The sequence below is a fragment of the Cyrtonyx montezumae genome, unplaced genomic scaffold, assembly GCF_038088225.1.
Source record: "Cyrtonyx montezumae isolate F1298 unplaced genomic scaffold, pur_monq_1.0 scaffold_29, whole genome shotgun sequence".
Lineage (NCBI taxonomy): Eukaryota > Metazoa > Chordata > Aves > Galliformes > Odontophoridae > Cyrtonyx > Cyrtonyx montezumae.
In genome coordinates, this window is record NW_027072033.1 from 6,550,220 (window position 1) to 6,672,115 (window position 121,896).

General features: G+C 40.5%; 1 protein-coding gene across 1 annotated transcript; it reads right to left on the minus strand.

Moving 5' to 3' along the window:
- Positions 1 to 13,388: 13,388 nt before the first annotated feature.
- On the minus strand, positions 13,389 to 119,635 carry ZCCHC7 (zinc finger CCHC-type containing 7). The gene is made up of 10 exons (XM_065740637.1): positions 119,593 to 119,635; positions 115,017 to 115,139; positions 112,043 to 112,735; positions 48,347 to 48,390; positions 47,106 to 47,231; positions 45,602 to 45,772; positions 35,191 to 35,226; positions 18,676 to 18,771; positions 15,148 to 15,265; positions 13,389 to 14,395 (listed from the first exon to the last, which is right to left on the minus strand). The coding sequence occupies exons 3-10, from the start codon at positions 112,716 to 112,718 to the stop codon at positions 13,953 to 13,955; spliced, it is 1,710 nt and encodes a 569-aa protein (XP_065596709.1). The 5' UTR covers positions 112,719 to 112,735; positions 115,017 to 115,139; positions 119,593 to 119,635; the 3' UTR covers positions 13,389 to 13,952.
- Positions 119,636 to 121,896: the final 2,261 nt, after the last annotated feature.

Here is a 121,896-nt window from a genome sequence, read left to right on the forward strand (position 1 = left end):
GCTCAGCTCTGCATTTGGCTGCTGCCTGCACAGAGCCTCCTACCACTCCACAGGGCTTTTCTTTGTAACATACACATTTGCTCACCTGCAGTTCACTAACCTGACATAATAATAAATAATGATAAATGCATATTTAAATAGGCATTATACCCTTTAATGCCTATTAGTTATTTGGCAGTAGGAAAAGACACCTTCTGAGAAATCTTTTTGGGGAACAGATGTCCATCCATACAGCACAGCGCTGCCTCCCAGGGGAGGGATGGACACTTGGTACTTCCAGACTTTGTAGGCTGTGACAGGCACAGCCACGTCCGTGATGTGCTACATCAGGAACAGCACTGTGCAGTGCTGATCAGTGCTCAACAAAAGCTTAAATCTGTTCATGGCATGGGAAACAGTACCACCAGCATTTGGGATAGAGCAGGTCATTCTTGCCAAGGCTTTGATGTTCCAGCAGCCCATGCCTCTCCCAGTCTCCAGCCACCAAGGTGGCCATGAGCCATCTTCTCCTACAGTGTGGACAGGACAGACAGCATGTACACAGCATCCTCCACAGGTGCTTTGTCTTCACTATCTGGGAAACCAAATGAGTTCCTGAATGCAAGTGGCAGGGCTCTGCAGCACCTGGGGGTGTGCAGGAGGTGCAGGAGGGCTAGGCGTTGCCAGGCATTCTCTGGAGCACCACACATTCAGAGTTGGGTGGGTGATACACTTGCTCTTGTTCCTCTTGGAAAGACTTCCAACCTGCCTTGATGGCCTTCTTCCTGACAGTGCAGTCAGAGGTCCAGGTGATTGCAAGCCACCACACAAGCTCAGCTGCCTCAGTCTGGAAGCAACGTAGTCATGGAATGGTTTGGTTTGAAGGAATCCTCAAAGATTATCTAGTTTCTATCTCCTGCCATGGGCCGGGATGCCTTCCTCTGAACCAGGCTGCTTAACGCCCCATGCAGCCTGGGCTCAAGCCCTTCCAATAGGGAGAAATCTACAAAGTCGGTGGGCATCCTGTGCCAGGGCCTCACACCCAAGCTGAATTTATTTTCCCTATGTCCAGTTTGAAAGTACCCTCTTCAATTTAAAACCGTTACTCTCTGTCATGTCACTACAGACCGTGGTTAACAGCTGTTCTTCAACCTTCTTGTAAGCCTCCTTTCTGCACTGAAAGGACACAGTGAGGTCCCCCCAGGGCTCTCCCTTCTCCAGGCTGAACAAGCCCAGCTCTCTTAGGCTGTCTTCAAAGGGGAGGTGCTCAGTCCTCTGATCATCTTTGTGGCCCTCCTTTGGACCCTCTACAACAGCTCCACATCTTTCCTGTGCTGGGGGCCCCAGGCCTGAATGTAGAGCTCCAGCTGGGGCCTCATGAGGGCAGAGCAGAGGGGGACATTCCCCCCCACCCTGCTGCCATCTCCCTGTTGAGGCACGCCAGGATCCAGCCGGCTGTCTGGGCTGCAAGCACACACTGCTACCTCATGCCCAGCTTCCTGCCCACCAGGAGCCCAAGTCCTTCTCTTCAGGGCTGCTCACAAGGAGTTCTCCTAGTCTGCAGACAGGCCTGGGAGTGCTCCAACCCAGTTGCAGCTCATTGTACTTGCCCTTGTTGAACTTCATGGGCCCATTTTCAAGCCTGTCAAGGTTCTTCTAAATGATATTCCTTCCCACTTGTGTATAGACTTCAGTGGTCAGCTTGGCATTATTTGCACACTTGCTGAGGATGTACTCCACAGACCCTTGAGTGACAACACTTGTTACTGGTTTCCATTTGGACAATGAACATTGGACCTTTTGGATGCAGCCAGGCAGTCAATTTCTTATCCACCTTATAGTCTTCCAGTCAAAATAATTTATCTCCCATTTAAAGACATGTGTGAGACCATATAAAAAATCTTGCAGAAGTTGAGGTAGACAACCAGCTCTTTGCTTCTCCACTGAGGCAATCTGTCCATTGTAGAAGGTCAGTAGATTAGTCAGGCATGGTTTGCCTTTTGTGAAGCCATGCTGGCCCTCTCCAACCAGCTCTCTGTCTTCCATATGCCTTAGAATGAGTTCCAGAAGGATCTGCCGTGTGATCTTACCAGGCACTGGGTTTAGTATGTCTAGTCAGTAGCTCCCAGGACCCTCCCTAGGAGCCTTTTTCCAAGTATCTGTGATAATACCTTTTTTCATTCACTGGAGACTTCACCTGACAGCTGAGAGTTTTCAGATGTGATAGAGAGAGATTTAACAACTACATCAGCCAGCTCCTTCAGGACCCTGGAATGTATCTTGCTGTAACCCACGGGACATTGCAAGTTCAGTTTCCTGAGGTGCTTTTCAAGTCTCATTTTCTATTGTGTTGCACTTCTTGGGTTGGTTCTCATCCCTCATGGGATGGGATGGGGTGGGAACCCATACCTGCTGCATTTTGGTTTTGAGACAAAAGGGCTTTAAGGCAGGAGGTCCGCACCCAATGCCTGCTGTGATCTTCGGTAGCTTTCCTGGACCCAGAAGGAAAGGGGCATCAGCCCCACACGTGAGGGATTCCTGTGTGATGTCCCAGCAGCAGGATCCAGAGGTGGGATGGCAGCGGACCTGCTCCGCTTGGATGCAGTGGTGCCTTCAGCAGTTGGTCTGGCTGCAGGCTTGTCAGAAACAATGCACTTACTGTACAGGACCAGATTGTACATCTCTGGGTTAATTGTAAAACTATAATACAAAAGACATTAGGGGTTTGCTGGAGTTAAATTTTAATAGCAAGCCAGCACCCCTTTAATGACATTTTATACATTTAAATTGGGCATGATCCCTTTGGGAACAGTAATTTTATTCATAGAGATTATGTCTAATTTGAATATAAAAACACCACTAAAAAGATATTGGATTTGCTATTTTTCACTTGCAGGAGCTTTGGATTCCAATCTTCCCAACTGACTGGAATGCAGTGGATTAAAAAAAAAAAAGTTAAGGAGAAATAAAAGCCAACAACTCTCATCAAGCACCACGCACTGCACCTTGGCACTCCAAGCACAGACAGAGGTGTTCACCTGTTTCCTTAAGCAAAGCAGGTGTATGGCATCAGGTTTTTCAGCTGACCATCTTCTGGCTTAGCTGCTGACTCCATTTGCCTGGCACCTGTGACATTCATCAGTAGAGCCAACAAACAGCCATAGACTCGACACTTCTGAAGCAGATTCCTGACAGTTCTGTCAAACTGGCAAGGTAGTTTGGAGAGGGTTAGGACTGGGTTAAGGTTGAATTTGAGTAAGGGCTACTGTTAGGGGAAGGGCTCACCCCACCTAGGAAAAGGCAGGGAACCCTGCTGACCCCTTGCTGCATGGAAAGCAGCATCAGACTGCTGCATGGGGACACTGAGCCACATCTGTGCATGCCTGTGTTCTGGGTGGCCCTTGCTGTGCCAAGTACATGGTTGCCCTGCTCAGAGCTGCCAGAGGAGGAGGGCAGTGGGCTCGCAGGGGACATTTGCCAATGAAACGCAGTCCTGTTCCCAAACACTGGTATGAAGGAACCAGCAGGGTTTCACACCCCTTGGACGAGGGGTGGACGAGGAAGGCCCAGAGCACAGCAGTTACTGGAGCACAGCACTGTGAGATAGCTAAGTTAGCACATGGGATTCTGTTCCACCCTCTCTGAGTGGGGCTGTACCCTTCAACACAGCAGAGGTGATAACAGCACTGACGCTGACATGTGCCACTGCAAGGCTGCAGCCTCATCTCCGATATGGGATAAACTGTTTGGCCTTTGGACAAGATTATTTCTGTTCTGAACAGGATTGTTATCACTTAATTGAAAATAATTATCCAATGCAAATTGGCTTCAAGTTGGCAGGCTGAGTTGAAGAGATTGCGTGCTTCCAAGCTGTCCTGAGCTGAGCCATGCCAGGCAGCGTGGAGCAAGGTAAGAGATGGGACTGCCAATGGAGCTCTGTCTGCACTGCACAAGGATTTGCCCATGTGTCCACCCTGTGCAGCCACCTGTGACATGTGCAGACCTGCAGTGGCCTCTGGGCCCCCTCGCTGCATGTCCTGAGTTCTACCTGCACCACAGAAGGCTCTGGTGCAACCAGCATCCCTGACAGACTGATCCCAAGGGTAATGGAGAGTGTTAATGAGCCAGCACACAGTCCTGGAGTCTGCAGCTGAATTGCTGCACGCAGAGGGTGCTTGTGGGTGTCATGGTTGCACTCTTGTCTGGAGATGGGGATAGCTGGTGCCACAGACAGCCCAGACCTCAGCCAGGGATATGGAAACCCTCATGGAACCAGACAGAATTGTAAGATTGTAGAATCTTCTGGGCTGGAAGGGACTTATAAAGGTCATCCAATCCAACTCCCCTGCAATTAACAGGGACATCTACAGCTCCATCAGGTGGTCAGAGCCTGGTCCAGCCTGACCTCCAGTACCTCCAGGGATGGATCTTCCACATCTCTTGGCTTTGAGGTTCCAGTGCCTCACCTTCCTTGCTGTAAAAAAGACTTCCTCTTTATACCCCATCTAAATCTCCCCTCCTTAATTTAAAACCATTTCTGGCTGTTCTGTCATAGCAGACTGTGCTGAAGAGTCTGTCTCCTTCCTTCCTGAAGCTCCTCTTTAGATACTGAAGGCCACTCTCAGGTCACCTCACAGCCTGCTCTTCAAGCTGCACAGCCCCAGCAATCTCAGCCTGTCCTCATAGAAGAGGTGTTCCATCCCTGGGATCATTTTTGCAGCCTTCCTCTGGATGCACTCCTACAGCTCCAGATCTCTCCTGTGCTGAGGACTCCACATCTGGACACAGTACTGTTGGTGGCTTTGCACATTGTGCTGAACCTCTTCCTTCCCTTGTGTAAGCAGCCAGTTATCCACAATGCTGCATGTCAGAGTGTGCTTGCCTGGATATTTCCTGGTGTGACCGGAGCTCTCCACCTGTGCCCAGGAGGTGTCCCCTGCTCTAACCCCACTGCTGCAGTGGAACTCCTCGCTGCTGGGACCCTTGTGCCACCCTGCAGGCAGCATGAGCCATGCTCAGCCCAATGCACTGACCCTGCCTCACAGCAATGGACAGAGCCAGTCAGGCCAGGGATGCCCTGTGGCCATTCCACGCTTAGGAAGCTGCCCTCCCTTTTCTTTTTTTTATTTCTGCCTGAATGGGTTCAGATGAGATGAGACCTCCCCAAATTTACGCAGTGCCTCTGCAGAGGCACAGATCCACTGGAGAATACTGAGCTTCCACCACACCCTTGTGTGGTTTGACCAGACTGCTCAGTGCAAGATTAATTAAAAAAAAAACATTTAAATGCAGGAGTGCAAAATACTTCTGTGAAAATCTCCATCAGGAGCTGGCAGAAATGAGAGTGTGCTTTACCTGGTGAAGCACAATTAGACAATTAGACAGTCAAATATTGTCCTGGTTAAAGACTATTAATTTTCCTTACATTTGTCATGAATTAATTTTTCCTGGCTATATAAACAGTGTTTCATTTATAAATACAACCGCTTCCCTTACATTGAAAAATTAAATTTGCTTTGATAATGAACTGAGGCGCTAATAATCATTTTGCAATGCAAAAAAGTGCAATTACCGCCTGCCGTGCCTCGCACCAGCACTGAGACAAAGCCTGCTGCCACCAGCCTGGGCTGTGAGACCCCCAGCACCACGCCGTGCTCAACACCATGCCTTGCTTAGCACCGTGCCTTGCTCAGCACCAGGCCACGACTCTTCCCATCCTCCTCAAAGCCGTGGCTATCACAACTGAACCGCAACACCCATACAGAGGGCCGCAGGCTTCATGCAACACGCACAGGGAGCGCCTCCTATCTCCACGTTGCCAGTATATTTTAAAGTCCTAAAAGGTGCAGAGTGGCTGGGTGCATTCTAAAAAGCACATGATTGTTATTTTACAGATAGCTGTCAACTCTGTTCTTTTGTTAGAAGTGAATTGTTCAAGGCGAAGCTAGGTGACCAAATGAAGAACAGTGCACAGAAAACCCAGCAGAGTCCATTGGACACCTCTGCGCAGGCACAGTGGGAGGAGGAGGAGACACAGCCATCTTTGGCCATGGGCCAGCATGGAGGTATCTCCCGTACAGTGGGTTCTTTAGAGCTAAGCCCTTCGGAACGGAATTACAATGAATTCTTAGGGGGCCTCGTGCTTGGGAAGCAGCAGTGCTGGAGGCCAGCTCTCACGGAGAAAAATGGAGAACAGCTGCAATGAGAGGAGAAAACCCATGTGTCCAAGGCAGGGCTAGGAGGCGATTCTGCCACACACACGTATGAACTATTGTGTATGCAAACATACTTAACATATATGTGAATAAAATAGATGTACACATACATTTGAGGCAGACTTCAGTGAAAAGGATTCAAAGAGAAGCCACTCTGTTAAAAAGACACCTTTAATTCTTTCCTAATGCATAGAGGTATCCCATAGAGACATACCTCAAACCACAGTACCCCTTCCTCAGCCTTGCTGCAACAAATGATAGACCAAATACTCCCTTCTTCCCTGCTACCCCAGGGACAACTGCCCCCATTACCAAACAAGACTGTAACCTTTTGATCCATCCATCCTGTCTCTTCCACCCAGTCCAGGCTGAGCTACAGTCACTTATTTATTCACGCAATGTAGGTTCCTTCATGCTGCTTCACCAGTGCACATCAACTGCGACCTTGAGACACTGCCCTCTCCAGGGATAAGCATGTTTTTTTAGTCCCAGGCATCTCTGGAGTAAAGAGTGACAGTTCTTTAAAGCAGGGAGTAAATAGCAGGTGGGAGGAATGACAGGCTGAAGCACATCTTAGTTTAATGGGATAAAACGGAGCTTGATGAAAGTAGCCCAGTCTGCAAGTCATCAGGTCCAGATCAGAATTTTAATGCTGTGCTTTCATTTAAACAGACATTAATGTAGCAGTGTTTTTTGCCCGTAGAAAACACATCAGTCCTTGTTACTGTTTTCAGTATCCTGTCCTCTTAATCTAATGCAAATTCAACTTTTTGCAAGAATATCTGTAAAATGTATTAGTTGCTCAATTGAAAGTTTGCGGATAGTTACAGGAAGCACAGACAGCAGTCTGCCATGATTAAATGCCACCAATTTTGGTTCAAGTACCACAAGTAAGAGATCCACAAGCAGAGTCCTGCAACATGGTCAGGGAGGGCTGAGCACCTGGACCAGACACCTGGCGTGGGTTCTCCAGCAGTTAAGCTCAAACAACTTCATTCCTTGTCCATGCAGTTTACTGATTGGCAAGTCACAGATTTGCTCCTGTCTGGGTGTATACAGTGTCCAGCACTGTGGGATTCCATCTCCTGCGAAATATGGTTCCTGCTACAGCCCTGCTGGTTGACTTGCTGGGTATTAGGAAAATCAGATGGATTTTATGAAGAATTTCTTCTCCAAAAGAGTGGTCAGGCACCGGCATAGGCTGCCCAGGGATGTGGTGGAATCACTGTGACCATGGAGGTGTTCAAGAACCCTGGGGATGTGGCACTGAGAGACATGGTTAGTGGGCATGGTGAGGGTGGGTTGGGGTTTTCTTAGAAGTCTTCTCCAACCTGAATGACTCCATGATTCCATTAGACAAGTCCTTTCTGTCTTACTGCATCTTACTTCTCCCACATGTATGAAGGCTGCAGCACTCAGTGTGAGGTTTACAATGGTTGTATTAATGTAGGGCAACAAATTTCAGACACATAAATGCAAACCTAGGTTGGACAGCAGTTAGTGCAGATGGGACAGGACAGTCCAGTGCACCCAGTGGGATGTAACAGTCTTGGTTCTTCTAATGCTCTTAACTCCAGCAGTGCCTGGACACAGTCATGTTTGACACTGCTCCACCCAGCAGAGAAGCAGGACACTGATGTTTATGTGGTAGAGAGGGCAGGACCAATCTACTCACAGAGACTATTGGAGAAAGGGCCCTCAGCAGCCCACCTACTAATCTGCTTCCTCAGTGATTTCTTTTTGCTCGCAGCTCATGTTTGTTCAACTCCTCCTCAAACCCTGCCAGCGAGACTCTATTCCAGCTCAGACAATCTGCTGTGATCCACTGCTATTCTAACCACTCCATGGTCTGTTTTCTTAGTGCCTTTTCTCTGCCTCTCCTGATTTATGTTAACTCTGTGCTTCAATGCCCTACTTACTTCATTGTAAGAAAACCAGTCCTCCTTTGAACATTATTTTCACACTTGTTTTTCTCTAGGAGGAAGAAGAAAAAGTGCCTCATCTATTTCCATTTTTTCTTGCTACCTGCATTATTTGGAACCCCTCTGATTCTGCACATTGCACAGCAGGTTTGCTCAGCCTTGTGCTGTGCCTGACAAACAGTGCACAAGCTTGTACCTTAACGTGCCACCACCTAAGAGGACTTGCATTTAACACTCTGGATTATATACACTGCTGCAGTCTCTTATTCCATTTACAAGCATGGGAGCTTTACTGCAGCCTTGCTTCCCAGTTGAACATCATCCCATTGGCCTCAGCCCAATGACCCACCTTGTCCAGATCCCTCTACAGAGGGACCTCCCTGCCCCCAGGCAGATTGACACTTCCTGCCAACTGGGCATCATCTGCAAACTTATTGAGGGTGCACCCAGTGTCCTCATCCAGGTCATCAATAAAGATACTGAACAGGACAGGCCCCAGTACCGACCCCTGGGGCACACCACTCATGACTGGATACTGGGTGTAACACCACCATTATCTGGGCCTGGCCCTCCAGACAGTTCCTTATTCAGCAAAGAAAATACCTGTCCAAGGCGTGGGCTGCCAGCTTCTCCAGGAGAATACTGTGGGAGACAGCCAAAGGATTTATTAAAGTCCAGGTAGCCTCCCTCCACAGCCTTTCCATTATCCAGCAGGTGGGCAATATCCATAGAAGGAGATGAGGATGGCTAAGCAAGATCTGCCTTTCACAAACCCATGTTGACTAGTCTTGACCCCCTGATTGTCCCACGCATGCAGCATGATTACTGTCAATGACCTTCCTCATACTGAGGTCAGGCTAATAGGCTTGCAGTTCCCTGGATCCCCGTTACAGGAGATGTGAGTCACATTAGCAAGTGTCCAGCCATCTGGGACCTCCCAGTTGACCAGGAAAGCTGATGAATGATGGAAAGCAGCTTGGTGAACACTTCTGCCAGCTCCCTCAGCACACTCAGGTGGATCCCATCTGGCCTCATGGACTTGTCATATTCCAGGTGGAGTAACTGCTTCCTCAATAATATATATAATTGCTTCCTCAAGAATTGTGAGGGGTTTATTCTGCTCCCCATCCCTGCCTTCCATCTCAGGCAGCTGAGTACACAGAGAATAACTGGTCTGAATATTAAAGACAGAAGAAAAGAAGTCACTGAGAACTGCAGCCTTATCCTCAGTGATAAAGTTCCCTGCCATGTCCAATAAGTGTGGAAGATTCTTCTTGGCTGTCCTCTTGATTACATACTTATAAAATCATTTTTTATTATCTTTAACCACGTTGGCCGGATTAAATTCTTGCTGGGCTTTTGCTTTTCTTATTTTCCCTCTGCATACTCTAGCAACATCCTTGTACTCTTTTTGAGTTGCCTGATCCTTCTTCCGATGTTCATAAATTCTCTTTTTCTGCTGGGGTCTCAGCAAGAGCTGCCTGCTCAGCCAGACTGCTCTTCTTCCCCACCAGCTCATCTTATGGCACAGTGAGCCCTAGGGATTTTCTTCTCAAGCAAGGTGCAGCCTTCCTGAACCTCTTTGCCTTTCAGGACTGACTCCCAAGGGATTCTCCCATCCAATATTCTAAACAGTTCAAAGCCTGTCCCCTGGAAGTCCATGGTTTTGCTGACCCCACTCCTGACTTCACTAAGAATAGTGAAGTCATAATTCCATAATTTCATGGTCGCTATGCCAAAGACAGCTTCTGACAACCTCATCTCCCACCATTCCTTCTCTGTTTGTCAACAGCAGGTCTACAGGGCTAATCTCCTAGTAGGATCTCTTACCAGTTTTGTCAGGATTATCTTCCACACACTCCAGGAACTTCCTTTGGACAGCTTTCTCTGGGCTGTTCTGCCTTTCCAGCGAGTATCGGCTAAGTTGAAGTTCGCAGTGAGAACAAGGGCTAGTGTGATTTTTGCCAGTTCCTTGTAGAATGCTGCATCCATCTCTTCATCCTGGTTAGGCGGTCCCTAACAGAGCCCCACCAGGATCTCTGCCTTGTTGGCCATGCCCCTGGTCTTTACCCATAGCGACTTGATCTTATCTTTTACCTTATTTAAGATAAAAAAAAAATAATAAAAAACATTCCTTCTCACATCTGGTCTCTCCTCTTTTAGTTTAAAGCTGTTACCCCTTGTCCTGTGTCTAAACTCCCTGAAGAGAAGTGCCTTCCCACCTTTCCTGTAGCTCCCTTGAAGAACTGGAAGATTCCTATAAGGTCTCCCTTGAGCCTTCTTTTCTCTAGGCTGAACAAACCCAGGTGCTCCTGTGCTGAATGCAGTACTTCAGGTGGGGTTCCATAAGACTTCAGTAAAGAAGGAGAATCACCTCTTTCTCCTTGCTGGTCACCTCTCTGTAGATGCACCGCAGGATGCATTTAGCCTTCTGGCCGTGTTTTGGCTCATGTTGAGTTTCTCATCAACCAGTATCTCCAAGTCCTTCTCAAGGTTGTTCTCAATCCACTCACTGACCTGTGTGTGCTTGATACTGCCCCCGCCCACGTGCAGGACGCTGTACATGGCCTTGCTGAAATTCACGAGGTTCATGTGGACTCATGTGGGCTTGTCACAGTCCCTCCTGATGGCATCCCTTCCCTCCAGTGTGCTCCAGTGCGTTGAGCACATCACTCAGCTTGGTATTGTCAGCAAATCTACTGTGTGTGCATCTGATCCCACTGTCCATGTCACTGACAGATGCTGAAAAGTGTTGGTCCCAGTATTATGCCTTAACTTGCAACTGTGTTGACCTTAGCTTCTGAGTGTCATCATCCAGTCAACTCCTTATCCACCAAGTGGTCCACACATCAAATCCATGTCTCTCCAGTTGAGAGACAAGAATGTTGTGCGGAACATTGTCAAATGCTTTGCACAACTCCAGGTACCTGACATCAGTTGCTCTTTCCTTACTTTTCACAACATAAACATAAATTCAGTGTTCATTTAACAGCTCCAAAAGCTCCATTATAGGTATGTTTACTCTTCTGTATTTCCTTGTGTTGGGTATTTTCCGTGCATATCATTTTTGCATTACTGCTGTTGCCTCTCACACTTGCTGGTCTGCTAAATAACATTAAGCCATTGCATAATGCCTGAGTGAGCAACAAGTACACCGGCTTTTTTATTTCCTTGTGGACTCCTTTGCAGATGAGGAACAAAATATTTAAGTGAGGGTACACAGGGATAGAGACTTAGAGAAGATCTCCATGGGGAACCTCTCAAGAACATCACTAGCCAGGTGGTACCAGAAAAATGTTCCTCTAGTTTGGTCAAGAAGTGACTGTCAAGTCTTCCTTTAAAGCATACAACACAGCACCTGTAAAACACCTCCTATATAGATCAAGGGCTCCTCTCCCTTTCTGATGTTAACTGCAGTTTGCAGTTTTGTCCTTGTTCTCTTGCACACTGTTTCATCTGTTTCAGTTTTGGACGAGTGAAACAGAAACCTCCCTCCTCATGATGTTCTTCAGTAAAGAGCATAGTGAACCTGAAAACACTCCAGAGCACAGACACACTACTGTACAACACAGAGAATGACAAAATTCCAGTGATGCATTTTTATCTTAAAAAAAGAAAAAGAAACCAAACTATAACAAAAACATTACCGACCATTTGCCTCAAAAACAGTGAAGAAAATTATTCTGGGACACTCCCTAAAATCTGTCCAACTACAGCTTAAGGGAATTCTCCCCTGCCTGATATCATACTTACGTGCTTTCCAGTACTCTCTGGGGGCAGAAGAACCAATAGCATGCAGTCTTTTGAGACTTATCTTCTGGTCACACTTTCTCAGGGTAGATGTTTTGCAGCCCTGCAGGCTGCTGATGTGTAGGAGATACAGCCTGTTACACACACACACACACTGGTTCCTACTGATTTCTGAGCCACCCATCACCTGTAGATGGAGAATCTGGTAATGCAGGAACATCCCGCATCACAATGCTTCTGTCCAAAGAAGTGCTGCAGGACAGAAGCAGCAAAGACACAGTCTCCTGGTGGCTACTGAGTGAATGGTGCAGCTTCTGGACGAGAGATTTGCAGCTCATTACTTTGCTGGTGACATCACTAAAGCAACGCATCAGAAAAGTTGGAGCTGACCTTAATCAAAATCCTCCTTCTGTGTTTGCCAGTCTGCACGCTGTGCCAGGTGAAGGCTGCTGGAGATTTGTTCAAATAGGAAAATGTATTGGTAAGTAAAAAGGGATGCAAAGCACAACCTATGGGACAAGATGAGCTCAGTGTTGGGGTCTTTTGAAGATACATATTTTATTAATTAGGGCTAAAAGTGATTTACTCTTTTCAACCAAAAGGAAGTTTTTAATCAAGTAATCAATGCAGTCAAGAAAAAAGAAATTTCAGCCACCAACATGGAGGCACTTAACCAAAACTGGGCACTGTGTTAGGAATAAGATGTCCCTGACAAGTCCTGACAGTTCTCGAGTATTACATAGGTTTAGGTCTGCTCCAAACAGCTCTGGACAGGGACAATATGGGCACTGGAATACTGGTGTTTTCATTTGGGATCCTGACAAACAAAAAGCTGGGGAATTAACAGAGAGTGGAACAGTACTGCCTGAAAGATAGCTTTTTTTTTTACTGCAATACCCTTCTGATTTCTCCTCCTCATATACTTGTGCACTGCACAAGTCATAGATTCTTTCCAATTCTGAAGCACAACACAAGGCAAAGGCCAATTTCTTAGTCAGCAGAAAGAGAGGACATTTAACTTTACAGAAATGTGCTGTTAGTTGCCACCTCCTGCTTGAGTGAATCAATAAAACCAGAAAATCTCCTGTCAGTGCTGATATAGTTTCAGCTCAAAATAAGGGAAGTAGGTACTGTTTTCTTAAGTAGTTCTGCTTGCCAATGCACCACAACATAGAACAAACCAATGACTCTGGATATCTCTCGTGTAAATTTTTATTTGGATTATTCATTTGGTCAAGCATTTGTTGTTACAAAACTTTAAACAACATAACTTCAATTCCAGAGTACAAAAATAACTGTCTTACAAATAAATTTAATTACTAAATTTTAGCGCATTATGTCTGGAATCAAATACACTTTTCATGCTCTGTCATTTCTGCAGACACAACTCCCACACCAAGGGGGACAGTGACATATTTAATGAGATGTAAACTCTGTTATATTATTCTCAGCTGCTTTCTCCTGCTGCTCTAACCAGTCAGCAAAGACATGGAATATGGTCAGTAAGAGCTCGCCTGTGCTGTAGCACTGACAGTGATGGACTTACACTGCAGAGCAAGGTGGGAGACTGTCACTTCCCAAAGTGTAAAGCAACACCTAAACAGAACCTTCCAGAAGGGACAGAACTGCACCCTGGAAAGTGGCTGGTGGGAACGTGCACATCTCCACACATCATCCCCAGCTCCTGCTAATGTGAAATCCCCCTTTCACTGTCAGCATGAAGCACTGTACCAAGACCCTGCTATCAGAGCTACATCTCACCAGCAAAGAAAGAAATCCTACCCAAAGCAGCACAGGCCCTCCCCAGCCCAGCCCCTCACATTATAAGCAAATACAGCAAACTTACACTAGGACTGCTGAAAAAGTGAAGTCATTCCAGACACAAATATTAAAAGCTCCCTGCCAAAAGAATAGACCACAACAGACAAAACATCTCCTTTGGAAGTAGATGCTTCTTGTATGACTGGGGCCTGGGCATGCCCACCCAAAGTCAGGGACCTACTCTTATTCAGTGTGTAAGGAGTGACAAAAACAAAAAACAGGCAGAGCCAGGGCCAGCAACTGCCAGTGATCCCCATCTACCTCCTCACCAGCAGAAGGATTTCTGTTTAGACTTCTTCCTCCTCTGTTTAATAAGGAATAAATTATCACTCATATCAGGACTAGCATCTCTCTGTTTTTTCCTTTTCTTCTTCCTTTTAGCAGCTTCCAGAAGTTGTTGGCCATACTCCTTCTTGCTGCCATGTGCCTGGAGAATGGACTTGTGACGTTTTTTGCTGCCCCGGGATGTATGCTTATGATACCCTCTAGGGAAGTCATCCTCCATCTTGTGGTCCCTTTCAGCATCACTTCTGTGTTTTTTTGCTCTCTGTCTGTCTGCCTGGGATGATGACTTCTTCTTGCGATACTGATCTTTGTTACGTTTTCTGTGCTCCTCCCAAGGCTTTCTCTTGCAGCCGTGTCCTCCATGTTTTTCTTCCTGTCGTGCTGTCTCTGGCTGTACTGGCAGAAGGCCAGCTTCCTGCAGCTCTGTAAAACAGATCAGTTCACTTCAATACCTGCAATGAAAACCTAAAGCCATGAGTTGGAGCCATCACAGTTTTCAATGTATATGGCATCTCTACAACAACCTTTTTTGACAGGACGAGAGGGAATGGCCACAAGTTGCGCCGGGGAAGATTTAGATTAGACCTGAGGAAGCATTTCTTTTCTGAAAGAGTGGTCAGGCAGTGGAATGGCCTGCCTAGGGAGGTGGTTGAGGCACCATCCCTAGCGCTGTTCAAGAAGCGTTTAGATGAGGTGCTAAAGGACTTAATTTAGTAGTTGGGTAGGGATAGTGATAGGAGGATGGTTGGACTAGATGATCTTATAGGTCCTTTCCAACCTTATGAACTTATGAACTTATGAACTTATGAACCTTATGAACTTATGAACTTATGAACTAGATTTTTTTTGTGTTTTTTTACTGTCCGTAGACAAGAATCTTTCTTACCAACTTGCAGTTTAAGCCTTCTCTTGCTAGTTTATTACACCTTCAATGTCAGTAGAATTAAAACATCTAACAACACTCATCCAGGAGCTTTGACATAATCTATTTCCATGGAACACAGCAGAATAAGGTCACAAATCTCTTACAGTTCCTGGAGTACCTTTTCAAATTCCTAAAGCTTTTCCCAAGACACAAAAATAATGTGACATTATTTCAGAAAGCAGCAACCCTAGGACATGAAAATATTTCACAGACCTGAAAATACAAAGGGATCTCCCAAAATGTGATGTACCTGCAATCTTTTTTTTTAATCTGTTCGCTCTCCTCTTGAGATCACATTCATCATCATAGTAGTGGATGAATGGAGAAGTAGGGAGCATACTTCCACGCATCCGCTTTTCTGAGCACTCCTGTAAAACAGATTTTAAATCACTACATGCGGCTGGGTTATGATTTTATGGGGAAAAAAACAAGCTGGACTCTGAAGGTGTTGGTCTGTACCTGGCAGAGATGTGTGTCACTTTCTTACAGATGCAAAACAAAAGCAGATCCCACAGAAGGCTGCTGGCATGCAAAGGCACTGGGTCAGCCCGGAAGAGAGCCCTGAACCATGCACTGCTTCCTGGATCACATGCATGTGAGCCTATATTCAACACTTAATTGAGGAACGTAGTTTTTTTCTCTGATGCACACACAACTTTTTGGCGATGTCTGTGGGCCTGAATAGGCTTCCTACAGATTTACTCTCTACTTCTTGGATGCTGCCCAGTTTTTAGGAGCTCTGGGTCTCCATTCCCAATAAGCTATGAGGAGCTTTTGCTCACCGTATCTCCACACTACCTAAGCAGCTTCCCTTCCTGTGTTTGTGACTTCTGCCATATGAGGCCTCTAGGACTCTCCAGAATTCTGCACTCTCTTCTGCACTCTCTTCTCTCCCTTTTAGAGGAGCAATGCATAAAGAATTCATTTCATATGTATTTCATATCCTCGCCTCAGCTTTTATGTGGCCTTTGTTTGTGTGAAGTTAAACGAAGAACCATGTTATTCTCTGTAGTGTCCACCAAGAGAGTACTACTAGGTTAGTCTGCACTTCACTCTGCGCACCTCAACCACTCAGTGTTCACAGGCACCCAGCACACCCCACAACATGTCCTCCTCCACTTTTCCTAGTTTCCCACCCTCAGGTAACCTCAAGTGTAAGGGTGAGAGGAATGTGAAATGACACTTGAAATACTTCCGCTTCATGTAAACGGCACCTAACTAAGGGCAGGCTTTGTTCAGGGCACAAAGCTGTCTCCCTACCTTGAACAGAAGAAAGAAAATGTAAGCACTGCCACAGAGGTTACTGAATGCAACATGGATTGGCTTTATGCAGAGGTACACCAAGACACATTTCTCTTTCTGTGATAACTGAAACACAGCACTTGAGATGCTACACAGCATCTTGGGCTTGCCCTGTAGAAATACAGCCCTCCATCACTTTTCATTTTGCTCATTTGTTGACACGGAAACATTAGCAAACCAAATACAGGTGTCACCCAAATTAGCACTCCTCTTTTCTGCTAAAACAAAACTTTACTGAAAAATCAATTCAGCCATGTCCAACAAGCACTGTGCTATGCCCTTCCCTCCCAGGTAAGCTGCCTTTGCTGCCACACACTTTGTACCGTTCAGTTCTCTTGGGACAGTATTTGCCTTTGGAGGGGACATAAAGAGGATGGGAAGTGGAGCCTGCTACCAGCTTGCAGGAGGAATTCGATGTGCGACTGGCATATCATGATGTGAATGCAAAGTACATCTGCAGAGCTCCTTATTCCTGCTACCTTAAAAACTTGCTGCAGCCTGAATAACGCAGCTTAATTTATTTCCTTCTTCACTTTCCTACACAGGTGTCCCAGAAAACGAGTACATCTTTGCCACGGACTCCAAGACGCAGTTTGGAGGTGTGGGTTGTTCGAAATGGACTATGACATGAACTCTACTAAAGAAAACAAGAATTTTTTCCCTTATTGGTAGCTCAGGCTAAGCTTAAAAATACAACTGCGTTAATAAGTAACACAGTAAATATAGTGAACATATCTGTCAGGTGCTATAATTGCTTCAATTCCTGCAACACATCCCCCCACCCCCCACCCCTGACATGTTCCACAGTGACCTTTTCTCACAAACTGATCCAGATAACTCTAGATTTTAGCAAGTTTTTTGCTCTTGCCTGAGTTGTCTGGAGAGGTCTCTCCAGCCAGGTCTCTAACAACAGAACTTCAAGTGCTCCTGAGCTAGATTAAATGGCAACATGAAAAGAAGCAGACTGCACTGGGAAGCGCTAATTATGTCATGTTCACACAAAGCTAACACCAGCCTTCTCTTCTTGGTAGTCTGTTATTTACTCCAGAAATGTACTAATTACTTTTAAAGCTTATTTGTAACCATGTATTGCTGCCTTCCTTGAATGCCATTTTTTTGACAGTTTAGTAAACTGTTCCTCATCCATCACCAGCAATCACTTTCATTTTTTGTTCAAGCATGTCAATCCAGGTCTCATTGCATGTCTTCATTTTAGAGCACAAATTACTGGCAGTGGCTTTATTCTGTTTTTGTTTAACAGGACCGGTTTCAGTACTGCCCTTATGGAAACTTCTATCTTCTGAAATCTTACATACCAGACAGAACAAGATGGTTCACATCATTAAATTACCAAGGTCTTGCACTGTCACCACACGTGGAGCTATTCCACGTCCTGCAGACATCCTGCATGCAAAGTCAAGGACTTGGACTCACATACCACAGACAAGCTCATGCCTGAAGTGCTTGCATTTCCCACAGGTAGCATCAGGCTGCTGATGCCTCCTACCTAGCTTGGACTGCAAGAGCCACTCATTTCCCAGCTCTTCCAAGGCATCTGTGGAGGCAGCAGCATGACCATCGTACGCATAATGGCCTCAACATACTTCTCAAAGAGAATGCCTTCATTTGTCTCCAAAGATGGCTTTGCATTAAAATTTTTCCTTCTTCCACTTTCAGATCTTCCAGGAGAACAAGCTAGCAAACTTACCCTATCTGTCCCCATTATTATCCATAGAGATTAAATATTTAGATGAAAATAGTTGCACACTTTTCAGGAGTGAACACAGAGAGCAGGCAGGAAAGAGGAAGAAATTACTCTAAGCAGAAGAAAGCAACAAACTTAACCAATACACACGTAACGCTCATTTCCTAGAATATTTGTGGCTACTGGATTTACAAAAAAAATAACTAGAAAAGCTGATAAACGTCTGGAACTAATCCTAGAAGATGCAGCACAGCTTTAGTTTCTACCACTCATGATCACTACCTCTGCACTTTACAGTATGCCGTTATGCTTAATTCAGTTAATTCCTCAGAAGCATGTAGAAAAGGGGAATTCCTAAAACAGAAATTCCAATTGCTGGGCTGATTGTGGTGAATGACCTTATGTTATGCTGAATGTGACAGCAAGGCACTACTGCTTCATTCCATAAACCATGTGAAAAACGGGAAAAAATGTACCTGTTTAGTAACTGTCCATTATATATTCTTTTCCCCAACAGTTCCATTTAAAAACCAAACCAGATAGGAACTTTTCTTTCTACACCTTTAAAATTAGATGGGCGAAATTACTCTACAATGGCCTCCATTGATTTCAACAATGCTGCAGACTCACAAATGTCTCATTAGTACACTTCTGTGTGCAGCATTAGTTTGACTCTTCCAGCTCTTTTCTCCAGCCATGACCTGTGGGAGAGGGATTAATTTCTATTCCAGAGATACACTCAGCACTGAGGCAGAGGCTGCTGAGACTTACATATCCAAAATGTCCTTTCCGGGAGCAGTTGTAGCAGTACACTGCAGCAGAGTGCTCAGAGTGGGAACTGGCTGCTTTGATTGGTCCAGGATTTGTCTGAAAGACAGAAATTGGTGAGAATTAGGTCAGGCAGTATTCCACATGCTGAACTAAAAATAAATTAAATGATTACATAAATATGTTACGCCTAAATCAATCCATTCCTACTTGCTGTTGGAATACTGAGTTCAAAAAGAACAAAGCTATTGATACTACTGCAACTACACAGAGCAGTTTAACCCTGAGTATCACAAATGAGATGGGAAGAGACATGCTCAGTATCTGTTCCACTTTGGCCATGTTGTTTTGGCTCTGAACACAAGCACGTGGGCTGATTTATTTGCCTCGCTTCCTCCCTTCCTCACAGCCTTTGCTAGCTCTTACGCATGCCCTGCTGTCCCCTTGGGAGGGACAGGGCCACCAGCTGCATGGCCACAGCTGTGCACTGCCGGACCCATTTCTCCTAGCTGGACACACAGCAATATGGCACAGATGAGACAGAGATACAGCACCTTCACTTGTTGCACTCCCAAGCCTACACCTGCTTCTGAAAATCATACCAAGAAGCACCGTCACTAAGGAAGAAACTGCCAAACTTTTCAAGTCAACTGAGGACCTGAGTCTGCTGCTCTGGGCTGGACGCTATACTGTGCAGTGCTGCTGCTCTGTGGAATTCCATAGGGCACAGGAAGATTTAGAATGCTCTACCAAATCCTGGTGAACACGTATGAGTTTCCTCCTATTCCCATTTTGCACTAATAAACAGAATATGTGAACATAGGCTTATTCCTCATTTTTCACACTCGCAAGCACATTCATTCACTGGAGAAGAAACTGCAGCAGAGCAGTGTCACAGAATCACACAGAAACACAGAATTGTAGATGTCGTATGAACAGTGGCTAAAAAGCACAAGGGCAAAAGAGAAACCTTAATACAGCCAGTGTAACATCCTCTTTCAGTGCTGCTAGAGGAGAACAGAAGAGTGGCTAACACTTCAAAGAAATTACTAATGATCAGTAAAACATGCTAGAGGGGCTGCTTTTTTCTTTAAACCTTATCACTACACTCATCTATTGTGAAAGACACTGCATCCTCCTGCATAGCTTCCAAAGAATGACAGCAGTGCTCCAAAAGCAGGCAGAAACAACAGAAATCTCTAGCTACGTTTTGTGACTCTGACCCTGCTGGTAGGGTCACCTGATTTCATGCCCACGCAGCCTCGGTTTAAGGATGTGATGCAGGTTCATGCTCCTCAGCTCATATTTACTCAGCAAAAGGAGACTAAGTAGAGTGATGCATCCAACAGGGATTTGTGACAAATGGTGGGAAAGTGGGAAAGGAAAAAAATCACTGGTGAAGCAACATCTCGTATACTTCTCATAAATGACTTACAGTGAGAGCTCTCCAGCAAACAGCAGTATGTAAGTGACTCACTAAGCTGGCCTAGTTTTTCAGGTTATTCCTTTAAACACAGCACAGAAAGTAAAAGGCAAACCTTTGCATAATCCCTGATGGAAAATTTATGGCTTTAGTGTTTTGGAAGAATCACCCATATTCTAAATAGTTTTCAACATAGATAGTAGCCCAAGAAACTACCTCCATTTTGGACAGGGCTCCTAAAGAGCAGAGAGAAATCTTGCGGTTGATACCCTCCTCTGCCTTCCTACTGCACAGGATTTCACCTCTAGAAAATCTGTTTTCAAAGCTGCTGTCAGCTGAAGCCCACACAGGGAGGCTGCCACAAAACAGCGCGCTTCTTCAGCCAGTGCCCCTCTGCCAGAGATCCCCAGGACCAGAATCCTAGTACCATAGTGGTGAAAAATAAAACTGAGACCCATTATTTTACATTCTGTCAGCTAGTCCGTAACAAATGTCACAACTTCACTCCTAAAAAGATTGCATTGCTTGGTCTTTGTGAAGTGCAGTTTAACGAGAACACGTAGTTACAAAAAGCACGCATTATTCTAGAGCAGCAATTCCAAGATGTTGTCTGGCAAAAATGCCTTCATCTGTGCAATAGTGCCCCTCCAATACAATTAAGATTTTGGTCGCTTTTCGTGCTCTTGCATCAAAACTTCATTAAAATTTCTTCTGGGTTCAAAACACTATTACTTACCACGCAAAAAGAGAAGAAAATCTCCCACTATTTTGGACTGCACAAAATAAATGCCCGATGTCTGGATGTCAGCAGGCATGGAGCATGCTCACTGGAGCACTGTAGTGATTTATATGGTTATGTTAGTAAACAAGCTGCGTGTACGCACTCCTCCAATCTCATCTTAATCCAGAAGTTAAATACACAGCAGCAGATAAGAACTCACCTGACTCATAAATTACGCTGGACATCCATGCACCCTGGCGCACACTTCTGTGCACTTCAAGTTCCAGTTGCTAACTGAGACTCATACATCAAGCCCAGAAGGCAACAGCTGTACCAAGTGCAACCGGTGCTGTGAGCTAGCCCCCTGTGTCACCAGCACGTGACAGAGCTGCTCTCCCCTATTTCCAAACAGCCACACAGAAGAAACACCCTGACATTTTCCTCTTGTGTAGTACAAGAGTGCTTAAGCCGCCCTTATTTATTAGGGATATACACCCTGGTGACCCCAACCTCCCCCCTCTGGCCCAAACTAGCTCCTTCCTACTCCATGCTCCCTTTTGTTCAGCTAATGGGAAGGTCACATTTAAGGAAAGAAATTAAACCTGAATACTCACTGCTCAGATTACAACTCTACGTAACTTTACTTCTTTACACAGCCAAACAAAAAGGAAACCTACATTATAAACCCTCTATTTTCTTACTACTTGTGGCTTAAAAAAGCATCTGAAGACTCGAGCCATATGGGTACAAAATAAACTATTCATGAACGTAGTTTCTCTATGTTATATTTTTTTTTTGTTACAAACATTTAAATAATCTATATTTGTAGGGTGATATCTTGGAGATTACTTCACTATCAATATATAGAAGTAATAACCTGGTAGATAGCATTACCTATGAAAGGTCCATCCCATCTGCTATTCTTGCTGAAAGCTTTTCATGCACCAGTAAACTCAGTAAATATCAGAAGATAAAGCATAAGCCTACCACGCCATGGATTTACTCCTAATGTCTCCTCAAAGTGCAGCCTGATGCAACGATTACAAATGATTTTTCTTCTAATGTCATTTTACATAACCCTTTTTTCTGCATGAGTAGTTAGTGTGGAATGAATGAATGAATGCCATTAAAACAGTTAATCATTATCTGGGACATTGGCCTTCCTCCCTTCTCAACTAGGAATCTCCATGACAAAGGCCAAGAGATCAAAATGCCAGGGCTGCCTCACTGGCCTATTTCTGACAGTAATTTTTTATGCAAATAGACCTGCTGGGCAGCTACCTCTGTGACCTTGAGCTCCCCTTATCTGCTCCGACTCGGATCCAACGAGGGCTCGTGGTTACGAAGCTCATTACTACTTAGGATCTGCAATCTGGCTCATTCAGGAAAATCTTCCCACCTCCATTTTTGTAAATGATGAGTGATGGACTGCGGAAGGAAAGGGGCAAGGGGTGTGTGGGGCAGTGCCAAGCCCAGTGTCTGAGCCAGGACACCTCTAGCTCTAAGAAGGTGCTCAACAAAACGAGTGGTACGAGTGCCACGTACAGTGCAGCTGCTCACGTGCAGCTCTGAGAGGTGAACAAGATGTAGGACTTGGACTAAAACTCATTAATGCTGATACTTTACCAATTTCTTGAGCCACTAGGAGACAATCATCAACTGAATCATTACACACTGCAGTTCGCACACTAGAACTGGGCAGGGGAATGATCCAAATGACTAACACAGAAAAATATATATTTATTTTATCTTTACAAATTATCATAATCTGTTTTGTATGCTGAGTGAAACAACGGCAGGTTAGGATCATTTCCTTATATTACAAACTGACAATATAAGATACCATGTTATATCGTAATTATACAAAAGGTTTTTGTTGTTGTTATTTTCTTTAACCATGTCTTGCACCCAGCAGACTTGCATTCCATTGGGTAATTCCTTAATTAGGCAGACTTTTGAAACAAGTATTATGTACACAACAGACCGGAACGTCTCCTTTGGAGTCTTCCTAGTCTATCAGGTGATTGCATCATTAAGCCACATGTGCTACGTAGTAAAAATCCTTATGAAAATTCATGACAGAAACATACTCAGCTTGATGCATACTAATACACGAGAAACACACAAATTTCATGTTTTGACTTCTAAACCCCGTTAAGTCCAAACAGTTATAAATAAATCATTTATGTGCCAAATTTAATTTCTTCATCTTGTCAGCCACCTTAAAAAACTTGCTTCTCCAGCAAGAGTAGTGGAAATTTTCCAGGCAGTGAGCTGTGCTGTTTCAACTGCACCCAAGAATCTTACTGCAAATTACTTCCTGTAAACGAGCTTACCAAATGTGGTGGTAACATCCAACAAAGCTCAGTGAAATAACCAAGAAAACGGCGATGGAAATAAACTTTTTTTTTCCTCCTTACATTAAATAATCTGTATTAAACGGGCAAGATTTTATTTCTGCTTGCACAGTCTGAAAATCCAAAGCCCCTTCCAGAGGAAGGAACTTAACATGTTCAGTCCAATGCACAAGCACTGTGAAGTGGTCATTTTCTACAGAAAAATGACGTTTATTTAATGCATTTTAAATAGATGCAAATAGCACCTACGATCGACTGTCTGAAAATGTTACAGGAAAAGACAAAAAACACATTATGTGCTCAGAAGAAATTAATGTAATCTTTTGATACTCTTATGAGCACAGAGAAAAATATACTAAAATATTAATTCGCAAAGTCTTTTATGAAAAATGGATAAAGAAATCTCAAGTTTGTGCAGAACATGAATATATGCAAGATGGAAAGGATAACAACAACACAATCCCTGATGCCTCAAAATCTTGGTGGTTTAAAAGGCATCCCAATTTTCTCCAAAGGTGGTGGCATCTATCCATTCGTCCATGGCTAATTTTACACAGAATGCAAAACGGTATTTAAATAGGATGGTGCATTAAACTTCTACTATTTCTGATGTAGCTCTCAAACTACCAACCTATCTTTCTTCTATTTTAATTTTAAAGTAAGTTAGCGAACACTTCCTCCTTAATCCCCAGAGACCATCTCTACAGTGACACAAACACGCAAATTTATGACGGCGACACAAATGCTCCTCCGAAGTAACGTGCAACATTAAGTGAAATCGTTTCCTGTAAAGATATTATAGGTATCTATATTTTATTTGCCATCTTAAACATATCTCGGTCTTTATGACCTTATTTTTAAAATGTATTTCCTTTTTACATTTCCTGGTGCAAATGGACTGCATAAATAAGCAATGTGCTATGAGGCTTCAGACTAGCCGATAAACCCTTTCAATTTTCATGCCAGCTTCTTCTTTTGTAATTCAAATCTGGCTGAAAACTGGCAGCTCTGAAAACTGAAACAAGCACTGCCACAAATACCTTGTAATGCTATCGACCTTGTCTGCCCATGCAGTGAGAAAGGGGGATGCATATGTGTCTGCAGTCATCCAGATAACACAACTCATTTTTTTGGGGGGATAACAGAAGCCAGCCCCGGACCGCGCACCAAAAGCAGTCATTACCAGGCAGGCTGGAGAATAAGTCTCTTCAAAATACACGGCGCATTTAAAAAACATATACAGGGCTCAGCCACCGCTTTCATTACCAATTTTAATTTAGCTCCTTCAGTTTGCCAGCCAGATAAACTCTTTAGTGCTGTTTTTTAATCTATTTGCCACATTTTATGTTTAAGATTATAGTAATACGGGACGGGAGAAGGAATCACTTTTGGAGGAAATAAAGAAATAGATCCGCTTATCGGCGCCCATCAGAAAGTTCATTAATCAGCCGGGCTTTGTGCCCCCTAAATTGAAAGGTTAAATAATCCTCTCAGGAATATTTCTCGGCACCGCCGCCAATTGTCCGGAGAGAAGCTGCCATTCACGGCGCTGGGGATCGGTGACAGGGTATTTTACTGGCGCTTGGACGCCAGACAATGACGGACAAATGGCCCGGCGTACAAAGAAACCTTTTAGTACACGGCTGGAAGGAGGACCGCAAGCTTTGAAGTGGGTGGGGAAGGCGCGGAGGGCCCCGCGGCCGCGGCCAGGCGCGGGCACAGCAGCAGCAGCAGCAGCAGCAGCACGCCCTGCGCGGGGCCGGCCGCGCACTCTCGCACGCGCGTGTCTGCGCTAAGCTGAACACAAACATTTGCAAAGCCTGTGAAATCGGGAGATTAGGAGAACTAAGGCACGGCTGCAGTTATTACTTAATGCGCCAGGGAGCCCAACGACGCACACGGTTTTAATTTTTACTGTCATTCCGAATGATGTACAGCTTCCTCTCTCTCTCTCTCTCTCTCTCTCCCCCCCCGCAAGCTTTGCGCGTGCACTCATCACCTCTCCCCAGCAGCAGGAGGAGGAGGAAACACCGCGCTCTGAATAACTTTCTTAGGCGACTGTTTTTAATAAATACGTACTCGGAAGGGATTCCCGACCGCAGCTAACTGGAAGCAGCAACAAGGCGGTGCTGCTGGAGGGTGGGATGCTGAAGGATGAGATGCTGAAGGAGTGCTGCACCGCCTGGCTGGGTGGAGGTTTTGGGCCCCGGTACTTAACGACCATTTGAGCTTTTTTCTTTACAATTCCCAGCGCCCAGGTTTCAAACAGCATTTTTACAAACATCTTCCTCACATTCCCAACGCGTTACCCGTGCATTTTAATGTTTATCAGCCTCCTAGCAGGCTTCTTATGTACCCTCTTAACAACATCATATATTTTCAGGCATACCGACTTTTTTCTCCTGCTTTCTAACAACCGACATCGACCAGAACACACCCTCGAAGAAATGTCAGATACCTTATACTGTAACTGTTGACCAACCCTTTTCCACGTCCTTCTCACACCACCTTTTTCTTTTCTTTTTTTTTTTTTTTTTTTAATTATTCTGTTCCACAAGCTTTTCACTTTGGTACAGCCTGGGGCATTCTGGAGAGCTGGCAGGTTGCAAAAATGGATCGCAAAACTTGGGTCGCCACCTCTCACACATCATCACATCAATAATATCACGATCAATGCTGTTTACTCCACACCAACTTTGGAAAATCTCAGTGCTATTGCTTCCTCTGTCTTTTCCTCCTCATCAGAAAAGCAGAATTGTCTTAACTGGGCTCTCATCTGCCATCAAAAGAAATCAGACCAGACAGATATCATGAGCAAATCAAGAGCAATTACTTTCAAAGAAAAAAAATATTTCAGGATTATCAAAGAAACCCTTCAGTGCATGTGTATGTTCAAGCACAGCACCTACCACTCATTTTTTAAACACTGAATAAAGTAACAAATGCACCTCAGAAACAGAATTAAGCTGCACAGACAAGAAAAAAAATGAAGCGCCTGATGTGCAGGCATAGGTCCCCTCCAGAGCTGGATGATGAGGAGCCACTAACAGGCAAAGGTACCACAAGTTTTGGAGGAAAAAAAAAGGCAAGTATCTTTTGGACTGGATGCTGACTCAGAGAAACTCCAAACATTTTATTTATTATTATTATTTTTAAATATATGACATGATGTACTATGTAAATACTACCTCTTCTTGTAAATCCTTCCTTTATCATACCTCTGGAGAATCAAAACTTCAGCCATGTGTCTGTGCACAACACTACTGCACCACACACAGCAGCACTGCTTTCCTACTGCGTGTATAGCAGACCCACAGCACACAGCAGCGAAAGGTGCCTTGCTGAGCCAGAACTACATTAGTCCATAAGGCAAAATCAATCACAGTTTTGCAAGTAACAGATCATAAAAGTGGTGGAGCTAAAAAGAACAGCAATGTTGTTGCTTGCTTCCACAGAGTGCTGCAAGACCAGTGTACAGGTAATGATTTGTGCCCATTTGAGAGTTATGTTCACGGCTTTTGATTCTGTTTGTTAAAGCTATGCATACCATATTATCCAGGAAAACCACTATTCTGAGACTACTACATTAAGGAGTAAAATAGTACTTAGCTATGGCATATGGATCCACACATCATATCATTAACACAGGCCTTTAGTTTTTTTATATTCCTCTTGTGATTGAGTTTCTAAAATATGAAAACAAAACCAGGGTAATTCTGTCACTAAGACTAATTTTTTTATTCACATGACAGAGCTTAAGATGATGTTTTAATGTTATTAATGTGATAGACCCTCTCAGAATTAAATCGCTTTTAGGGAATCCTAATCCGTAGATTATTAACATGATTATAACTTCAGGAAGTTATAGCCTAACATGAGCCCTTAGCTGTTCCTAATATACAGATGGTTGACAAGATGAGCTAGCAGTTCTGGCATGTACACAGGCAATTGCATACGCTTCTGCCACAGCAGAGCTAAACAGGCAGCTAGACACCTGTAAGATCTTAAAACGGAAGGTATTTGTATGATAACATGGAACAGCTTCAGTGCTACTAAAGCACGTAATTTACAAACAGCTATCGAGTGGAGATGTGACAAGCCAAGTACTGGTCATGCCTGCGATGTGTGTGCAAACAGTGGGTATTTAAGCTCCAGTGGTATATTTCTTCTGTTTTGCAATGCAAAAATGTAGCAAAATATCTTTTATATTAACTACATAAAAGTATGGTTCTAATACATTTTTAAAATACGTGATAGATCACAGATAGCTATTTGTTTCCTATGGATTGTAAAGCTGACTCTAAGCTCTAACAAAACTGAGAAAAAACACCTTCACACAGAGGTCAAAGGAATACTTCACAGGAATAAAGGAACTTTAAAACAAATATTTACACACAAAATCCACTGCAGAAAAGGGGCACAGAAAGATTGATTTTTTTTTTCTCAAATAGAAATCAATTTCTGAAATGCACTGCAAATCTGATTCCATCACAAAAGCTGTTTTTTCCTTATTTAAATGGCTAATACTGGCAATACTTGAAATAATAGAAATTGCTTAAATGATTGTTTAAGTAAAGTTCACCTCCTCAAACTGAAAAAAAACGTGGAATGAAAATGCTCACCAAATCTGTTAGCTTTGAAGAAAAGATCAAGTCAATCCTTTCACTGAACGAAAGTGCACTTAGGCATATGAGGGAAGCGTTTCAGCCCTGGTTCTTACCAAGTTTCCTGTTTAAGTAATTATGCAAGAATTCTGGTGTATCACATAAGTAATGGACGCTGGGCAAAGAAAGAGCAGGGCAGTTTATACATGAAGAAACTGGAGCAATTCCTGCCAACAAGTCTGCTGGGGTGGGAAGCAGCTCTCCCAGCCTTTTTCCATACGAAGGCTCCTCTTAGCACCAGGGCTGCTATCATGGCATTCGAAGAACACTGTGCGCCGCACAAAGAATTTCCTAAGTAATCTCAAATGTATAAATGTACAAAGCTCTTAATTTTTTTATTTAATTAAACCTTTTAATTTCCAAACCTTTATCTTCTCCTTTTCCCGCTTAAAGGCAAAGTCAAGACAAACTGGCTGTGCTAAAGGTGTGGAGTCCTTATATTACTACATAATGCATATTGAAGTTAGGGACTCTGAAGGATGCCACTTACCAAACAGTTTGATGATGCTTTTTGGAACCCCAAAACCAGAGAAGTGGAAATTTCTTGGTTCTGTCAGGCAGGCTTTCTATTATTTTCCCCAGATCCTAAACTGTTTCCAGAAATGCATTATAATATAGTTTCTGGTCATGATGTAATCAGCCTTTAACCCTCAATTTAAAAGCACCTTTCATTTTATTTTCCAGGGAGGCAGATGAGGAAGAGCATGAGAGAGATAAAGTGTTAGTGAAAGCATGCCTTCTTAAATGATTAAGGTAAGTGATGGCTGATTACTGTGCTGCAGAGGATTATACAGCCCATCCAAAACAGCCTCTCAGGTCTGTGTAGGAGTATGGAATTCTTAAGAGTCATTTCAGCTTTCAGGGCTGCTGTAGCAGAGCCAGATGCTGAGCTGGGTAACTCCCACGCCCTCTGTGGTATAAAAGCATTCAGTTAAGGATCCGAACTCTGCAAAATGAAAGCACCGAAACTCTTCACCTCCTTCCTACTAAAGAAAGTGGAAGTGCAGAGGCATGGTTGTATTCTACAGGTAACTATCTGAACCTTCTAATTCACATCAGTCAACACCCTTGTCCCCATTACTCAGCACTCCTGGGTGCCTAGATGTCAAAACTAAAAACCCAACATTCTCCTGAAAAGAGAAACTCCAAGCAGTACTCTACTTTGTAGACACTACATGTTTGTATGAAGTTGACTCTCCTTTATTATTTCAAATACCATTTTAAAGTAGAAAATGGGAAAGAACCCTGAATTCCCAACTGTTAGGTCCTGAACAGCATTTGTGCAAAATCAGTTATTTCAGAATGTGGAATTCTTTTTTCATGTGTGCCATTAAAGCTCTCAGAAAGATTACTGTCTCCTGTACAATTGGTTTGTTTGTTTGTTTGTTTTCCCCTAATTAAAACAAATTTTCAGACAACCGTCAGAACATCTGAAACTTGAAGAACAATAATGTTGGACAAGGTGTAAGTAGCAGGGACAAACAAAAGCAATATAAAATGAAATTCAAGAGACCTTTCAGACAGCATACCCAATCATCCCTTGCACAATCACAGTCACCAAAACAATTGTGAAGTGCGGGGACACATTTCAGAAGCATCTTCATCACAGAACACCAGTTGCCAAAACAACAGGGCTCAGCCTTGAGCAATGAGCACATATAACTTAAAAATAAATATGTGCCAGTTGCTGTTAACGATCTTCCCTACTTTTCTCCTGGCAAAAAAGGCCACCACAAATTCTCAAAAAATACAAAGTCTTTCTAAAAACACCACAATACGAAGTCTTTTCCAGATGCCATACATTCATCTTTCTCTCTTGAGGCAAGTGTGGAGAAACCTCTGTGTCACAGTTATTCTCGTTCTTCTCCCAGGAATTTGGAGCTGACTGCACTGCACATTATCCCACTGAATGGCTGTCAAGTGTTGACACACAAGAACCTGCAATGTGCTTTCAAACTAATAATAATAATAATAATAAACAGCATCCAGGGAGTAAACTAAGTTGTGTTTTTACAACAATTTGCAATAATAATTTTTAAATGTCCCAAGTAAAGCTTGTCAAATTCTAAAATCCAGTGTATTTAACACAGACATGACAACCTCATGGTCTGGCAAGCCCATGTCACACCAAAACCAGAGCAGCTGGCACTGAGGCCACGCTCAGTACCACACAGCAGCCCCAGCCCTGCACAACAACCAACTCAGGCACAATCTCTTCCTGAAAACGCTTCTAACCTGTTTTTCACAGGTGCAAAGCCCACAGAGCTCCCTTGGAAAATAAATGCACTGTCTCAGTCCAGAATAACATCTAAAATTTGCTGAAAGCCATACTTTAAGGGATATAGACTGGCTGTAAGCAACATCGCTTACATTTTTATTTCAGAAGAAATGCGGCAGGCCATGGGGGATTTTAATAATGGCACACAAAGAAATCCAAGCGCAAAATTTAAACACAAAAGATGCATTGTCCTTTCATGTCTTTTACGCACAGAGGCCAAAACAGCCAATTCCTGGTTCACCTTCTTTTACGTAAGTGGATTAAACTTAAGATTAACAAACTGTCAAAAAGCAAGTTAAATGATAGCTTCTGCAAGCTGAAAATTCCTGTGTTTCTAGAACTCTGTTGGTGGCCATCTTGGCCTAGCAGCTTTCGTCTGAGTGAGAGCAGCACAGACAGGGGCTGGGAAGGAGTCCTTCTGCTGAGCAGTACAGGGTAGAAAGAGGCTGGTGGAAACAAACAGTCCTTGCTGAAAGAAACTCCCATCTAAGCAAGGGTATGTTTTTTAACATAGGTGAGCATATTGAGAAACATGTCGAAAAGAAAGATCATGCACTGCTCATTTCAGGGATGGAATTTCATTACTTCACAACATTTATTGAAAGCGATGCTAACCCTTGTGGTGTTAACTCCTGTTTGGTGCTCGTGTTCCTGCTGTGCCCTCCAGCCGGCCTTGCTGTGCTCCTTCCTGCATACCACCCGCCCTTCTGAACAATGAAGCAGAGCAATGTGCACAGGCACAGCCATGCACTGCGGTGTTTATGTTCTGCTTCATCTCCATGTACGGAGGAGGCCATCCGCGCACTCCCCTGGTGCTGCTATCAGCTGCCACCACACAGGAAGGGTTTTAGAGTTGTGTCTCAGCCAGGTGCACATCATGCAGCCTCACGCTTCTATTTTCCAGTGAGGCCAGCTCTTGGGCTGAACTGCAGGTGCCTTCCATGGATGACACCAGCTGGCCTGGCTGGTGCAAGCCCAAGGCCTCCAACACATGGACAGGCACTGGCTGAAAACAAACTTCGTGAAGTGAGGTTCCCACCAAGTGCAAGCTCTAGATCTGCTCCTTCCCAAATGACATCCATCCATCCATCTGTGGTTAATATTTCTTCGGATTCTCCAGTAAGTACATGGTCATCTCTCAACAGACGCAGCCTGCAGCAGGCCTGCTCTGTCCATCCTGCATACTCAGAGCTACGTAACGTGGAAGTTGCCATGAGAAGCAGTTAGGCAAACAAATACCACATTAAATGCAGAGAGACACTTGTGTATCCTCTTCTCTTAAAGAATATGCTGAATCAGGCAAATGATAATTGTATGGTGCCTTAACCTCAAGTATTTCTACTTGATTTCTCTCTCTGAAAATACGTGGCTGTAAACTGGACTCTGTTTGAGTACAGAATACTGAATAAATGCAACTGCCTTCACAGGTGAAACATGAAAGAACAAGAGAACAAAAAATTAAAAAAAGCCAAACATTCTGAGGGTAAAAAACCACTCTCAATATCCTTAAGATGTGGGAAAATGGGATGTGATGTACACCCTTTGGAGCTAGGGCCTTATTTCTCTGGGTTTGTGGAACAGCTATCGTTTAGAAAGACAAACTTGTAATTTAAGTTTGCTAATAATCTATAACCAACAGTTTGGTAAGAATTTCCAAAACCCTGTATGTGAAAAAATTACACTTGTTAACAAGTCAAGTCTTTACCCTGGAGTAAGTAATGATCAAAACTGTTTATTCTGGACCTGCAAATGAAGACCTTGTTGTTATTATTTGAATTGATAATAAACGCTTTGATAGACATAAGTTGGTATCAAAACTGACCTATTTGATTAATGAAAATTTAAAATGTGTTTTGACAAATGCAATTTCCTTTTTCTGATATAGGAGAAATACAAAGAGAGCAGACACGATGAGAACGATTTGTAAAACTTCTCCTTCACTATCCTAAGGAAGTTATTAGATATTATTTTAAACTACAACAGGAATTGGCTTGTCTTGCTGACTTTGTTTCCTATAGAATAATTTTACTTAACAGAGTTGAAAGAACAAGTTTAAAGAAAACAACTTCATCTAGTTACAAAGTTTTGATTATCACTTTAAATTTAAGCTTCACTGAACGCAATATGATAATCTTCCCTTCCATCAGAAATGCAAATTAAAATATTCCACTTATAAATTTTTTTTTCTATTTTGAACACTTGTAAGATTTCTTGCATTGCCAATCTGTTTTGGTTAAAACAAGACATTTCTGCCCATACAACATATTGATCATAATGTGCCAAAATTTGTCACATGTAAATAAAAACCTACCACCTTCCATACCAGCAGAATGGATTTACAGGATTTGTTAGTTAGTCATTGTTCTAGTCAATCCACATTCCTGTGCAGGGGCTACAAGAAGTCAATAGATGGCAGTCCATCGCTTAGGAAAGAGCCAGATAATGAATAAAATCATCAAAAGCTCCACAAAAGAGAAAGGTGTAACGCTGCCTGTTTTTAACAAGCATTCACAGTAATTAATTAAGAATACTTTATATAATGCAGAACACTGTGACTAATTTTGTAATGGCTTTTTTTAAGTAGCGTTATAAAAGTCATCTTTTACTGAAAATTGGAATAACTTGTTTTATTTGTGCATATATTTACCTGTGTATATGATACTCATGATCCATTTACCAAAATTAGTTAAAATCTCTTAAAATCAGTTGCACCAACAGCTAAAGCATAGAAAAAGCCCACTGTAGCTTGTCTGATTGTTAATAACCAGGCAGCCTCTATAGCACAGTAGCAAAAACACCACCAATTTTTTCAACTTGTGTTATTTTTCTTTAAACAGTCACCTTGTTTGTATCAAAGCATTTATTCTGAACTAGGGAAACTGTAAATTATACACTGAAATATTAATAAAATGATCAGAGAGTAAATCTAAGTAAAGAATTACTAAGGAAGAGTAAATAAGAGGGTGTCTACTTTTTACAATTCTATTAAACCATACAGAACACACATTATTATATTACAGAAGTTTAAAGTCTTCCAAGAACACTATTTACATCTGTCCTTCTTTGGATACAAAATAATATTTAAATGTAAAAAAAAAAAAAAACTCTGTGAATTATACATTTAAACAACTCATAGAACACAACTTCTTAAGGTATAACCTAATTTAAAAATATTAAATGTGTCTTCTACTACATCGAGTTTGAAATTCCAGCCTTAATCTGACCACACATCTAACTTTAAATAAGTGATAAAGCATCTTTCCCATGCAAAAAATGGAGAAGTGCAAATTATTTCCCATATACCATAAATCTGGATTATATGCAGATCATTAACAGTCCACTGGAAAAGAAAAATATATTTATCAATAGCTATTGTCTGACTCGAAGTCTGTTTATCTTTGTGTCTCCATATTTGAGTACATTTCAAAATGTCTCCAAATAGTGCACAGATGCTCATTATAGTATTTAATAATACACTCAAACTCACTTGAACTACTCTATTTTCCTACAAGAGCTTTTTGACAAACGTTAATTTTATACAAGGTGAAGAGCTCTGATCACTTTCTATAGATTTTGCAGCTAAAATTTTCTACCTCAACTGCCTCAAAAACTCCCACAGCAACAACTTGGTCAAGTTTTAGCTCCTCCACATTTAAAAGAAAATATTTTTGAAGTATTCAACACCAATGGCTTTCTGAGGTATTGTTAATGGAAAGCAAAAATAAAATAAATCCTGTATCTCGCTAAAAAGAGAACACACCACACTGCTATATCTAATATAAATACGTGATTTAAGATGCTAGATACCACAGATGTTTCAGAAATCATTTTTATATGCATCCTTAGGAATAATTATGAAATAAAATGTTTGCCTTCTGCCTTCATACAATTTAAAGAATGTAAGCAAATTATTCAGTAAATGCACCTTTTGCTCAACTCTGAAAACACAGTATATCAACTTTGTTTAAAATATAATTAAGTGCTCAGAGAGAGTGGAGAATTTCCAATGTTTTAAAACTGTTACACAGGAAAAGACAAGCAAGACAGCACAGCTTTTCTGTAATTGTTCAATTTACCAAATTTAGCAAAGCCATAAAAAAATAGCATTCCACTTTCTGAAGTGGTGGAGGCAACAAATTATAAAACACACACCCCATTTATTGCTCCTAAGAAAATATGCACATCAAATACACACAAGGAAAGGTGCAGGACAAACTTTTCTACTTGATCTTGAATGGACTATGGTGACTAGCATGCATTACTGTTAAACAGATACAAGTTAGATCTGGATAGCAGTGACAGCAAAGATTCAGATGAACAGGAGAAATTCTAATCTTTAAAGTCTTTTTTTTTTTTTTGTTTATATATATATAGACAAATATATGACATTTTTTAAATTAATGTCTTAAAGATTTGTGATACCAAACCATTAAATATTGCCTTAGCCAGTTAAGGATTTTTCCCGGTTTAAATATGAGCCAAATTAGTATGTATTTTATTTTTTATCTCTATGTGATGTATGAGGAAAAAACCTTAAGTAAAATACTGCTATAGCTCAGAAAGTTTTATTTTCTCGCTTAAATTATTAAAGATCAACTAATGCATGCCAAAGAAGTTACAGCAATATTCTTGGCAATAGCAAATGATTTACAAAAGTTTATAAAGTGTATTTTCTCATATACACTCTAGCTGAGATTTATTTTATTCTTTTAAAAAGAGATCTCTGTCCTGTTGTGAATAATTGCTACAAACTGGGATATCTGAGATGGGGTAACTGCTTTTGCTACTCACCTCAGCTTAAAATTTAACACTCTTTACATGTTTAAATGTAGTCGTTGAGAGGAGAGAGTGCTGCAAGACTCTCATTTAGTGATTACAGTATTAGAACAAAATCATCAGCTCCAGAGGTATTTAAAAAATACTGACAGTGTCTCATTGCATTCTTCAGTTCAGAAACTCTTCAGATGTTTATTATCTTCTTGCAGAAGATGCTTGTCTATATTTTCTGGTCAGCAGTTCACAGAAGAGTAAATAGGTTGGGTGTAGAAGAAAATAAAAAAGGTGTTTCTACTTACTGTTAGGTGATACTGCCTCCATATTTCTGGGCAAGCCTGGAAAATAAAAATATTGATCAGCTAGGAGCATGAAACAAGGTGCTTTACAGCCTGTTGGTTTTGGCATAACACAGTATCCACCGGTGTCGGTCACAGGAAAATAAGAAGCTTAACTGAAAGGGTCTGCATTTCAGCTTCAAAAACCTGGCTAGACAGTTTAATTGAATTTTACACTGGTTTAACACACTCCCTGCCATTGTCAGAAAGCCAGTAACAGTTTTCGCTCTCCCCTTCTTCTCTGAAGGCTGGAAGTTTGGGAGAGTAGCATGCTTTTAACTATTATAAGTAATAATACTGCAAAGCAAACAGAAATGAATTAAAATTCTAGATTTACTGCCCTTTTAAATTTATAGTGTGTTGTGGAAATAAAATCACAAGCTACCTTCATTTCGTGGAGAAATAGAAATATTTTACTATTTTCGTACAAATCTCTATCCTAATCAAAATATAATTGTTACATGTAATAATCTTCAGTAGCCTGGTGTCAGATGGGTTGTAAACAACAAGCATAGCAGATTGCTTTAATGTTTCAATTTTTGCAATGGCTTGCTTGCTCCTTCTCCTTCTTTTTTTCACAACTTGCCAGTCTTGCAAACAAACTTGCAGGGGCAGTCCATCATAAAAAATTTTACAGAGCAGTTCTGCAACCACAACAATTACACAATAGATCTCAGGAATACATAAAAGAAAGAAAAAAGAAAAATGTGTTTTTTTTTCTTGGAGCAAAATAAGAACACGTTAATGATCAGTGAGACCAGGGGTAGTTTCTCAGTGGTTCTTAATGCTTTTACAGAATTGTCAATATTTCTGTCTTTTTCTGTCCTTTGCCAAAACACTGGTACTTTGTTCTGAAGCATTTCGGTTGTTTAAGACAGCGCATGCACAGCTACTTCAATGGAGGTCTTCCGCTTTTGTTTAAGACATTCACACTTCTATTAAAACAACTTCTTAATCATTTGAGCAATTACCGATCTGGTTTGCCACTCACAATTTTCAGAATTTTAAGAAGAAATACTAGTTATTCCATGGCTTCTACATAAATGCTGAAGCTCTGATTTCAAACGCTGAAGTCACTTGACTACTTGCAAATTGGTAGTAACAACATTTATTTAGATTTTGAATATTTTTTTCTCATCTCTAAACTCCTGCCTTCTTTTATCGTGACAGAGAATATAAATTAATAATAATAATAATAATCCAACACACAACAATCAATATTAGCCACTAAATCTCTCGAAAAATAACCCAAGTTTTTCACAGACACCCTATGACATACTCAGTCAATTTTTACCAGATGTGATGGAAATTATATTACTTATTATTCATTCTGTGAGTAACACAATTTTCTGGAGAAAAACCTACAATCTGTTCTGTGTAATGGTTCAATATTTTGCATCTTACTCAAATAGCACATGTAAATATTTGAGTCTTATGTTAATATTTCTATAAAGAAAATGTGTGAAGTACATCACTTTTCTAAGAGAGGAAAGCACTGCAACGTGTGACAAGTCGAACAAACTCAGACTGTTTTCAAATGCAAACAAAAGGACTTTCCCTCCTGCACGGGGTTTTGAGATGCAATATATAAACATTCTCTACTTCATAAAAAAAAAAAAGTATCAAAGATATTGCCTTCTTCCTCAAAACTAGCAAAGGCTCCAGTCACACATAAGGCTTTTGCTCATTTAGCACAGGGGTAGCAGGCAGTTATTTATACATTAGTTCTGGGTAGTTTTCGATTACCACAGTGTCCCCAGACTAATATGGTTGAAAAATCGCAATCAAGGAGTTGTCATATACTGGCAAAATGCCACTCTGTGATATGACCTTTACTTACACAGCAGCTATTTAATAATAAAAAAATATTAGTTAGTTTTTTGAATATATATATTTTTTTGATACAAAGACATTATTTATACTGAAAAGCTGAAATTCAAAGTGGGAAACTACAATTGGCAGAGCTCTTAACAAAACACCCATAGAGGGACAATCTCAGCCGTTTTTTAGTGATACCAATAAGTGAGTTTTATTATCGCCAAACATGTGTTGGTGTTGTGGGAAAACTTAAGGGAGAAGAGAAGAAGAAGGTAAGGGAAAGTTGGCCAAGCCTATTTCTTCATTCAGATGGTGATTTAATATAATACTTTTCATCATCACAATGATCACTTACAAAACATCAGAAGCAGAATACAATAGCTTAAACCAGATGCTAAACAACAGCCTTTTAAAAATGATGCTTTTAACTGGGAGTCTTGTTACCTTGTGTCAGCTTAAAGTTATTGTCTGCATCTTTCCTCACAGAATGACAAAAAATATAATTAGGAATTACTGCTGAATACTGAAATGGAGCAATGCCGTTTGCTACGGAAGAGAGCATAAACACAACCACCAAAGCTGTGATTTTACTTATTTATTTAAAAGTACTTAACCATGAATGGCCCTTGTTTAACGAAAAGCCCTCGCAGTACACAAGTACGCTGGCAGTGTGATGTACTATATTAAAATAAAATTGCATTTATTTCCCGCCCCAGCGATCTGACCGTACCAGCATTCAGATGTAAGAACACAAGAGGTGAGTGCTCTTAAAAGCAGTACCAGCACTGTGCAGCTGCAGAAAACACGCCCCAGGTACATCCTGCAGCATATACAGACACATCTGGGCGCCTTCCTCCGCAAAAGTTCGGCACAAATAATGTCTCAAAAATAATGCTCTTTCTGCCGCACCCACGCTCGCTTTATTTGGAACGGCTGTTTTTTGTGCCCAAACACGAACCAGCTCGGTGTGCCACACCAGACGAATCAGGACAAGGTACACCGTACGTTTTGACCCATATTGAATTTTATCAGGTGCTAATTATTGTTTTACCAGAACAACGGCTTAATGCATCTGTTGTTTAATTCCCACTTCCCTATTCTCAAATGTGAACATCAAAGAAAATAAAACACTCAATCTGAAACAGCCCCTGACAGCAGACCAGGACTCAAGTGCTCAATAGACAAGGCCCTTGCCACCAGTTCTCATATTTCCACAACAGTGAGCAAACACAAAACCGGTGCTCAGCGGCCTTTCCTCCTTTCCGCTCCCTCGGCCCGCCGCCGGCCGGCCGCGGGACGCAGCTCTGCTGGGAGCGCCGCGCGGGAAGGATTAGCCTCACTAACACGCCAGCGCTTGCAAATGCTGAGGAGAAACCCCACCACTGTATTTGGCGTATGAATAACCAAAATGCACGCGCTGACAGGAGACCGGGACGGGCCTATGGCTCCCCGGGAGAAAATGTAGCTGTGATGAGTGACAGGGCTTTCAGGAAATATGTTCACAATCACAGACAGTGAAGGCCATGACCTAGATCGTTTAAGAGCTTGTCTTGTCAAATTATCAAAAGCTTCTTCCTCTCTGAATAAAGAGTGACATAAGTGAGTGTCAGAAAGCTGCAGGCTGACAAGCCAAGCATACAATAACAGCATGCACGTCACATACTTGCCGAACACCGCCACGGCTAGCGGCAAATCTTAATGAGAGCGCGCCTGGCCCAGGAGACTTGGGTCCCTGCTGGCACAGCTACTCATCTCACAAAAATCCTTCAGCTCCAAGTCAGTTATGGTCTGACACAACGACTACAATTACTAAACACAACTTTTTAACAGAATCCTCTGGTGCTTTGTCAAAGCAGCGGCTGCGAGGAGCTGCCCCACTGCAAGCGACCACAATAAGACAAAAGATTTGCCAAAACACACACTTTTCATCACCTCCGCATGGGAGACGCCACGAGAAACACACAATGCGTCGCCCCAGAAATGCTCTTGCGCAAACAGATGTCAAAGCCCCTTCCCCACCACTCCCACAGCCGCTCTGGGATTGAGGTCTCTGACTGCAGGGATTACCGACTCACAGCAGTGTTTACTTACTCTTACAATTAGACAGAAATTGACTTGGGGCAGGCGTGGAAATAAGGGAACGCTGCTGGCGGAGTGAGATCACGAGGAAAAAAAGCCAGAACCGCTTTCTCCCAAGGTGCCCAGTGGAAGTGCAGAGAGGAAAGACAGCGACTGCGCAGCAACAGCGCTGCCACTCACGCCAATGCAAGACCACCCTTCCCGGCACCCAACACCTCCAGCCTGTGCAGAGTCATGTCCAACACTGCCAGTGCTGCCACAGCTCTGCTGGCAGGAACCAGCACACATTCTGTTAGCGACAAGGGCACCAGGGAACTGAAAAACTCTGACCATGTTTAAACAGGCAGAAAAGGCCATTTCAAGCAGGATAAAAGAGTAGGCTGCCAATGGTGGTACACACCTGCTCTTTGGGAAGAGGTGATGCTCCCAGGGTGCGTTTGTAGTGTGCATAAAGAGATGGAGCAAGAATCACAGAATGGCTTGGGGTGTAAGGGACATTAAAGATTATCTGGTTCCAACCCTCCTTCACAGTCCTTTTGCCACCAGATTGGGCTGCCCTGGGCCCCACCCAATCTGGGCCTTGAACACCTCCAGGGATGAAGCACCCATAGTTTCTCTGGGCAGACTGTGCCAGGGCCTCACCACCCTCTGAGTAAAGAATTCCCCACTAACATCTAATCTAAATTTACTCTCTTTTAGTTTAAAGATATTCCTCCTTGTCCTATCGCTATTAGACAGCATAAAACATTGCTCCTTTTCCTGCTTATAAGCTCACTTCAAGTACTGGAAGGCCACAATGAGGTCTCACCAGAAATACAGCACAAATGAGGAAGACAGGAGGCCTGGGCACTAATGCTGGCCAGATTCAAGGGTGAGGAGTTCGGGCAACTCACTACTTATCTGTGCACTTGTTCTTCCTAAGAGTAAATGGAAACGTTGTCGGTGATTTTTGCCTCCTTTCTGCTACGTCAACCCTTTAAGAAGTCCTTTTCTCTCACCCATACAGTAGGTGGATGAGACTGTAAAGCACAGGCCCCATGACATCCACTAGAAATACCAGCAAACTTGCAGAACAGAAGATGCTCACAGCATTGCACATGTTAAGTGTAACCGTGTACAGACATACAGGTACATACACACTATGTGAATATACACACATAGCTACGAAAGACAAGGTAGCAGTACTTAATAAGGGAGATATGCATCCTCCTAGAGGAGCAGCATGAGCAGCATAATGTCAAACAGAGCAGCACTTGAAACTTTTAAACAGCTCAGCTACCCACTTTTCGTGTAGCTACATGGTGTCTCTGATGAAAGCACATCAGGTTCAGCTGCTTCCAGTACAACTCTGATCTGAATCCGAGTCCACACATTCTCAGAGTTGTTTCAGGGAAAGTAAGTGTCCTAGTGGATAATAAATGTATTAGCCTGAAACTTTCAAAAATAACTTTGAACATTCTCAAGTCTGAGTAGGTGAACTAGCTTAAGTTCTCTCAAGTTCACTGCCTGAGAAAAGCATGACGGTGAAAAGTCACTCTGAAACAGTGTGTGTGACAGCTTGTTCTGCATCCTTCATATCACAGTAAAACTGAATGGTCTTTCTCAGAAAGACAAAACATTTTTTGTGTTGTCTGCAGTATTGCATAACAACTCAAAACCTGTCCTGTGAAGGCTGCATTGGAGTTCTTGGAGCAATCTGACCTGTTTCTATGGGCACCAAAAATATCAAAACTGGAAGGCTGATACAGAACAGCTGCAATAATTGGGCTTTGTAAAACACTTTCAGATCATTGATGAAGCTCCACGACAGGTCTCACAACTCCTGAAAGAATACAATTAGCAGAGGCACGGACACATTCATCTCTTATCACAATTGGTTTGTAGTGTGAAGAGAGCAGAGACTACCAGCCCATCATCTCTTAACTGTAAGTGATGTCTCGTGACATTTAAAAATGAGGCAAGTATGACTCCTTTCCCTGGTACACATCTACATCCTGATGATTTCAGCACAGTGACTTTCCAAGCTGGATAAAGTTTCTGTGTGTTCAGTCAACAGCCTTCCAGGAGGTATCTCTTCCACCAACTGGCTCAGTCTCCTTTGGTGCCTCAGCAGACTTTCTGCATCTATTGCGTCTCTTGGTAAGGATTCTCACCTGACAGGTCTCTTACCTCATTCTGCCTCTGCTGCATCTAGCTCCCCCTGCCTTCATTAGATACTCCCTAATGATTGTTCTGAGATAAGCAAAGAACAACAGATTCTTAATCAGCCTCCAGTCACAGAAGCTTTTGAAGATCTTTACAGATCCTTCTTTCTGACGTCTGTCTCTCAGGATTAAGGATAGCTGAGCTGAAGGATGCAGAAGGACCAAACTAATATCTACTTCTCCAGTGCTTTCCAGGTGATTCCTAGTATTTCACCAGCTGTTTTCCACAGCTTCTAAGCAATTAACTCTTTTTTTCTTTTTCTTTTTTTTAAATCATATCTTGTAACTCTAAAATTAAGTCCTGAATGGTAAATATGTGCTGAGAGCTAATTCCTTCCTATGTAAAGCTACAGTTACTTTTTTTTTTCCTCAGGCATTTTATATTGAGTATAGTGCCACTAAAATTCATCCAACATTTTACTGTGCTCTTTCTGCACTTACTACAGTTCTCGTTCAGTTCTTCACACTTAGTTTGTATCACTGACACACTAAATTCAGTCATCTTTGCAAACACTGTCACTCTTTTGTTGACCTTTTTCTACATCATGTTGCATCTCATACTTTTATCCTCTTGTTCCATGCTTGTTTTGTTTCCTTACAAGCTTTTGGACAGAAACTTTGTCAAATGGCTTCTTGAACTTGTATACTACGTTAACTGAATCATGCTGACACAAATGCTTCTTGACCTTGTCCTCTGAAGAATCCAGAGATTTATAAGAAGCAGGATTATTTGTTTTGCTTTTTTTTTTTTTTTTTTTTTTTTTTTACAAAAGCCATTATGAATCCTTGCATGTAAATCATACTTCTTACTACAGCTTCTGTTAATTTGCCTGCTGTACACATTAGGTTGTCAGGACTGGTTGTCCAGCTCTTTCTGGGACCCATTATATTATGACAGTATCACTATGTAGAGGTACAGTTAGAAGAGGAAGACCAAATTTATAACGCTCGAATACAAAAAAGAAATAGTATTGAGTAAATGGTTTGGGATTTACCAAATATGTTTAACATCAACTGCATATCCCAAATACTGTTGTATGTGAGCCTGTAACAAACACTCAGTTTTCCTCCTTTGACTTCTTACAACAGCTGCAGCAACCCAGTCTAGAGGGAGGTGTCCCTGCCTATAGCACAGGGGTTGGAACGAGATGATCATAGAGGTCCCTTGCAACCCAAACCATTCAGTGATTCTAGGTAGGAATTTATCATAGTTTGCCATTTATTCTCATATTTTTGTTTGCAAACCGCTTTTAATTTTAGGAACAATATAAAGCACAAAAAAATAATTAATATGTATCAGGACTGAACCTGTACAGCATAACCACCACTGCTACTGAGAACACACAGTCAAGTTAAAGAATAGACATGTTTTTTATGTGTATGTCGGAGGTAAAACCAGTAGTGTGACAGTTAGCTATGACTGTAATGTGAAACCATCTTCACATTACAGTCATAGCTAAAGCTTCTACTAAACTGAATTGTGACCAACTAAAAAGTACCATAGAATCACAGAATGGTTTGGGTTGGAATGGACCTTTAAAATCACCCTGCTCCAACCCCCTGCTATAGGCAGAGAAACCTCTCACTAGCCCAGGTTGCTCACAGCCACATTCAGCCTGGCTTTGAGTGCCTCCACGGAGGGGCATTCACAGCCCACTGGGCAACTTGTTCCAGTGCCTCACGACTCTCACAGTAGAGTTTAAATTTAAGAAACCTTCAACTAGTTTGTATTTTTAAAATCTATTTCAGCACTATTTATGTATATATACGAGAAGTACAAACATTTAAAAACTGTGAAGAATTTTGTACATAAACAAAAAGCATAAATACAAGACCTTTCCAAAAGTTGTGTTCTAGTATCAGTTTCATGAAGAGATAATATCACGATAATATAATTCCGCCTTGTTCTTAATTCTCCAAATCTTTCATGTTACATATAGAAGTGAGCCACAGAAGCCTTCCTTGTTTTACCAGTCCTCCAGTTGCTATTACTTTCTTGCCAATATCACAGTATAATTTCAAGTAAGAGTTTCCTTCAGATTTCCAAGATTCTTGCCAAAATAGCTTATCCAGCACTGAAAATTCACATTGTTCACCCAGAAAGGAAAAATTCAAAATGCCATTAATCCCCAGCTTTGAAGTACACTGTTCTTAATAAAACAAAAATTGCTGGTTTGTAAGTACACCATGCTGTTGTTTATATATATGTCTGTCTTTATATACACACACACAATCTGAAATACGGAGACAAGCTTTTACTTGGGCTACATGACAGCCAAATTGCAACATTAAATGATGATGTTCAAAGGTTTTAGATTTCTTTCAGGACAAGCAGCAGTGGATGCACTATGTTCCTTACAACCAGAACTGATCACCACACTTACTGTATGGTATCAAATAACTCTCATGGGCAGTAGTAGCAGCTTTAGGCAGGCAGCCAATACAGTCAATAACAAAAGTTTCTTTCAAAATGCAGAAGAATGTTTTTAAGACAAGAGATCACACAGTGAAAAAATTGGTTCTGTAATGACAGATTTAAATGTTTTGAGGAAAAGGTGTCTCCCAAGTGAAAGCAGATGTCCACAACCTTACACCTCACACCAGTCTACTGCAAAAAAGATACATTTTTTTTTAATAACCTTTAATATACCTCAGGATACTTTTAATATTTGAACAATTTTAACACTTCCACACCTAAGTTTGTGCTTAAGTTATTCACCCATTTATACAAGACAAGTCTGAATGCTTAGTTAAAAATGACAACAGTAGCATGCACACGTTTCGTGGGGTTCCACCTCCCCACAAAATACATGGGAACCCTTCTCCCATTCTGCTGCACAACTTGAAACAAATAGCCAGCTACCTGATGGGAAATAAAGCTGAACATGCTATGTTATAATAAGCATCACACAGATACACAAAAGGAGCATTTCCATATTCCCAGTTGACAAAACTGTTATTATTGAGAGTATAAATGCAAGCTTGCTAATATCTCTGATTTTTTTTTTAACATGACATGATCATCATCATTTGCACTATGTACAATTTTTCTTTGTTTTGACATAGCAGTAGTGTAATATGATATGAACAAGGAAGTACCACAATTGGTTACAGGACCAGAGTGTTAGCTCAGTCTGCAGAAGCTATCCTGGTCTAGAAGAAACAACTGGGTTTTGAATGACAGTGGTGAAGCAGGAAAACATCACTGTGGTTCTTATGGGATTAAAACAAGTATCAGCAGATTCCAGACATTAAGCATTTCTATCATTATTATTCCTTTAAAAGCATACAATTTTTCATCTGTTCCGTTACTTCATGAATTCTCTTACAGAATACATATGATGGACCTATTCATAGGGATATGGAATTAGAGAAAGAATTGATTTAATCATTATATTTCATCTTGCATGTTAAAAACTAAGGCAGGACTCTGTGGACAAACAGGAAGGAACTATGCTGAGGCACATTAATGTGGCTGTAGACATGCTTCTCTGCAAGTTACTGTCAGATAAAATTTTTATCACCTCTGCTTACATAAGAGAAAAATATGCCATTTCAATTTCATTTGCAAAGCACATTTGCAATGTAAAATGCAACAGTTATAAATGCCAAACCTACTTAGACATTAGTTTAAGCTTCTAATATTTTTTTCTTTGATGAATATATAATCATGGTAAAAAGTCATCTGAAACTCCTACAGCAAAAGGGTTACTCTATACCTCTTTCTAAAGTGCATACAGCATACCACATCTTCTGATTTCAACCTCCCTACACTTTTTCTTCAATAAAAATGAGAAACATTCTCTTCTTTACTACCTGCTATTATTTTCAATGGTTTTTCAACCACACGCAAACATAGAAAACTGAAGTGTAATATTTAAAGAGTTAATTTATTACATACATTTTTCAGCATATTTCCCCAGATTTTTTTTAATCAAGACATTGAAACTGTTTGAACAGCATCAGCTAAGTTTTCAAGTTCTTTTAATAAGAGCGATGAGTACTACAAAACTGTATCAACTGACATTTTTCATCACCCTAAATAACCTGGATAAAATTGAACTAAATTAAACTAAATATCAAGTGCTTTTTGTTTCGACCACTTTTCATGCAAGTAGCTACAATATATCCACGTTTATACAGATATGCACTTTATAAAATGAAAGATAATCTGAAATGACTGTGGTTCTTGTAACTTCAATTTCTGACAGAGATGAAAACAATTGTGTACCTTTTTTTTTATTTTTTATTTTTTTGCCATGGACAATACTCACATCAGCATAATGCCCCTTCATATCACAGCGACTGCAGTGCTTATTCCAGTAAGATCTTTCAAGACATTCCCTATAATAGTGGCCAGGCAAACAGCAGTTCAAACAAAACCGTGCTGGACAACTGTTTTGTAGATGACCTCTTTCTGCACACAGGCAACAGGGGGGAGTTTTCTACAGAGATATACAAAAAGAAGTATGTTGAGAGTACATTTCAAAAGATCACAGAAAACAAAACATCACAAGAGGAAATAAAGAATACTCTAAATGTATATCTACCATTTACTAGGAATTGCACACATCCTGTGTTTCATTTAGGAACTGCAGCAAATGAAGACTAGAAATAGAGTACAAGTTCAACTTCTGACTCCATAAATTCTCTGAATTTCCTTGATTTTGGCTTTGCATCATAAGTACTTGTTAAATGCTCCTGTAAGAAGTGTTCAGTACTCTGTACAAGCACTTATTTTTTAGTAAATCTCTCAAAAGCTGAAAATCAGAAGTAAATAACAGGAACATGATATACAGCATCTCACACCAAGATACTGAAATCGTCTATAAATGTGGTTTGTCATACAGACTGCTACATTGGGTCTGGATGGAGATAATCTTCTTCATAGCAGTCCGTATGCAATTGTGTTTTAGCTTGCTGAAAAAGCAACATAGATAGCATACTCATGTTTACCAACTGCAGAACAACGCTTGCACAGCCTTAAAGATTTCTCAATTTCCCACTCTGACCTGCAGAAATAGACTGGGTGCAGACAGGCAAGAGGTTGGTAGGAGACACAGTGAGGAAAGCTGACCCAAGATGAGTAGCCCATACCACATGACATTATGCTCAGTGATAAAATTACAGCAAGAGAAGTTTTCCAAAGTAGACACCGCTTTTGCATCACTTTTTTTATTTATATATTTTAATCTACCCCTATTAAACTACATTCATTTTCAAGCCATCAGTTTCTCATCCTTTTGCCTTTTTAGTGCACTCTTACAACACCACCACCAATATGGGTGAGTGAGTTGCTGCGTGGGACTTCGCAGCTGTCCAGCCTACCTCTGTGCTTTGTAACTCCAGCAACCACATAGATGCCTTCACAGACTGGCAAACACAAAAAAGGTACTCTGGGACCAAACCTGTATTTGTTTAAAACCAATTTTCCCAGTGATTGAGTGCATCTTCACTCTTATATTTCATTGTGTGGGATGTAGACATGGGACATATGCTTTAAAGGAATTTGCTGTGTACTAATATGTGAAGTTTCAGTGAATGTTCACCTCGGGGGCTGAGGTGCGGATTTTTTCAGGCTCTGTTGCAGCTGCCACCATTTCTTCACAACACAGTGACCAATTTTTAAATCTCTATCTCCTCTAACTCATGGAGAAACGGACCTTTCTAACTATTTGGCATCTATCTAAGTTCCTTAAAGTAATTTTATCTTCCTCATATCTCTATGACATTATTTGCATTGTGGTTCATTATACAGGAATCTGCTTTTGCATTTACCTTTGGAACAGGACAGTTTTTGGACAAGTGCCCTGGTCTGCCACAATTTCTGCAGGTAACATTTTTGTCTGCTGTGTAGTAGCGTACACTTGTACGCTTCACACTTGCGTAGTTACAGATCTGTGCCTGAGGAGAAAAAAAGAGGAAAGTATATTTATCATTTAAACCACTCAAACTGTAAAAGCCATTGCTGATAGAGTCCAGCTAGCAATCTAACTTCTTACAGGTACAATTTACATACACAGGTTTGAACCGGACAATTCTGTCCTAGAGAAATTGGCACTGTCTGATTCAAACTTCCAGATCAGGACATGATTTTTTTGCTGTTTAAAACCACAGCCATGAATTTTGCTTTCTCTTGGTTAGCTGAAACACTTCTACTCACTGTACAATTTCTTGATGAACTGGATTTTTACTCAGAATTCAAATATAACTAATATTAATGGCAAATTCAAGTAACAAGTTCACTGGAACATGTTTAAGGGAAGCTTGTCAGACAAATTAAAATAAGAACTATATAAGTTCAGAAAACCTACAATTGTAAATGATTTTTTTTTTTTTTAAGAAAAAAAGATTTTAGAAAAACAACCCTGAAATAACATTGTGGACAAGCAAATCAGGCAAGTACAAAAACATCAGTTCTCTCATGGGAAAGAAATTGTTATCATCACTCTTGGGTAACTCATCTGGGCAGGGGGTTTGAACAGGTGGCCTCCTAAGGTCCTTTCTGACCTATATCATTATGTGAACATGTGACATAAACTTTAATAGATCTCAGAAAAAGACAACAGAAGGAGATGGGCCTTTTAGCTGAAGCTTACTCATCCTGGGTGCCAGGGTATACCTTTCAGGAATACATCAAGTTAAAGCCTAATAGATAATAGACTGAGCTGAGTTCTTCCTCAAGAACTGTAGTATGACTAACCAAACTTGAGGTGCCTCTATAGGAATAAGGATCTAGCTGCCATAAAACAGTTACTTCAAAGAGACTGGGAAGGAAGAACTGAGTTCCTCACTGCTGAGGAGCTGCTGTCTCCTCTTTCATCGCCATTTATCTACCCTCCCTAACAAGTGAATATCTTTCCAATGAACAAGTGCTCAGGTTCCACCTGCCAATAGAAGGGCTTTCTTAAGGCTTCCATACAAAAATTACACATGGATTTTCCGTCCTGCTTATCTTGGTCTGTTTGTTAATAAACATAAATGTAACAATTATGGAACAAATTGGTTGTCTGTGTTACCTCTAGGTCTTTATTACTGATGGACCAGTTCACATCAGTGTCTCCTGGAAAACAGAAATGCAATGAATTATACTTAACTTATGTGGATATTTTTTGATAACGTTATACAGATTATGGTTACTGATATTACTGAAATTGGCAATAGACTTTGAATGTACCAAACAGATAAAGTAGTTCTATTTTCAGGAAAAGAATGCTGACAAACAGGCTGATAGCAAATCTGATCCACCTTAAAATCAGGACACGTTCAAATACCAGCTGGACTATATCTGATGATACCTTCTTTTGTCCTTTCATCCAAAGGGTATAGATTCAGGCAAGTTTCAATTTGTTCAGATGCAAGGAATCCAGAGCTGACTTCTGGGCACATCAGCTTAAGTACTTGGGTTGCCAAGCATACAGAACAAGAAGTTAACACACAGCACAGAATATACCTTTCCTCCGTATGAGTTCAAAAATTCTACATCTTCAGCTTCGGTAGGCTATGTGCTAAAATGACTTTATGCGTAATCAAAGCAAGTAAGACTAATCTCAATAACTCTATTTCATAGCAGGGTTTGCTAAGGTGTAATAAATCAACAACACACTGAATTAATGTCTATCGCACCATATCCTTCTCACACACAGACCCGGGACCAGCAGAAGTAGAAAGGAAAAATCAAAAGGAAATAACAGGCAAAAAAACCTGAAAGAACAGGGATGCAGTTAGAGCTGTTTAAAAATTCTGCATGTCAATACTGTTTACTTCTCTCACTGTGCAAAGACAGCTGTAACACGGCAGTATCTTTCTCATCATCACAGAGAATTCATGTCAACAGAATAGCTTGCTTCGCCTGTACTTTTACAGTAACCATTACAACCCCTGTGTGAGTAAACCCCATGCGTTTGCAGGCTTTTAATGCCAAGTGTTCTGTCCTCCACCAACAACTGACATCTGAAACATCTGTGTGTGCTATTAAAACTAACTGTAACATCAAGGATTACAATTATTAAATTAAAAAAAAAAAACAACAACACTAAAAACGTACCTAATTTTGTTTATATTATTCTTTTCCAATAAAAGATGGGTGACTGGCAACTAAAACCATACCATCTGCAATATCAGTAGTAACTCTCTGTAACGTGATGGAAAGTGCAAGAATGACAGCAGAGCAACAAGGTTCCAGGCTGCAGCAAGCAAGGATTAGCCCAAATGCAACAGCTGTGGGCACAGAAATAAGGGAAAGAAGCTGCCTGCCTTCAGAAGGCCTCAGGTAGGCAGGGATCTCCAGAGAGATCCCCTCACGTCCACTGCCAAACATTAAATGAGACCTGGGAAGGGGAAGGTCCTGGCTCCGCTTCTTCTGGTCAGTCAGGTACACTGCATGCACCTGAGCTCCCCTGGGCTGGCCCTGCCTTCCCACCAGGTGCTCAATCACTGTTTCAAGCTGTGATTTATTATTTCTACTATACGCTGCATACTGAAAAAAGTCAATAAATTCAGCTGAAACACAGAACACAGTATCCTGATACAAGGTGTGTCCATAGAGCATACCGCATGTGCTTTAGAATTAATACCTGTTAGCTACTCTGCTTCATCCAAAGTCAGGAATGCCCTAGCATATATATTTTTTGCAACATTCAAGCAATCCTAGCAAGCATCACACAGACATTAACAGTAACTTCACTGGCCTAACTACAAAGCAATTGGAGTGATGCAACACATTTAAATCTTAGCATGGATAGCAACTAGCAAAGCAAAAACCGCAATGCAAGAACCAAATGCTTCACCCAAGCATCATTCAGGATTGAAGGGATCACCATAACAAAAGGTGGAATCACCCATCGAGGCCTGGAGACTACTTATAGGCTGCCTGGGTTCCAGTAGGGGATGGAAGGAATAGTGTTGTGTTGGCTCTCTCTAATGGAAGCTATTCGTGGGTATACCCAAAGGAAAATTAGGCCTTTTGGTGTCTAGTCATTAAAAGTAAAGAAGCACACTTACTGATATATTTCAGTGCATTATTTATTACTTGGAAGCCTATTAAGAAAATTCATTCATAAAGAAAAAGATATTTGTAATTCAAATCAGTACTGTGAATGCCACATTTCACAGAAAGGCATATGCAGGCTGGTTGACAGGCTACAGATCAAAATTACCAGCAAATTAACTCCTTTTAATCATCAAACATGTCCTTTCTAAGAACAAACAACCAAGTTTCATTTCTTTGTTGTCAAAAGCCCCATCTTCCCAGAGAAAACTGTGATATAATGATTAGAAAATTACTCATGTTTTCATCAACTAAAACGGCTCAAATTAGAAAAGGCATACAAAAGCGTTAATGTATAACACAGCACTACAGCCCCAGTGGCTCCACCTCCTACCAGCCATCCTTCTGCCCTGCTCCTGCCTTCCAGGGACGCCAGTCAGCACGTTGGAGAGCGCTCTGCCCCGTGCGCTTTCCAACAGGTAGCACTCCAGCGCCAGTACTTGGATAGAAGACCAAGGACATGGTCCAACCCACCACCTCTGAGTAGTGCCATGGGAAGATGCTCTGGGGCCTCCACAACTCCACCCAGAAGCCTCAAATCGTAATTTTGACCAGAGCTCAGACACAGAACAAATATATATGCTGATTACTGTGAGTTATGTTGTTCAGTAAACGATATCAGTATAACGAAACTTGCTACCTGATATTTCTCAAGCCAAGTGCAATGTGAAAGCATGTCACTGTTCTCAGACATTCACACACAGAGGATGGTTGTCTGCCTCGGGAGCTGAGGGGAGAAGTACTTTCTTCCCCTCTTCACAGCACCTCAGTGCAGCACCAGTTTAAAAACTATCCAGATAATCTCTGTTGAGATCTCCATAGCTCTGAGAGGAGATTGTACTGTGTTCTTGCAGAAACAAAGCTGACATGGAGTACAGGGTCTTGTGAGTGTATTAATAAAAGCCCTCTAGAACATCTTCAAAAATCTGTTATACTCTCCCTTCTCATCTTCATTTGTTAATAGCTATCTCTTAAAAAATAATTCTATTAAGTTCTATGCTTTCTGCATAAATTTCTTTTCCTTATAGTTTGAATAAATGACATTGTTAAGTTGCAGAACACAGTACAAAATGAGGGAAAAACAGAGGCCAGAAAAAAATGACATACAGGAGGCATGCATGCAGTTTAGATTAAAATAAAAGCACTGTGCAAGGGTCTTCTTTTATACAGGACTACCCTTCTGCTGTCCCGTAGTCCTCCACAAGAGCATGAATATTAAGCAACAACTTTGCTTTTATTTAAAAGAAAATTTTTCAAAGATCATTGAGATTCACATGTATCACTCCACCGGCATGAAAATGTAAATTTCAGAGCAGAGCTCACCATGAAGCCAGATTTACAACTACTGTTCAATATGCATTCAAGCTTTCTTTCTTTCATTCCAAGAAGGGGAAAGGCAGGGAGGAGGGAAAACGATGAGTAGTCAGAACCTGGAATTACCCAGAGGAACAATCCATTTCCTCAGAACAAAAAAATGACTTGGAATGAACAATAAACTATTCAGAATATATTCATATCTGTTGTACCACTGATGATCCTAGCAACCAAACACTGCACCCAAATGTGCAGATGGGACAGTCTTGTTTAGATCTTTACCTCTTCCCAAAGTTACACTTTTATTTCCATTCACTGGAGCAGAAGAAAACACTGCCAAGTTCTCTGCACAAGTTCAGCATCCCCTGCAAAAATTTGTTTTGTTACTGCATATAAAAACACTGCAAAACTGTAGAGGCTGGATGCTCAGCTTAGCGAATAAAACACTACCTTTCTGTACAATGGAAAAACATGTCCCCCTTCTGTTATAACAGGAATACACGTGTAGCCATTTTATTTACAGTGTTTTATCATCAGTTCACGGAAATGGGGTGCTTCATGTTGTGACTGTTTGGTATAAAAACTGAAGGGAAAATACATTTCAGAAAAGATTGATCTTTGACTGCTAATTAATACAAGCATGTTACAGAATACAGAGCCATAATTACATTCTGCTGTAACACCTCTGAGGTAAGAACTGTTTCAGACTTCCCTGTGAACAATATTTAGCACTTCACAGCTTCTGGCTGCTACTGGAGTAGTGAACAATATTTTGGGGTGATAACATCAGACCCCTAAAAATGATTCACAGTTTTTTCACAGTGACATTTTTAGACATACCTGAAAATTCCTGTTCCTGTTTGTACCAAAGTATCCGACTGTAACATAATCTACTACAATAAGTTTCAAATTTTTGTTCCAAAAAGCTAGGGAAGAAAGCATTTAGTGATAACCAGGAGAGAAACTGCAATTCCCTCTGTGCCAGGTTCCTAGGGACAAGAACTCAAATTTCAATACAGTAGCACTTTCCAGTCTCTCCCAGGAAGATGTTTTCCTAGTGCCCAGACATCTATTTTCAAGTGCAGAGGCACCACTGCTGGTTTGCAGGGAGGTGCCTGGAGGGCAGTGACCCCAGGAACACAGCTCAGAGCACTGCCCTGAGGGACCATAAATCCACAGCCTCCAGGCAGGGAATCAGCGGCTCTGTTTTTTTTTGAAGACACACCAAGGAACTTCTCAGCTTTGCTTTTAAGAGTAAAAGGTGATTTACTTAACAATTAGACACCTGCTGTTCTCATAGGTTACAGGTCAATACCTTTTTAACACCAAGTACGTTAAGAGAGTTATGAACTCCCGCACAGATGTTTGTCAGTCAATATCATAGACAGAAGTTCAGCTGGAGACATTTCCTCATGATGGGGAGAGACTCTGCTGCCTCTCATTCTGATGTTCCTAACATGTACGTGTACATCTGTAAATATATACAAACAGTAACACACACATTTTGTGTTGGTGAGAAAACACATTCCATGCTTCTCTTTTAGCAATGTTCCACTGCTTCAGTTGATAAGCATCTCAAAATTGGAAATTTGGCAGTGAACAAGCAAAAAAACTAATTCCATTTTTAAGTGCATCAACATGTAAGATGTCAATTTGAAAAAAATCAGTGTTGGCCAAAAGATTACAATTTTACCAAAAAAACCAAGAAACAAAAAAACAAAGCCTCACATCAGAGCAGTCTGAAATATGTAAACAGTACAGCAAAGGCCTATTAAAGTAATGCTAAACAAAATTTAGCAACCCCTGTCCTTGGAGAAGACTGAACTCAGAGCCAAGGAAGAGAAGTCTGAGGGCTGGGGGCTATGGCATGGCACTCACAGCCCTGGGCAGCATGCCTGGTGGGAGCCCACCTCAGGGCTAAAGGCTGAGATTTTTCAAGAAGGCTCCCAGGTCATGAAGCTCGCAAGCACCAATTGAGTTCGTGGCCAAGCAATACGCACACTTTTGATATTTAAAGAAGATATATAAAAACACACAAATCACTCATGTGTTAGTATTTTTACTGAACATTAGGCATGCAGCCCAGTCACGCACTTTAATTACATATTTCTCCTCAGCTGAACTCTCAGACAACTTCTCTAACAATAAATCCTGCAGCTTTTTCCAAGCTTATGCCCTTCCACACCTGTGTCAGCTCCATGGATTCCTATGACCACACACACGACATTTCACATGCTAAGCAAAACAAAAGCATGCAGACAATAAAGCAAAACATAATTTAAATTCATAAATCATATTCCTTGAGACTATTATGAAACGACTGAAATGCAAACACATTAGAATACAAACTTACAGTTTGCTTTTTCTAATATGTACGCTCACATAACTTTCTTTCTGTCTCGCACGATAAATACTGCTTCTGTTAGACTTGACCACTGCTAGAAATGTTAATTCACAAAACTCTGTGGCTCATGATTTTCAAAGCTTAGTGCAACATTTGCGGAACAAAGTAGTTTTTTCTCTCTTTTTGGTGGGTACAAGTATGGAGACCACAGGAACAGTTAAATTCATGGCATGGTTGGTCTACCACACAGTCGGGGGAATTCTTTAAATAGAGCCTGTCACTCTCTTTGCCCATCAATGGGATTTCCTTCTCAAACTGCTGATTCGTTCAGGTACACAACAGAGGAAATTTCAGTTAACCTTTGTTTCACCCCAGGGAGAAATCTGTCTGTAAAAGTATAAAATGAATAGATTAAAAAAAGAAAAAAAGAAAAAAAAGAAAAAAAAAAAAGAAAAGCTGCAGGGTTATTCTTCCTAGTGTTCACAGCAGTCAACGTTAAACAGAGAAAAGGAGGCAAACATGAACATTTCATTCCCACCAGAGAACAAGGTATAATATATGAGTAAGAAATTCCAATGTCAATAGTGCGATTTCTAATTCAGAAAAGGAAAACTGAACGAAAATCTATTGTTGCCACAAGATACATCAAGATTTATTATTATTTTTTTTACCATTTCCTATATGCTTGAAAAGGACTAGCAAGTTACTTTGGAGACAAACTCTTTTTAGCTATTTGATTAAGTTGTCTTAAATACCATTTAGATTCCATCAATCCTAAGTCAAGAGAAATATACTGAACACTACCTCAGGATTACATATGGAAAAAAAAATGCAAAAACACTTAAAATCAGAAGTACAGCCATTAAAAAAAAAAAAAAAAAAAAGGAACTTTGGGCTAGATTACTGACAAAAATGGTGTCGCACTGGTTCTAAATTATTCGTAAAAAGACCTGTTTGAGATACAATTATAATTTCAAAATTAGTATGATCACTTTCATTTTCAGTGTCATTCACCTGACAACAAGCTTGCAGTACTCACTCCTGAATCAAACCAAATGCCATTGTAAACCTCCTCCTAGTTACTTTTCATGCAGCCATTTTCAGGAAGAATTCGGGCATTATGATCAGGGAGCTCGGGAAACTGGAAAGCACACACTGCTTTACCTTCAGCGGAGGCAATACTCTGAAATTTCTTACGTGATCAAGAGGATGCCAGGAACAGGTTCTACAGTACATCGCTAGGACAATCTTAGCATTTTGACTGTTATCATGCAGCAGGCTAAGAGGCGATATAGACCTTAACCAGCGAAGCAGCTGTAAGGAAAGCTGGAGGTTGTGCGAGCATGCCAAATCTTAATCATTTAATCAGCACTCAAAGAGTGGTACCTACTGCAGTAATCTGTATTAACAACTAAGTGTCCCAAAGTGTAACCATTGCCTACCCATTGTTTTGAAGAATTTACAGACAGTTTAATGGTACTCAGTGTGTGTCTGGATACTGAAGAGAACTTCAGTTCACTTTTCCAGTATCATTTTAACAAAAAATCTACCTCTGAGATTTGTGAACCTGGCATCATATCACACCTTCACTTCATCAACATAGAATAAAGGAGATATAAATGTAAAAGGTAAATCAAAATCCATATAGTGTCATGGAATGAGGTCTCTGTTTTGGAAAAGTTACTTTGCCTGGAAAAAAAAAAAAAAAACCTGTAAGAAACGTGTTAACAACATTACACTCCTCGCCAAAATGGAGGGGCATCCCGAATTAAAGCTCCTTGGAAATGACTCTTTTCTACTTCAGCTGAAGCACCATCCTACGGCCAATTGTAAACATCAACTGTATTTCAGCAACTAAGCATGGCTCTTTTGATGCTGCTGTTCAAAGGAAATATGGACCTAAAGTCCTGAGTCGGAAGAATAATTGTGTGGAGGATCATCTGAAATATGTATAGCTTAATCTGAGCTCTTGTATCTATTTTTGTTCTGATATTTAAAACATATTTAACAGAGGAAAAAAGCAAACTTATTTCAGTGCAGGGTTACTGTTAGTTTCTGAGTATGGGCTAGAGTATAGGTTCAACTTTCATTAATAAAGATGAGCAAAATCATTTTGGTTCTCAGAATTCCTTCCCATAATGAAGGTCAGGCAAGTTTCCTGCATAGTGAGATGGAAGATGGAACACAAAAAGAAGAGCCAAAATATGCCCAGCGTGACGTAGAGCTGGTGTGGGCAGGCTAGAATGGCTCTTAAGGTGAGAGTGCTTTCATATTCTTTTCCCAGGAGTGTTAAAACGAACTGCAGCATCCTCTAGAATCATACTTTGTGCTTTGATTCTGATTTGGCCTTTCCACTTTTCACATTAATGCAGACTGTTAATAAAACAGAACTTAGATTGTGGCCACAGCTTCTCATCTTTTTAAAGTCTTGCACATCTAATTGTATTGTCAGAAATACAATGGATTTCAGCACTTCCTAAGATACAACCGGAAGTGTGAATCCCCTTGGTACTAAAGTAGAACACCTCCAAAAAAAGCTTACAAGTCTTTAAAGGGCAGTTTGGGCCTGAGCAATAATCACAGTCTAAAGTTCAAGTAAAACAGAACACAGAGATGTTTGGACTACCTTCACCTCCAGATGAAATGAATCCTAAACAACCTGATCAAAACCATGATGAACACTACATTTATTCTGAGAGTATAAATGTAAGTTCTAGCTAAAGCTAATATGGAGTCCTGGAACAGATGAAATCTACTCAGATATATCCCTAGTTCTTGATAAGTCTTCTAAGGACTGTAACAAAGAAGGAATAAAAATTATGCGCAGAAGGTCCTGAAGAGTATTAACACTGAAACCAATACTTCTGCATTTCAGTAGAAGAAATTAATTTCAGTTCATGGATTTTCCATAAACCAAAAGATCCATTGGAGAAAAATGCCCCATTTACCAAGTAGGAAGCATGCACAGTGTACTTGGCATCACATCTTCCTTGAACTCACACTTGACAGGAAAATGAAGACATGGCAAGTGATCTAATAACAATCCAGACTGCACATTACATAATAACAAATCACAGATGCTGCTGATGAGGTGTAAAGCATGTAGTTATTTAATGGGAAGAAAACTCAAGGGTTAACACTGTGTTCAGATGTTGGTCTTTGTAAGCTTTCATGAGCTTAATATGATATTTTAGCCTAGTCCATATCCAAAAGCATCCACCACAAACACTTTTACACCAGGGAGGGTAAAAGGTCATCTCAGCACCTTTTCATGATCTGTAAACACACACCAAGATTACATACTGGCTCTTCTGAGAGCCACCACCATAGAGCTTCTCTCTAAATGCTTAAAATGTAACAGTTCCAAACAGCATTAGCACCCTGAGGATGCAGACTTGGGATTCATACTTCCTAAGAATTATATTATGCTTTGAAATGCAAAAAAGAACCCCTTATTTTGGTATGCTTTGTTCTGCATGAAGTAAAACTATCCTTTCCTTGGGAATAGAAAATAACTGTGATAAACTTCATCCTTCTGTTTGTAATAGAAAGTGTGGAGCTCCCCAGAAAACAGGCAAACTTCCTAGTAGGAAGTACAACTATAAAGCAATGGAAAATGAGGTGGTCTTGCTAAATAATTCTCATTGGCTAGCAAGATGGTTTTGTCCTTGCTGTGAGGACCAAAGCAGAAAACATGCCACTCTCTCCTCCTCTTCCCTTTCCCCTCCCCACCACCAATAAAAGAGGAAAAGTGGGGAAAAGAACATGTAGCCTCAGCTTACAAATAGCAAACAGAAATTCTCAACGAGATTATATCATTTTTGCTTACCTAAACATTTTCCACGAGAAAAAAAAAATTGACGCCCAAGATTTCACCTTTTTTTCCCTTGTACACTGAACAGTGGCCTCCAAAGTGGGGTGCACACACCCCACCCAGAGGGTGTACCAGACATTACATGCAGGAACAGGAACATACTCAGAACTGATATATTTTTTGTACCTCTAATAAATTAGAAGGAAATATATTTTTACACATTTATCTCAACTCTCTCATCCTTTCTCACTTCAGTTTTTGTTTATGACTCATTATGTAAATAATACATCACTACAGTGGTATTTGTGTATAAAATATAAATAAACAAAGAAATATACATAAACTGGGGTTGTGGGATTAATTTATTATTTTTTTTTACTGATAGAAGGTGCGTGATCAAAGCAGTTCACAAATCCCTCACTACAGTCTGGCTTTCACTGCCAGGTCTTTGCCTAAAAGTATAACAGAAAGAAGGCAATTTCCTATTGTGAAACCTGTAATGGATCTAGAAATAGAGCTCCTAACATAAAATTGTTTCCTGATCCTTACACTGTATGTTTAAAAGAACAGGTGTATCTTCCTTTAGTTTCAAGAAGAAAATCTTAAGCCCTTTGCCTGTGGAGCAGAACGCGGTGTAACTGCAGTTACACCTGGCACTTGAACAGTTGTGTCAGCCATGTCTTCTGCAATATCTTGAACGGTATTTATTGACACTTTGAGACAGCTTTTGTGGTCTTGGTTTCTTTTTCCTATTTTCCCTCCTCCACACCACAGCAACAGGAAAAACCTTTAAATTCTATTAAAACCAATATGGACGTTAATTACATTAGTGAAAAGTTCAACTTTCTTCCAGAGGATTTACATGTAAAGTACTCTATCAAGGAGACCTTTTCAAACAATGTCCTTGACAACTGCACCTTGTCCCAGAGAAGGCAAGGAAAGTCAGTTCCAACACTCCCAAACGCCACTGAAGAACTTCCTTTCTGACCATGTATCCTTTCTGCACAGTTTCACTAGGGCTTCAGGGCATTGCTGGAATTGTCCAGTGTGGCTCCCGTTGCCAGACTTTTATCTGTGCAATTTATTTTATTCCCAAGCTCTCAGCTGTAAAGGACAGTTGCCATGAAGGTAAAGTCTTGTGCTATGCTAGCCTGGGATTACTGGAATGGTGGAGACAGATTTTTTTTATTATTTTTTTAATACCAACAGCTGATTAAAGCATTTTAATGGGAACCACACCAAAATGCTGACACCAAAAATGATATAATCTGATTCTGAACTCATGCATCACTGGTAACACTAAGGATGTGTAACAGAAGTCAGAGGAAAAGTAAGCCCTGTTTCAGTGAACTGCAATTAGACAATACTAATGCATATGCTCTGAATGCACTACTTACCAAGTTTCAATAACCAATGACCATTAAACTAGAACCACAGTGATTTTTGTTATACTCTGCTTTTTGCTGTGCTCTGCTTTGTACTTAGAAAGAAATGATGTATAAATATAATTTGTGTTGGATGTAATTACTGCCCTTATGACTGTACTGCACACAATTTATATTAAAATTTAAAAGTCCTATTATCTAAAAAAAGTAATTTTTTTTTCCAACTTTTAGATAAATAATCAATGGCAAAGTAAACATTAGATCTGAAACTGCCTGAACCACATTATCTCTGGTGGATACTGCTCAAGTACTGTCATGATCCATGGTTGTGCTCAGGAGTTAACAGCTGCATTGCAACAAGTAGAACTTACACATTTCTATTTGATGGTAACTTCATTTTACATTTTAATTCTGAGAGTTAAGTAAGCCTTCGATGAGAATGAATCAAACAACATAAGTACTGAACAGTTAAGGTGAGTAAAATTATTTCCAAATTAGCTTTTTAGGAGACTGTTAATAAATTTTCCTGACATTACTGGAACTGGGAGGAGGGCTGCCTACAAACAGTTCTCACCTGAATTCCGAGTACTTCAAACTCCCAACTTGCTACAGTGCTTTCTGAAAAAAAATATACAGTTCATGCTTACAGACTTCAAAAAACTATATCTTCTTTGATTAAAGCAATTTTCTTATGTTTCAGTGTTCATTTTTTAAGAGTAACATTCTTTAAGACAAGCATTTACTTAACTCAGCTCGATCATTTCATGTATGGGACTGAAACATCTGCATTCGTTCCTGAATGCTGATTTTTTTATTTTTATTTTTTTAAGTTTCGATTTAAGTCAATCATTTCTGATAAAAACTAATCAGTTTAGCCTATATACATCAAGTGCAAGTCCCTTACACTGGTCACTACAGTAGAGTTATGATTCTACTGTGCAAAATTATTGCATATTCTTTCCATATCGGCAAGCAAGGCAATAATTTCTGAAATCTTTGATTCAGGTTTTCACCTCTTCTGTGCAGGAAAACAAACACACACACACAAAAAAGGCTATCTGAATCGGTGACGAAAGGGCTGGTTGTGAAACAGATTCTGCTTCTAGCTAGCAACACACAAAAAACTAACCTTATCACTGGAGAAAATTATCAATGCCTCATTTAAAATGTGCAACCAACCACATTTCCTGAGCAGCATAGTAACTCGTTGCTCCTTTAAAAACAAATAATACACCCTCTAACTCCCAGTGTCTTCCATTAGATTCTAAGTATAGAGGAAGGACACAAGAAAAGAAACAAAACGCCATGTCTGAGACTGAACCCCTCAGCAGTATAGACTCTGAACAGGAAATGGAGTCACCACAGATCTCTTGAACATGAATTCAATTTCTAATGCAGCTTTGAAAAGCTGAGAGACAGAAACACAAGACAAACCTCGTAAGAGATCCTCATAATTGGAGATGGCACCATTTAACAGACGATTTCAAAAAAGACCAAGAAGACTATAGAAGGCAAAAGAGAAGACAGTTCATACCTACCTTCTTGTCCTCAACAAGTCATCAAATGTGCTGAGCCAACACTGCAGGCCAGCACTGCATGAGCAGCAGTATTAATGTTTGTAAATTTCCAAAGAGAAGAGCTGTAATCCTGTCTTATTTGTCATGTCTTCATAATGAAACAATAGCCACATCTGAAAGATTTTATTTGGTGTGGTTTTATGAGACTGCTATATACTCATGGTATATGAGTGGTTTCTTTTGTTTTTTGTTTTGTTTTGTTTTCTTTTGTTTTCTGTTTGTTCGTTTTTGTTTTTTAACAGCACTGATGGTTTTGGTAGTGAACCAAGGTTAAAATGTCTTCACCTGAACCTAAAAAACTACAGATGTAGGAGAAATTTCGGCCGGAATAAAAGCCCACTATAGGGACAGTTGTCAGCAGAGACAATATTGGTCAGGAAAGGCATTCCATTACATTACTAACAGAGCTGCACTGGCAAAAGTACACAACAAAGTCCAAATGGGCTAATCTATTCTATGAACATGTGACCTCACACTCACATTGTTTTACAGACATGCCTAGTTCTGGTAGCCATGAATTCTCAGAAGGTTTGGCTTTGATCCTGAGTACAGAGCTTATAAAAATACACCAGTTAAAAACCAGGCTCACAATAATTCCTCCCATATACTCATCTTCTAAAATGAAGGCAAGGTAAAAGACACCAAAATACTAACATGTATGGCAGTTAAGATGTGCACTAAGAATAACCTCAAGTCATTTCATTTCAAATCCTTGACACATTCACAATAAAGAAATTCCTGGGTGCTAGCAATGTCCCTCCCCTCTTTTAAAACACAGAAGAAGTGGTATGACTGAATTCAGAAATGTGTTTTGCACTAAAAAAAATCTACTGTACGAGGTTGAAAATCATATACTAATTGTCAAGAAAATGACAAGATAGTAAATATGAAATTCATTACTTGTACATTTGCCTTGGTTTAGTCCCATGTTCAGATCAGATCACCAGCTCAATGATGAAGGAGGTAAAAATTATAATGGTTCTTTTTATTCTTTTCAACAGAAGTGCAGAGGGAAGTGCAAGAAAACAACAAGCTGGAATTTGTTATCCTCTAAGACTCCTGAAATGATTTTAGAAAATGAAAACAGAGAACAAAGGTAGAAATGCACATCCTGAACACAAATGCATCTAAGCAAACCAATTATTTAAACAAAACTTTACATCATTCATCAGCATTATTACAATGAGTGAAATGAGAGGGGCCATCTACTTACTATTAATCTCAGAAGGGAAAGCACAACTCATCTCTCTTGCAAATATAAAGAATGATAAATTAACTGCTTACTTGAAAAGAACATATCTTAGGAGTTGTAGAAACACTCGTTTCCTTTTTTGCTATTGTCTCTGATGACATGCTCTCTGAATTACGTACCTACCTCCAGCCTTCATTATTTTTGTTTCATTATAATGAAGATTACACTTTGACTTCCAAGGTTTGTCACTGTTATAAAATCCTACATAACCTTCTCTTCCATTGCAATCTAAGTATTGTAATAAAAATTCTCCAACATTCTTTTTTTTTGCCCATATCTCCTCCCCCCTTCGCTGCTGCTACACAGCGAAGGAAAACAAAAACAAAAACAAAACTCACTCGCCCAGAAAAAAAATAGATACACACTAAAATAAAATAAATAAAATAAAATAAAATAAAATAAAATAAAATAAAATAAAATAAAATAAAATAAAATAAAATAAAATAAAATAAAATAAAATAAAATAAAATAAAATAAAATAAAGTAAAGTAAAATAAAATAGTATTTTTCTACTGAAATATTATAGACAACTGGAAAGCAGATAAAATTCAAAAGAGATTTCACTACTGTTATCGATTTCTAGAGGAACACTCAGTTTGGAATCTCTTCGTGATCTGCAGCAGGAGAGAAACAAAAACAAGAGCAAAAAGAAAATATAAATTGCTTAATCGTATACAACACTCCCTCTGTTAAAAACCTACCAGAGTGCTAAAAGATCCATAATGGCCAATTTTTTAGCCAAGTCTCCGTTTGTTTTATGAAGTGCACATGAAATCCCACAAAAACGTTTGCCGATTCTGAGCGGCAGCACAGTAACTTGCGTAAATACAGCCTGTACAACTGACAACGCATAAGCGGAAGTTTTATGATCCTTCCATGCCAAATTGCAGAGGACTGTGTTATAATAATGACTGTGAGAAAATATAAATAATAAAACAAAGGCGGGCTGTGATCTCCTACTTCCGCCCCTTTCATTTCTCGGGCAGAACAAATAAGCCGCAGGGCCGCCTCATCACCAAGCTGAAGATCCCCTTGATGGGAAGGCACTGGTGGGTGGCCCAGCTGCTTCCCAGCAAAACTCTTTCCAGAGCCTTCCCAAGGCACCGTGTTCTGCATCTGCACTGACAGAAGACAAGCTGGATCTCAAAGGGCTCTGGATGACCAAGTGGCAGACCTGGCTTGGGAGGACCAACAACCTTCCAGACACACCAAGCTGAGGACTGGGCCTGAAAGCTCAGATTTGGGCATTCCAGGATCTTACTTTTGTAGCCACAGCGTTCCTCTAGCACGTGCAGCTCGATCCTTGGCTCTCACTTCATTTTGTGTGACGACCTCACAGGGCACCACACACTTTTGCTGAAGGTTTACATACGTCCTTACACTTTCAAATGGGGTTTCACGCAAGACTTATGGTACAGTTATCATTTTGAACATCTATGGCTTCAACAAAAAAAGCCAGCAGGGTTCCAGTTTAACAAAAAAGCATTCAACTATTTTGTCAGGAACACATTTTACCTGCTGCAATGTACTATTTGTTTTGACAAAAGAAGGTACTAAAGTAATCCCCTGGGTTATTTTGGGCACAGTTTCCAAAGCTTTTGCACATGACTGCAGGCTTTATCCGTGTCAAATAATAGAACCTCCTTTTCAGTCTTCTCTTCTTGAATTCAGTTATTCTTGCACTCAGACAAATTTTTAAAAATTAAGTTTCTGTAAACACAGTGTTATCTTAATAAGTTCAAATATTATTAGACTGTTCCCTGTGGGAAGAAAAGCAATATGTTCTAAATCAAGTAGTTGTACGTTTTGCGGAAGGTGGCTATTCTGAAATTAAGAAATGCAAATGATTCTACAGTTTATGTGCCTCAAAGTAAAAATAATGATATTAATTTTCTAAATGGAAGCAGAAGATATTACTGCTTACGCACGAGTGTCGGGATGCTAAGGAACCCAAAGCAATCCTCGGTCTAAGGTTTTCAATGGCACAGACTAGTGATCACAGGATGCTGGTGATACTCTCCAGTTACCCTTGGCAACCCTTCTCAACTGTAACGATGCTGCCCTACAATAGCTTTCACTGGGCAGCTTTCTCTTCACTTAGCTGAATGCTTTGGGACCATCTGCGTCGGAAAGCATAAAAGGCCAGCCTGCCTGTGGGCCCGTCACTCTGAACACCACCTCTCTGACCCCGATTAAATACAACTTTCAATCCCTTTTGTCCTCCCTGTTGACTTCTCCTATTAAGGGAGCCCTTCGACAAAGAAAGCGGAAGAGTGGACTAAGTGCCCCCAAGAAAGGTGATGTCTGATACTGCTCAACACAAGGATTAGCAAGCCAATACATAACAAAAGCAAGTCTGGGGGAGGGGTAAAGTGGAAAAGAAAAAAAATAGTTTTAGCCAGGTCTTTGACTAATTCAGTAGGTACACAGTTCAACAAATAGCTATACAACAGGCCTGCTCTGAAAGAAACAACTACTGAGGAACAATAATTTGAGGAGATACCTTTCGGCATCGTGACACAAGGCCGTGACATTGACAAGAATGGTAGATATATCATTTGCTATTTAAGGTTTATTGAACTGAATTTTGTGGACAGAGGAGGGTGGGGGTGGGGGAACACAGTAATAATACTTGACACGTTTTTTAAAGAAGGACAGCTTTCTGCAGAAGTTTTTTTGTGAAGTATCTTTCCTTCAGTCGTTGAAGCTAACTTTAAAGTCAGTGGTGCTAAACTACAAATGACAAACACTTTTTGCTAGTGGAAACCTTAATTGCTTACCATGGAAGAGGTGACTGCTTTCACAGCTACAGTAAAAAAGCTATCTGTCTTTTGAATGTATATAGCATCTTTGTTAAGAAGAATAAATAGCTGTACTTGGATATGTTGGTAAAACTTTTGGCTCAAAAAGACTTGCAGTAGCAAGAGGGGATCCTAACGTAACATGGACACTAAGCATAATCCCTGCTGTCAGCACCTGGGTGTCCTCCAAGTGACTGACCAAGCTGCTTGGCAGTAACTTTTACCTGACTCTCATGAAAGAAAAGCCAGAAAATGCCAAAGAACTTTCCGTATTACCACTGAAGAGCCTAAAGCCAAATAGAAGGGACTTCTGTAAAATGAAGCAGCAGAATACAGCAAGGGATGACTGCAGATTTTATTCCCTCATAGAACAGCAGTGAGAAAGCAGCAGTGATTAGAAGAGAGAAAAATCAACAACAACAAAAACATACTTCACAGCACATCAGAAATGCATAACCTAGATGAGTTTATATGAAGCATTATGCTGTAAGCCCCATTCTTCTCAGTTCCCTCAGTGGCACAAATCATTACAAGGAAAAAATCTTAACAGGGATAAAGATAAAAAAAAAAAAAGAGAGAGAGAGAGAGAGAGATCATCAAAGCTGCATTCACTTCTCCGGCATCAAGAAAGCCATATTTGCTATTTTCATCAATATGAACTACTGAGAAATTTAATTTCCCCATATAAAGTGCACTAAATAGTCTTAACTGAAGTTTGCCCCACACAGGTACCAGCGCTACTGGTGCTAACTGATCCCTCTCGAGTATCTGTTCCTCCCAGTTTCAGCTACAGTCATACCCTATTTAACAAGTGACTATTCTCCAGGTTTCACTATGGCCAAAGCATTCTTATGCTCTGTCTTAAACCCAGTCTATCTGTATCACATTTTGGTACACACACTATCTTTAAAGCAAAAAGACAAATTTACAAAGAGAGACTTGCAGCTTGGGTTGGTCCAGACATACAGAACAATGTAGCTGTCACCAAAGGAGGTCTCTTCCAGCTCGGGCAAATGTCAGCATTCAAGTCTATTGCAACTGAAATTGCATCAGGAAGAAACTACGCAGCAAAGAATGTACATCATCTAACTCCTCCTGGGGTGGTAAGGGCAGAAGTGGCGTCACACCAGCCCTAACAGCTACCGAGATCTACAGTCAAAAATGGCACATTTCTACCACAGTCACAAATGGTAGCAAGCAGGGCTGAACTATCCCACGGACTTTTCCATGCGGTCACTCTCAAAGTATTGCTACAGAAAGCTCTGCTGCAGTGTGAAGCTGGCTTGAGATGACATAAACAAAGCATACTGTAAGAGCTGTAGGCAGAAACTGAAAATGATTCATTCAGAATATGCTGACTGTACTACTACTCACTTTTAAATAAAATAGTTAATAATCTGTTCAGTGGGGACAGAATTTTACCAACTGTCACTGCACACCAGCAGGATCAGCCCTGCTCCGTTCTCCAGTAAAACTTCTTGACTCCAAAACAGGCACCCAGACAAACCAATCCTCCTAAAAGTAAATTACGCTCTACCAAATTTTGACCCCTGAATTACACAGTGCAACACAGAATACAGATGCCATGTCTTAAATCTTAACTAGATGAGGTATAAAGGAGCAAATAACTGTGCTAATAACCAGTAGGCAAAGTTCATGACTCCAGGGACTGTTTCCAGACACCACTTTATCAAGTGTTTTCCTATGGGCTGTAGCAATAGCTCAGGCAGAGTTTTCATAGAAACTGAGTTTTCACTGACAGCTTTATTATCATTAACTATATTCCTTTTACACGTTCTTTTGAAATTTGTTTTATTTGGCATAGCCAATTTAAACTACAGATACATTTCCTTCTTCCTCTTTTTGTCTTTTTTGAAAGGTTAAAAAAAAAAAAAAATCAGTAAAGTCCCCAAATGGGCACCACTGAAAATCAGCATTTCTCCATGCACTCAGGAAAGTAATAGATGGGAACCTGTTTCTAATAGTTTTACTTTCTGTGTTATCTGGAGAAAAACAGATTCATACATACAAAGTGGACTGTTTCAGAAGATAGTGCTGCAAAAAAATGAAAGACTGTTCCCAAAGTAAAAAGTGATTATTTCAGACGAAATGAGAAGCTCCAATGTCAACCCTACTGCCTGAGTCAGCAAAAAATCAAAGCTTTGTATAGAATAGGAAATTGGGAGATTTTCTGTAAATTTACATTTCTTTTTGCTGAGCACATTTTTGCTTGAACGTGAAAGAACTTCATAGAGACATTACTAGTTTCAGACATTGCTTTTTGCAATAGGGCTGTAAAACGCTGCTGTCTGGCACTAGAATTCTATTAGTACAATTGGAAGAATTTATAGATTAATGCTAGACATGAGCCAAAACAGCCATGGAAGTCAGGTATTTTTAAGACTTGTGTCTATGGATAACATCATGTAAATGAGTTTATTTATTTATTTATTTTTAAGATCCACGTTAGTCAAGTCCAGTAAAAATCTCTAAGCCACACAGCCTAAAAATACAAACTGTAGGTTCTGGAGCTGCAAGGCATACGGAAATGCAGGCGAAATGCAGACGTACGCATCTCTTATTCTGTGTGCTGCTACCAGAAATGTAAGAAAAAGTCCCACAACTTCATCAAAAAACATTGCACTATTTATGAAAACAAATAATATAACATCATTCTTTTTTCATATAAATAACATCGTAATTACATAATTAAATAATACAATTTTGATATTATAATCTATCTACAAGAAGTTCCTTCTCTAGACTACTCTCATTATTATAAACCTCAGAAACCTTAGACTGAAAAATGTGAGAACAAGCGATTACAATGGTCCTGGTCAGGACCAGTCAGTCTTGCTTTATCTGTGAAGTGCAAAGTCCTCTTCACAAATCTTACCGTAGAAACTCCAAGCATACTCCCTCTTACCAGTGCAACATCATGGTCACTTCTCAAACAGAGTGCAAGCTTACTGACAGAAAGTTTATTTCAGTGAAAATGAGAAACTGAGGGCAGCATAAGAAGCCACAATGCTCCACATAGTAAAATGATAAAGCAACATGAACATGGATAATTCCCCAAGACAAACCAGACTCTGGACATAGGGCATCTAGATTTCAAAATACTGCAGAACAAGGAGACATCTGAGTACTGAAGCCCTAACATTTTGAAAATCAAAACTTTTCTTACAGTAATTACTTTTCCCAGTGACCACTGAACTTCTGTTCTGAACTTCTCAAAGAAACACAGAAGTACAACTGAAGTTAACAGCTCAAGCACACCTAAAAATTCTGAGTTGATGAAGAGGCATAAAATCTGTTTTTGTGAAAAACATCTAGTTTTCCCTGAGAAACCAGAGCACGGCTCTCCAGCCTGCAACTGGTGCTATGCGCTGCTGCTGCCTCCAGCAGTGCGTACATCCTGACAAACACCGCAGGACAGCACTGTGGTCACACAGCCAGGAGCACAGAGTGCCCTCACACAGCTGTCTCCTCAGAAGATCCTGCAAGGAACCAGCCTGCATCTGGCATGAGCTGTGAGATCAGACTGAACCCACTGAGGGCTGGCTGATTCACAGACAATCCGAAGGCGATTTGGACACTGCACCCTTCGCATAAGCAAACGCCAAAGATTTCAGGAAAGAAAATATGCCCCCTTTATACCTTTTAGAACAGATAAGTAATTTTCAGAAAATATATTGTACAAGCCACTAATCTATCCACAGTAACAAATGTCCACAGTAGCTTTTTAAACTAGAAGCACTGAACATGGTTTAATTAAGACATCTTTTAAAGCGCATCTTTTTAGAGACAGTTTTTTCAAAAGTCCAGTTCAGATAAGACTGGTTGGTGTTTGCTTCTTTGCTCTGGCACCACATATTACTTGGGTATGATAATCTCTCCCTGTGGTTTTATCTTTCTTGCTGATAACAAAGCAGGGTTTTTTGGCTAGTAGAGATCATGAATCACCAGCATCTGCAGTGCAGACGGACAACTCAAAAACAAGGAAAGCTAAAGGCAAAGTTGAGTAGAAGTAACAGGGTTCAGAACTAAGGAAAATAGTACAAAACACAGAGGAGCTAGAATTGCTTTTTCTTACTGTCACCTTGCCCTGCCAAAAATGGTTTTTATGAGCAAGTGACCTAACTGGGGCTTAAACTAACCTTCTGTGTTTAAACCCAAATGCAAACCATTTTGTTCCATCATACCAAATACCAGAACCATATTAAGCACCACAAACATTTATCGGCTGCCACCAAGGCAATTTTTTCTTAATTTCACCACGCAGTAACTTGCATGACCAGGCCAACAGACTGGCAGCACACAGAAACACGTCTGCCAGTCCTAAGGGGGCAGGTTTGGAAAGAGGAAGGAAGAAGGTGGTAAGGGCAGGGAGGAGGCGGGGAGTGCCGGGTGTTGGCGTTACGGGCCTGCTGGGCCTGCCTCTGCCGGCAGCACGAGCCCTGGGGACTGTAACGGTTGAGCCTGGTGAGCAATGCGGCTGGACTGCGAGCAAGCCCACAGCGACAGTGCAGAAATCAGCACAGCTTTTGTCTGAACAGCTGACACAGAGATGAAGTGAAACTAAACTAAAATATGCCAGCAAAAGGGGCAGTCACAGACACACAAAGTGAACCAGGATTACAGTGGGGTCAAATGGAGGCCTGAGGTGTGCAGCGGAGTCCACAACAAGGCCCTGGGCTAGCAGTGTCTGTCACAGCACAGACTGAGCCAGTCAGTGTGCTACGAGAGATGGGAAGCACAGGAGCTGCCATAACAGATAGGACTCCCTGAAATGCAAAATGTACTTAAAACACACAACTATTTTACCTGCCCAAAGATAGCAGAGAATGTACAAGGACGGGACATGAGGAAAGCACTACAGATACAGGTCACTTTGGCTGTAGTCAAGGAGAGCAAGCATCAGAGGGAAAAATCCAGCCCCACTGACCTCAGCAGCCCATGTGTCAGTCAGCAGCACCCAGGCTCTTCTGCAGAGCGCTGCCACCAGAAACTCACCAGCACAGCAGGGAGAAAACAACAACAAATCCTCCTGCTGGAATGGAAATAGTAATTAGAAACAAAGTTCTGACCCCAATATTTCAACATAGTGAACAGGGTCTCCCTTTACCTCTGGGTTCCGCAGGCTTTGAAAAATCCAAGGAACCTCTCATCTGTCGTGAGCCTGCTGAGGATACTCATGTCACCTTTCTGCTCAATAGAAACTTTCCTAGTCGACAGCAAAGCTGATCTGACAGAACTGCAGCTGCAACCTGAAAACTATGTAGGGATGCTGTAAGAAGGAATGCTGCTTGGAATCTAACACTTTCAGGTGATGTGGTTATCAGTGTACAAGCAAGAGCCCAGATTCTCAGGATTGGGTAACAATTCTACATAAAAGGTATTGTGATGGAATAATTTGCTCATTATTATTATTTTTAATTGCATTTTCACACTTCAAAATTTGAGTTATTTCTAGAAGAACAGTGCCTGATAGGAACTCATCTTCACAGCACACTTGTAACTTGACTGCAACAGAAAAAATGAGAGCAGTGCTCTAAGCTGTGAGTAACAACAAACTGAGCAGGATGGTCCAAACAGGCACGCGCACAGAGTACACACAACTGTGCTTGTCATGTTCTTCTACCCACACTTTTTGAAAATGAAACTGTACTGCTAGGACCCTCTCTGCAAGCAGTAATAGAATATCAGTTAGAAAAGCTGATTCCAGGAAACAGTTGGTGCTTTTTACTGCAATGTCCCCAAGGCAAATTTACCTTCATGTTATTTATTCCTATTTACTCTTCTAACAATGACATATACTGTGAAGAAAAGACAGAAGTGTAAGATAATTCAGACATTTAAAACTTTTATCTCAACAATTTCTGAAACATATCTATTCCATTCAGGTTTAAGAAATAAAAGGAGGTACAGAATGAGGTTAAGTGCATCTTTTGTTAGTAACCTATCTTCTCCCCATGGTCTCGTAAACAAGCTGCTTTCTTTAGAAAAACAGCAGACCTTCAATTTAAATTTATGGAAAGGCTGAACCAGAGGAGCCTACACTCAAATAATTTTAATAACCTATTAAGTTGCGACTTCAGATTCATTTTATAACCATGTACCTCAGGGAACAGCACTATCAGGATAAAGATAGATATTTTTTTCTTTTAAAGATAAATAGCATCATTAATCTGCAACATTTCTTTTCTATTATCTTTCAAAATGAGGAGTTATTTCGTTCTGATCTTGAGGTAATTAGCCTTCATTCACAAGCCAGAAAATGTCTGTGTTCTGAAAATTAAAAATGTGTCATTAAGTGGAATTTACCATAATGTCATTTATCTTTATATAGTTCATCAGTGACAGCAATGGGCCTGGGAATCCATCAGCTTTTACCAAGGAAGCATTAAAACAAATTGAAAAACAGAATAATCCCAGGCACTCTTTAACACAGTCAAAGCCATTTGGGTAATTAAATAGTGGTATTTAAAGTTTTAATTTAGATTTTCCCCTCTGTTCATCAGCAGTCAAATGAGATGTTCATATTCATAACTGTTTGTAATAAAGGGTTTCATAAAGCAAATGGAATATCAATGCTGTTAAAATTAAAGGGAACACAGAGAAATCTATCAAGTGTAAACAGGGAAGTTCATTCCTGCTGCAAACTATTTTCTAAGGTTACATCGGGAATAAACCCTTGCTATACCTGGCTCACTTTCCATAATAAAACTGTATAAATTCTCTTATGCCTGCACTCCTAGTAGTTAAAACTAACTTCATTTACCTTCCTCGGTTTTGAATGTCTTGTTACACAAAAATGCCACCTTCAGGAAGCGTAGAGCGTGCCTTCCAGTTCTATTGTTTTTCAGCTGTTTGCACATTCATCTCAAACATCTTTTATCTTGTATGTTCACCTCTTGAGATGTTACCACTCCGTTTTGCTCTTACAGCCATTACAATATAGCAGTGTGCGCAGAGGAAACCAGCAGGCACTATATACAAAGCTAACAATAATTATTTAGGAACACAAACCATTGATAAGCAAACCATACAATTGTAATCAACTTCAGGGCAATTCTTCAGCTGTGCTGGCAAAATATTAAGTAAAGTACTATAAAAGTCTGGCAGCATTCCTGTCCAACCTGGAGTAGCTCATTCAGACATCCCACCTAGCGCTACAAGGTTGAGTCAGCGCATCTGGAAACAGCTCCAGTGGACATGCCGACTTCAGCATTACATCGTCCAGCCAGAAGACAATGGCTCTGCTAGAAAGGCCAGCAATATTGCTTAGAGTGAGTTAAAACACAGGTTAATGTCAGCTTCAGGACACCGCTTTAGATTTATTAACTGTGGTTTAGTTATCCTTAATCACAACTTCCGTGACAGTAAAACCAATCTATAAGAGCTTACCAGTACGGCTCAATAAGAGCAGTAGCAGTGCTCTTCAGTAAGGCTCTGTAACAGTGTATAGTCTATTTTTGCCATAATTAAACTAGGGGAATAAATAAACAGCCCCTCTTCAAAGAGTTTCAACTGAAGTAAGTCAGACTAATGCAATTTTCAACACACACTTGCTCAGTCACCATACTGTCTGTGACAGAGCTGTTTAAAATATAAAAAAAGCACATATTCTTTCTTCTGGGTGCAGCTGGACGTAAACTAGACCAATCCCATCAATAACAGTCTGTTTAATAATTTTTGTCCTCATTTCAAATGGTAAAGAGAGTTGAAATTTCAGCTTCTTTCATGAATGAAAAGTCTAGACATTTGTGCTCACTCTTTTATTTATTTATTTTTTAAGCAGACAACTTCAAACTTAACATTTAATTTGCAATGTTATAGAGACTTAGCTGTATGTTTTGGCAGAACCACCTGAGATGTTCTACTTTTCACCTGAGTGAACATCTGAGATGTTCACTATTTTGCCTGGAGCACTGGACAGAAGTCATTATATCAGGAAAGAAAAGACTCTCACACAGCACCAGAAAGAAACATTAGAAACCTGGCCACCTCTGGCATTTTTCATGGAGAAACCCGTGAAATACTTCTAAGAGGAGAACAGAAGAATTGGAACACTTTTACCATGACCTTCTGTTTATCAGCAAAGTAAAAAGTTACAGCAGTGTCCTAACTGTGACTAGCAGCAAATAGAAAACAAATGGAAGTATGTTCCTCAAAAAGATCTATATATCACAATTCTGAGCAACAAACTACAATCAATGTGTTGGGAGTACACTCTGTATCCCCCAGACTGCTGGCTACCCATTAGTGTTAACATAAATAACGAGACTTTCGGTAATGTGAACTCTATTCTTGTAACATTTAGCTTAACTTCCTGTGTCTTTGTGTTATTCAAGGAAGTGAAACTCATGCATAGCATGTTTATATTATTCCCTGTTATAGTAGACTTGCAGACAATGTCAGGTCTGGAGAGATAAGAGCTGCCTCTAGGACATGAATTCTCATGAGGATTAGACAGCCACCATCTGGGGCCTTCCGTTTATCTGCTGCAGCTGCATTCTAAATATCAGTGTTGGATAAAAAGGAGTGCTGGTCCTGAAGTGTTTAACAAGTTGCTGCAACTTGGTTTCAATTACAATTTGCTGCCTTCTGAAAAAAAAAAAAAAAAGAGAAAAAAAAAGGATTAAATAACAGCATGACACGACCTCCCTTCTCAAAAGTAAAGTGTTGATGAGTGCTGATGGCAGCACTCTGGCAAAGAGGAACCCCTTTAAGTCACACTGAGTTAGAGTGAACAGGCTTGGTATGAAGGCTTAATAAAAAACAGGACATGGGAGAAAGGATCATAGTTTTTGACATGCTCTCCTCCTGGCACTCATTAAGAAGCAAAACTTTCAGATTTCTAAAATAAGTATAACGACCTATACAAGGAGCTATAGGTTCATAGGTTCATAGGTTTAGGTAGTCTAAACATCTACAGCTTTCCCTGCAGGTAAAGAATCAAAAGCGTTTGTCAGAAGCATTTAACTACAAACACATTAGAATCCTATCATGCATTTTTTTCCTAGGCATTGTGAGGAAATGAGGGAATTGCTAAATCACTTGCACTTGTTCCAAATTCAAGCCTGCAGACAAATAGAAGAAACAAACACACAGAATGCCCTCTGCTGCTGTTGGTCTGGCAGCAGAAAAAAATCCTTGCCCAGAGATTTTTGGCAATTTCAGCTCTAGACACTTTTTACTCCTTACTTTGCTTATTTTCTGCTGCAGCTGCATCATTTTTTTTGCGATTCTGCTAAGAGAATCAACAGCAAACTACCTAAAAGCAATCACTAAAGGTTCTTAAAATCATGTAATTATTTTTACAATGAAATATTAACGATGACAAAACAACCAGCAGGAGAAAGGAAAAAAAATGGCGTGATTTCTTGGCATGTCTTTCCCGACAGATGCTTCAAAATGCTGAAGTCTCAGTGATTTCTTAAACTTAGAAAGCTGGGTTTTAAAAAATTGCTCTTTGGTTTTGTGACAAGGTGTCCCTCACTGCATTGCTACTGTGGTTGCTACAGAATTTATTACCTTATTTGGAGCCCCTCTCTCGAGTTCACTCTGCTTTTATGCAGAAGCGTATAGCTTGTATTCCAGCACCACCACTTAAAACAAGATGTAAGCCAAAGACATTTTGGGGGCAGTTAACGAAAGCAAAGAACCTTCTTACAGCTGTTTTTCACAGCAGGTGAACAGCACTTCACCTAGGTGTTACAATCATTGGAACTGTTGGGCTCATCTAACCTATGAGTAAAGAGCAAATCCCAGTTGGAGAAAATTTCAAGCTTTCATGGTTCTGAGACAACTTCAAATTTGGGTCAGAAGTTCCTCTTATTGAACCTGAAGCCATTCTCCCAAAACTCGCTAAAACGGTCTACAGTTTTTTGTATTGAAATAAAGGAAGGATGGAGTCACCAAAAGAAATCAGCCAAAGTACAGGACATGCCAAAACAGTGAGAAAGAAATAAATGCACAGTCCAGCATTTGCAGTAATGCCTAAAAGCACCCTATGTGTTTCTCAAGTAGACAATGGGCTTTTCCAAATAAGATGTTTTACTAGATGGCATTAAACAGTGTGCAAGCCTTCAATGACAAAGAGGTGCTGCTTTAGCACCGGATACTCAGCACTGTCCTGCCAGACTTGATGGCTACGTACGTAAAAATCAGGTGCTGGAAATTAGATTTCTAAATCCATGCCAAACCCTTAAATCAATCCAAATTATTAGAAGCCTGCTTTCCAACATTTGTTTTTTTTAAAAAAGCTCCAAATTTTAGACGTGTGAGATATACATCGGGAGTAATGGGCTTGCCCTTTTCCCACCCAAAGCACAAGTTCCTCTAGTTGTCCTGATAAATACAACTGGACTGACTGACAAGCTTGTATTTTTCACCATGAGTCACCACAGCTGCTTTGTTACTGAACCCAGGATTCATTAGATCACTGAGACTAACTGGCAGGCCTTACAGTCACTGCTGTGCAAATCCCATTTAAATCAATTCATGGAGAAGCGTGCAAAAGAAACATTAACAAATTTCTTATGAAAGACAAACCGAAAAGATCTGATGTAGCTAGTAGGCAACAATGGTCACAATAGGGTGACCAAACACCATTCCTCAGTTCACAGCTTATGCCTGAAAAAGTCTTTGCATTCACTGGGACATGGCTTCACACAGCTCTGGAGCCAAGAACCACACTGGCACTTGTACAAACATGTTTTACTCAACCTACTCAGCTGTAAACTTCACAAAAATTTCTGGATGCGAAGTAAATCTCTTGCCCTCTGGATTTAGAAACAAAGGGATCTTGTAGAAAAAAAACTGCAACCATCACAATTAAATACGGCCATCAGGCACAGAAAACATCCCAGTAGTGAGGAACAGATAAAGTACAGTGATCAAGTTAATAGGACAAACATTTTTGAAAGACTTCAGCACAAATGATTTGGTACAGAAGAATCCAAGACCAATACCAGCCTCTGTCTCAAGCAAACTCCTGAAAACATGGGTCAGCCATAGCATTGGTTGAGAGGCAGAATGGGGACACACAGCTGCAGCTCTGTTAACTCAGTGGGCTTTGCTCCTGCCATCGAGCACAATGCCAGCTACCTCAGTGCAGACCATCCAGCTACTGAAACCAACATGCCCCACTGCCAGGCCAGTTTTCAGCTGCATCAGCTCTGGTGATCTAGCTAACTACCTGATCCCACAATAATTGTGCCAGCACAAGGGAGAGGTCAGGAAGAGCACCCGAGACACCACAGAAGGAATCTCACTGACTGTGTGTTCAGTACCCTGTAAATATATGCTGAATCCAACCACCCACTGGAATAAAGATGATAGCCTCAGAAATACCGATTTCCAAGTATGCCCATCTCTTTCCACAACACAATGAAGCCAGATCACAGACTAATAGTAAAAAGCAGAAAAATCATACCACTGTATGCCACCTATGCACCAAACAGACAAGGAATTATTTTTTAAATAATCATTTTTCCATATGCACATGATTTTAGAGTGGTTCTTTGTCTCGTTATCCATTTTGAAGGCCTCATTTAACAATAGTGACTACAAGTACTTGAGATGACCAAAAAGTATTTCATATAGGTTTGAATGCATTCAAGAATTACAGTTTTTTATAATGGTAACATTTAAAAGCATTACTGCATTTGCAGTTTAAATGCCTGAAATTCAGATTCTGTCTCCAATAATATAAATATGTACAATAATATTCAATTACAATAAAAGGAAAATAATTGTATTTATACAGAAAGTCATCCTGTATGTTTTATCCTTCATGACCTGTTCCACTCTTGCCAGTTGCACTGAGCTTAGGAGATTTTTATCCTTCTAGCAATGCAAAAAATAAAAAATAAAAATAAAAAAAAGCTGCGCTACTTTTGCACAACTGCAATGAAGATGATGTATTTGAAAGAAGATATTAAAAATCAAATTGCAGTTCCTTTGTGAGAAGTGCACGTGGTGGAGAAGGACAACTAGCACATTCAACAGCAGTGCCCAGCTCTTACATTCCGAGGCTAGCTTGAGCATGAGCATTGTGAAAGCATTTCAACTTTCTCTTTCTGAGAGACTGAGATGTTGTAGGAAAACTGCTGACCACATCAGCTTTATACCAGCTGATAAATCTGCAGAGAGGTGGTGGAGTCTCCTTCTCTGGAGACATTCCAGTCCCGCCTGGATGCCTACCTGTGCAATCTGGGCTAGGGAGCTGCTTTAGCAGGGGGGCTGGACTCGAAGATCTCTAAAAGTCCCTTCCAACCCCTACAATTCTGTGATAAATACGTTTACCAGGGTATTTTCAATAATCTTCATCCACTTATGCACTGCTTTAGAAGTCAGAATAGAAAATAGGCAAAACTGAGAAAGTGGACATCCATTTTCAGCCTCCTGTACTTCAACATCCAGAAATTGGTACAATTTGAGCAGCTCCAAACACTTCCAATGTTACAATTTCTAACCTACTTCCAGTCAGTAAAAAACTTTTCTTAAAATCAGTGAATATTAAAGTGGAAATGAAAGATCACAACTACAGAAGGCAGGTAACTGCGGGTATCAATTTTACGTAAAGGAAATACAGTTAATTACAACTTCCTCCTTTCATTTCTTGGCCTATCCTAAATAATGCCAGTAGAAGTCTCTTTGGTTATCTGGAATGGATGCACGTGGCGTCTTGCAAGTTAGCAAGAAGCATACAGTGTGTCAGGGTGTATCTAACAAGGTGCAAACCACCTGTTCTGTCAGGAACAGCGAAGTTCTGACTAAAGTAACTGAATCTCTGGAATCCCTCCCAGGACATGGCATCCCCCTCATCATGTCAAGGACAGAGCCTGCATCCCGCAAACACTGCACCAGGTCCGGGCCTCCTGGATGAGCTCTGTGCTGCGGTATAGCGATGAGTATACAGGTCCGGACAGGGCAACCTACTGAACAAACTCTGCAAGTGCTTCCCCTAATGTTCCTCATGTTTGCTCCTTCAGGGACAATTAGCAGCTTCATAATTAATCTTTTTTATTCTGGGTGGGGGGAGGGAAGAAATGAAGGCCACAAAAGAGAGCAGAACCTCCTCTTGGAACGACAGGGCTGCTGAGGTGCACACGTAAACACAGGCGTCATCCCCGCACTCTGTGCCCACAGCCACAGGGGCACCGACCTTCTCAGGCCCCCGCTCCCCACCCCCAGTCCCGCAGCCCTGCTCTCATCCGCCAGCCCCACCTGCCCACCCTCGGCTCTGCACAGCTCACAGCTGCTCCCTCCGACACTCCAAAGACGAATGAAGACGCGCAGAAATTTCTCTGGAAACTGTTTTAACAGCCAGTAAACAAATGGTTTCCCGCTGCGCTGCTAACACAGACAGAAACGCCATACAGTGAGATCCTGAAAATATTCAGGGAGATAAAAAAAAAGAAAAAGGAAAATCAAGCATGACTGCTTTAACGTGAGTGAAAAGGAAAGTACAATAGATACAGCAAGATATATACATACTTTATTTCACCAGCGTGGGGCTCTAAGCAGACAATTATATGCTTAAATGTTACATTCCCTAAGCTGGCTTAGCAGTCTCTATGGTTTTAGTGAAAGCAACATTTCTTCACAAAATAAGTGAGTGGAAGGATGTAGAAGGAGCTTGCTTTCTTACACCAATAAAAGAAAGGTCATGGATACCATTATTAAAATTAAATTTCTAAATTTAAGTTCTAATTCCTTAAAGTTGCCAGTTACCTAAAACAAAACAAAACAAAAAAAAAAGCACTAAGTAGTGCTTCCCATGACTAAATGGATTAATTCTTGAGTACAACACAATTACAGTTCTCCACGTAGTTTCACTGAACATCTAAATAAACATCTGAAGTTTATTTTATGCAAAGAAAAGATCCATTCTGAGGAACTACCCAAATGCTAAAAGTGAAACGTGTAAGAAGAAAAAAAATACAGGAAAGCTACACGGAGAAATGAAAGAAAGAAATGGACACTTTAGAGAGGTTTATGGGGTGACACCAATTGACAAATGGATATCTTTGTTGAAGCTGTACTGCTATGCCTGTTTTATTTCTGGATGTCTTTCTCCCAGTAATTTTCTTCTGGTATGGGGAGCTTAGCCTCAGCCCATCTGACCTTTCTTAACGATGAAAAGACCTGCTTGAGAAACATACGGCTCAGAGAAGGAGGAGGAAAAGTTATTGTGCAAATCAATGCAAAACTAGCATTTCTTATAGAAACAGGGAGCTGTCATACTCGATAGCTCCAGGGGTCCGGCTACCCCAGTAAGCTCTTGACAATGGTCTGTGCTGAAGGAATGAAAGGCAGTCATTTTCTAAATGCACTGCAAACGTGAAGCAGACTTGAGACTTGGCCTCCATTTCACACCAGCTAGAGGAAGGCTACTGTAAAAGGAAAAGGGAAGCAGCAAAGGCACCACCACCATGAGATTCGATGTGCAGACGCTTCTCTATGGCTATTTTAAGTATTAGCACTGCAAATTTAAGTATTAGCACTGCAAATAAACCCTTTTCGTGCAAGAAATGCTTTTGACTTTTACCTTTGGTAGGTGGAGGTATATATTTCCAGATGGTTAAATACTGTTTTATGGAAACCTAAACACAAACACTTACAAACTGTAAATTAGTTCCTTTGGAAGAAAAGTTACCACCAATTTAACTTCATTAGATTTTACCATTTCATAATTAAACCTGCTGAGCTGACCATCAAGTCACGTTTTCTTGTGAAAGGCACCCGTGTGCCCTTGCCATAGGCAGGGATATTAGGATCCGTACTACCTGGTTTCTGATAAATAAAAATCTATCAGATTAGGATTAAAATTTTAGCCTTATTTTGGAGTTAAGCAGATACACCTTGTCATCAACACAACCATTCCTAACCCTGATCCTTCTCCCGGAAGTATTCCTGCATTTTGGAAAACCACTATCACTTTTCAACCTAAGAGTTAAGTAGGATAAGAAATAGCACTGTGTTTTAAGATCAGTGAAAAATTACAGCTTTTTAGGGTTTGTGGCCACTTAATTGTGAGAATACAGCAGTGACAGAACACAAGTCATGTTTGTACATTACCACTCTAATTGATTAAAAACCTCACACACAAATAAGATTTTTTTGAGCACCCAGGTACCCGCCATCACTGGTCTGCTACCAAAAGGCAGTGCAATAAGCTCAACTCAGCATATTTTCTTAAATCCACCCTCTCCAACGCATTTATCAACATTTCTAAGAACAAAACAATCACTAGAAGAGTTAAGAAGACTTTCATATTTTTTTCCCCAGCAAGACAGTCCAACTTCAACACAACAACCATAAATGAAGCATCTCAGTGTCTTTTGATGACTACTGGTTACTGCAGTTCCTCACAAAATGGGGCAGAAAATAATTAAGGGTAGAGAATTGCTGACAACATCTAGCAGTGTTGACAATCTCGGAGCAGCTGCTTAGGACTGGAAGACAGGAAAGAGCACATCTCTTTGCATCCAATCAAAATCAAGGCAGTCAGGTTACATCAAAATCTGATATTGTTTTTGTTGTTATTGTTTTTATTTTTCTTTTTTTTTTTAAAGAAAGTGCCGAAGCCTAAAAATAATGGCTAAAAGTATTTCTTGCTGAGGAAAGCTAGCTTGACTGCAACCAGCATTTTAACATACATTTAAAAGTGTGCTGTACTGCAGTGCTCTCTCCCTTCATCTGCCCTTCTCAATTCCTGTCTTCTGTTTTCTCACATTGTCTAAACCTCTACTGCAAATGAGAAATTATCAGCACCCAAACCATGTAGTTTAGAGCTTTATGTGCTGCAAAACCATAAAAAAATTTAATTCCTCTAATTCAAGAGAAACTGGTCTTTTCCCCACCTAATAGAGTACTTTCTAAGTTCCTTTATAAAAAGGTATCCTCAGGCTAGTTGACATGAAGACACAAATACCTAACCCTCAATATCTAATTCAAATTTCCCTTAAACCAGGACTACCTTATCCTTGAAAGTAAGATGCTGAATTCATTAGGCTTATATTCTATACTGCTTACAGAGATTTCTTTAAATCCACTAATACCAGTGGAACCAAACAAAAGTTCTTCAGATAAGCAGGTGTTGTCTGTTTTTTTATGTCAGAGCACTTTTATTTTGAAGGCAAATGGCAGTTTCTGCCAGCTGTACTTCATGTGTTTGTAAAACCATAGAGATTATAAATGTATAATGTTATAAATCCTATTACAGTATATAATCTCTAAATTACATTCAAGTGGATAAAACAATAAACAGCTTGTTAATGAACTTTACATTTTTATAACACCACTTACACTGCATAGAAGAATTCTGTTATTTTGGAGTTTATAGAAACTCATTTCTCATAGCTGTTACACACTATCTGCTGTCTATCCTGGGAAACTGCTGCTGCCTTACAAGCACCAGCTTTTGAAATGCGTGGTTTTCTCACCCACTTCCCTTTAAACTTCTATAGATTTTCACATAGCACTTCATATGTTAGCAAGAAATAAAAAGATCTGGGTCCCCAGATGCACATGAGCAATTATGTGCATTTAGCCTCCCTCCAGCCCAGAATTCGGACAGAGTTATGAACACAAGACAACAGTAATTTACAGAGGCAAGAAAATGCTGATAGAGCACATCCACAAACACCTCCCAGTGCTACATCTGTTAGCTGTCCAGCTTGCTGCAGAACACTGTGGCAGAGGAGGTCTAAGTTGGTTCAACAATTTCAGTTTACAGCCTCCCTGTTTGAAAACTTATTTTCTCCTCATGTCAAGACATCAGGAAAACAGAAAGGGCGAAAGCTTTATAAGGTACTATTGTGTACAAAAAGAGAAAAGTATCTTTGTTTCAGTGGTTCTAAATGGAAGAACCTGGAAAAGCTTTTTTGCAATGGCTGAATAAGTTTTCGCGATCCCCCATAAATAACATGGAAACTAATGTAAATCTCTGAAGTCACAAAGCCATGCCAGCGCCTCCTGGGCAAGGTTTTTTAGGTGTCAAGTTGTAAAGATGAACTTTCTGAACATCAGAAGTAATACAATTTCATTTGAAGAATTTTATTTGCCAAATAACATTAAGTTTTAGAATAGTTATAAACCAATCGAGGAAATAAACCTTATAGAGTAAAAGGTTCAGGAATCATGAATATAATATATGGGAAACAGCATGCTGTTCTGCAAGTGAAGGGTTATAAAATCCTAGTTCTAATGTAACCTTTTTGTTCATTTGTTTTTATCAGTAAAATTGTTAAGAAAAATAAGTAAGATTACTTTCAAACAAATGTTAACGTTCTAATCCCTTTTGTGATATTCAACATTTCCTAAGATCAGGAGCATGTGAGCAAAACTGCCAGAGAATCAGGCCCCCCTTGGATGGCAGACACAAACTGCAAAATAATGGAAGAATACAAACAACTGTAACTTATAGCCATAAATTATTTGCAATTGCAGTGCAGCCTTTCTGAACATAGATGCTGATAGGTAAAAAAAAAAAAAGAAATTCAAATTACACAAATATTCACTACAGTAAATGTATATTCATTATACTCACACTACATATAGAACTGGAATAAACAAACAGTACCACAAGAATATTTCAACAGAAAAACATTTCATCAACAGCATTCTAACAAGTCATTCCATAACTGGCTGAATCAGTCAGTAATTTTGTTAAGATGTTCACCTCACTTTCCAGACTGTAATTCAATTTAAGCAATAATGCCTGTACTAATAGCTAGGACATAAGATCTGGACTCTCTGAGTCTGCAGCAAGAAGCTCTGAATATGGAAGTTAACCAAAATTATCTCAACTTCCTCAAAAGTTCACATGATTTAAGCTTCTAAATTCTTTACCCAAAAGGCATGAGCATTTCTCAACAAAAAGTGTGCTTTTGCTGCAGGCAAACATCTGTCACTTTCTGTCCCCAAGCAGCTGCCTCTTATTCTCCATCTTCCCTGTGCAGGCATCGTCATGGGCATACAGTGAGTACCCCTTGCAGTGACATACTGAACCAGGCTTGAGGACATAGGAGATGAGCGCTGCAAATCTCAGCCTTGTTTTCCAGCAAGCAGAAAACGACATTCCCAGACTAGGAAAAATGGTGCCTCAAGTACAGGTACTGGAACATAACCTGTTCAACAAGCTGCGTTCTCTTATCCTATCCAGCACAAACCAGACTCGGAGTAAAGAACTCACAGGCAGTTTTAGATGGCACGCAGCTAGATTCCAGTTTTGTTGGAAAAATGAAAGGGACATCTACAGAGAAGTACTTCTTCTTTTTGCAATGAAACTTTCAGTTAAAGGAGTTGGCAAAATGATATTCTTCTAACCACCATTAGAGAGGAACAGTATTTCTGCAAATTCACAGACAACTCACACTGGTCTTGCAGAGGATGACTCTGCAGAACTGCAGTGCTTTCCACCACCAGAATGTGAACAATGGTTAAAAAAAAGTCTTGAAAAAGTATCCCATCAAAATTACCTGCTATGAGATTACTAAAACATTGCCTGCATAATGAATCCAAGTGTAGCTGAACAGATTTTTGAAGCTCCTTAACAATGACCCATATACCCACTGCGCGGGGCGAACTGACTTTAGAGACTTCATTTTGGCAGGGGAGGAACTAGTCCTCCTTGGGTACTCAGTGAAGTTGTAACACCAAAAGAATGATCCTCTCCTGTTGTTCCCTCCTGTCCAGCTACAGTCAGGTATATGTTTATGTGTTTCTACATGATCAATATATGCAATGATTTCAAAGTGCTCTTGAGACTGAGCTGCATGGAAGCCACCCTCAGTGCGACACAGTGTGACTGTGATAACACAAGTGGATCACATTACAACAGATTTCAAATTCTTTCTGATAAAGAAGCGGTTTGTAACAGCACACATACCCAGCAGGAAAACAGCATAGCTATTATCTCCTCCTCCTTCTGCTGCTAGGCCCTACTCAACTGACAGACAGGCACATTTTCACACCAGCACAGAAATAAGTTAAAGGTCCTTTAAATTCCTCTAGACTTCTCCATGGAACTGATGGGAGTAGCTGACAGATGTCCACATGGTGGGATGTCCAACCAGCACCAATCACAACAAGCCAAGAGAAGCATTTGAAGTGCAGTGCTCATGGATGGTAAACCTGCTGTGCAATCCAGTTCACTGGTAGCTTTAGCTTATCAGCTCTACATGTAACCGAGCAAGTAAAACACTGCCAGATGACAAGTGTCCTACAGGCTTTAAATGGAAGAACATGGACAAGAGAACATCCCCCAAAAGAGACTAATTGGGGTTGTTTTTTTCCAGTATTGACTGAAAAAAATACATTAAAAAAAAAAAAAAAAGATAATTGAACTACAAATACTAAACCAAAGTACTGCTCGTGGATCCTGTGACAGTGTTTCAAGTTTTGACACATAAAAATACATGGTAAGAACTTGGCCAAACAGCAATTTTTGTTACTTTTTCTCCTTTGGGGTCAAGTATACAAAGTATACTCAACATAGATTACTTGTTTAACTTTTGACTTTATGACTTATGCAAAGCATCACCTATTATTACAGAGAAAGTCTCCTTAAATAAACTTTTCTAAGACATTATACAAATGGAGGTTGTGGATTAGTGAACAGCGAAAGGTGAGGTCATCTAGGCCTATTGAAACTGCATTTTGAAAACTCACAGACCAACAATAGCAAATCCTCTAAAGTACATCCCCTTGTTTTCCACATAGCCTGGATTAGTCTTGAGCTTCTAGATCTAAATATACAATAACCCTTTCACTCATATACAATAAAGAGAAATAGACTATACTAAAAAATAAAAATGTAACAGATTTATTTACATGTCGTGCCAATAAACCTCTTCTGTATTTACAATAGAGTGCAAAAACAATGCAAAACAAATGGCAATTAAAAAAAAAAAAAAGCAACAACAACAAAAAGACACAATAAAAAAAAAACAGCCAGCAATAATACTGTTTCCAAGATCTTTACACATGGTCTGCCATTCTCACAGTAGTGTAAAATAAACAGCATTCATGTCTTGACTCGACAGATGCATGGGTACCTTGTAGTGCCAAGGCTGTACTTTTAACAAACCTGGTCTTTTGGAGAACACAGGAGTAAACAAATACACACTGAAAATCAAGTCCAAAAAAAAAAAAAATCCAAAGAATGCAAAAAAGAAAAAATTGTATAGCAAGAGTTGTCTTCCCAATTTATAATTACTTTTGGTCAAAAATAAGGTACACATGGGGACAGGTTCTGCAACAGGGAATGATGCATTTTGTACAAATCTCAATAACAGAAAGGCCAAACCTCTAATTGTCACTTTTATATAAATTATTATCTTACCTTTCAAAGCTACAATAACAAAAACTAACAAAACAATAAAAATCATACCTATGTCTCAACTTGAGTTCTCCAAGATGCTCTGACAACAGGTAAAAATGAAAATAAATTCTCGAGTGAGATGTAACTGAGGTTTAGCACATGCCATGAAGAAGCTCCAGTTTACACAAGGAAATATCAGCACAAGGAATTTCAATGCTGCATGCAGACTTTTACATTAGCATTTTAGCACCACAATGCTGTGGATGTCTTTTAGACATAGCAGAAGACTAGGCCTCTAAGTGTGTGCAAAACTTTGGTTTTACGTTAAGAAAACCAGCTCTCTAGTGTTTCCCTCAGCTGCCCTGATCAAAAATTAATTTAAATACATCTGAATTTCTCACATAAATTATTTTTTTCACAATTCCAGGAGAGGAACAAGATTAAATAACCATAGATCTTTTTGTAACACCTTATTTCCACACTTCAAAAGACAGTCTGTCCTTTTGCTAGTAGAACCAAGACAACTGCAGGTGCAGTTTACGAAGTAGAGCAGGTGCCTTCAGATCTGGGAAGGTTAAGAGAGAAATTAAGTAGTTTACTCAGTCTCACAGAGAAGCTTATCACACAAAATGGGCATAGTTTCAGCTCTCGTGGTACTCTCTGTCTTGCAGCCCAGACATGCTAGCAGAGCAGTAGTTCCCATTTTACTGAGACAAAATCTGTAGGACTCGTGCTACAAAGAAAACCAGAATGTCCTCTTAACAGACACATGTGCACCTAGTCCTGGTGATTCCTCACACTTACTGCAACCATGATTTTCTTTCTTCCTTCAGAACTTCCACATCCAATCCCTATCTTCACACCCGGTAGGAGCAAGCAAGCATGCAGCATCTAAAAATAACATTTTAAAATATTACATTGACTGAAAAAATAACTTGCAGCAGAGGGTATGACACACAGTGCCCACATGGGCAGGAGACACTGCACAGTGGCTCCAGAAAAGCAGAGGGGGCCTGGACGTAGGGCAAGCATGGAGCAGCAAGGTGGACCTGCTGCAGGGACCAAGCTGACAGGAACTCACAGCAGGGACCAGCTGCCCTGCCAGAGCAGCAGTGCTGGAGGTGTTAGCACCAGCCTACTGCACTGCCTGTCAGGGCTGGGGCTCAGGCAGGCCCCGTGCCCCGCAGCCACTGTGACACTGATGCTGCCACGGGTTCACCTTCACAAGCCGAGTGCTGGCTGAAATTGCAGCCTCCTGGGTTTGCAGGCTGTTTCCTACTGCTGCTTTGAAGCTTAAACAATTTGTCACTTCACAAAGAACAGCTGCAGGACTGTCCTGCTTGTTAGAAATCCACCTCCCACTACATCCCACTGAGTTCATGCCAACCTTAAGCCTCCATTCACAATTACAATGAATGCTGGAAGTGAAAAATCTGAAAAATCTGCTTTATTCTTCAAGGCCCTTATCGCTCGGAAGTATATTTCTCTTGCATGTGCCAAGAAGGAAAGCCTTTTCTATGTTGCTGGCAAAACTGTCAATCATCTTGATGAACAGCAAATAAATGAATGCCCAATGATGGGATTCTATATTATCCTTAAAAAAGAAATCCATCAAATAAACATCAACAGGTAAATGTTTATACCCGACAGCCATCAATTTCAGCTACCCATGCAAAGAGACAGGTGAGCTGGACTGGTAAACCTCGAAATTAGAGAGGTATTAATCATCTGCTCCCAGCCAATATAAACAGATGTTTTTTTTTAAACAGGCAAAATCACCTCTTCCCCTGAAATTTATTTGCAACAGATAATGTTCTGTTACATTTTTAATCAAGCAGATGAAGTTACATTTAAATTGAAAATCTGCACTCAGCTAATCAGGCAAGTAAAATTCCAAGATGATTGAATGGCAGTATGGAGCACATGTTTATGGCAGGTAAATCGTGAAATCTACCTGTCAACCACACAGTTTACTGTTTAGCAACCACACCTGCAAAGTAGAAGCAAAGCAGTAAAACAAAAAATGAAAAGGCACAATAAACATATTTATAAATCCATCATGTTCTAGGAACGCACCATGAACACTGACAGAAAAAAAAAAATCAAAGACTCCACCTCTTTCTTAGAAAAAGTTGAGGGAAATATACATAGCTTATTCCTATCTACTTCATGTGACTGTACGTAGTCTGCTGGATATGCTGGGTTCAAGGCATAATAGGAAAAGCCTCTACTATTCATTCCAAAGTAAAATACAAAGCAAGACCAAAAACATGTAAAATATCTTAGGAGAGGAAAAAAAGCGGTGTAATTTCTTGTTAACTCACTTCCTGGCTCTCCTACATAAATATGTCACAAACTCTGCAGACCATTTAACCGGTCTGTGTGCTAGCTCACTCACTTTTTAAAACTGGTATTAATGTACTGACTTTTATGTTCATTTACGACACATTTATTTATGCAAATGCTGCTGTGACAGAGTACACATCTAAACAGATTACTGAGATAGATGTCAACTATCTACTGCCTAAAGAAAAACCCTAAAATATTTTAATAAAATTGCAGAGAAGGAGCTCTTTCATCTTAATTTTAAAATGAGATCCATATAGTCTTATGCATGACATTTATAAATTATGCATAGCTACAATTTTTTTATGTCAAGATGAATAGAAACTGACAGCACACATCTGGAAGACTGTCAATTATTCTTGTTTTAAAGCATTCACACCTTTTAGTCTTTTAGCTACAGATGCGGAAGTACTGACATTGAAGAGCAAGTGCAGAGCAACAGCGTGCACTGCAGACTCGGAGCGATCCCCTACAAGCTTCGGGTGGCAAATCAGCGTGGGCATGGGCACACTAACCCAGCACACCAAATGGTGCTCTTCTGAGGATCAGCACTGCTCTCAAAAAGCGAAACAAAGCCTGTAGCAAACTGCAATTATCATGATAACTTGTCCTTGTGAGCATTACTGCATGATGCTGGGACACACATATACTGTATAAACCATACAACATGCTGTTCTGTGGTGATAATCCATACCCTCAGCCACACACTGTCAGTACTTCCTTAGATGGCAGCTAATATTTGCCATTCTCTTCAATAACAAATTATTTGTAATCTGGAAAAGTAGATCAAGGCCCTACCAGAGTAAACATAGGCAACATGTGACATAAACTCAGGTTTAAAAGGACAGTATCTCTAAAGTTGTTCTTCATTTCTGTTAATATTAACAGAAAAAGACTCATTTTTTTCCCTAATAAATGGTGTAATTTTCATACATTATTCTATTTGCTAAATAGTTGCTTCTCTAACGACAAAAAGTTAGTTCAGCATGGTGTCTTCTAGCAAGCTTTACACACACCATGGAGGCTCAAATCTAGATTAGGAAAATAAATGTTGTTTTCAAAAAAATCAATACAACAATTTTGTGTTGGTATATTTTAAACACTGCAATCATTTAGACACTGTAGCAGCAGCTTCTAAAAAACTAGACTAAAAAATAAGACTAAAATCTTGTTTAAAAAAAACAACTTAAGAATTTAAAATTATGAATTTATGTTCTGTGGTTGAAATCTGTATCTGGTACTAAGAAACATGTCATACCATCTGCTGCACTTATACCATCTAATCAAGAAAGTTTAGCTCCTTACTGCAGATAGGGTTCAGTGCTCTCCTTTGGTTAGCCACAGTGCCACTTCCTGCTGGGACACGGAGTTTCTGAAGGATACATCTCAGCCAAGTGCTCCATCCATGTCCTTCACTACCATCATGTTTCAGCACAGGTATACAAGATCAGAAAGCTGGTGAAAAGTGGGAAGCAGATGAAGAAGTTCCTGCCTTCAGCAAAGCTACCAGCTGCATTTAGAATGTAAATGCATGCCTGCTTGCGTATGCTGAACAGGAATTTATACACACTTCTACTCCAGCTATTAATATTTTCCAATAGACAAAGCTTTGCTCAAAAGCCACAGGACCTCTGTCTTAGTTTCCGACCGGCCTCCACGCGAGCTGGCTTCTTTTTGTGAAAAGACAATGTTTGTAATGGGTGCTGGTACTCCCCAGCACTACCGTCTTCAGCATGAATCAGACGGTCTCTTCAAATCTTGTAAATGAGCACTGAGCCAGGCAACTGAATACCATCAAAGGGGTATTTAGATTACTTTCAACTGTTGCCGAAAAGCTTACAAAAATGCAATTACTTCTTAAATGAGGACACTAATTACTCAGTGACCAGCTGATAAAGTTCTGTCCAAATGATAAAAAGAACTTCGCTTACTTGCCTAAAAGAGAAGATAAAATGCATCAACTTGAGACAGAAATGATTTGGGAAAAGGGAAATGTTACGATACTATATCTGATTGCATTAGCACTACTGTGCATTAAATATACCAAGCAGGTGGAGCAAAGCAAATATTATCTATAGCACGCTACTCCTTGGATTTTATTAGTACGATTCATCAAATGTGAAAAAGAAAGCATGCTGCCTTAAAGCTGATTGCACAGCTTCCCTGGATCTTGTACTGTACTGCCTGGGGCAGTTTCTGAAAGCTAGATTTAAACAAAAACTGAGTGTCACTATAATCTGAGTGTTGATTGAAGGGGCAGAAGGAAGATTCACTAAAAAAAAAAAAAGTTTTAAATAAACATAAGAATGTAAAGTAAAAGTGCTAGAATTTAATGCCAGATCCATCAATCAGGATCCTGTGAAATTTAAGCCTCCCTGTGCCTCTAGAATTGCCTCATGTGGAACACAAGGTGTAACTTCCAGTTACACGGCTACCCATGGCAGTGTAAGGACCCTTGCACTATTGTAGGGTTTGCAAGACATACAACAAATTGAGTAAATATCCTCTTTTAGAAAACTACAGCTCCATGACCACACCATCCTTGCAGTCCTATACAGTCACTGTACAAAATTTTTTCTCGTTACACTGACACACCTCACAATTCAAAGTTACACTATGGAAGTTATAGACAGCATGTGCACACAAATAAGGATGAAATGCCCTAGCCATAAAAAAGTGAAAATATAAGCTTGTGCTTCTCTTTAAGCCAAAATAATCCTAAATCCAGATGACATAAGCATACATTTGAATTTCAGCACGTTTGAGTGTTTTGCTGAACCAAAGCCTTCCAGCATATTTCTGTCTCAATCAGTGCACACTGTTCAAATTATTAATTAAATGCCTGGGCAATTTTAACACTGGATTTTGTTGTTTTACGTACTTCAATTTTTTTTCTTTATTCTTGTTACTCCTATAATTTTTTCCAGCATTTAAAGAAGAAAAAAAACAAAAAAACACCATCCATTTTACCACATTAAAAGCCGTACACAAATGGCAGAAATCTATGCACTGGGATGAATCTCATACAAAAAAAAAAAAATAATCACAGCATATTCCTAATTGCATTTTGAAACAACCAGTTTTTTAACTAAATTTCACATTATTATGTAAGAAATAAACTCAGATTTTAAAAAATAAATAAATAAACATCAGTATTCAAGTTTTAATTGTACAAAGTAGAGACCAAGTTTTTGGACAGCACTGCATTCTTCCAAATTAAGATAAAGATCTGAGCTGGATGAAGTTCCAGATTCAGATAACAAACACTGAAGTTTCATATGTCTAATTCAGAGAAGCCAAATTTCTCCATGGTTTACAACCACAGCTATCTAGTGACAAATAGTTACTGCAGTCATAGATGAAGCAACAAGAAATACTTGGTTCTGAGAGCACAGTGGAATGCAGCTGCTCTGAGTACAGACTCATTTCCAGTCCCTCTGACTTAAATTTCAGCATATATATTACCTGCGCTGTAGCAGACTGTCAGTCATTAAAACCTCATGCAACCAAGTCAGCTGAGATTTAGACTGAGATTTAGAAATAACAGTGTAAAAGCCAAGGCATAATCTGCAATATTTGTAAAGATATTCAGCAATATTCAAATTGCTGTATTAGCGAATAGCTCACTATAAGACAGTATTAAAGAAGAGCATGAAGCCTTAGACATCATAGTTTAAAAAAAAAAAAAACCACCAGATGATGGAAGTCCATATTCTCCAGTAAACCAAAAAAACACCCACAAAACAGGAGAGCGCTATAATGACAGACTTATGACAAAATAAAATACAGCTTGGATTAGCATCAACATAAACTAAAATGAAACACTACCAAGTTTTAAGATTTATTGTTTTAAAATGATAATTCCTCACAGTTATTCTTCCTCAAATCAGATGTTTTCCTGGAAGCAATTGGCATGCAGCAGTTGCTCTGATTGGTACATATTTCCAATCAGTAAACAAGAAGCTTGGGCTCCTATTGAAATTGGAGAGGAGAGAGGAAAGATGACTTTGAGATGTACAAACACAGGAACTGTGACCGAACTGCTTTACTAAATAGGAAGATTCCAGTTACCTATGTTACATTTTAGAAAATAATTTGCTCAGACTTGCAAAACTGATTTGATGTGTCCCAGGAAAACTTACCCATGTATTTCACACTTATTCCTCATTTTCAAGAATGTAGTGTTTCCTTTGGAAACTAATTTGGACAAAGATGAATAACACCAAAACCTTGTTTTCCTGCACTTCTGTAAGTCTGAGCTCAGGAGAAGAAAAAAAAATAAGTATGGTAAGGTAAAGTACTCATAGAAATGAGGCAAGACTGTCATTGTGGCACTGAGCTCCCCACCATATGCAAGGATAATACTGAGATATGGCTGCGGGTGTTTCAGTAGTACAGCTGCACTCAGTCCTCTATGCCAACAGCCAGTGTAAATCCAACAGACCATGCAAAATTAATTTGTGCTACAAAGTAAATAAAGTGTGAAGCTAGGAAAGCTACTATAAGACCTTTGGCTTCTAGAACCTGCACTTGACCGTTATAATCTAGCATCAAACTATCTTCTAAGACTTCGAAGGAAAGTTTAGTATAGTGTGCGACTACTTCTACTATACATTTATGGCCAAGCCTGAAAGGATATCACTTCAGGTTAAGCAGTTCAGCAAAACCTATCTGCACACAGTTCTTCTGAGCTCCTCCCACTTGCTCCCTAACAGTACCATTATTTCTACAGGCCTTTTTTTTTTTTTTTTTTTTTTTTGCTGGAGAGGGCAGAATGGCATTTTTACTTTTTAATTCCAAGGTTCTCTATGTGGCTTAAGGAGAGCTCTGCAATGTGGAACAAAATGAGAACATCATTCAACTGCCTTATTTATTAGTTAATGTCCACCTCCACCCCCCTATCCAAACCAAAACTATTGTGAGGCTTAAATTTCACAGTTTGTCACTTGCCCATATTGTCCCACTTGAAGTATGCTAGCAGGATTTCAGAAATAACAGTGAAAGTAAGGAAAAAAAAATGCAACATGCACTGAAGTTTTTCTAAAGTGAAAGATTTATACCTTATGGTATTGATAGAAGCAAACAACAGTCTTGAAACAATGACTGCAATGAAAATCTGAACACTTTAAGGCAAGCATGTTTTCAACATTTTTAGTAATATGCTTCAGATTAGACAGTCAACAGTGAGTAAACAGCATTACTTAAGACATATCCAATTCACCAGTTGTGGTATTAAAGTGAACAGCAAAATATACTCAAGATTAAAACTAATAATGACTGTGTATTTTATCAGTGATATTCTATCAGTTCTCCCCACTTCTTTAAGCATCAGCAGGAGATCATTTGCTTTTAGCCTTTAGCAACCAAAACTTCAGTGTCTCATCTGAGGCAGAAAAGGAAGGCAGCATGCAGAGAACAGAAATCCCAGCCTTCAGAACACTCAGCTGCTAGAGATCACTGTGGAGACTTCTGTTTTTATCAGCAGCTGGCAGGATCAAGATGGCATAAAGGATCAAACAGCAAATAAGCATCACCTAGAACTGCATCATGAACTGAGTTTATTATTGTGGATAATGTATGAAGTTGATATAAGTTATAAATGAAGCAGAAGAAATAAGTTTTGGAAAAGTTTTTCTGTAGTTGGTTTACCATGGAAGACCCTGCTAAAATCTTCGCAAAATTTTAGTAGTATTTTCTTTTCTAGTAAAAAAAAAAAAAAAAAAACAAACTCAGGACTATGCACATATTTATACATATACATACATACATATATATACATATATATATGAGGTCTTTGCTTGCAGTGAGACAGCCTTTTTAATAAATAAGCAAATTAACTTTTTAAAGCATCAGATGAGCATCAGAGCAACAGCCTGAGAAACAAATTAAACCCACTTCAAACAGAAAACTTTTGCCCACTGAATTAGCAAGGACCTATAAGTTAGCTCTGGCTGGCTTCCAGGGACAAAGGACAGGACTGAGGGCTTTCCCTGGCTCTGCCTAAGCTGAGGTGGACTTCACACAAGACAAGCAAACAGTAAATGAGGAGAACTTAGCCAGTCAAGCTTCTGGTTTCTCTCCCCCAGACGAAGTTATCATTCTGCTCTTTCCTCATGGCTACCTAGCCATTAGCTCAAGGCTAAAACATGGGTCTTACTCTTTCCTTCTGCACATCTCACTCCTTTCACTGTGTGGACAGGACTGCTAGCCTGGCAGCAGCTTGGGCACCACTCTAAGAGCTACAGGCACCAGCATTTCCAAGCAATGCCTAGCTTATCTAATGTCCACCACTTCAACAGCACACCCTTACCTCTCACCATAAAGATATTGTCCAAATCCTATGTTAACTGCTGACAAACCTACATTTCTTATCTTGACAGACACTGTTATCTTCCATGCTTCTGTTTACATCACTAGGTATGGATTCCCTGATAAACATTTTGTGTTCCTCTCTCTACACATGTACAAGTTCATACTCAGTAGGATTTTTCCTAACAGGTGGTTTCGATAAAAGAGAGACAGATGTGTAGATAATGAATGAGGTGCACACAAAACATGGCAGCTGTTCAGGCAGACACAAAGACCACCCATGGCACTGTGGAGGAGACCATGAGGCCTGGACTCCACCAAGAACCAACACAGTAGTAAAGGGAAAAACAGTATTCAAGCAGTACTTTTTGACAAATTATTAGTAAATACACATATCATAGCTACAGAATAACTAGAAGCTTTTCAGTTTCATCTAATGATCATATCTGCTCTTTTCACCACAATATATGTACATACACATTGAGTTTGTTGGTCGTTGAATTTAGAAACCTGGCAGTATTCTTCACCAAAATAAAAGGGTGCAAAAGCAAGAAAGGCTGTGCTAACTAACATTAAGTCTCCACCATTTTAAATAAAATGATTGCTAATACAAAAGAAAGCCAGATAAGAAGGCTATGGACTGCAGTTCCTCAAAACCTAAAAACTGGTGGCATTTGTTTTATTAACATTTATGGCATGCAGATAGAATGAATGCGCTTACTTCACCATAATAACTGCATAAGCCTGGCTGTTCCATCAAGGGGGACAAAATTTAGCATGTATGTACTCCAAACTCCTGTTTAAAATGTAAGATTTGTAGACAGAATGCGCTGTCTCAATTTACAGTCCATGCTGTAAAAAATTTTTAGTAAAATGGCATTCTAACCACTTCTGGGTTTAGTATAAAACTTGCCTTCTGTGTAGTGCACACCTTCTTCTTGCTAGTCTTGAATGCCACCAACAGCTTCTGTATGAGCATCCATGCTGCATCAGTGATACCCATCAGAAATACAACAATAACTTTTGTACTATGGGACTTTAATTACTGAGGTAATATAATCTTCACATGTCCTTAAAATCCTACAGACTTAAAATTACACCACTCCTGCCAATATTTCCTTGAATGCAGGCTCATTTCCATTCAGTAACAAGAAGTCCATGCCAAATCATCCTCTTCCTGAAGCAAAACAGATTTTTAAGACATCAGAGATTATTGATTTGGATTTCTGCTTTTCCAAACATAAATAAAAGGAAGAAAACTGCTACACTACAGATCCTTCATGTTCAAAACCCTAACTATGATCAGCTTCTTCATCTGTTTGAACAAACAGTTGATGGCATTTGGCAGGAAATTCCTTCATTCATTTGGGTATGAATTATACATGTCACCATATTTACCTCAAATGTGTTCTTAGACATGGCATACCAGCAACAAGCACATGCAATACAACATAAAAACCTAGAAAAATAAAAAGACCGGATTTGCCACCATGGAAAATCCTTAAGATTCAACTTCAAATCAAAGTTGTTTCTATCACGCAGCAATTAAGAAATAACCTACCCATCACTAGAGATACAGTAGTACACAACCTGACAATTTAAAACACTATGAGTCTGTGATTCAGAATCTGGTTTAAACAAGCCTGCAGAATGCAAGTGACAGAAAGTGTTAAGACATCGCCTGGTGAACAGAAGGGGAACACTGAATCCCCAGCCATAGCACAGAGCTAATTCCCACTTATCACTGAATACCTTACAGAACAGAAATTATCCATGAGACAGAGCCAGTTGTCAAAATTGCTCAGGATTGGCAGGATTTGTTTTGGGCAGGCTCAGCACCCAGTGCCCATTCAGCAGCACAGGCACTTTGGGCCACCGCAAAGCCTGTGACCTTTGAGCGCTCAAGCAGACTAGTGTTATAGGCACCCTGACATTCCCACCACGCACCAGTTCCTAGTGGCTTTCTAGCATCAGCAGTGCTGAGCACAAGCAAATTCCACGCAAGCGTGGTCTGTGCCAGACTGGCCATGGCCATGCTAAAACCTGATCTCTCAGGAGTGCAGCGCAGAGAGACAAGTAGTGTAGGAGGCACAAACAGTAAACTTCTGGCTAGAGCTGGTAAATCCTGCTGGAATGAAACTACATTTCATAGGCAGCAACCTGTACTCGTTTGGTTTCCACAACACGTCACCCTCAAGCTTTTCTAACGGCTTGGCTACCTTGTCTTTCACATAATCCAGTCATCTTACACATTGCTGCAGTGCTCAGATGGGCAAGAAAAAGTGAAAATCATCGAGGTTTTTTGGGATGGTCCCTGCCCTGCCTGCCATTCCACTCGTTCACATACCTCCCAAGCAAACTTTCCCCTTCCTTGCAGCTGCAGCAGGATCTTCCTTTTGTTTGAGGTTATTTCTTTTGCAACCAGCCTTCAGAATGCCCAACCCCAACTGCTCAATGTGGTGACAAAGAAGAGCCTTGTGCCGTGGTGCTGGTTCACCTACCTACCTCAGTTCTCCTACCAGTAACCTCACTCATTCTAATTGCCTGTTGCCACGGGGCTGAGGAAGGGACAGCTGGGCAAAGCAAACCCTACACAGCTGCCACCATGCAGAGCAGACCTTAGCCTGAGCTCTGGCCCACAGCCCTGTCTCCCTCCTTTCTGGACAGGGGTAGATGCTATATCCTTCATGAATATGCAAGAAAGAAAAGGGCTTCCATTCTCCACATTTCCCAAAAGGGGAAAGAGAAACAATGAAGACCTTAGGCTTAACAGATGAGCTGTGCTAGGTACCTGCATCCCAGCCCAGCACGCAGTATTTCTGTAGCAGACAGTGAAACCCACACTGATCATACAACCAGCCCAACACGGGACTCACACAGAGGCTACCACTCTTTCCCTGCAGCTCTGTTCACCACCTCCCCACCCACCCTCTGGAAGAACAGTCAAAAAGCACTACAGGTAAGAGGCAAGAATTATTTGAACACCAGTGATCTTCTCAGATCCTGCGTAATAGAATTGATGTCATCAGCTAACACTCGAAGGGCCAGACAAAAATGCACTTTCTTTCCTTTCACCCCACAAATATCAGAAATTGTAACTTGAATGCAGCACTTACATCAGCATTGCAATATTCAACACAATCCCATAAATCGACCCAGACTCAAAAGATTCTTCTTCTCTGGCCAAGGAAAATAATCTACAGCCATAAAATTTTATTTAACTGTTTTCCATTTTTATTTTTTCCTCTTTCAATTTTGGTGTGATAACTAGTATACACTTCAAGGTCACCACATCCACTCTACTAAACATAGACTAGTTTTCAAAATGTATGAATTGTTTAAAAATGCTATTCCAACTAAATAATTTCAACACATCTTTCATACCATCACACACGCAACCAAAAATGCTGTAATTTCAAAGCAAAAGCAATTTCAAAGATGTTTCTTCATCATTTGAAACTCTGTCAAGGCATTGTGGTGTGGTTAAGGATACAAAAATGAAAGGTTTTTGGTTAAGGTAAGTAGAGGCCATTTTCTGTATTCAATATTTTACTTTTGTGGTTAATTTTGGAAGATTTTTAATTGGAGAAGTAGTAATAATAGTAATAATAGTAATAAAAGAGCACAGCAGGCAAACCTGTCTGCCTAACACCAGGCTGTGGTGTTAATCAGCAACCTCTCTATCTGTCTGGTTCCTACGTTTTGCTAAGCTCTAGCAAATGATGAAAGCAGCATGTGTTTTTACAAATAGGCAGTTCAACCTAAGACATTACCTGGAGAAATATCATTAAAATAGGACAGTTGTACATAGTATTTGTTGGAAACTGGCATTCAGTAAAAATGTACTAAGTGAGCTGAGGCAACCAAAGAACACACTGTGCTGCTGAGAGGATTCAGGGCTGGCAGTAGAGTGCCCTGAGAAGAGATGCTGACATTTGGTGCAGCATGACTTTCCTTGCAGGTCCACAGAATGGTTCAGGAAATTAGTGAAAAGCAAATAAACTCTGCAAGTCTTCAAACGACACGTGCGCAGTTAATATACAGGCAACCACATAAATAAGAATTTAGGAAAAATTCGTGTTTTGCTTCCTGAACTACACGACAAAACAGCAGGCACTCATTGAAACAGACCTAGCTTTTTGTCACACAGATGAGCAGTGGTTTAGGCTGTAAGAATCCAGACAGCAAGCAAGTTAAAATGCCACCATTCTGAGATGCACAAAGTGATAGTAATCTCATTTTAAAGAAAGTCAACGAGATGACCGAGCTCTTACAAGAGAATGTGACCTGTGGCAAGAATTTAATCCAATGGGACAGTGTGTTTACAAATTCCCCTGTGTCTCAGGGACGAAAGAGCACTTGTCTGGGACAGCCTCTGAATGCCAGCCCGCTTCTTTGATCCAAAGCAGCTCCCCGGCATCATGTTAAACAAGCCCTGCTTTACACCACCGGTACGGCAGTAAGAACAAGCCTTGAACGCTGAGATTTGACCTATGCAGCTGCTGTTAAATGCATTTTCTTGAAACCTTCAAGAAAATGTCGGCAGTCAGCACGGCCCAACAACTTGTATTATTTCCTCCTCCTCTCTCATTTTTTATTTATCTTCATATGCAAAGGCTGGAGCATTGTTGCAACAAAATGAACACAACAGTTATCCTGACACTGTACATTAACATATCAAACATTTTTACAAATCTACATCTTGCTACTGCTGTATGAGAACAGAACTTAAATTCCTCTGACAAAGGGTAGATATATTAGAAATTCAGCCATTATTCAACTTTTAGAAAAATCTATTATGATTCACATGGATTACTTGTTAATTTATTACATTTAACCAAAAAAAGAGATTTTTCTTTTAAATACAGTAGCCACCATCACTGTACATATTTTTAATTATAAGCGGCCAAACCAGGATTTTATGTTTCCTTCCTGATTTTTATTTGTAGTTTTTAAAAGATCACCACATGTTCTAAGTAATCTCTCTCTCTACAAGTTAAACCAAAGGAAAAATAGCAGCGGATACTTTAAAAGACGTTCCAGTAGCTCACTCTCTCACGAAGTCATACCACAACTTCTGTAAAAGATTTATGAGATAGCTATTGTGGTGTTAGAACTACTTTTGAAGGAGTATTTTTCAATGTGCACATGGTTACAGTGAGAAAATCCACAACATAGCTACTCCTGCCACGAATCATCCCCTAAACATACTTGTATTCCTATGTACATTCACCAGCAATTCCTACTTAAACTTATCGGTTTTTTGCATCAGAAAATGAGAACAAAATAAAATTGGAATTTATATTTGCCCATTTTTGCTGGTTTAAGAAGATTATTTAAGTGCAAGAAGCTTAATATTTTGCAGTTTCCTTTCATCCAATTTTCTGGTGCATTACAAGCCACTGATACTTTGGTCCAGGACAAAATGCAGCTGAACCTACTGGAGCTAATATCTTATCAGCAGTCTCTGGTTAACAGCTCAGCACTACTGTGGGGTTTCAACAGAAGGTTGCAGTGTTGTGTTTTTTTTTGTTGTTTTTTTTTTTTTAAGTGTCTAGTTTGAGTTTAAATATAATACAAAACAAAATGTATCTCTTCATGTGTACTGCACCTGAAATGTTTTATATTACACGCCTGCATATTCGGAAATGCCATGTATGCACAAATGCATGGGTTTTGGTGTAAATAAATTGATGAATTTGTTTAAACAAAATTTGCCCGTAAAGAGTTGAAATTCACTGAAGTAACCAGTTGCTTCTGCAAGACTGCAATTAAAGTCTATACTGTAGTTTTATATTTAACCTATGGTTTGTATAAATAATACAGAAAGTGCTCTGCTTGCATCTCCCTTATACTTGTGTGCTCAAAAAAAAAATTACATTTTCAGAAAACTCAGGAATAAGCAAAAATTCCACATTTTAGGTAGGCTGTAAAAACAGCAATTCCCATATTATCCCTGATGTCTTTTTCAGACCGACCTATTCTCAGTTTTGTAAGGGAACATAACCTCAACTTCTGAACTAAAACCATACTTGTCAATCACGGATAGTGTTGTATTATCTACCTGCAAACCGTTCAGCACTACTCTGCTCCCCTCTGTGATGCGAGGTGTCTAGCAGACAATGCATTCTGCATGGATCACAGATAGAAGCTGTATTATTGATTTTAATTACTGTGACAACACAAAATACCACTGAAATACACAGCTCTTTACTTCTTCCACTGAATATCAAGTATACTAGAAAACACAGATCTAAGTACATTTTTAACATACATATTGTATTTCATTGCTTTGACCAAACATGAAAAAATCAAGGTTTTTTTGTTTGTTTGTTTTAAGCATAGAATATAAGTAGAGTTAATGTGTGTGGACTATATCTGAATACAGGGAGGGTTAACACTGTGACTTGCATGCTGGTTGGATCAACCACATCATTACTCAACTATTTCCAACTGTAAGCAATGGCAACATTTCTGCTCTCATCACCTGTCTGAATTTTCAACTCCGAGTCACACTGCCACTGGATGGTAATGAGGACTTAAATTTTTCAGTATGTGGGCAAGTTATAAGAGTCTGAAAAGGATTCCCACACGTCATTTTGGTTTTTCTTCCTTTCTCTTACTCACTTTTTCTTTGATGAGAAATGAGAAATGTTTGAACAGACTCTCGTTCTTCATTCATTGCATATAGAATTGCAGCCGATATAGGATTCCATCTTGTTAACAAACCGCAAATTTACTACGAGACATTTTGGAGAACAAACTAAAAAGAATTTTTTTATTTCATGTTTGGAATGGATTAGTATTTTTTTCTTCTCTTCCTCATCCTTGTATTAACTGCCCTTCACAATAATTTTCACGATTTCCTCATTAGTAGTAACTACATCATTTAAAAACAAACCAACTAAGGTGACATAAGCGAACAGCTACACACTTCCTCTGAAACACAACGGTAACTTCACTCTTGTTATTTCCCTTTCTGATTCACCCTGGAGATTTCTGATGGGCTGTCTTTGGTTAATCACACAGAGGCAGTGGCAGAAAGCAGATGATGATCAGGATGACCGTAACTTTTACAGTAAGTAACACCAGAAGTCAGCGACCCTGTCCCACTCTTCCTTTTAATCTCAAGTGGCACAGCTGCAGTTAAAACTAATGTAATCATCCTAAAGAAGATCAGTTATAAATTGAGGTTTGCCAGCAGAGATAAACTATACAAGCAAAAAGCCATGCTGTCCTATTAAAGAATCAATGAACTTATCCTCAGTAATCCACCAATTTTAAGTTTTTACTTTTTTATTTTAACAGCATTATAAATAAAGTAAAATTTTTTTTAAAACTGTCTTTGGAGAAGACAGTAACTCCTGAGGAGCTTGATTCCTTCCCCAAAGCACTAGAGACAGAAAGCCTCACAAATTAACAAAGATATAGTCAAATTCAGACATGCTGAAAGAAAAAAAAAAGGAGGCAGGAGTATGACTCTAAAGGTGTGTTCTCTTTGACGATGAATAGCGAATAATCAGCAAGCCAGCTGAACAGGTTTTTTTATCATAAATATATTAAAAGTACTTAACCTGCATGCTTAGAAATAGTTACCAACATACTTGGCAACTGCTAGTTATCATCTAATGACTGCTATCCCACTAATAAAAAGTCACTTTAATTCCAAGGGGCACTCCTTGACTGGTGTATCTGTGCACACTCAGACTGGTCCCAATGACTACCATTTTGCTCTGTGCCAACTTCCTCACTCTGGCACAGTGCTGAACGGTTAACAGCGAGTTGCCATGCTTTGCCCACCTGCATTTATTTACGTTGCTTTATCACAGCAAAGGGAAGCCAAAAAGAAGTTGCACCTCTTTTTTTTTTCCCCGAGTTGATATAACTGTGTTTCACTACATCATCACGTACCACAGATGCTTCCATCTGCTCTTTCTAACTAGCATCCACTGAAAAACGGTTTTCAAATGCATGCTCTTGTACAAGAGATTGTACTTTTCAGCTTTTGTCCCCTAGAGACATGTGTGTACCATCATGGAATTCTATCACTAGTGTACAACACAGAAGTGCCATTTCTTGTTTAGAAGCACGGTGCCCTTACAGCATGAAGGCTCAGGTACAGAACTGCTGTGTACATCTCTCAGCTAACACCTCATGGAAAGGGAGATTGAACAAAACTTGCCAAAATGGCCTCTTCCAACTGTACTGTCTTCTGAAGTTTGTGACTTTGTGGCCATTACTACGAAGAGGTTGTTTTTAAGGTATGTTGTCAGTACTTGGGTTCAGAGTTCTCTATGAACAGTGTTGTTTCTGCTGCGAAAGCAAAGGCCACGAAAACAAAGCTGACAGCAGATACATGTCCAGGACACAGCTCCAGCAATGTGCCAGTGAGTCTGCCATACATGTAATCAAACAGTAAGAAAATATCACGAGAAAGAAGTCATAATGAGCCTCTCCGATGAGAAACTAATTGGTACAAAGTACACAGCAGCTTACATTTAATCCTGTTAATCACAGCAGCAAAGACAAGCCAACAACTCGCTTCTCAGCTGCCCTGGCCGAGCGGGCTGAGCCACAGCATGACAAAGCCAACAAAGAGCCTAGCCCAGCAGCAGGACATCCGTCCTGGCCACAGTCGGCTGAGCTCTTCCTCACCACTGCCCTGTGAGGGGTGGGCTCACTGCACCCCGCACAGCCCCCACACAATGTGGGGCACGCCAGTGTGCCCCACTGTAAGTGGCACTGCAGCCAGGGCACTGGCTGCTGTGCTTCAAGGCAGAAGGCAGGCAGGGCTGACAGGGCAGGGCTGTCAGGGAGGAAGAGCAGGGCAGGGAGGACAGGCAGGGATAGCAGGTAAGGAATGCAGGGCAAAGGCAGAGCAGGGCAAGTAGGCAGGAGGGCAGACAGCAGGGCAGACAGGCAGAGCAGCCAAAGGATGCTCTAGGGCAGGCAGCACTGGTGCTCAGCTGCAGCATGGGGCTACACACAAAAGCACAGGTTTCCCCTGCTGCAGACATTTTATTTTCCACAATCCCTCCTCTTCTGGGCTTATTTGCCTTGCTTTATTATTATTATGTTTTTTTAAGAAAAACTATAGCGAAATCACTCAGTTTTTAGATAAACAGCAGGTAAAATGCCACCTGTTCCACCTGTCTGTTGCACCAAAAAATAAACCAAATTCCACACCCCAAGAAAATAACCAGAAAACACAAATGGGTCCATATTTTTGCAGTTTTTTACCAGAAGGGTATTGTACAGTGACTAGAACACTACAAACTTTTTTTGTTGTTTGTTTTTAGTATCTAGAGATTGAAAATTTTCCAAAATACATTTTTGTTTAAATGGCACTCCAAAAAAAAAAAAAAGATGCTCACTACCAGCATGGACATGCATTAAAACAACACAAAGTTTCTTCAGTAGCAACTCACCAAAAGAATCGCACAGAGAAACTCCCGCAGGGAGCTGTACAATACACACTACAGATGTCAGCTGAGCTGCTCCGCTGCTACGATGACTGATACTTGCACTCTACTCACTTCTTGGACAGATATTCCTCGTTGCTATTCTAAATTTCATGCTAAAACAAAATTATGAGCATCAAAATCCAAGGATAAAAATACCCTGTGAGCCTGTGTACCTCTAGTATTTACCCACTTGTTTTTATTGCTAGAAATACCAGCAGCACAGTTAAATTGTTAAGAAATGTTTCATGTCCCAAAAGCAGAAGGCTGGGAACAGTTCTGTTTGAAACGGGACTGCCCCTCTTGGAAACCAATTGCACAGGTTTCATTTATCCCAATAAAGGCTGGAAATACTGCTTCGCATCTCACAGAGACACTTTGAAATGTCAGTGAAAGCCGTATTCACACTTAGCAACTGCTTTCACTTTGGTTTTCTTTAGAAAGCTACGCATCGGGCTTTCCACACGAACAGAATACAAATAGAAAAGTTGAAGCTCAACCTACAAGTCTATAAATAAGCATCCCAAAAAATACGTGTATATACGTTTACACATGTGCACGTGTTTATATATACTCATACCCATAGTTAAACGCTACCCCACGTTAGAGCTACACAGAGAAGAGCACAGAGCCGGTTTCATGCGAGACTGAGCCCAGCACTGTGAGGGGAGGGGGAATCCCCAGACCTCCACAGCTAAAGTTTTAAACGCACAAGATACACAGCTATCAGCTACCGGCTTACCTTCAGGGCAGCAAGTGCAATGCCAGAGAACTACTGTCAACAGAGGATGAGGGGCACCCAGCGTTTCACAGCCCCTGACAAACGAGGGCAGAGAAAACTCGAGTGTTTCACCACAGTTTCAGAAAGAGACCAAAAAAGGCATCTGGAAGGGTCCGTGTCTGCCCCAGCTCTGCCCCCCTCCCCCTGCACCTCTCCTCTTCATGCGGTGGTTTGGGTTTTTTTAAGAAAAAGGATTCCATGGAGAAATATTTACAAAGTGTTCAGACTGCCAGACGAGGGCTTTGCTGTTTCTCATGTTTCATGTCTCCAGGCAGAGGAGCATGCCACAAGAGCCCACGCAACAAGCTCAGCAACAAAGTGAGGCGAAACCTATCCTCTGTGACCAAAGGGCAGCTCTGTCACAGAAACATTCTGCATCCAGCAACGTTCTTTCAGTGTCTGCACGTATTTCCCACCACCTATACTTTTCAAGCACAGAAGTGATCACAAGGAACAAAAACATCAAGGAAATATCAAATTTGGCATTCTACAAGACAGTAAAATAATTCACAGATTTAACACCAAAATGGTGACAAAATACATTTCAACAAATGCTTCAAATTCAGGTTGCACATTATTTTCTAAAATGTGATGGCAATGGCTTTACTGTTCCCACAATGTCAGGCATATATTATCATACACCCAAGGAGTCCAGCTGAATAGATGGTGCTCTTTTTTTTTTCCCCTCACTCCTAAGAGGGTCACCATTTCCCTGTGCATACTGGAGACAGCACTGTTGCACAAATACAAAAATGGAGACAATCATTACCACTGCCACACAAAGCAAGAAACATACCTGGTTTGGCAAACAATTTTTACAGTTAAATTTAACAACAGCTAAAACTTTCACATCAATGGGAAATGCCAGCACTAACTGGAAAACCCAGAGACAGAAGCTGAGCAGCACACTGCCTTGGAGCACCCCTGGCTGCAGGTTCCCTGACCACAGCAGCCTCCTGCCCCTGGGACAGGAGGACTGCTGCTCCTTCACTGGCACAGCAGGAAAGGTGGCAGCAGTTAGTGCTGGGAGCTGTGGGAAGCACAGGGTGTACTTAATAAACAGCACTGGCTTGCAGGGAGGACTCTAGGCAAACTCACCTACACTGAGCTTGGCCAGAGATCTGAGGAGTTACTTTCACTTATATCTCAAGATTTGAAAATGTTCAAGCAGTGTGAGGGGAAAGGAAGCCGACTGAGAAACTGAAAGAGAGTTCAGGACTGCCTTCATCTCGAAATACTGTGGGCTATCAGCTCATTATTGCTGGCAAATAACATGGTATGTGCATCCACGTACACAGACTCCCTGCCCAAGGACGTATAGTTCTTGCTCAGAAAAGATACTGCAAGGGAGTTATGTAAAAAAAATAAAACAGTAAGAAAATGCATACAATGCTTGGAAAAACCAGTTACATACACTAACAGTATACAGATGAGCATTACAGTTACCCAGGATGTTACTTGCTGTTACACCAATGCACAGCACAGTTAATATAACAGTCCAAGAATTAATTTAATACATCCTCCAGATAAAACAACAACAAATGACCTTCTGAATACTATCACAAATGTAGTGGTAACTGTGACCATATCACAACTTCTCTCTGTTGAGTTAAGAAACTTCCAGCTGGATCTGCCACACTGCACGTGTGCTCATCTTACCTGTATAGCCCAGCATACTTGCAGATTAAACCTGCACAGCAATTCCTGTACACACCAGAAAGATGCAGAGTGAACTCCACAGCACAGGCCTTGCCTGCTCCAGGGATGTGCCAACTGCAACCCAGACATTCACAAAATGCAATCTTTGCCACTTCTATAAATTCCTGTGACTGTCCATTTTGCTCAGGGCTTTGAAGCGCAGACCACCTTCACTAAATGCTTCTGTAAGCAGGAAGACACATAATGAACCATCAGCATTCAAACACACTATTCCTCCTATCGATCTTCAGAATTTCATTTTAAACTTCATAGAATTTTTTTTTCCCTGCACTTGTTCCATGCCCATGTCTACTTGGCTCACACTCCTCCATGGGCCAACTCACACTTCATTTTTTCCCTTTGTAAACTTGGATCCCAGTACATTCTCCATTGCCTCTGAAATACTTTTATTTTTTTAATTACTTAAATCTCAAACTTCTACTCTAAAAGAACTGAATTAATTCCCCATCTGCCTTTAAAAATTCAATTGCAACACGAGGGGTTTTCCCCTCCAGTAAGAAACTCAAACAAATAGGGACAAGGAAGAAAGATCAAACTGATGACAGAACTAGGGGGAAAAAAAAACACCCTTACAACAATCAACAGAACAGAGGGGGGAAAAAAAAAAGGAAAAAGAAAAAAAAGGGAGGAAAAAAAAATGAAAAAGTCACTCAGAATACATGACCATGTAAGCATGGGCACTCTTGCAGAAAACCTAGTCAGCAATCCTAAGCCATGGGAAATTTAAATTAGAGCCAGGGTCTACAATAGACAGAGAAATCCACACAGATAAAAGGGGCTGCTAAGGCTGCAGGTATAGTTAGTTAGATACTCTCAGATTTCTGAAAGAACTTTATTAATTTTATTAATTTTTTTTAAATAATCAAGAGATTCGAGTGTATCCACATTACACGGCAAAGAAGATTAAGTTCTTTCTGTAATCAAAATATCCATATGCATGCGCTGTATCTCCCAAACTGTAGGTGGATTCCCACAGCTTATTATAGCTCTGGGGTGCATTCTGTTACAGTAACTCATGCACAAAGCACTCCCGCACATTTAAGCGGTACTTAAGTGCTGGCACACAAAGGGAAGAACTCCCCTGACCTACAGAAACCACCTCAGCGCTCCTAAGGCCCAGTTCTGAGGAGCAAGAGACATGGGCAGGACCAAGCAGGGCTGGCAGGGCACGGGATGCAGCAGGGCAGCCAGCAGACCCAAAACTAGGCTCCAGAGGGCTGTTGTCAGAGGAAAACTGATGTTCACTGAAACTCACCTCCAACTGCCCTGAAGCAGTGGTTCCACCTCCACTGAGAAGATGCTACACTGGGTTGGTGCTGGCACTCCAGTCCTGTTCAGGGCCTATGTGTCATTTTAGAACTAAACAAACTTTTTTTTTTGTCATTTTAGAAATAAATGCACATTCATTTATTTTTTTACTGTTTAAAAATATATCGAGGGATTTGAATAACAGCACAGAGAGGAAAACACAGATGTGGTCAGATTTTTGAATATTCTGTAGAAAACTGTGGAGAGGTAAAAGGAAATTAATAGTCATATGCCTCAAAGAAGCCACTCAAAACACTGGTAGCAAACAAAGGACATTTCTCTGAGTACGGCTGATGGAGATAAAAGAATACATCACACTTATACAACACTCCCGTTTCCATTTAGACTCCATTAGCTACAGTTGCTGCTGTTGAACAGAAAACTCCTTGCTGCACTAATTTACAGAGAAATGCAAAAATAATTCTATTTCAAATTCCTTTCTCTTTTTAATTTTAGACTTTTACATTTCCATTCACTGAATGTTCAGCTTCCTTTTAGCATTTTTCTAATATATATATTATATTCCTGTATTCGTGTATATATATATTTTTAAGTCCTCACTGACTTGCACAGACAAAAATGGGTGATTAGAAAGATGTCTATACTCCAAAGATGGAAAGGGATGCTAAAGTGAGAAGGGGAAAAACCCACCCTGGAAATACTAGCTTACACTTTACTTCATGGTCATTATTTCTGGAGGCACAAGGCACTTTCATAACACAAAATTTGATGTAAAATTCCATACCTCAAGTAAAACATTCCTTGGATGCTCATTTCCTTTCCCCACTACTATTGATTGTGAAGCTTAAGAACATCTGCATTTAACCAAGTGCCAGAAGTCAGTCCACCAGATCACATATTCAGACAGACCACCTGACAAACACAACTGAGCAGCATCTTATAACAACCTATAAACTTCAGCTGACTTTTGTACCATCTGTTCTTAGTTTTATAGAAACACTGTATTCAAAACCAATGGAACAAGCAGCACTGCACAAACCTGCCAGGCACAGAATGTTATACAATTAGCTTCTTGGCTCCAAAAGGTGATGCAAGGGGGGGGGAGGCAAAGGATGAGGCATGGGAAGGCAGCTTGTTTTCTGTACCCCTTAGCGGCTGGACACTAATGCTGCAGCTTCAAGAGCTGTCTTTCCAGAAGCCACCAGGAAATAAATACAAAGATTAGGACTGCAGTGATACGCAGGAGAGAAAATACGTTAAAAGGAATATTTTAACGACGAAATGGATGAAAGACTTCCAGCTATGAAAGATTAACATTCTTATCACATATACTCTTTACTGCTAAGTGGAAAAAGGTGTAGGAGGGGAGAGCTCTCCTTCACAGACCTGGGAACTTCCCAGCACTAGAAATGAATTCTACATTTTTAATAATCAGCAGAAATTGTATGCCTTCCCATGGATCCCAATAATTTAAAAATTCAGGAAAATCTTACTTAAGATCTGGATACTCCAGACTACTCACATTTAAAATGCCCAAGGAAGTGGTTAAAGTGCTTTTTGCAAAGCAGATTGGCAGCAGCAGAGTATACCATTCTAAATGCCATACAAGGAAGACGTATGATGAGGAAGAGGGTGCAAGTAATGCCATCAGCCATTGGTTGCTGCCTTTTGATTTGGCCTGGTGCAGTGGTTTGGGTGCCTCATTCACTATCAGACTGGGTGTAACCTCACCACAGAGAAGTGAAATCCAAGCATGGTGGACAGAAATCCCTGCAGCCACACCGAGGTCTTCCCCCTACTCCCCATTATTTCTCTGTACAGAAGAAGAAAGCTAGCACTCACCTTCACATCCCAAGTAATGAAAGGTGGCAGATGTTGCTACATCTGCTGAGAAAACTGCTAATGTATGACAAAGTTGCATTTCACAGAAATAGGGGGACAAATGCAGTGGTAGACAAGCAATAGTAAGAAGTGAAAGGCACACAAAGCCTTTCAAAAAAGAGCAAGAACACAAAGTGAAGAAAAAGCTTTCATCTCTGTTTATCAGGACTGCTTGTGACACTGCTGTGTCATAGCTTTCAAACTATTAAATGAGGACAGACAGGGTGTATGTCCAGGTGCGTTAAGAAACCAGAGCTCATTTTTTCCAGAGAAAGTCCATCTCTCTCTGTTATAGCAGAAAGTGACTGAAGCTAGCAGGCCACAAAGGGAGCAGATTTCTATGAGCAGAAAAGTTATCAAGAAATAATGTTACTTGTTTATGAAGAATATTAAAAATGACAAGGCTGCTAGAAGAGAGCAAGGCAGGCAGGTAAGGAGTAGAGCAGAGCCTCAGCACCTCTGTTTCAGGCACTCAGACAAGACAGCAGACTCCTCCAGTGACAGATACAAGAGGCTGCTCCTACGGTCAGGGAACTGCTCACGGTTCAGTCTGTTTCTATGAAAGGCAAACAGGGCACTGCACATACTGCCACACTGCTACCAGAGGTTTGCCCATTGGCTCGGTCACACATAGTCCTGGGGAGAGGCTGTGCTCCATATCCTGTCCATACTGGTACAGCAGGCTGAAACAGTGATTTATATATCATGTAGTCAGTCAGCTGAAGATTTGATTTTCTTCTTGAGAAACTCTGAACAGAGAGCTGTGCACAAATCTCAGAATGATTCAAATCAATTAGCAAAGATTATCTTTGAGAGGATAATTTACTTACACAATTTTTTTTTTTAAATTTCCTCAAATTGAAGTCTTTTATATTCAAGTTTCAACAATGAAGTCCTTTAGAACTTGAGAGATAAGGCAGTATAAAGCTCAATGTGCAAATTACTGTTTCTTTACGTTAAGAAGAGTTATGGCCCCTCTTTCCTAAAGCTATTTTGATGCTGTTTTGGCTTTTAGTTGCATGCACACATACATACAGAACTTAGTTGCTCTAAACCTCTTGATGCATGGTTATCACTACATGGACTGGAAACAAGAATGGTCAAATGCTCATTAAAATTTCATACACCACTGAAAAATGTGTGACAAAGCTGGAGTTGAGCTCACCACTGTATTTTACACGTCAGGGTTGCATCAGGGCTCAAGATCAGAGCCACGCTGTTCTGGGTTTCCATAGAGTAGATACATCTTTAATTTGGTCAAAATTAGAAAAAGTGCAAGTGTTAAGATGTTCTGCAAAGTACTACAGATGCAGAAAGCAAAAAGCTTAAATGGAATCAAATATGTGTATAAACCAAATCTCATCAGTTCTGCGTGCCTCAAATCTCCAAGCACGTGGGTACTGTAACACATCGTTACGGTGAGGCAAGGCACAAGGAGAGGTTCTCAGGAAGCTAAGAAGTACATTTGAAAATAAAAAAAAATAAGGACAGTTATGATTATGAGCTGCTTGTGTGACTGCCCATGACTTCAAATTCAGGCACCTCAGATAAATATGTACACCTCCTACTTTAAATGAAGCGTTACTAGTTTTGAAGATTATGGCAAGTTAATACAGCACTGGAAAATTCTCCCATTATCTGCTCAGAATGTGGCTTGATTATTGTATATGAAAATACGATCAGGAAACATAGTATTACATTTATTAATAAACAATAGCCAAACCTTGTCCTGATGTTAACCTCACACACTGATCTTTAGGGACCCCCCTCAGTTAGCACACCTCTGATAGAATAGCACAAAGAATGAAGCCCTAAGTTTTAACTTTCAAGTTACTCCTAGCAAGCACAAACATTCTGATAAATTAATTACATTCTGCTGCCCAAAACATATGCAACTATGAAATTCGCTTACAGTCTCAAATGGTGTTTAAACACTTTTCTGTCTTCTGTTTTTCTGGGGGGAGGGAGAACTTTTACTGTTAGCATCAGCAGTTTCAGTACAGAAACCAAGGAAATACACAGAGTAAACTGACTCAAAGAAATGCAACTCCAGGCTATTTGCCTGCACACTAATTATAAGAAAAAAAATACAAAAATACCAGAAAATGTAATAACCATACTATGTGCAAAACAGCACTGCTGTCACAGAAGTCAACACTTGGCCCAAAACATTTGCTCCTCAACAGGTAACTAAAAAAGATAAATACCACAAACTAATTCATTCTGGTTTTGAGCAAAAAAGCAGAACACAAAAATATAAGAAGATGAATGGAATTTAGCAACTTTAAGATAATTCTCAGCAACTGCAGTTTAGAACAATTAAAAAGATTTATAGGGAGAAAAAGTGACATATATTCTGAATACAACGTGTCTGTCTGGGGCTCCAGCATGGTGGTGGTAATACAGAAGGCACTTCTCCCATCTCTGAAGCCTGGGCAACTTTGCAATTGTAAGTTGCAGAAGTAAAGCCCTGAAAGGCATTTTTGTCTCCACAACTTAAGGCAATGAGGCAAAGGAGACAGGTCAGATGGGCAGAAATCTCAACACACAAGAAGAGGAATGACACTGCTTCCTGGATTGTTAAGCACTACTTATTTTCTTGCCCTACAGAACTCTCAGCAAACTCTTTATTGTTAAGCCACTCCTGCCACTGATTCTATATCTTTCATTCCCAACGTTTTTTTTGCTTTTTCTACTTACTTCATTTACAATAATAAACCACTGTTTTCTCTTTTTATCTCATACCATACATGCCATTCACAACTACGAAACATGCAGGAATGTTCACAGCATGCATCACTCTGATATTGCTTCTGAATTTCCACCAGCAAAAACACTGTTTCCACAGCTCCTTAAGAAGTACATACTTACGTATATGACACTACTGAAATAATGATGTTACAAAAGGCTATTTCCATCATTTGTGTCCATCATTGCACACACTCATTTGATTTCTGTTAATCCTTTAAAAACATTAGTGCATTTTACAACACCTTGTTAAAATGCCAGTATTGCTGCAGACAAATCAATTCACACACGGAAGAAAAAACAAGTGATAAATGAAGTACTAACCTTCCCCAATGGGAGTCCCTTCAAGGTTCAACATGATATCTTCATCTTTGTCATCGGCACTGCATCCCAAAAGCATCCAACTCTCAATATGATCACTTTCAGACATGATGCTCTCCTCCTCGTCATCTGAGCTATCATCTATTACCATCACCTCTTGGACAGTGAGAGTTCCAGAACCAGCAGAGCTATGTTTCCCACTAGGGCCTTGCCTTGAAACTTCAGTGTCTGATCCAGCAGGGTACAGAGCATTACATTCAGTGGCTTTGGCATTACTTGCTCCTGAAGATCCTTGGGTATGTTTTTTACCTTTAGCTAAAGAGCTTGTTGACTTTTGTGCTTTGCTTTTGTAAACACTGTCTTCCTCTGGTGTATCAGACAAGACAATGATCTCAGGGTCATCAGAAATCTGACCATCACAGTCAGGTAGTTCAACAATATTCTTGTCTTCAGGTGGTGCCACAGTTACGACCGAACTCTGGTCTGTGAATTCTGCAAGATCAGCTTCTTCAGTCACCTCCAGTGAGCTGATTTCAGCTAAATTTTGGGAATAGTGGACCTGACTGTAGAGATGAAATTCCACCTCGCTATCAACACTTTGCTCAGAGGATGACTCCTCACGGTAAAGTTCATCTTCATATACATCACTCTCCTCAGTGTCTTCACATTCATAAAACATTCTGGAAACCAAATTGTCTATAAGAAACACGAAAGATTGTATCAGTATGCTCATGAACATATGCCTACAAATATCTTTCAAATGATACCTTTGGTCTTCCTGAAACGGCTAAAGTTAGCTGTTGTGCTCTGCACTACACTGAGCAGAGTTTACAGCAACAAAAATTAATGCCGTAAACAATAACAGCAAAAACTAAGCAAGGGTGTGTTTTGCTTCATGTTACCTATTACTTTAACCTACACTACATGTTCCAAAGCTTCTATCCATCCTGGGTTCAAAAACAACATTTCTGAGTGGATCAGAAGACAAGTGAGTTTCAGATCAAGGTTTTGACTGTTCCTCCAGTCAGTATCAGTGCTGTGCACTTTGCAAATCTTGTTACTATGTAATGCCTTACATACACATATTCTCTGGAACTGGAAAGTAACAGCAATATTTTGTAGAGTTAACTTGGTATACTCCAACTTGGTATCTACACTTGGGCTGCAAAGTCACTTGTGCTATCAGTTCACTACTTAATCATAGGACAAGAATTAACTCATGCTGTCACAGTCTGAAGGAGTTCAGGTCAGAAGGCAGTAAAAAAAAGGAACAATAACAGGTAAGCATACAAATCTGTGGCCTTCATACAAACCAGCATGTCAGATGATTCTATCAGAACTTACAAACTGAGTTATAGTGCCTCAAAAAAGCACATGAGAAAGAGGCTGAAGCATCTGTCACATGAGGAGAGACTGTGACAGCTGGGATTGTGCAGCCTGGAAGGCTCAGGATGTCTTGCTGATGTACATAAGCACTGGATGGAGAACTAAAGAAAATGGACCAGGTTCTTCCAAGTAGTGTCCAATAACATGACAAGAGGCAACAGGTACAAAATAAAATACAGAAGATAAAACAGAGGATAAAAGAAGATAAAGATACATAAGAAAAAACCTTTTTGCTGTATTGCCTGGAAAGGTTGTAGAGGGTCTACCATTAATTAAATTCAAAATTTAATGGGACTCTGAACAAAATACACCCAGTTACAACACTCTGACTCAGTGTAGTTAGATTAGATCATCTCTAGAAGTTCCCTCCAACATCACCTACTCTGTGATCCTGAATCAAATGAAAACTATTTCTAGAGCTCACTATATATCCACTGACCAGATAGAAAATTCTAAGGTGTTCTGAAATTACTTTGCCTACTTCATGGGCTGCATAATTTAATTTACATGCACATATCCATAGAAGAGAGGAAAGAAGATACTTTCTCTAAAAAGTGTATCTATTTCTGCACTACAGTTAGTCCTATGGAAGCCGATATGTTTTTCTGGGCATGGAAAACTGCCAGAAACCAGTTTTACAGTTGTAGAAGTGACATGGTTTCCTATTCAGACACATTAAGTATAAGCACTTAGATTTGGGAGTCCTACAGGTAAATAATTTGTATGATTCTGATATTCAAAGAACCCAAAAGCTCTCTCTGTGGCAGCTTTCTGTGAGCATTCCATCAGAGTTCCACCTTGATCATAATAAATTTGTCCTCATCTGTATTCCTGTAACATCAGAAGTCAAGCATCAGAGTCTATGGAAAACACTTCTTTTTACACACACACACACACAAGGCAGAAACATTTAAAACATGACTCCAAAACAGGAAAATCTAATGACTACCATAGAAGGCTTGGGTTGGGAGATATCTTGAAGATCACCTACCCCAACCTCCCTGCCACAGGCTAGACCAGGCTGCCCAGAGCCCTATCCACTCAGGCCTTAATCTCCTCCAGGAATAGACAGTATGCATTTTTCAATCTCACCTGCACAGCTGATGAAGTCAGTTTTACAATCATCCACTTGATCACATCCAAAAAGCATCAGAACCCTACACTCTCATTTTTTTAAGTGGGATCACCCTTTCACACAGGTCCTAACCTGCTCCAGTCCACAGTATGAGAATAAAAGCAGAGCTGGCATTAAGAAGGTAACTTTATAATATTAGTCAACAGTTATGGAAAATGAGGGAAAAAAAAGACTTCCAGCAACCTGGGAAATCAAGGAATCCATCTGAATGGTGAAACTTTCAGCTGAAATTTTAGTGATACTAGAAAATACAGCTTAATTCACTCTTTCCTTGTGCTCCCGTCAGCCACTGCATAACTTCAGTACAGTGGCTAAATAACAACCCAAGTCATACCTGAAAACATGTACCGAAACAAGACTGTGAATCTGAAGAGTCAAAGAACATCCAAGGAGTTTACTACAGACGTGTCATAGTGAAAACAAGGGTAAAAGCAGGCAGCGCCACACTACACTTACTGTGATCCAAACTCTCCAGACTATTGAGACTCAGGAGAGTCGATGGCTCATCCTCCTTTCAGGCCTTTGAAAGTCTGGAACTACGAAAGGCTCTTTGTCTTGCTCAGCATATACGTCAGGCCACTGAAAAATAAGAAACATCAAACATCTAACAAAATAATGTGAAGATACCTATTTCTACCATTCACTTCTGTGAACTCTGGCAACAGCTGTCCTAACACTTACTCAGCATGAGAAATACGTTTCAAGTGTAACCACAGCAAACAAAAACATTGTCCCCAAGAAGGAGAAAAGGAGCTCAACAGAAATATTTGCTGTTTTTCAGATTGACAAAATACAGCAATTTTGTACTTACATTTAGACAGTGAACAATAGTCCAAAGCTTTTCACCTAAAACCTTTTAGTCACCTAAAACATAACAGACTTAGGTGAACACCAGCATAGAGCAGGTAATAGGTAATACAAACCAAATGAAACAAAGACAAAGATAAAGCAAAACACAAGGTAAGTCACTAAGCCTCATGAGAACTCCACTCCTTCACCAACTGGAATCCCATCGCTACCTGAACACGGCACAGAAGTTTCCTCAAAAGCATCTGACTGCCTCTTGGGTAGGCCCTGATAAAGAACTTCAAGCAAAGGGCTAATAACACCAAAAAGAAACACCAAAACCCAAAACATAGCAACCTGAGCTTCTTTAAACCAACCCTGAACCAACCCTCCAGATGGCTAAGCCTAGAAATTGCTGAGGGATAGGGACAGCATTTTCTCAGGAGACTTACAAAGACTGCTTGCCAGCACTTTAGTTCATAAAAATAAAACATTCTCACTTGAAAAAATACAAATGTTGGCAGCTGTACAGCTGCAGTCAGAAATGAGATGCTTATGGTGACTTGCAGGCAAAAAGAGAGAAGTCAGTAAGAGCACCCTCAGCAATGATGAAGTTGCATGTGGGAAGATAACCTCTCAGTCAAAACTTCAAAGGAGTTTGGAATGCTTGGATTTCATATGAACACAGAAGACTCTTCGATTAAGTGCCAGTAAGATGCCAAAGCCAGTCTTTCCCATGCTACTCCTGCTTCATCTCCTTTGTATCTTTCCATCACCTCCTCCTTTACTTCTTCTACTCTTACATCAACTGCTACTTGCAGAGCTCACAAGACAACAACCTCTTTCTGTCTTCTTGTTACCAATTCAATTACCAAGACCTTTTTGAAAACAAACAAATAAATACAATAAAAAAGATTTCATGCTTCAGTGCTGCAAAAATTACTTTTCAAGTAAGTGCACTATTCCCATCACAAATCATCAGTCCAGCACTTTCTTCCATCACTTCTGTATTTCTTTCTTCCATCACTTCTGTATTTCTTTCTTCCATCACTTCTGTATTTCTTTCTTCCATCACTTCTGTATTTCTTTCTTCCATCACTTCTGTATTTCTTTCTTCCATCACTTCTGTATTTCTTTCTTCCATCACTTCTGTATTTCTTTCTTCCATCACTTCTGTATTTCTTTCTTCCATCACTTCTGTATTTCTTTCTTCCATCACTTCTGTATTTCTTTCTTCCATCACTTCTGTATTTCTTTCTTCCATCACTTCTGTATTTCTTTCTTCCATCACTTCTGTATTTCTTTCTTCCATCACTTCTGTATTTCTTTCTTCCATCACTTCTGTATTTCTTTCTTCCATCACTTCTGTATTTCTTTCTTCCATCACTTCTGTATTTCTTTCTTCCATCACTTCTGTATTTCTTTCTTCCATCACTTCTGTATTTCTTTCTTCCATCACTTCTGTATTTCTTTCTTCCATCACTTCTGTATTTCTTTCTTCCATCACTTCTGTATTTCTTTCTTCCATCACTTCTGTATTTCTTTCTTCCATCACTTCTGTATTTCTTTCTTCCATCACTTCTGTATTTCTTTCTTCCATCACTTCTGTATTTCTTTCTTCCATCACTTCTGTATTTCTTTCTTCCATCACTTCTGTATTTCTTTCTTCCATCACTTCTGTATTTCTTTCTTCCATCACTTCTGTATTTCTTTCTTCCATCACTTCTGTATTTCTTTCTTCCATCACTTCTGTATTTCTTTCTTCCATCACTTCTGTATTTCTTTCTTCCATCACTTCTGTATTTCTTTCTTCCATCACTTCTGTATTTCTTTCTTCCATCACTTCTGTATTTCTTTCTTCCATCACTTCTGTATTTCTTTCTTCCATCACTTCTGTATTTCTTTCTTCCATCACTTCTGTATTTCTTTCTTCCATCACTTCTGTATTTCTTTCTTCCATCACTTCTGTATTTCTTTCTTCCATCACTTCTGTATTTCTTTCTTCCATCACTTCTGTATTTCTTTCTTCCATCACTTCTGTATTTCTTTCTTCCATCACTTCTGTATTTCTTTCTTCCATCACTTCTGTATTTCTTTCTTCCATCACTTCTGTATTTCTTTCTTCCATCACTTCTGTATTTCTTTCTTCCATCACTTCTGTATTTCTTTCTTCCATCACTTCTGTATTTCTTTCTTCCATCACTTCTGTATTTCTTTCTTCCATCACTTCTGTATTTCTTTCTTCCATCACTTCTGTATTTCTTTCTTCCATCACTTCTGTATTTCTTTCTTCCATCACTTCTGTATTTCTTTCTTCCATCACTTCTGTATTTCTTTCTTCCATCACTTCTGTATTTCTTTCTTCCATCACTTCTGTATTTCTTTCTTCCATCACTTCTGTATTTCTTTCTTCCATCACTTCTGTATTTCTTTCTTCCATCACTTCTGTATTTCTCTTGCTCTCTGCTTGGCCTTTGCAGTAATATAATACTTGATGACAAAGGCTGTACTGAAAATACAGCAACAAATACATAATTTGATTGATTCTTAAGAAGTAAAGGGAAAACAAATGCTTGTAATCAGTATCTCTGACACAGACTAGGACAACAGAAAAAAAGAATGAAGAAGATATTTGTGGAAATTCTTGGAATTTCTACAAATAATTTGTGGAACTTGAAATTTGTGGAATGAAGAAGATATTGTGGAAAATACCACAAACATGCTAAAATCACAAGTCTCTACCAGAACAGAGATTCAGATATCAGCACAGCAGCAGATAGCAACAATCTTACACAGTTCTGTGCAAAGCAGATTTCTTCTCCAGTTTTCTCTTTAGCCTTATTCATAATACACAAACTGACCAGAACTTCTGACTGTTAAGGTACTACACCTGTACAGCAGACACAAAATTGATGAAGAATTTAAATCTAAAAGCACAGTAAAGTGAAATCCTTCATTTCACTTGCTAGAACTGTTTTTGGGCCCTCCGTCAGAAGAAACACACCTCCTCAATATAAGCAATCAAAATCTTCAATTTTTATAATGTGTAACAAACATCACACCTGTGTTCTTCCTGCATACCCTATGTAGGCTGACGAATGTAAAATAAAATAACACAACAATACAGTTATTATCAGAGCTCTGTGTTGGGAGTCAGCTTTTGTCTTCAGCTGTATCATGTTTCTGTACCATACGTAACGTAGTTCTCATCTGGGTACAAGAGATAACCAGCTGTGCTCAAAGCAGGTAAGAAACAGCTCCGTTTTGACACCCAGGGTGAGAGGTGCATCCTCAGACACACAGCACAGCTCCCTTCAAGGCCACACTGAAAGCACAGCAAAAGTGTCTTTGCACTGAAACACTTCCAAACAGCTGTCTGAACTCCATCCCCACCATTTTTCAGCAAGTAAACCCTGAGAAGGGCCTACAGCACTTACTACCTCGGTTACAAATAGGACATGAAGGACAGTATTCCTCACAAAGTTCCCTCACATTAACACTCACTTCCAGGTAAGTTTGGCCACTAGTTTCTCAAGAGCATGACCAGCACTGTTCTATGCTGATTTGTGTTTGAGAAAATGTTTATTTTCCGTCACTTATTTATATATGCTGCAAATTAATTCAAAGGAAAGAGCAAAACTTCAGAAAAGACTTTTTCTAGCAAAGTCCTTCATCTTCCAGAGACCACAGAAGTACATCTCCTACACCGAAAAACCAATGTACAACAAAACGCAGAGCTTATGCCAGCCCCGGAGAAGGCTTTTCCCTGCTCGCGGCCAATGACCGCACCAACACCTCAAGCCGACCGCCGCGCCCGTCCTCAGCCGGGAACAGGCCTTGAACAGTGCCAGAGCGCAGGGACCGCGCACGGCACGGCATGGGAAGGGGGCTCGGCTCAACGCGGGCAGAGCGGTACAGCCCGGGCCGCACCAGCACCTTCACTCCGCAGAACGCACGGAGCGCTGCGCTCTTAAAGGCACCGCCGGGAGAGCCGTCCCACCCCACGCCGAGGAATAACGCGAGGCCCGCGCTCTGCGGGACGCGCCCGGGACGGGAGCACCGCGGCAGAGGGACGGCACCGGGCGGACGAGCCGGGCCCAGCGGCACAGGTACCGGCAGAAAGCGGCCGCGAGGAGTGGCCCCGAGGTCAGCGGGCGGTGGGCCGGGAGGGCGCCCAGCTGGGCCGGGCCGGGCCGGGGGGAGGCGGCTGGAGAGGGGGAGGGTGGCGCTGGCGCCGCTCACGTACTCACTGCTGGCCGCACCGGGACACGCCGAGCCGGAAGTGGCTGCCTCCGGCCCGCCCCCGTGGAACACGTGTTTCCGTCCCCGCCCCGGCCCTGCGCCGGTTGGGTACCGGGGTTGGGATGGCGGCGGCGGTGGGCTCGTGTTTCCTCCCGAGGTCAGGACCTGAGGGAATGGCGCGGGGCTGCGACAGGGGAGGGTTGGGGAGGGGGGATGGGACACCTCTCAGACGTAGATGTGGGTTTGGGTGCCGCTGTGGGGCTTGGTCTCGGCGGTCCTTCCATCTGGGATGCCCTGCGGATCTGACATGAGAAGTCACCTGGGTGAGACGGGAGCCCAGGGAACATCGGGGCCTGCTGCTGTCAGAGGCACAGATCGGGCACCTGCTGAGGATCGCCGAGGACGCGACTGAGCTAGCTGCGTCAGTCCTGAACAGTGCTGGGTTTGGAGGGCGTGGAGGACTCGGCCTCTCTCTAACGCAGGACATTTTGGAGGAGAAGAGAGCTGTCACAGCACAAATGATGGAAACAGACAACCTTTTCCATGGAAGGGGCTTGCTGGGTGGAAGCTCTTTGATGGTGCACAGCTTGCAGATGCTAGCATCCTAAGGGTATTAAAACATCTACATCATCCTCTCTCTATAGTTCTACCTCCAGTGATCAGCATTTTAAGGGATATTTTCATGGCCTGAGTGTCTCTCTCACTGGGAATATAAGGAACTGGCACCTCCCAGTGCATAACAGCTGCCTGTTTCCTGATTATCTGTATAGGAGTTTTTTCTCTTCTTACTCTAATCTTCTTGCAGAGAGAGCAAGTGCTTGGGTTTCTTTATTTTGCTGTATTTGAAATTTAGAATTAACTTCTTCCACCCTGAGGAGATACAGCAAGCACTGGACATTATCAAGACTTACATGCATGAGGAATTGTAAGGAATTGCCTGAAATGAGAATGTTCAATTGAAGCTCGTCTCATCAATTAATACTTCTGAATATGATAATTTCACCAAAAGTAAACATTCTGTGAGCTGAATTTCTTTACCAGATGGTTTTACCTGAATAAAGATTTATCCTGTGCATCTTATTAGAGATAAAAATGTAAAGGAGCTTAAACTTCAACACATGAGGTAAAAGTTCCCTCTGATCAAGAGCATATTCCAGGAACCAAATCAACATTACTTACAGAAATTGTTGGTTGTTATGTTTTTTGTTTGTTTGTTTGCTTGCTTTGTTTTAAATATATTTATTTATTTATTGTGTTTTGATTTCTAATTCAAATACTTAAGAAAGATAGGAAGACAAATCGTTTTCACAAAACCACTAATTCTTCAGTGCAGTGCACTTTAAGGTAACTTTGTTTCTCCTTAACCTCTTGTAAACAGCTCTCTTTAGGAAAGGGAAAATTTAGTTTTCAGATATTCTACCATTATTGCTTACAGCTTTTGGTTGAACTATTTCCATGGAAGTCTCAGTGCTTTTAATCAGAACTGTTCCTCTCTTGGTGCACTGCTGTAGGTGGCCTTTCACTGCAAGGGTATGCTGTGCAAAGCAGACCTCAGTAGCTGGCACCTTTAGCTGTTATTTAAAAATGGGATAACTGCAAAACCCATCAAAGGTATGGCATAGGTCAAAGCAGAAGCCTCGGAGACAAGCAGAGAGTCAGCAGCCAAGCAAAGGAAGAGACAAGCAGCTTTGTGTCCTGTGAAAATAACCCCCACTGCCCTGCAAGCACTGTGCAGCACATACTTGGGTGGAAGACAAGAGCAGGGAATAGTCTGGAAACATACACGTCTCCTAAAAGTAGGAGGCCCAGAAGTGCTGAAAGAGATAAAAAATAAAACATGCTTACCTCCCGAGAGAGCTTCCTTTCTTTCACATGACCAGCAAGCCTTGCAGCCAGTACTCCAGACTGCCAGCATCAACCCTGCTGCCCATAATTGCAGCTGGGGCAGGATGTGACTGCCAAGGATAAGCTGCTGTGAGCACATCATGGTGCAGCATTATTTGTGGATGGAGGGTGGAGGGGTTAAACTAGTACATGCTGCTAGGGAGGACCAGTCTTGCTTGAGTTTAAACCAGTCTGATTTATCATTCTTATTAACGTTGTCACCACGCAATTTCTAATTCTTCCATCTACATGTGTGTATGTACATTTAATGGGAACTGTTCTGTCATACCCAGAAAGGCTAGCTGACTCTGGGTGGTACCAGGTGTCTGTTTTCACAGGTATCTGCCTTGGCAGCTCAAGGTAACATGCCTCTTTTGCTGACCACAAGAGATCTTTCCCTTAGGGCCTGCCAGGCCTAACAGCC

What these genes read in the sequence shown, in the direction of transcription:
- ZCCHC7 (XM_065740637.1), bottom strand. Translation starts at nt 112,718, where the DNA reads ATGTTTTATGAATGTGAAGACACTGAGGAGAGTGATGTATATGAAGAT. An exon ending in AGGGACTCCCATTGGGGAAG is followed by an intron (nt 48,391 to 112,042) that starts GTTAGTACTTCA and finishes TCTGTTTTCCAG; the next exon opens with GAGACACTGATGTGAACTGG. An exon ending in AAAACTGTCCTGTTCCAAAG is followed by an intron (nt 45,773 to 47,105) that starts GTAAATGCAAAA and finishes ATATCTCTGTAG; the next exon opens with AAAACTCCCCCCTGTTGCCT.